The sequence below is a fragment of the Cryptomeria japonica genome, chromosome 5 (genome assembly GCF_030272615.1).
Source record: "Cryptomeria japonica chromosome 5, Sugi_1.0, whole genome shotgun sequence".
Lineage (NCBI taxonomy): Eukaryota > Viridiplantae > Streptophyta > Pinopsida > Cupressales > Cupressaceae > Cryptomeria > Cryptomeria japonica.
The window spans coordinates 774,367,918-774,512,096 of NC_081409.1; positions in this window are offsets into that span (position 1 = coordinate 774,367,918).

Genomic DNA, 144,179 nt, shown 5'->3' on the forward strand with positions numbered 1-144,179 from the left:
TATATATATATATATATATATATATATATATATATATATATATATTTTTGTGGTTATAAAGTTTTCAAAAGAAAAGTTCCACAGCCAGAGAATATTATTGAATAAAATATGTGAACTCATTTATCTATATATATAAGGGATAGATTTAGTTTCAATTTTGCCTAAATATGAATATATTTTCTTTGCTTCCTAAATTATGCAAAAATCAACAAAGTATTGACAGCATGGAAATGGAGACAAAATTTCTTTTATTTACTTTAAACAATCTGTTTAAATTTCTTTTTTTCCTAAAACCACTTAAAGCAGGTTTTCAAAACTAACAGATTTAAATAAAACATTACTTTTTCTATTGACAATCTAGTTGCTAACTTTAGAGATGGATTACTAGTTCTATATTTATTTATTGCAATTAAATAAAGTGACAAAATTTAATAAATTTTAACAGCAACTATATTAGACTAGAATTCATTTGAAATAATCCTTAGAGATAGACAAATTAAATCTTTTAACAATAATTTTTAAAAGGGAATAGATATGCTTAATTTTTCTCTCATTTCCATTATTTCAACATGCATAAGGAAATAAACTAAACTTTTATTTTTAGAAATAACATGAATACAACAAATATTATTTCAATAACTATAGGAACTTAATCCAAAAATAAACATTTTATTTCGCAATAATAACTTAATAGAATAATGCATTTCTTTAAAGCATATTTAGAATACAATGTAGTCAACATTACAAATGGGTGGGATACCCAACTAGTCTCTCATTTCTATTAAATGAGGACTTTAAATAAAATGAATACATTTCTTTTTCAAAATAAATACAACATAAGGCTTTTCTTTTACATTGCTGCAACTAAAATATAATATCCCATTCCTTAATCTTTTTCTGCAAATCAAGTAAAAACCAGCAACTCCTAGATGTCTCTTTATTTTCTTTTCCAAGAAACTTGCATAAAATCATATGGCTATGACCATGGAGAGCTCACCTCCTAGCCTAGGCTTACTAGAAGCCACCCCCGAGCTTGGAGAAGCAAGCCCTAGATAGGTTACACTCAGGCAAACACAACAAGCAAGGGAAAAACATACAACAAACACTTTCCCAACCAATGCTACACTCCATCATAAAATGTGATGTTTTTACATGGGTGGAAGTGGACCAAATACTCTGAGGAGACTGCAAGAATGGTAGATCACAAAGCTATCTCATGGTAAACAAAGATATATCATAAGTACATTAACCCCACATCCTTATGCCTCCCAAGGCATCCATGCCATACTTTCTCTCCTTATGACCCCCAAATGCATACACAAGGCTATGCAGCAAGGGTCACATATACAACCCTTGAGATCACTCTCATAAAGAGAGCCTCTCACTCGAGGGCTGTCAAACTCCTTCCACCCACAAGACCATCCTACTCTCCCAAGAGTAGAAGGCCTTGGTTATTCCCAAATCATAAGAAAATGCATAAAACAAATAACAGATAGGTCACATAATAATTTCACAAAGGAAAATACAAGAAAACAACTTTTACATACAAGCAATCTTTCCAACATAAACATGTAATGTGAAAGGAAGAAGATGAATCCAACCTTCAATCTGTCCAAAGTTTTTCTAGAACTAGTTTGAGGATGAGTAGCCCAATTCCATAATCCTTTCTTCTACACTTAGCCAAATTTCTATCCCAAAACTATTCTTTTCAAAATTGCAAGATCTCCAAAAATGGAGAGTGGGTGATTACCCACAAAATCTCCAATCCTTGCCTAAAAAGGCCTCAGTGAGAGTTCTCATAGATTTCTAAAACTAAAAAAGGAAAAAGTAAGAGAAAGTGGGAAAAGAATCTCACTTCAAAAAGGAAGGTTATCTAACCTAGATGGAATCTTCTAATTTGAATTTTTGCTCACCTTAGGAAACTTTTTTTTGAAGTGCCTAAATAGTTACATGGGAGTAGTCACATGCCTAAAAATACTCCTAACCCATAGGTATACCTTATGGACTTTAGAAAAAACCTTTAAACTACCTCTAGGAGTCCATTTGACCCCTTAGAAACCCATCTGAAGTTAACTTTCAGGTCAAACCTGAGTTGACCACTCCAAAGACTCTCTACCCAAGGAAAATTTGAGACCACATTCAAATGTTTGAAAAGGCTATGGTTAAAACAACTCCCTCCAAGAGACGAGTCAAAAATCAAGACACAAATCAGCACGTGTCAAGTGACACAATAAAATACATTACAAAACTACACATGGAATTTGTCTCTTGTTGGATTTACACAGATTAATAAATTCAATTTAACACACATGCAACATTTACTTCCACAAATAAAATACAATACATACGGGGTGTTGTCTCTCCAAATAGACAACCTCTGGTTTTACGAACGTACATAGGTCTAGATTTCATTCTCCATAGTATTTCCATGGTCACATGGATAATTTTCCTGCGCAACTCAATTACAAATTAGTAATTCCAAATAATCTCATATAAAACTAAACACATGAATAAGAATACACATCAAACACTCCGCATACAATTGACATTAAACAAAATCAATATTTCATATATCCAAATAAATCCACATAAGTAATTATCATAAGCCTCATAATTTTGATCCATACATAAGACATGCATTCTATTTATATCATCATAGTAAAGTCCTGCAAATCCAATAATGGCATACATCATCTCAAAGTTATCCTATTCTAGAATCATATAGATTTCTATATCTATAATGCATAGAAATGAAGCATCAATATATATATCAATGTTATCCAAATCATGGAATCATATAAGTTCTAAATCCATAATGCATAAAAATAAAGCATCCATAATAGTCTCAACATGAAAATCACTGAAATGCTAGGATGAGTCAGGGTAGGGCCTCACAGTCTGGTTTGTGTCGAATACAGTAAACCTACAATTATATATTTGTACCTTGTTGGATTAATAGGAGTTGAATCATCCTTCAATGTTAATTTATCAGTTGTAGTCATAGGATTGCTTACCGATTTGGAATTTTCCATACCAAATTTCTTCAAAAGTTCCTTCAAGTACTTTGTTTGACATATGAATATAACTTTATCTGTTTGTGAAATCTGCAAACCTATAATTTTTTTAATCTCTCCAATCTTAGACATTTCAAATTCTTCCTGCATCTTGTTAGTAAAGTCCTTACATAGTCCATCTTCACCTCCAAAAATGGTATCATCCACAAATACTTTAATAACCAAAATATCATCATTGGTAACTTTGTAATATAAATTATTGTCAACATTACCTTTTGTGTAACCAAGCATCAAAAGATATTTATCCAATCTAGCATACCAAGCTTTGGAAGCTTGCTTCAAACCATATAAATCTTTCCTTAACCTACAAACCATATCATTATTATCTGTCAAATAAAATCCATTAGGTTGTTTAATATAAACTTCCTCCTCAAGATCTCCATTCAAAAATGCACATTTTACATCCATTTGATAAACTTAATAGTTCTTATGAGCTGCAAATGCAAGAAATAGTCTAACTGCCTTAATTTTGGCTACTGGTGCAAAGGTTTCATTATAATCTATTCCTTCTTTCTATGAATAACCTTTACAAACTAATCGTGCTTTGTTCCTAGTTACTTCTCCATTCTCATTAAGTTTATTTCTATATACCCATTTAGTTCCAATTACATTTTTGTCTTTAGGCCGGGGAACAAATGTCCAAGTATTATTCTTTTCAATTTGTTCTAATTCATCTTCCATTGCTTTTATCCAATGTTCATCCTGACATGCTTCAATAACAGATGCTAGTTCAACTTGAGAAATTAAACATACCTCTTCATTTGCCAATCTTCCTCTAGTCATAACACCTTGATTCTTATTTCCAATTATCTGATTCTCTAAATGATTCAATCTTACATACCTAGGTTTGTTCTGATTTACATTCATAGACTGTTGTTCTTCAATCACAGTTGAGTTTTCTGATGATGCCGATTTGATTGGGTCTTCACTTTGTACCGGTGCTATTTGTGTCAGTTCATTTATAATGATTTCAACCGTCGATTCTATAGATCTTGAATCTCCTCTATAATGTTCATCTATCTTCACATTAGTACTCTGAATGATTTTATGTAACCTTTTATTATAACATCTATATGCCTTGCTTTTAGATAAATAACCAAGAAATATTCCTTCATCACTTCTAGGATCAAATTTGACAATATACTCATCTCTTCTAATATAACATTTGCTTCCAAATATTCTCAAATACTTAAGAGTACGAATATGACCAAACCATAGTTCATAAGGGGACTTACCAGTTTCACTTTTGATGTGAACTCTATTGAAAGTATAAACCACTGTATTCACTGCTTCTCTCTAGTACACCTGAGGTAGATTTGCTTCCATCAACATGGTTCTTGCTACATCTAGAAGAGTTATGTTCTTCCTTTCCACAACTCCATTCTACTAGGGTGTCCGGGGTGTTGATAGTTGTCTTTTGATCCCATTCACTTCATAGAATGTATTAAATTATCTAGATGTAATTTCTCTTCCTTGATTTGATCTCAAACATTTGATTTTCTTGCTGGTTTCATTCTCTACCATTGCCTTGTATATCTTGAATCTTTCAAAAGCTTCTGATTTCTCCTTGAGAAAAGTAACCCAACACATTCTAGAATAATCATCAATTATTAGCATAAAGTATCTATCTCCTTGTAGACTTCTTGTTCTTGTTGGACCACATAAATCAGTATGAATTAAATCAAGAATATTATTGGATTTCTTAGTAATGCTCTTAAATGTTGTTCTGACTTGCTTTCCCATTTGACATTCCTTACATACTAGATTATGAGGTTTCACAATCTTAGGTAAATCCCTTATTGCCTTAGTTGAACTGATCTTTACAATGAAATCAAAATTCACATGATAGAGTCTTTTATGCCATAACCAACTTTCATCAATGTGTGCAATTAAACATGTCTTATCACTGATATTCAAGTGAAAGATATTACCTTTAGTCTGATTACCGGTTGGAATCTCCAATCTAGTTCTATTTATGATTTTGCATTTTCCATTCTTGAATTATAATTGAAGTCCTTTTTCAACTAACTGACTAACACTCAAAAGATTATTCTTTAAACCTTCTACATAATAAACATTTTCAGTATTGTGCTTATGATCCAAAGATATAGTGCCTCTTCCTTTGATTAAGCAAGCTTTATCATCTCCAAACCTTACTAGACCTCCATGAATTTCTTGAAAAGATAAGAATTTGCTTTTATCACTAGTCATATGATGCAAGCATCCACTATCTATAATCCATTCATCATTTTCTTCAATTTTTGCTGCCAGTCCCTGCTCTATCGGTTTGACAATAGGTGTCGGTTGATCTTCTTTTATTGCAACAAAAGCCCATCTGTTATCTATTGGATCTTCATCTGAGTCATCTGTAACACCTTCATCTGCATAGTAACATGACTTATCTCTATTTTTCTTAAATTTGTATCTTTGATATTTAGGGTTAGGCTTATATGATCTTTTTGCTTCCTCCCTTAATCTTGCATGTCTATTAGGACATCTAGAATCCATATGACCAACTTTATTGCAATTAAAACATTTGAAAGGTGCTTTACCTTCATACTTACTTCGAGTAGGACCTCTAGGAATCTTCCTTGCAAATAGTGCTTCAATTTCTTCAAGTTCTTCATTTTCCCTTCTCATATCTTCAAGTTCTTTTCCATAAAGTGCTTTCCAATCAATTTTGTCAGATGATGATGATGCTTTGAAAGCTAAATCAGCCTTTACAGTAGCAACAAGACCAAACTCTTCAAGCTCAAATGCAGAAATTTTTCCAAACAAAGTATCTCTAGAAACTAAAGTATTAGGCATTGTTCTCAACTCATTAATAGCAGTCACTTTAATTTTGTAAGCTGGTGGCAAAGCTCTTAAAACTTTAGACACAATCTCATCTTCACTTAAGGATCCTCCACAACATTGTATTCCTAAAACAATTCATTAAATCTTTCCATAAATGCATGAATTCTTTCATCTTCTTCGATTTTTAAATTTTCATACCTGACCTGGTAAAATTCCAGTTTTATAATTTTGACAGTGGTATCTCCTTCATTTAGTGTTTCCATCTTATCCCAAATAGCTTTAGCAATAGATTGGTCTAATAATCCCATGATTTGTTGATCTAATAATGTGCTCAGAAGTGCTTCTCTTGCTTTGAAACCATTGTCCATGTCCTTAGCCAAGGTTGGTGGATGAGGTTGATTCGGAGTAGGACCAACATAGCCATTCTTAGTAACATCCCATATATCTCTTCCAATGCAATTCAGATGTGTTTCCATTTTGATCTTCCATATATCATAGTTAGTTCCATCAAGTTTTGGACTGTCCTTCCTGAAAATATTTGTTGTCAGAGGATATCCTCAAGCTGTTAGGCTTCTGCAAAAAGAGGACTTAGTGGTGAAAGGTAAAAGTAATTTGGTCTGTAAATTAAAGAAATCTTTGTAAGGCCCCAAACAAAGTCCTAGTATGTGGTACCATAAATTTGATACATATGTGTTGAGTTTGGGATTTGAGCATTCTAAATCAAATCACTGTGTTTATTATAAAACTGATGGTGATCATTTCCTATACATTGCATTGTATGTTGGTGATGTTATTCATTGGTAAAGGGAAAGGTATGATTTCATAACTAAAGTCTCAACTCGCTACTAAATTTGAAATGAAATATCTTGGTGCAGCAAAACACATTCTTGGGATGGAAATTAAAAGAGATAGAGTGAATAGAAAGCTATGGCTAGGTCAGGGTAAGTATGTGAATTCAGTATTATAGAGGTTCAACATGCAGGATTGTAGACCATTGTGCATTCCTTTTATAGTTGGAATGAAATTATCTACTACAGATTGTCCTACATACCCATCAAAGATGGAAGACATGAGAAGAGTACCTTACCAAAGTGAAATTGGAATTTTGTTATATGCTATGGTCTGTACTAGACTAGACATTTCCCAAGTAGTGGGAGTTTCATCTAGATATATGTCTAATCCTAGTAGAGTTCATTGGGATGCAGTCAAAAGAGTCTTCAAATATTTGAAGGGTACCTTAGAGTATTCTTTGTGTTTTCATGATAATTCAGTTGGAGACATGATTTCTCTTAATATTCATGGTTATGTGGATTGAAACTGGGCATGTGATAATGATAGGACAAGATCCATCAGTGCTTATGTGTTTACTTTATTTGGTGGTGCAATTAGTTGGATGAGTAAGCGACGAGATATGGTTTCTTCATCCACTATTGAACCAGAGTATATGGCAGCTACTCATGCTTGTAAAGAGGTCATTTGTCTTAAGAGACTATGTTTAGACATTGGAATAAAACAAGGAGTCATAACAATTTATTGTGACAATCAGAGTGTGATCAGCCTAGCTAAGAACCCAATATTTCATTCCCGGACCAAGCACATTGATGTTCAATATCATTTTGTCAAAGATATGGTCAAAGATGGCAAGGTGAAGCTAGTTAAGGTAGAAATCTTAATGAATGTTGCAAATTCTTTAACCAAGGCTATGAGCATAGAGAAGTTCAGATGGTGCTTAGAGCCTATGGGCCGCATGGCCCCCAACAATTGATTCATAGTGTTGATACTCCCTTTTCTCTTGCAAGGTGTTACACAAGTGGGAGATTTGTTGGGAAAATGGTGTCTCAACCTTGCATTTACATGAGGTTATTATTTATAGTAAGTTTTCATTTGAGCACAAAATGGTGCAATATTCTCCCCAAATATTCTAGTTGGCTAGATAAGCATTCTGATAAAGTTACATCGCAAGATCACATATAGTTTATGAGGCAATATTCTCCCCAAATGGTGTAGCAGTTTATGAGGCAATAGAGAACTTCGTGAGCTTTCCGATGCTTTAAATGGTCCGTCAATTAGACACACGGTTCTCAAGTTATGGCCTCTGGAAGTTTGTTCTCTTGAAATAGGAAATATAAAATACATAGGACACATAAATGAGTTGTAAAAGGGAGGGACATGTGTTGATGTGTGTTGTAACACATCATAGGGCATCTATAAGGGAGATAAGTTTGGCTACACCTTATTGGGTGGTTTTAGCCCATGGTTTTGTAATACTGTTTGACAGTTTCTTGTAGTGTATCTCCTATCTATAAGGTGTGTGAGATAGAGGTAATGTGTAAGAGTCTTATGGCTATTTAGTTACCTTTGAATCTCTAATTAGTGGCACTGCTACGAAGATCTTTCTCTTCAAGTATATTGTAATCTATTTTGATTGTTGAATATGTTGGCAATTGATGCTCATCTGGTTTAGTTGTGCTGTCATTGATGAAAACACACACCATTTTGGGTTGGACACTTAACCAACACTCACCAATATTCATGATTTGGCAATTGACATTCAAGTCATCCAACAGATAAGGGAAACCAACAAACTAGGAACCAATATATGAGGTCGACATAAGAGATTGATCCAGCAAGTTTACACAACAACAATCAGCAACATCAGTCACAAAGTTTAATGTATTTATTTTTATCTAGGATGACATGTAAATAAATTGTAATATCTATGTAAGCCAACATAAGGCATTCATATGGGAAGGGTATTTAAGTTAGCCTGGTTAGGTTATTTTTGATATACATATAGAGAGAAGGAATATATAGTGGTATGATATTATGCAAGCAATGTTGCTTGACTGAATGTGAATATAATATTTTGTAGTCAGTCTTGATTATTGATTTAGAGGTTTGGGATGCAAAGTAAGTTACCGATAAAGGAGGACATAGTGAAAATTGGTATAGATGGTGCTTGAACTGGAACTCATCCAGCATAGTAGATGCATTTTTAGAGTTCAAAATTTTGTCTATAAACCAGTATTTGGTGTTTGTAGTCAGTGAGGCTCCTTTTGTGTTGAGGAATGCACTCTAGGCTATTGGCCTTCTTGCACGTGCAGGCCCCTATTGTAATATTTATTCATTTGACCATTGGATAGATATTGTGGCTCACCAATCCCACCATGGTTTTTCCTCTTTGAGGTTTTCCACGTATAAATCTCTATGCTATGGTGTATGTTCTTGTGGTTGCGTCATTTCTACTTACTATTATATTCTTTTGTGGTTACCAGTTATTGAATTACTTTGTTAATAAGGTTAAAATTGATCTCACAGGTAGAACACTAATTCACCCCCCCTCTTAGTGTTCTTGGATTCCAACAATTGGTATCAGAGCCTGGTACCTTGGAATAAGTCTAACAGCTAAAGGAAGATCATGAATCCATAATCCATGGCGATGAGTATGGAGAAACAAATTGAAATAACACTTGAAGATTATGATGTTGAAAGGATGAAGAACTTGAAATTGCAAGATGAGTTGAACTCTACAAAGGAATTCATTCTTATCCTATAGGAGAGGTTGTCATTTGCTCAAGCTAGAAGAAAGAAACTTGTACAAAATCAGGGTGATGAAGAAAAGAGAATAGTATCATGAAGAATGAAATGCAAGCCCTAACTATGAGGATGTCCAAGGAGATTGAAGACTAGAAGAAAAATGCAGAAAATATTGGAAAATCTCTGAAAGACAGATCTGAGGAATGCATCAGGCTTGCACATGAGAATGATATGTTGAGAACTAAGCTGGTACAAACCAAGAATACCGAGCAGGAGTTGGAAAGATTGATAATAGTCCTAAGGGGAGATCTGGATACTAGAAATGAATACAAAGACACATTTAAGGATAGTTCTGCAAAGCTTGGTGAGCTATTCAAGGATCAAAGGTGCATGGGAGACACTAGAGTTCTTGTAATTGAGCATGGAGAAAGCTCTAGTACTCCAAATGAAGTTGAAGCAACCGATCAGAAGGTAAACCCACCTATCAAACAGAGCCAGAAATCACCATTAAGGAAACCCAATGCGCATAAATTCAATGGTAGAAGTTTTGTTTGAAATAAATTTGGTCATATGGCAAGACATTGTAGAAATAGAGAAAATCAGGACAATAATGCAGTTTTCGATCAGTTTTCAAATTGTAAGAAGTATGGTCATAGGACAGAAGATTGTAGAATGAATGCAAAATGTCATGCATGTGGAAAGTTTGGACATATGTCTAATAAATGTAGGTCAACGAACGATCAAGGTTATAGTAAAGCAATTTAGAAAAATAATGTCACTTGCTATGCATGCAACAAAATAGGACATATTGCAAAATTATGTAGAAGCAAGAACAATCTGGTAAGAAATGATGACAAAGGAAAACAAAAGGTTTATGGTATCCGGAAGGAGCATGAGAAGAAATGGGTTAGGAAATCTGAGGATCAATGGATAGAGACAAACAACCCGGTTACTCAATCAACATAGAAGAATGTTCCTGCACGAGTAGGAAACTCATCTGGTAACTAAGGCATTAGCCTTAGGGGGAGGCAAATTAATGATTAATATTGCATTACCCTTGGTAATGGTCTGAAAGATTGTTTCAGATCTTGGAGAATTCAGTCTAAAGGTTTTCCGGTACTGAGATTATGGATTTTGAATCCATTATGATAAGCCAACACACATTTATATCAATGTGAAATTAGGGTTTTCATAGAATAAAAGGGAAATGCTGGTTCATTTCTTATCACACAACATTAAGAGAACAATAGAGCGAGTCTAAGTTGATTCAAGGCAATCAAGAGCATTTTCAAGAAAAATTTTGTGCATTTAGAGTAGACTCTCAAGATATTTCACTGGAGAAGGTTGTGAGGCATTTTTCCATTTTCTATGCTATCTTTTGTTTGTAATGGCTTTTGGATCAGCTCCCACTCCGGTAGGTTTGGATACCTCTATTTTTGTTAACATCAAGGATTGTCCACGATCGGTTTTCAAGCAATGCCCTCAAATTGCGAAGTTCGATGATTCATTCAACACATTTTCTAGGGTTCCAGATGGAGTTCTTTATATTGAAGATGTTCATGCATATATCCACTACACTCTGGAGGATTTAGGTTCTACTGAAATCAAAACAATGTACATGACAAATTTGCTAGACAGGAAAGGATTGATGAAAATGGAATTCCAAATTCTGAAGGATCAGGGTTTCACAGACATTTTGGAGATGCCGAAATTTAAAGATGAAATGATCTGGTATGTGCTAAGTCATGTCCATGGGAAATTCATGTGGCTAGACCAACCTTACAAAATCACCAAGGAGGCTATTCATGCAATTACCGGTTTGCCCCAGATTGGTCAGACTCCCAAAAATAAGAAAATATATAACAATGAGTTGGAGAAGTTAACTGGTGCAACTTTTGACAATCAGTCAATGAGAATAAGCACTATCAGAGACAAAGTTGTTCAATTTGCAAGCATGATCATCGATTACAAGGTAACCCAATCAAACCGATTGAACTATGTTTTCAGTTTATGCATTTACTGTGCTTATAAGATGGTCAAAGAAAATGATAGGTATGATCTCTGTCAATGGATATGTGAAGAGCTAATTTTAAACCTATGGAAGATTAAAGGTAAGAAGAAAGGTGTTTTCTGATATGGAAACCTTGTTGTTTGCTTGATGTTTTTGTTTTTGAATGAGTTATCAGGATCCAGTAAAACACAATGGGCATTTGATATGCCAGTAGGGAAACAAATAAAAAATGATATAAGAAGGAACAGGACAAAGAGAGGGACTCCATTTTATGGGGTTATTTCAAATCTTTTCAGAAGACAATGAAGAAGAGAGAGAGAGAGAGAGAGTACCTAAGCATATTGTTGATAAGTACTCTACATAAATCTGATTTATGGTTAAGAAGGATGAAACATTGATGGAGGAACTGTAACCACAAAAGATCTAGATAACTGAGATGGGCTATGAGGTTGATGCTAAGATCTTGGACTTATATGCCAAGAGTCTTATTGATGCCTGGGTTGATGAAGCTAAGAAAACCTTTAGGACAACAAAGCAAAAGGAATCTAAAGTTCAGATAGGTTTTAGCAAGAAGAAGAGGGAAGGAAAAATCAAGAGGGTTGGGGAAGCTATGGAGAAAATGTCCTCTAAAATCAAATAGATCATTGGACAAGCAAAAGGGTAATCTCTGACAATAGTTCAGACTCCACCGAGAGTAACAACCAGCAAGGGTGTATTGAAGAGAAAGAAACTGGAAACTTATATTGCCCCTATTGAATCTAGTCCTGATAGTGATGTTGTGCCCTCAAATATTCCCAAGACTTACATCAGGATACAAAGGAAGAAGCCCAAGGAAGGAAAGAAACATAAAGTAAAGGTCAGGCCTTCGACAGCCCTAAAGAAAATTTTGAAGGAGAGGAAACCCACAGAGAAGAGGAAATCGATTAAAGAGTCTACTTCTACTCCTGACAAGAAGAAATAAGATATAGATATGTCTCTTGAATCCGGTAAGAGTATTAAAGTCATTCCTCCTCTCTCATTTGTTGAATTGATTGATCAAATAACTAAAGATGAAATTTTGAGTAATATTCAACATCACTATGTACATATGGATGATAAAGAACAAATGGAGATTGAGGAAGTAGTTTTGTTATACTTATATATATATATATATATATATATATATATATATATATATATATATATATATATATATATATATATATATATATATATATATATAATAAGGCATTACCTGAGATTGAAACACAAATACCAGGAGATTTGTACAATAAGAAAGATGCTAGGAGATTGTCTGTAGTTGAAGAGGATAAATATATAAAGACGCAAGAGTTATTGACTGTTTGTGGTGCAATAACTGATGAGGAGTTGCAGAAATGTTTGGAATATGCAAATAAAATAATTTTCTAGAGCAGACACCGTCATGTGAGTCTAATGGTAGGTAGAGTAAATGAAATAGTTAAGGAGACCCATGAGGCTTGGGTAAAATTATTTGTAGATAAACCTGATTTCTTTACTCCACCAGTATTCCTTCCTAAGTTAGGTATTCAAGATATCTTAGTTGATGGTAAAGGGAAAGGTATATTAGGTTTGGATTCACCAGTTTTGGAACATAAACTAATAGAGTATATTCCTCCGACAGAATCACATGTACATAATGTAGAGAAATCGGTAGATAAAATTGAAGGTATGCATGATAAGAAGGATACAACGGAACAAAACATTCCAGATGTAGAGGTTATTGATGTGGATACAAATAATAAACAGGTTGAAGATATTGAACCTCTGACAACAAATGTACATACAAAAGAGGTTAAGGTTGAGAAGGTTACTGGACCAAGTGGCAAAGCCACCTATGCTAGTCAGCAGGTTGGAGAGTCTAGTAATTCATTGTTGGCACTTGGCTCATCTGGTCAAGTTGATTTTGGATAGGAATATTGAGCAACTGAGCAATTTTGAATTGATGTATATTACAACTCAGAAGTTAAGGAAGGAAGGAACAAAAGACAAGCAAGTCATTGAGCACGCCATTCCGATTCTGTAGCAGCTAGTTCCAGGATACACTAGTCTAGTAGCTAGCCCCTCTGGTAAGCTTAAGAGTTTGACTAAACACATTGCAAAATAGTTTCAAACTCTTCAACAAATATCAAACTAATAGTTAATAGAGAGATACAATGCAGCTAGGAAGGTCACCTATGATAATATGATCATATCATACAAGGTCAAGATGATAGAGCAACTAACAAAGATTGATGAGGCTCTGAATTAGCACAATTGCATATATAGGTCTTGTACAAACACCGACAAACTTACAGCTGACCTGGAGGTAAAAATAAAAGCGGCAAAGGCCCAGTTGGAACATCTGGCTAAAAATTTTGATGGTACTTAGTCATTCACCAGTGCTATTGATGGTCAAATTTTGGTTACAAAAATATGAGATATCAGCCTTGGAGAAAGATATGAACAAGATAATCCAATGAGCTAGGGAATTGAGAGGATTGGTAAGTCCCTGGTTGAACACTTTTTTACTTCATAAGCAGGAAAGTTTAGAATTGATGAATAAACCCATACCAACAGACCTAACTGAAGAATAAATTCATGCATACATTCTTAATGGGTTTGTATCTATTTGGGAACATTGAAAACTAGCTGGGATACTTAGTATTTTTGAAGGGTGCTTACCCGAATATATTCAAGTACATCTAGATCCGCTAAACACATTTTGATTTAATTCTTTCATTCATTTGCCCCAGCCTTTGTCATTGATGTAAAAGGGGGAGTGATTGTTGTGAAAAATGTTAAGGGACATAAGAAGTAATATATAGCTCAGGGGGAGCAGGGTCAGTTTTGGGAGGAACCAGGACAAAACTTCAACGATCCATTTTTTTTCACATGAATGTTGCCATCAATGCCAAAGGGGGAGATTGTTGGCAATTGACACTCATCTGATTTAGTTATGTTGTCATTGATGGCAACACACATCATTTTGGGTTGGACATGTTATCACTGTTTAAAAAATGGGTATTCTTGTCCCATAATTGGTTATAAAAAAAAATTGAGTTGGATTGTGGCCTTGTTACCTCTGATTGTTTTAGGTCCAAAGAGGGTTTAAGGTTTTAGTTTTTAACCCTCTCCATGTCTGAGAAAAACCCTTTCATTCTAATTTCATGTTACTTTATTCACTTAAAGAAGGGTCTATCTGTCATGAGAAGTGTCCCCGCCCCCTTTTTATTTCTTCCTAGGCGGGTCTGGTAGTGCTTTATTTTTCTAAGTCTTTCCTAATGTTCTTAATGTTTAATTGGGCTTCCTAACCATCACGCAGGTTCCTTTTAATCCAAAAGCATGTGTGAATCCATGGTTCAAAGATGCCCGATCAAGTTCCTTTTGATCAGACGACTTGCGCTATATCACGGCCCTAAGGTGACCGAAAGTTAAACTCCACAAAATAGCGAAGTGACATGGCAGCCACTTGGCTAGTGTTGTGGCAGAACAGATGGATCAGACCGCTGACGAAAAGACAAATTGTCAGATGCACGTGGTGGTCTTGAAGTGGATCCCATGGAATTTTTTCGACAAGTAAGTGATTGACATGTTGGTTTCCTTGCCAGCCGATTGCCAGGTTGGATGGTGCTGAGTCAGAGGGCCCACTTCTACCAGTTAAGTTTGTTAAAAGGTGGGTATCTCAAAGAGGATTTGACGATAGGTGCCATTTCGCAGACTGAAGATGCAGGGTAGTTACCATTCGCGAAACAACGAAAACCATTAGCATTCAAGGCTTGGTGCACGATTAGTGGGGTAAACCACCAGTCACAGAACAAGATAAAGACCGCTAAAGTTCCTTTTGATCAGATGGCCCACGTGATTTCGCAAGATAAATGTGCATGATGTTTAGCTTTTGCGAAATGGCAAAAGAGATCTGAGCCCGTCACCGAATGAAGAATAGTCAATGAAGTAAAGGTTGTGCAAGTTTCAATGGATCTAATGGTTGGCATGATTTCGCTTGATGAAGAAGTGCGGATTTTAGGCTTCGTGAAATGGTGAAACAATAAAGTGATAGAAACACAGACATTCTATGATCCGTTGGAGCAAAATTTTTGAATTCATTTGTGAATTCAATTCTGAAGTGATGGTCGAAGCATGTGGTGTCAATGCCAATTGCTGTATATATGCTCACATAAATTGAATGTAGGCATTATTTTGAAGAGTTGTTGCAGAAAAGCTAGTGCAGAGTAGAGTTCTTTAGGCCAAAAATATGTTTTCTTGTATTTTGCTTACCAGTTACTTGAAAAATTGATTGAACTGTGGTTTGTGTTCTGTTAAAAAGTTGTTTTGATTAGTAATTGAATTACTTGCGTATCATTGAGATGGCACCTAGAAGGGACTTCACAGGGAAAGTTAATTACCAAGAGAGAGCAATTTGTGATGATTTCCTAGAACAATTGTCTATGTCCACAAATGTAGCATCTAAAGTTAAGAAATTAGTGCCCAAGGCTCCTCGCTTGAGAATAGGAGAAGGATTATATGACAAGGGCAATTGGCTAAGAGATCCATAGATAGGGTTGTCCGGTTTGGGTCTATTCAAGGTTGGATTTGGTATGAGACACTCCCCTACCCCAATGAATAGTATCTGGGAGTTGGATGTAGGTAAATTGGTGGTCCTTGGAGTTTTCATGGATGTGGATCTCCTAACTTAGATCGCACATAATTATGACCCTCTCACCAAAAGTGTTAGAGATATAAATGGAAAAACCCTCACTGAAGTTAATGATGATGAATTCAGAAATGTATTTGGGCTCAGTGAGGTGTCCAATTATTTGGAGCCCATTAATTTTGAATCATTAGCTCAGGTCTATAGTGCACAGAGGAATCATCTTAGAAATGGGCCTGTTAAAGATTTTTTTGTCAAAATAGGAGGGCTAACTATTGTAGGACCTAATACCATGGAGCCTTTCTCCCTAAATTGGTTCACTCTTAGAGCCAAAGGATTATACTAGTCACTCTACCAAATTTTTGGAGAGGATGCTGAAGTGAACATGCCTACTCATTACATGATAATGATAGCTCAAATTTTAAATCCTTCTCTGGCAGTAACATTTGATTATGCCCCCTATATTACTAATGCAATCCATGAAGGCTTGATAGGGATAAATAATGGTAGTGTGGATAGGCCTTTTGGATGGTATTCCCTCCTCATGCATCTATTTTTATTCAAGGGTGGTGACTACTTTGCCAATGACATGGATCTAGTGAAGGAAAAGGATGGGGAGAAAATGCCAGTTCAACTATGGAGCACAGTGTTGTCATGGGACAGGGAGGATGCCAGCTACCTAAAGTTTGATAAGTGATTTGCATCCAAAATCAGAATTCTCTTATGCTCAGAGAATCCAAGGGTCCCTAAAGCTCTTTTGGAGTTTCTTAGGCCTAAGGAGTTTGCCGAAGAAATCAAAATTGTCCCCAATTGGGGTGACATATACTTGTACCCTGTTTCCATAGTTCTCAGATTTTACGGTTTCAGAGGCACTCCATTTTTTGTTACCATATCAGGTCCCACTGAAAGTAGGAATTGTAGAGATCCTCAGGCAGATTGGGGGTGTACAAGAGGTGAAGCTATCCAATAGAGGAAAAGGGACAATTTTCCCAGCAGTGACAATAGCACATCAATTTGTAATTACTAAGGGTGGGTGGAAGTGTTTTGAGGAATTCTTTCAACCCTACCATTTGTCCACTGTATTGTCAATGTTTTCTGACCTTGAAGACTTTTTTAATAGTATGTTTAGGAAAAGGGCAGTATGCAAAGGCAAACCTCACCAATTTCGATTCCCTAAAGACCTCATCAGAAATGAGTTTGATTTGGATGATCAGGAGTTGAGGAAAGAGAAATGGGTGGCCTACAAGAAGGCTCTTGATTTTGTGCACCGATTTGACAGCAACTATGACCCTTTGTCCAATTTTCACCCCTTTGAGGAAAAGGCAAAATTACTCATTCTTTTCTTTGAATATGTAATGCAAACACTGAAAGCGAAAAGGGAAGAAGTGATTAAAAACAACCCTAAGAAGGCAAGACTAGTTCTAGCTAGGTCTACATTTGCTAAAGCAATCCCTCTTGGTGACTATGTGTTACATAGAAAATCCAAGTACAGTGTGTTGGTGCCAACAACAAGGGAACCTTCTACTTCAAAAGGGAAGAGGGAAATACAAGATGTCATTGACATTCAGGACTCCCCAAAGAAGTAGAGGGTGGGAAAGGAAGTGAAAACTAATGAGCCCCTGTAATCCCAATCTCAATCCCCCAATCATATAGGAGATGAGCAAGAAGCAACTAAACAATTGTTGCAATTAGGGAGTCTAGGGGAGATCACCTATACATATGATGAAGTAGAGGATGGAATGCTTGAAGAGCCAGAAGATGCTGAGATGAACATAACCACAAATGCGTTCAAAGGCCAGGAACTAGATCCTGCCATTAAACAGGCCAGTGAAGAATTCTTAACTGATAGCAACTTTGTTACCTTAGGAGCTTTCATGCAGTTCATGTGGAACCAAAATATTGATAAGTTCAATGCAAGATGTGAGAAGAGGAAGAATGAGCAACCCCACAAGGATGCAGCTATGGTGGAAGAAGAAATAAAACAAGAAATGGTCACTGAATTTAAGATCATTACTCCTGAGCAAGGAAGGGAAATGGTAGCAAAGGCTGGTGTCCTAATCCTCCCTGAATGGGATATAGCAGATGCCTTGGTTTTAGAGGCAGTCAGGAAAGAGACCAAGCCCATGGAAGGTGTAACCTTCAACAAGGATGATGCAGCCCTGGTCATGTGGTCTCTGAAAAGAAATGAAAACAAAAGGAGAAAGGATACCCCAGAGTCCAGCTACCTTGGAGGTATCATAGTAAAGAGGGTGCAAAATACTAGAGTGGTGGAAGCTGCTAGCACAGTCTTGGAAATTGCAAAATTCAGTATTGCAGTGGTAGAGAAGGAAGCAAAGGAAAGGGCAGATCTCCAAGCTAAGTTGGAGATAGTCTTAAAGTCTTACAATGATGCCAAAGGAGAGGTAATGAGCCAAGACACCATTATTGCTAAATTGAAAAGCCAATTGGTAGGACAATACCATCAAGGTGAGTCTTCAACCTTAATGATTGCTTCTTCTCTAGCACAACCTCCATCTACTAGCCCTATCATTAAATTCCCACCTTCTCTTGCACCTTATGGTTCCCAATTAGTTGAGATCACTCCTTATGAGTTGGAGAAGCTAAAACAGGCTCAAATCCTGTTTGCAAATAAGTATGAAGAGAGAGTGAGGGCCACAATTTTGAGTTTTGCTGACACTATAGGATCATCATTGGTGTATAACAATATGAGTAAAGGTTTGAATATGTGGAATGAGCTCAATGGAAACAAGGCTATTCTAATGCCCATTTTGGAGAAGTGGATGCCTAGGGAGGTGGACCTAGGAATCATATGTGTATCCTATGATGAGGCAGGGGCTGACCCCATTATCAAGTCCACCTGTGACATAACAAAGGATCTGACAAAGCTGGCAGAAGGAATAGATAATGTAGAGAGGAAAATCAATTTGTATAAAAAGGAATACACTGAGCAGGAATTTGAATTATTTCCCGGGAGTTTTGCCCGTCCAACTCAATTGAAGGAAAAACAAGTATGGCTTAATGAATTAGGAGCCAACATATCATTTAGGGTGAAAGGAATCATTAATACAGATGATACTTCCCTATTTGTCAGAACAATTGAGGAGATAGAAAAAATTAAATCACACTATGGTTTTCTAAATTCAGAGGTCAATAAAATGAGAAACTCTTGGAAAAGATTGGCCAAGATTAGAGGGAAACTTATTAACTTCTCATGGCCTACTGATGACATGTACCAAGAATGGACAAGAAAGTATGTAGTACCAGATGTAGAAGTTCAAGAAGAAGCTACAGAATGATAACCAATGAAAGGGGGCTGTTAGAATATGGAAAAGATTTGCAACTTCTTGTTGAAACAAGAAGATTGTTGTAACAAACTTTTTTGAAAATGTCTGAAGCTTGTATGAATCCATACTATTATAAATTGATACCAGGACTAGTTAAAAAATTATCACAAGAATTTGTAAAGAAACTCTGCAAAAATATATCTGGGTTTCTCTAAGTTTATAGAGAATATTTTGAGTTTTTGTAAGACCTTTTCAAAATGAATATCAATATACAGACCATGAACTTTAGAGCTTAGAATTTGTGTTGTCTCCTGGTGTGCTTTCAATAATTCACTAGTTTCATTTGGGTAATCTAGGGTTATTCAACTGAACATGGATTGTAATGTAGTCTTTATAGATATCTTTCTTAGCTTTCTTATTTAGGAGGGGAATTAAATACACAAGGAATATCTTTGTCAGTATGTTATTTTGTTGGAGACTATGAATCTAATGAACATTGTCTAGTCTAATAAGGAAAGACTCTTATATATGTCAGGCATGTATGGGGTTGATAGAAGCTAAAGTGATGATATGTATGGAGATATTTGATTGTGAAATCCTTGTTTAACTTAGATGATTTTGTAGCCTAGATAAGGCACTAGTATCAATTGTAGCTCTCTTTCTACATTTCTTGAAGATCACTACTAAAAATGACCATAAGCTTTCTTTTATTATTTCAGTTCATGTTGAGGCGATAAGATTTACTGGTTTTTGGACTGGTTTATTGTGGATCTCATTTTAAAAGTGTGAAATTATTCACAAAAGGTATACCCGCCTGAACTTTGGATAAGTTCAAAGTGTAGAAGGCTCTTGAAACCTTGTCACCAGTATTATTTGCTTATATGGGATAAGAGGGGATTCAGAATTTGAGAACAAAAGGAAACTTAACCGGTACTCACCAGTATTCATGATTTGGTAATTGGCATTCAAGTCATCCAACAGGTAAGGGAAATCGACAAACTAGGAACCAGTATATGAGGCCGACATAGGAGATTGATCCAACAGGTTTACACGAAAACAATCAATGACATCGGTCACAAAGTTTAGTGTATTTAATTTTTTCTAGGCCGACATGTAAATAAATTGTAATATCTTTGTAGGCTGACATAAGGCAATCATATTTATGATTGGGATGGGTATTTAAGTCAGCTTGGTTAGGTTATTTTGGATATACATACAGAGAGAAGGAATATATAGTGGTGTGATATTATGCAAGCAATGTTGTTCAACTGAATGCGAATATAATATTCTGTAGTCGGTCTTGGTTATTGATTTAGTGGTTTGGGATGCAAAGTAAGTTACTGGTAAAGTAGGACACAGTGAAAGCCGATACAGACAGTGCTTGAACTGGAACTCATCCAGCATGGTAGATGCATTCTCTGAGTTCAAAATTTTGTTTGTAAACTAGTTTTTGGTGTTTGTAGTGAGTGAGGCTCCTTTTGTGTTGAGCAGTGCACTCTAGGTTGTTGACCTTCCTTCATGTGCAGAGGCCCCTATTGTAATATTTATTCATTTGGCCACTAGATAGAAATTGTAGGTCACCAATCCCACCATGGATTCTCCTCGTTGAGGTTTTCCACATATAAATCTCTGCATTACGGTGTATGTTCTTGTGGTTGCATCATTTCTACATATTATTCTATTCTTTTATGGTTACCGAGTACTAAATTACTTTGTTAATAAGGTTTAAATTGATCTCACCGCTAGATGCCTGATTCACTCTCCCTCTTAGTGTTCTTGGATTCCAATGGAATAATATATTTGGTGGACTTTGGAGTGTGGGGTTTTTCTCCCAAAAGGATTCTCCCCACATAAATCACTGTGTAATGGCTTGAATGTTATTATATCTATTTCTATTTTCTATAGCTATTGTGATGATCTGTAAAAAAAATTTTGTTACCCTCCTCTCAAGGTTAGTCTAAGAAGTTGTTATGCTACTTAACTTCCTTACATTTAGTTGCATCATCATTTCATTCATTTAACCAGTGCATTTAGTTATAAAGGCATTATCATTTCATTTAGTATCATTTCATTACTATCGTTAATAATTTAATTTAGTATCATTAATAATTTCTTATCATTTAAATATCAATCCATTAACAAATTGTCCTTCCATATTATTGCATTTAGTATCATATCATTACATTTTTATCATTAAGCATTCAACTTCATATCATTTAAATCATTTTAGTAGTATCATTGATCACATCATATTGATAACTTTATGATGATCAAATAGTACCAAACCGGTACTGAGAGGGGGGGGTTGAATCAGTACAGGCAAAAACACACTCTTAAACCGGTTAGTCAGCAGACATTGTGCATTGACAGACAAATAGTAACACCGGTCCTTATAAAGAGTACAACCAACAAAACCCATAATAACTGAGACAAGCATAAACCAGTTAACACTTATCTTCTCATACAATCTAACACTTCATTTCCATTTCACCCTAGTGCATGAACAGGTAATCTACCATCAAAGATATACATATAAGCAAATAGATCAACATGATTCACTGCTTGACAAAAAACAACATAGCATCACATGAAGAAGACATCAGACATGACATACATATTTTTCACATGGAAACCCAATTGGGAAAAACCACAGTGGGGATGAATACCCACAAGCTTGTTTTTGAACTCTTTAGAAGTCCACTCTGTTAGGAACCTTGTCCGATTAAAGACTGATACAATAGGTTCTGTTAGGAACTGATCCTGTTAGGGATCACCTGGTTAAGGGATGGATAGAATACCCGATTAAGGGTTAAACCCTGTTAAAGGGTACCTTGTTAGAGGATTTCATGAACTCAATGGTTTTGAGTCACCCTGTTAAAGGATTTACAGCAAGCCGATTAAAGCTACCCTATTAAGGGATTTCTCAACTGTTGAAGTGGTTAGAGATCAATAGGTATTACAATGATATGGTAACAACACTCAATGCCAATGTAGATTTGCTTAAGCTCCTCTTCACCTTCTACACTTACACTCTGCAGGTATCACTTCTCTCCTCTGGTCTGGCAAGAATCACATATCTCTTCTCTTGGATACACACACACAACTTTGCCAACAACCTCAGAAAGAATCACAACATCGACCTTATAGGAAAACAGATAGGTCAGTACCATAAACCCTAAACCCTAAACCTATTACGTTAAGGAATTCAAATGGTTCAATCCTGACTGTTAAGCATACTACATTAAATGCAACAGTCTTGATCCAACCTCAAGACATTCTCCATCATTCGCTTTCCACCGATTTCATGGCGGCTGATAACCCATCACACGTTAGCACCATTTACAGACTTCACACATTCTTGAGGTAGATAGGAACAATCTCCTTCATGCAAGATCCTTCACGCGCACAAGGCTTACGTGGCAACATGATCTGTTCTTCGTTACCATGCTAACTCATCACACAAAGTCACTGGTTGAGCCACATAGGCTTGAAGCACTTCAACCGGAAACCCTAAAGTTGTGACTACCAACCAGTAGTCATACAAAGTTTCCATGTGCTGGTTCCCATAATCATATGCCGGTTCACCTTGAACAAACACACCACTTCACTTTGGCACAAATGTTGGTTCATGGTGTTATACTAGTTCTCACATATGCTGGTTCTCACCTCTTCAGCATATTGACATCAATGACAACATACAATGTCATTATGTCCTCATACCGGTTCACATAATGCTAACAATCTCCCCCTTTGACATTGATGGCAATATACAAAGATATCTCTCCACTTCACATCTTCTCCCCCAATTTCTGTAGATATCTTCTCTGCTTCTCTTCTTCTCTCCCTTTGACAACAATGCCAAAGTGGAGGCACAAGCTTCCCTATTCCATTATGTTGCTCCGCCTAAGGAGTAGCATCCTTCAACACATCAATCCAGAAGAAAAAATTGACTATGCAATACCTGACTGATGTGGAGCATATACCTTTAGTTTACTTCCTGAAGGGGCGGCACCCCTAATTCCCCTCTTAAGTACATAGATGTAGCCTTTGGGAGAGGCTTGGTGAATATGTCTGCTAACTAATCCTTACTGGAAACATGTTCCAATGTAATCTCTTTGTTCTAAACCTTTTCCCTCAAGAAATGATACTTAAGCTCAAAGTTCTTGGTTCTAGAATGCAAAACCGGATTCTTGGAGATGTTAATTGCACTAGTATTGTCACAAAATATACTTACCGGTTTAGATACAGGAACTTTGAAGTAATTTAATACATGCTTCATCCAGATTGTTTGAGTGCACTTCATGAAAGCTGCAACATACTCTGCTTCCTACTCATCCATGAGACCAATCTACCACAGAGAAAGAATGCACCACCAGTTGTGCTCTTCTAGTCATCTACATTACCAGCCCAATCAGCATCTGTGAACACTCTCAGGTTAAAATCATTATTGTATGGATACCATAACCCATAGTCAATAGTTCCCTTCAGATACCTAAGAATCTGCTTGACTGCAACCAAGTGGGATTCTCTAGGACTTTTCTGGAACCTTGCAGTAATGCCAACTACATGTGCAATATCCGGTTTGCTATGCACTACATAATGTAATTTACCAATCATTGATTGGTATTCCTTCTCATTAACCAATGCTGAGTCATCCTCTTTGGATAGTTTACAATCGGTTACCATCGGTGGACCAATCAGTTTGCTATCTTCCATGCCAAAGGTCTTCAACACCTCTTTGATATACTTGGATTGAGTGACAAAGATTCCATCTTTTATCTGCTGGATCTGCAGTCCAATGAAGAATTTAATCTCCCCTATGAGTGAAATCTCAAACTCTTTCTTCATCTCATCTACAAACTCATGACTCATCTTGTCATCTCCACCAAAGATAATGTCATCAACAAATACCTCACAGATCAGGATCTGATCTCCTTCAGACTTCAAGTAGATATTGCTATCTTCACTTGTTCTCTCAAATCCAATCTTCACAAGATGGGAATGCAGGCATTCATACCATGCTCTAGGTGCCTTCTTTAGACCATATAAGGCTTTATGTAGCCTACACACCATGTCACTATCTTCAGATAGGGAAAACCCATCTGGTTGCTCTATATATACTTCCTCTTCAAGTACACCATTTAGGAATGCAGATTTTATATCCATTTGATATAGTTTGAATCCTTTAAAAGCTGCATATGCAAGAATCATACGAACTCCTTCCAATCTGGCTATAGGAGCAAAGGTTTCTCTATAGTCTTCTCCTTCCTCTTGGGCATATCCTTTGCACACCATTCTGGCTTTGTTTCTAATCACTATGCCATCATCATTCAGCTTATTTCTGAAAACCCATTTGGTACCAATGATATTTTTATGCTCCGGTCTTGGTACCAAAGACCATGTACCATTTTTCTCTATTTTTTCAAGTTCCTCTCCCATTGCCTTGATCCAGTCTTCATCTTTATGTGCCTCTTTGAATGATTTAGGCTCAAATTTAGAGATCATACATGAGTTTTCTCTAACCTTTCTTCTTGTAAGGATTCCTGCATCCTTATCTCCTATGATCTGCTTAGGATCATGATTCAGCTTGACATATCGAGGAATGGTCTTGATAGATTCCTCTTTCTTTTCTTCTTCATCCTCATCTCCATCAATATCAGCATCTATGTCTACCGGTGTAGGAACACTGTTACTGGTACTCGGTTGACTGACAACCAGTTCCCAGAAGGTTACAACCGGTTCATTTATCGCTTTCTCACTGTCGGTTTCCTCAGTTTTCTCAAAGGTTTCATCAACTCTTACATTGATGCTTTCCATAATTCTCTAAGTCCTATTATTGAAACACTTGAGAGCTTTGCTCTTGGTGGAATACCCTAGGAATATTCCCTCATCACATTTCGCATCAAATTTGCTCTGGTATTCATTCCTCTTGATGTAAAATTTGCTACCAAACACTCTAAAGTAGCTAACCACAGGTGTCTTATCGGTCCAATACTCATAAGGAGTTTTATCCTTACCTTTCTCGATGAGTACCCGGTTCATTGTGTAGACTGTAGTGCTCACCGCTTCTCTCCAAAAAGTGTGAGGTACCTTTCCTTGAATCAACATAGTTCTAGCTGCTTCAACCATAGTCCTGTTATTCCTCTCTGCTAGGCCATTCTGCTGTGGAGTCCAGGGGGTAGAAAGTTGCCTCTTGATGCCATGTTCTTCACAGTACTTGTTGAATTCATCAGAAGTGAATTCCCCTCCTTGGTCAGTTCTCGGGCACTTGATTCTTTTACCGCTTTCCTTCTCCACTAATGCTCTGAAAGCTTTGAACTTTACAAAAGCTTCAGACTTATCTTTCAAGAATGTGACCCACGTCATTCTTGAGCAGTCATCAGTGAGAATTATGAAGTACCTATCACCCTGCACACTCCTAGTTTTCATAGGACCATACAAATCAGTATGCACAAGATCAAGCAAATTGTCAGCAGTGAAAGGTTTACCTTTAAAGGTTGAGGAAGACATTTTCCCCAATTGACACTCTTTGCACAAGGTATTATTTGGTTTGCTTAGCACCAACAACCCTCTAACTGCCTTGATCTTACTAGCCTTCATAATGTTATCAAATTTTACATGGCAGAGTCTCCTATGCCATATCCAGCTATCATCAAATTTAGCCATAAGACATGTACTTATATTTGCATTCAGCTGAAATAGGTTACCTTTGGTCTGCATGCCGGTGGCCACCAATTCACCATTCTTTCCTTTGATTTTGCATACTCGATTCTTGAATTCTAGAGTGAGACCACTATCATTGAGCTGGGCAACACTTAGAAGGTTGTGTCTGAGACCATCAACCCAATACACATTGTCAGCACTACTTTTTCCATTTATAGAGATGGACCCTTTGCCTTTGACCATACATGGTACATCATTACCAAAGAAAAGCACACCACCATCATATTCTTCCAAGGATAGAAACTTGCTCTGGTCACCAGTCATATGGTGAGAATAGCCACTGTCAATGATCCACTCATTGGAATTATCAAACTAGGAGACAATAGCCTTCTTGTCTGACACATCTTCCTTGACAGCAACAAACACAATATCTTCATTTTCTTCATCTTTTGATTCCTCATCTATGATACCATCATCAGCTGCTACAAAACAATTTCTTCGGTTTCCTCCTTTGAATTTCTTGAACCTTTCCAATGTGTCCTTGTTGTCGCCATTAGGACAATTTACAGCAATATGTCCTATCCAGTTACAAGAAAAGCATTTCAATGGGAGCTTACCTCTGTATTTGTCGATTCCTTTAGGAAGTTTCCTGGCAAGGAGAGCTTCAAATGCCATTAGAATCTCCTCATCATCCATTTCTCTGCTCTGTCTTGGTTCACCACTTGTGCTAGATTCTTTTCCTTTTCTGGATGGTACAACTGAAGCTTTAAAAGTTGATTCAGTCTTTTGAACACTGCCATCAAAACTATTTATCTCATAGGCTGTCAACTTTGCAATGATGGAGTCTAGAGATACCTTAGTCTTGTCTATTGATCTCAGCTCCTAAATAGCAGCAACCCTTATTGCATAGACCAGTAATATGGATCTCAGGACTTTTCTTACTATAGTGGAATCTTCCATTTTACCACCTGCACTCTTGATATCTCCAACAACGGTTTTGATTCTTATTCCATACTATTGAATGGTCTCACCTTCAACCATTTGCATATCTTCAAACTTCCCTATAAGGCTTTCTTCCTTAGCTTGTTTTACATGCTCATCACTACCATAGATATTTTCAAGAGTATCCCATACCTCTTTGGGATTTACCTTATCTTGGACATCAATAAACTCTCAACTACCCTGTTAAGAGATTTCTCAACTGTTGAAGTGGTTAGAGATCAACAGGTATTACAATGATCTGGTAACAACACTCAATGCCAATGCAGATCCGCTTAAGCTCCTCTTCACCTTCTGCACTTACACTCTACAGGTATCACTTCTCTCCTCTGGTCTGGCAAGAATCACATATCTCTTCTCTTGGATACACACACAACTTTTGCCAACAACCTCTGAAAGAATCACAATATTGACCTTATAGGAAAATAGATAGGTTGATAGCATAAACCCTAAACCCTAAACTTGCTAGGTCAAGGAATTCAAATGGTTCAATACTGACCATTGAGCATACTGCATTAAATGCAACAGTCTTGATCCAATCTCAAGACATTCTCCATCATTCGTTTTCCACCGATTTCATGGCGGCTGATAACCCATCACACGTTATCACCGTTTACAGATTTTGCACATTCCTGGGGTAGATAGGAACAATCTCCTTCATGCAATATCCTTCATGAGCATAAGTCTTATGTAGAAACATGATTTGTTCTTTGTTACCATGCTAACTCATCACACAAAGTCACCAGTTGAGCCACACAGGCTTGAAGCACTTCAACCGGAAACTGTGAAGTTGAGACTACCAACCGGTAGTCATACAAAGTTTCCATGTTCCGGTTCCCATAATCATATGCCGGTTCACCTTGAACAAACACACCACTTGACTTTGGCACAAATGTCGGTTCATAGTGTTATACCAGTTCTCACATATGTCGGTTCTCACCTCTTTAGCATATTGACATCAATGACAACATACAATGTCATCATGTCCTCATACCGGTTCACATAATGCCGAGACATATCATTACCATTAGTACATTTAACACAAGCATTTATCATAAAAAACAATAAGGAGCATTATAGGGGCATTTTTCATATCAATATCACATAAGTAGACATTGCATCATAGAATTATAAATAGAACATACATTCATCACATATAGAATCAATATCATTAACTTATTTAAAATTTAAAAACATCTGCATTTCAGTAAGCAATCATCGCATAGGAATATCACCTTCAAAATATGTAGATCACAACATCATAAATCACATCATCACACACAACACATAAATAGCATCATAAAAACAAAATCATATAGATTTGCATATTAAAGCATCTAGATCATCAAAGCAAATGCATCCATATCTTGTATAATCATATCAATATGATATCATCATGCATGTGTGACCCATGTTGATCTAAAGGAAAATCACTTATACACGTCAAAATGAACCAAAAGAAAGAATAATGGCCAAATGTCCCTAAAAATCATATCAAACAATAAATGTGCATCAAGAAGAGCTTAGGATCATCACTATCTGAGATCAATCATATACCTCATATATCAAAGAATCAAACATACAACAATGAGTACATCATATCAAATAATCAAAATAATATCAAAGTATACATTATCTCATCCATGTGCGCAATAAGACATCATCAGAGGGAAATCTAAGAGTGGTTGCTACCTGAATCTGTCAGTTGGTACTGGGACCACCTCCACCTATAGGACTTGCACCTATACCACCACCTCCGATATCTCTCCTAGGCCCCGTGACTTCCTAGCTACCCTCTTGTCTCTGAGAGCCCCCACACTGTGAGCTAGGTACAAATGATGGCACTCATTGCTCTGGTGGCATAGCTTAATAATGCAAGCTTATGTAATACTCATCTCTCTTAGGTTGATGCATGAGATCTCTAATAGTATCACTGGTCAAACCTTGTGCAATGGCCTGTTGAATCTTCTATGCAAGCTTCTCTGCATGGCCCCACTGCTCTATCTTTGTATCACGCTCAACTTTCAATTGAGCGACCTATCCCTGTAACCGAGCAACCTGCCCCTGCAGTTGGGAAATCTATGTTTGTTATGTTAGTTGACTCTATACACCCTAAAGCTGAGCTATTTGTCTATATACTTGAACCAACTATTCCTGTAAGCCCTACACCATATACTAAAGGGAAGCTATCTACGCCCATTTTTGATGAGGAGGCACTGCAATATGTACCAAAGGCAGCCAAGATGGCTTGGGAGTCTACACTAGTGGCACCTGTGTTGCACTGAATTGTACGGGAACCACTGGAGGAAGCATCTTTATCCTCCTCCGCCTGACCAAGGGCTGTGGATCCTCCTCCTTATCCTCCTCATCATAATCATCTCCAACCCCTCCCATCCCACCCATAACCTCATCACCCTCCTCCTCTAACTCGGTCTCCTTAGAGGATCCCTTCTCCTCATCAGCCTTCTCAGACTCTGAAACCCCATCTCCTAATCCTCCTGTTGTGAGCCCTAGTTGCAAGGCCCTCCCTGACCTAGATGTTTTAACCACCCACCCCCTCTCCCTCTCACCCTCGTCTTACATCTTCTCCACCTCCACCATCCCCACTGCCACCATCTCCTCCTTAGCCAATCTGACCTCTAGCTCGACCCACCCCTCCACCTCTAATACCTCAGCCTCTACCCCAACCTCGCCTACCACCCCTTCATCCCCCAGGACCTACCTAATCATCATCATCATCATCTATCTCCTCAAGAGTCAATATTGGCTCCCCTGATCCTGTTAATCATGGAAAAGGATGCTCCATAAAATACCAAGCATACTGAGCTATCATCCCTGGATCTATCACCCTTGGTCGCATATCACACCGTACATAAGGAAGAGCCTGGAACTCAACCTGTGCTATATCAAAATCCAAAGGGGGACCCTAATCTTCCCTCTCCTTGTGTACTTAGGCATATATAGCCAAACCTTGAGGCATCCCCTGGGTATGACCAAATTAATGGTACACATGAGTCAAGATGAATCTCTGAATAATATAGGGGGTCCTCCCTATCAAATATTTTCTCTAAAATAGGACAAGGATCTTTGTCGCATCCTTTTCCCAAGCCTTGCAATCTGTGTAAGGTCTCCAAACCATCAAGTCCATGTCATCTATGATTCATCTTCAGTAATCTTACTTCTCGAGCATGGACTGAGAATCTTCCTATTGATACATGAATAAATAGGGTAGCCCGACTGGTCGTGATCTCTCTACTACTGGGCGAGACACTTATATGTGCTCCCAACCCCAAATCTGCAACAATGTGAACCCTGCTACTAAGCTAGCACCCTCATCATATGGAACTTGGTGTATCTCATGGTACAAATGGGCCAACACACAGATCCCCCATGCATATCATGTCTGCTATCTCACCATCTATCGAAGTATCCTCCCCCATCCAACTGAGAACCCATGTGATCTCCTATCTAGGCAAAGGAAGCCACCAATCAAACCTACTAATATCAACAACAATGGGGCATACTGATCCACCATGTCCTTCAACGCAACTGAATAACCACCAAGATGTAGATCAACAAACACCTCCTGCAATGCATCGGTCCCACCCTACTCCTCCACATCATATTATACCAACTCTGCAATGATTGGGATCCGCAATATCCTGTACACATCCTCAGGGGTCACCGTGATCTCTCCAGGTGATAGATGGAAGGTTCTATGATTGCTATGCCATCTCTCCACTAACGCAGTCAATAGGGCCCTGTTCTTCTTATAGGAAGGCATGAATAGGATGTGCGATAAACCACAGGCAGAAATAACAACTCTTTCCCCATCCATAAGAGCTCCCCACATAGCAAGAGTCTTTAGGTATCGGTCTCGAAGCATCAACACACCAAGGTGAGCCTACATCACAATATCAACACCATATCAATTCTTTCTATCACATGGCTCAATCAACATGAGTCAATCAAACAATATTCTATTCACTCATTGTGAGATCTTTATCAATCTCATTGAGCCCCTATTAGTGACAGTCATCATGCTATCATTTGGGAGTTTTGATCATAAACTCTTATCAGCCAGGTGGGTTCATCTTAGCCTATCCTATCGATAAATCAAACCGACTTGTCCTATCAGTGACACAAGTCACACTATCAAATCTAGGTAGGTTAATCTTAGCCTATCCTATCAAATCAGTTATCCAATATTAGTGATGAAGTCACCATATCGAATTAACATTATCCCATATCGAAATCAAGTGTCCCATAGAAAATCAAATTTATCCCAATCAAAAATCAAATTATCCCATATCGAAAATCAAATTGTCTCCTATCGAAATCAAATAAATCTCATATCAAATCAAGTGTTTCATATCAAATCAAGTTATCTCATATCAACATTAGTGACCCATATTGACTCAAGTGCTCTGTATTAAATCAAGTGATCCATATTCAAATTAAGTTATTCCATATCGACTCAATTATCCTATCTATGTTGTAAGTCACACTTTTGACTCAAGAAGACCTATCCCATTTATGACTCAAATCACAACTATCCATCTAGAGTTTTTGATCTTAAAACTCTACCAACTCAAACATCAATCAAACACTCAGCCTAAGTCCTACTTTTCAAAGTCACCATTATCGATAAATCAGATGACATCATGACTCATCGACCATTAGACCTAATATCAAACATCATCGCCAATCTCAAAATCAATTTTGCAAACACCAAAAATGGCGAAAAATTTCAAAAAATGCACATTGTCTCATATGCGCTACAACAATTGTTGTATGTGCTATATCATATGCACCACAACATTTTTTAAATGTGCTACATAATCTAACATATGTGCTAATCTATCAAATATATGCACTAATCTATCAAACATATGCGCTAATCTATCAAGCATATGTGCTAAAATAACGATCAAATGCACTGAAATACGAATCATATGTGCTACAAGCCTATTTAAATGTGCCATGATTAAATTTAATTGCACCAAAAGAAAAATTGTATGTGCTTCATGACTAAACAAATGTGCTAAAAGAAAGCAAAAACTAGGGCACATAAAAAGTACAAAAATGGCTAAAAATATTCAAAAATCTACCTAAAATGCGTAAAAATCACATAACGAAGTCCAAAAATCCACTTACTGGAGGTCCATATGTTGTTGGCCTCTCAAATTGATGAACTCACTCGAATCGATGGTGGTGATGAGGTGGCACCATCTTTCTCTCTCTCTTCTTCTCTCTAGGATCCAATCTTCAAATGGCAAGTGCACAAATGAGCTGGAAATGGACCCTTCGAGGCTTATATATCCAATGGTGATGTAAGAAATGTCTGTTTCCTAGATGGATGTGTGGTGCATGTTCTCTAGGATGTGTGGTGCATGTTCACGCTATGCTCACACTATATTTTCACTAAATTTTAAAAAAAATTATCGACAAATCAATTTAGAAATTTTTTTAAAATCCACAAAAATCCAAAAAAAATAAAAAATTGTCAAATCATCCTACATCAACAAAATCAAATCGAGCGTCAAATTTTTCTCAATTTCTTTCTCGAGGGGGCATCTTTATCATATCAACTTCATATCAGCATCAGTATTCATATCTAGGGCATGATATCAAAAAAATTGGCAACAATATCCAAATCAAAAATCTTGAGCGATATCGAGCGATATTTCTTTGAATCAACATGTGGTCACATGTTGCTTCAAAGAGGTGCAAAATGTAGACACATAAATTTGCACACTTAATTAAATGAATTTAATTTTTTTAATTATCATTTATCCACCCATTAATTAAACTAAGGTTTGATTAATATCCCTTTTGTTTTATCCAACCATTAATCAAATTCAACATTTCATTAATTTCCCTTTCTTCTATTAATTGAATAAATTCTATTTATTTGATTAAATTTAATTAAATCCTATTTAATTAAAATCATTTCTTGCATATAAATAAATTTAATTTATTTATAAAATTTGCCCCTCGACTTGCATTTTCCTACAAATGCAAGTTGTATCCATTTTAGTTGAAATAAAATCCATTCTCCTACATTTTCCATTAACCTCATAATCATTCTTCTATAAGTTCTCAAATCCTACTTAATGAACTTAATTCTTCTAATCATGTCACATCCCTAAATTTGGGGAAGTCACTTCTCCAAAATTGGAAGAAAGTCTTCTAAATGCATTTAAGAGTTTATCCTTTTCAACAAGATAACGTGTTGAGTTCCCCAAAATTTTAAGGCTCTTACAAATTAGCCTCCAAAGTCTTCCAAACCATTAAAGGCTATTACAACCCTTGAAGGTTTCTCCCTTCACACAAGCTAAACCTCCAAAGTCTTCAATAAGCTTTTAAGGCTCTTACAAGACATCATCCCTTCAACACATCAACCTAGCATGGCTTGTCCCTTTGACCATCTTTCAACTTTGGACAAGAATTCAACCAATGGATAATAGCATGCATCCTTGGATAAAAGATTTATCCAACAAACTTTCCCACATGGGGTTAACCATTAAGTCTTCTCAATCATTTAATGTTTCCTTCCTCCCCTCTCAAGCAATCTCATGGTGACACTTGTCAATATGAGATTGGGTTGTTCTTTTGCAGCCTTTCTCTCTTTGTTTTGTCCTCTCTAGTTTCACTATTGCTTTTCTTTTCGATATGTAAGCGGGTTTCAGGTCCCTTAAAGCCTTATTTTCCTTAATAAAAAACAAGATATTGGGTTGAAAATCTCACATGGATTGATAACTTTCAATCTTGACCCTTATTAAGCCAATTCAATCTTGGCCATCTATTTCACCAATTCTTCTATAAATAGAGCTAATTTTATCATATTAAGAATCCCATCTTAGTTATTTGCATCTAAGCTATAGCTAAATTATCTTGTGCAGGTTATGAAGGAACTCCTTGCCATCTTCAAGTATTTAAGATCATTGTAGTTGTATTATACCATAAATTTCATAATATTTAAATATCATGTTAGTTAGTTTTTTTTTTTATGCTAGTTCCATATCATCTTTATATCACTCTCATGCTAGCTTAATATCACACTAATCTTCTCATTTTAGTAACATATATCACTAAGATCATAGTTGCATACATTTAGATCTTAGATTCACATATCTCTCATTCTTTAGGTTGTCATCCTAGAGATCAAGTTCTCTTCCAAGCTGAGAGCCACCTTGAATCTGAAGGATCATTGGAGATAGAGGAAAATGAGACACTTTTAGAGATTTTGTTGATTAACATGTTTTGTTAATTTTAATCCTCTAATATAATGTCCCATTGGTGTGTTTGAGTTGTTTGTGTCTCTCTTGCAAGTGTCACTCTTTCTAGCATACAATTAGATGTCATTTTTGTTATCATTTCTACATACAATAAATTTCATGTGTAGTTGGGACATCCTTTTCTCTCTTCCATGAAAGCAATCCCTTCTACTATTCATAAATTCTTAAAATTCTCTCATAATGACAAAATCATAATAGTTAATCATAACATGTATCAACCCATGGTGAGGTGTGGAGATGTCAAACTTGATTACTTTTGGCCTAAACAATTTGAACTTTTGAAGCCTCAAAGTGATTCTCTTTTTCAATCTTATCAAAAGTGGAAGATTGGGATGATCCTATCTTTGAGTAGGCCTAGAGATCCTAGACCTATTCCTCCTCCTCATGTTGGACCTAGTCTCCTTCTTACACCTTTTATTCCTCTTTTATATGCTGCAGTCCCATCTCCTACATCTTACAAAAGGAAGCACCTAACATCTCCTATCCTTCAACCTTGTAGACCTTCTCCCATTCATCCTCCTTTAAAGGAAGAGAATAATCCTATGTCTATTGATCCTAAACCTTCACAACCTTCAGCTACAACTAAAAGAAACCATTGTGTGAGAGAATGTTGATAGAGATGTCATGCTAAATCTCATGAAGCTACTTCTCAGCCTATTTCCTCTACAAAGACCCCAAATGTTTACATGATCCCATTTGTCAAACCTTCACCTAGCCCTAGGGAGGAAAATCAACCTAAATCACCAATATTAAAAATGCTTAAGAAAAGTGATGGTTTGTGTTCTATTCATATTAAAGATTCTAATTTAATTAATCTTGATGAAGAAATGGATGAAAATTATGTTCATGATAACAATGTTGATTTTAATAATTCTAATGATGAATATGAACTTGTTGATGTTCACAATGATTTATCTAAACAATTCTCAAAAGCATTAATCCTAGCTCCTAGTAATAGACAAATTGACTCATCATTACAGCATGGTCCTTGTTTGGAACTTGTAACTAGTTGTTGACACCAACAATGCAGGAAAAATTAGGAGGGGGGGGGGATGAATCAATTTTCACCAAATTGAAACAAATTAACCTCAACTTCAGATCTGATCAAGAACAGAAATAGTAAAGATAAACACCACATCAATAGCATACATGACACACAATTTTTTTATGTGGAAAACCATGTTAAGAGAAAAAACATGGTTTTAACCTACCCACAATATGATGATACCCTATAGTAGTATGTGAAAATATTACAATAGGGAATGCACATGCATTCAGGCACACTCCCTAGAGCTCACTGCTAAAAAAAACAAAGGGTTACAACCCTGGGAAGGCTCACTACCCTACAAAGATTAGACAACAATCCATATTACATGAACTGAAAGAATAGCATCTCCAAATGCCTGATCACAGTTCCAGTTAAGCACACTTTCTGCACAAAAACACTTCTCTTCTCTTCTCCACTACTGAAAGGTCAATTTACTTGTTCGAACATATAGATTATAGACACAACTGTAGACACACATCTTACAGGATTACAATACTTATTTATACAAATCATCAACCTTAACCTTAGGGTCGACTCAACACATAAGACCTAATTACAAAATTACATCACACAATAGTTAAATCTATATGCAGACCAATGAAATGTCAGCAAGGACATTAAATGGACCCAAATCAAATCCTTGAACACACAACACCACTGAATATTACACCAATATCATCTGCAACATGCAACAACCATCGGGTCGGCCACAAAGTCATATAACATGAAGAATGTAATGCCCCGCCAGGAACCTCGAAGGAAAACCCACAAACAAGGGTGAAACAATTTTTTTTTAAAAGTATAAACATCATTAGTGCATTTACACAACATGCACAATAACACAAGCAGAAGATTTACACCAGAATTCCTTAAGGGTTACCAACAAAAAATTAACTTCATAAGATAAATTCCACAATAACCATAAATCCAAATATACATCAAAACTCAATGATCACAAGAATCCATAAGCAAATAAGGATACACCATTGAAAGATTGAAAGGATACATTAAAATTCCACTTCAATAAGAAAGTGCAAATATCATAAAGGAAACTGATAAAAACATCCCCACATAGGATTACATTGCTCTTTCAATACACAGCTTCTCAATATACATATAAAGATACAACTTAACCAAATACAAAGTTACAAAAGATCAATATTACAATGACCACATAGGTCTCCAAATGACAATAATCTCCAAACATGAGATGAATCATGAGCCACGAACCACAGGAACACCTGCGAAGCCAATCCTCGCATGAAGGTACAAATCCGAACATTCAATGGGAAGTGGCACTACCACCCAACCATGTAATTCCCAAAATGGAATCACCCCATCATGCTAGGAGATAGTTGAGGACCCTCAAACAAGCATAAGAATGACATGGTCAACAAAACAATACGACTCCATGACAACACAATATGACTCCACAAAATCTAGGTGACTCAACGTCACAAACACACAAGTGAACCAAATGAGAGAGTGTCATCGCATAGCTTAAGATGGATACCATGGTACAACCTCCATAGGCCCCGTCTCATTGTCCTAGTAACCTCTCCCAAACCTCCGGTTCCAACTAAGACTCATGCGGACCCTACCAGCCTTCCGTGAAGACAAGGTGGTTGGTTTTCCATTCTAGGCCTTCTCACAACATGATGAGCCTTAGTACAAGCACTCACCCAGGCACGAGGTACAATTATCTTTATTAATGTTACGAAACTACCCACTTAATCAATTCATTAGATTACCAGTTATTATCTGGCTTTCACTGGGTCGTAATGCTTACCAAACAAACAAGGTCACTCCCCAAGGACCCTATGGCGAAGCAGACATCCATAAACACCACTATCAGAAACAAGTGGTCAACAAGGACATACTGACTCTTGGCTAACCATAAGGGAAAGACACTACATGGTTACGACAATGAAGCCAACATATATCACTTGGTCAAAGGTACCAAATACGCCACCATAGGACGACTGAACCACAGACTAGAAATAACACATTATACACTTGCAAGGACAACTATTTCACTAAGTCCACTCTTAGACAATCTTTGAGAAAAACAGCATCATAAACACTTGCAACATCATTGATTGAAAAAAATTTAAATAAAACACTCTTTCTAGTAGTCACATTATTCAGTTTCCAAATCATTAATCTATCATAAATGAAATCTACATTAAACATTCAACAGAATAAAAACATGAATTCCAAATAGGCATTTTAATTCATTTCCAGAATATACCCAAATTAACCAATTTGAATTCTCAATTCATGCCTTGATTTCCATTGATAAATTTACTAACCACATAATAAAAATCACATGAAATCACTTTTATTTTTATTCAACACAAAATCCATTCTAAAATATATTTCATTTAACACCAAAAACAACTTTAAATATATTTTATTTATTAAAAATTAACTTTATAGCACTAACTCGTTGAACCGGTAAAGGGACATGGTTACGCAGGGGTCAAAACCAACCCGCAGCAGTGTCGTTGCCAGGGGCCATAGGCACTACCTACCGGTAGTACTTCTACCGACCAGTAGCAGAAACTACCGACCAGTAGCGCTATTGCCAACCGGTAGCACTGCTGCCAACCGGTAGCAGTGACTACCGATAGGTAGTGCTGCTATCGACTAGTAGTACTGCTACCATGTAGCAGTACTGCCAACCGGTAGTACTGCTACCTATGGGCAGTAGAAACTATCGACCCGCATGGTGGGACTAGCCTGCCACGAGGTGAGGTAAGGAAAGGATAATAAAAGAAATAAAATACATGGCTCCCAAGGCGTTAAAATCAACACTCCACCCAATCGTTTAAACAAGAAAATGATTCATTTTTGAGACATTTCACGGGCACACACATACACAGTGCCAAATCCAATTTTTCAATTGGATATTTACTAGCAAGGTAAAAGATGAAATAAATTCCCACAAGAACCCCAAATCTAGGCAACATGAAACTAGAAAGCACACAACAAGCTAAATCTAGTTCATTCTTTCCAAATAGAAGAGGTAAAATAAGAAATTAATTTTCAAGATCAAACACACAGTAGATAGAGAAATGAACCATTTCTTTCCTAAATGCAACCATATGATATAGATTTCACAAAACTAACAACAATAAACACTCTTTCTTCCATTCCAATCATTCCACAAGCATCTACAAGAAGATTGCATAATTTCCACACATAGGAAGCAAACTGAAAATTTCAAATAACAAATTCAAAACAAGAAGAGAACCTCCAACTTTGAAGCAATATCAAGCAAAGAGATGAAGAATTTCCAGTCTTGCAAACCAGGTCGAATTTCCAGTTCATCTAGGAAGTTTTCCAGAATTTCTCTCCAAAAATCCCTCTCTTCCTTCTTCCGTGAATTTTAGGAATAGCATCAAAATTATCTTTTAACCTAAAATTTCTAGGTTAAAAAGTTATTCCAACCAATTAGATTTAAAAACTTTAAAAGGTAAAAACAATCAGATTTACTCCTTTTTCAAAAATAATTCTTTTCCAATAATTAAAATGAAAAGGTCCAATGGAAAAGTAAAAAGGAAAGTTTTTATTAATTTCTATTTCCAAAAATATTTTCTTTCAACATAATCATTTAACATTTAAATGGCTAGGCAATTATTTATTTCCTTCCAAAATATACCAATGCACCATATAAAATAAATAAGCCATTTAACCATTTAGTCTAGAAAATCATTAATTTAATTAAATCAATAATCATAGAGCATAATAATCAACTAATTATGCCAGCATAAGATAACATCATCCATTTAAACTAAATATCCATTTAAATAAACGGAAACATGCAAAACCAAGAATGATCAAATGTCAACTCTCAAATGACCAAACCAAGGCACCATGACTCGCATAACAACCAGACAGGAAAGACAACCGACTAACAACACTCACTCGAGTGTAATTGCGGGTCAAACTAGGGTACCACAACTATCTCCTCCACTCCCATCGGATATATAAGGCATGTTGAGACCTGTGAAACCAGGTGGAGTCAATACCCCGTACCTACCTGGTACTAGTACCTGTAATGTCTTGCACCACAAGAATCCATACATGCATATAGACCAATATATATATATAGACATGGCACACACACCGATGAAGGAGAATTGTGACGTTCCCTGTCTCACTAGAATGAGTGAAGGAAAATCATCCCCTCGCATCCCAATACACTTGCAAACACAATGCATCGCAATATAAGGTAAAAGTGTCAATCTATGATAATGATCCATAAAATAACATTAATCATAAGCACTAAAATACTGCATAAAAGCATACACCATACATCCAGATAAAGCATGAAATAACATCGCATAACATCTGAATCAATATACAATAATGTTCCACTGAACAGTCACTAAAGTCAATCAAAATATATAAAAAGAGGTTGATCCAAGAGGGGTACTACAAAGAATACCACCACACCAGTAAAATCTTCAATTACGTGCACCAAGATCAACATGGACCACCAAAACACATAGAAAATAATCAAAGAACATCAACAAGCAACATGAATTCCTATGCAATAACTGCAACAACTCGGATAACAAGAATCATCATTATTCCATCACCAAAGCTTAAGAACACCAACAAAAAACTGAAAGATACGCTTGTGAAGTTCCAATTCATGAACCATTCGAACTGAGGACACACTTGAATGTTCCAAACTCTCTACGAAATCCACACAATATAAAGAATCATTTTTGGAGAAATACAATCCAGAAATCACAACTCTGCAATATCAAACCAACAAAAAAACCTATCAACCACCGGATCACATAACTCGATCAAATCACCTTCTGGAACATTGGAACTCATACTGAATCAACTAGAGATAGGTATCTCAAAGCCCATTAAACTGCATCAGCACATCTACAACCAAACCAACTCTCTCCAATAAACTAATTCTCTAAAATAACATAGGAATATGTTGACGTCAATGACAACAACACATTCCAAAAAATCTAATATCCAATAGTAGCTCCATCTACCATGCTTAAAGTTGCCCCTCTTGCATATTATCCACCTTCCCAAAACAATTTTCAACAATATTGGGAGGTGAATTATTTTCTTGATTAGCTTCATTCATGTCGTAGATTCTCTCTCTCCTCTTGCTTGTTCATAACATTCCTCTATTTGTTTCTCAATTATTGTATTTGTTGTCCCTAGTGTTGTCTACTTGAGGATGATGCAAAGCATTGAGATCTGTTTTGATCTCTTCCATGTTAACTCAAAAGGAACATGTGCCCTTCTTCCATTGTGGTTCTACTTCCTTTGGGGGATGAGAATAATTTAATGCAAATATATTTCATGATATACATTATTTATCATAAGAGAATACTAGCCCCAGAGTTAGTAGAATCCTTATGTGTTTTATGGGACCATTATTCCTTTATTTATCCTTCCTTGGGGACATATCATTGTGGTAATGTGCTTTTCTTTGGATGTGTCCTATCTTAAAGCAATTGCTCCCACTAAGACATATATAGTCGCTTTAATGTGGGGGCATACACTCCACTCAATGTTTCACCTTTTGCACACACTTTCACATGTCTGGATACTAAAGTTACTTTACAAAGTGAGCCTTTTGCATTGTAATTTTGGTACTTTTGTTTTTCATGACTCATAATAAGCAAACCTTACTAGGCTATTATTCATAATTTTGTTTCTCTCTTACGATGTCCCTGTCATCTTGATATTGAAGTAGTAAGATCCTAGAGTCCATTGGGGGTTTGGTATGTCTTGTCTCTTTGATGTCTTGATGAAAGTTTTTCAATACAAACCTTTGTACTTTACTAAGAGTATGCTTAGTCTCATATGCTCACTATAGTGGGGGCTAAATGTAGCATCCTAAATTGTACTCCCTTACAATTTTGTCCTCATTTGGGCCCTCACCTTGGTGTTTATGTCCTAAGGCCTAATCAAAGCCCTTATTTTGCTCACACCATGCAGTAAATTCAAAATTTTCATCATGCACATTTTCTCCCCCAACTTCCTATGTCCTTGATTGGTTAGGACTAGGATGCCAATGGTAACATGACTTGGCTGGGAAACCTAGATCCTATGTTAGCTCATGCCAGAAAATTAAGTTGTTTTTAGACAAGCATGTATAAAGGAGGTCTACCCCTCTCATTTTGACACCAATTCAAATTGATATCCACTCAAGAGAGAAAAATTAAGATCTACATTCAATTTAGTAAGGAATTAGTCTTCTTTCAATTACTGGAGTTGACATTCATGCTCTATGTTTATGAAGAGTACATGAAACCCTAATTCCTTATGGAGACAAACACAACTCCATAAAAAGGTATAATGTTCAATGTTTAAGACACTTTTTAGCATTTCCCTCAAAATAAAATCATTTCCATTACAACAATTTAATTACATTACATTTATATTTCATGGTTAATTCCAAAATCGAGGTTCGATCTAAGGTAAAACCCTATTCCCAACCATTTTTCCTTCTCTACTATATGCAGGAACGATTATAGAGATACAATTCTAAGGATTGGCTTTATTCACAGAGATGAACAAGTTCCCCTTGTTGGAACCAATGAACACTGAGAGGGGGGGCATGAATCAATGTTCCAGTGTTTATAAATTTGTTAATCTGATTCTTAATCAACTAGATGCACAAATAAGAAACTGAAATGCAGAAACACAACGAAATCAAACACATAACCATAACACCAATATTTTTGTCCTACAAATAGGATATAGAATTTAATACAAAATGTGAACTAGATAATAGAATCTACTAATGCTAGAAATCAGTTCTAGTTAGGCTTAGGAATGATCCGCTGCTACTGTTCTGATAAACTGCTCTATTCTTCTCTACCACTAAATATTGGATCATAAACACTTAATATGTGCACATGAAACTATTCTCAATCACACCAAAATGATTTCACACACATACTGACCATACAAAAAGATCACCCAACACCACCTTATATATCTGCACCACCAAAATTGCTTCATGAAATATCAAAATATCATACATGTAACTTCAAGTTGGCTCAAATCTCCATAAAACAATATTTTGGATCCAAAATACTTGTTCACACGCTTTCTATAAGTCGGTTCAATCACCTCAAACTTGCCAATAACCATTGGAATCAACTCAAGGAATCTGGTCCACACGTTACACCACTGAAAATGAAGATAATATTGTTTTACTGTTCTATCTAATATCAAATCTTCAAAAAGGCTTAGGAAGCTATACTAGAGGTTGGATTTGGATGATAATCTTCTTCTGATACTTGACCAACTAACCCTGATCACCAAAACCAAAATCTACTTCACCAAAAATGGGAAATACTCATAAAACTGTACACTGGGCTTCACTGAGAAGACTTGATACCAGAAAACTTACTCAAAACATCCGGTTAACCAAAACTCCATACTAGATAATATCAGAAAGCTAAGTTGCCATCAATGATAACTCCTAAGAATCCAACATGCATCAGATATCACCAATCTTCACTGGAGCATCATTGGAACAACATCAAATGTCAACTATAGACACCTAAAAATGTCTCATTAATTCTACACTTCGTCTATTTAATTAAGTAATTCTTTAATTATTTGATTAAACTAACTATTTCTTCTAAGTCATCGCCCTTCAACACTTCTAATTATTCTATTTCTATTCTCAAATCATTTTAATCAGTTAACCCTATCTCAATTATTTAATTAATTATGACCTTTTCATTAGTTAAATAATCTTTATTATTTAATTAATTCAATCTCCTAAGTTTGAATAATTTCATTTAAATTAATTAATTAAATTCCTCCAAATCCTCAAATTATAATTCCATGTAATTCAATCTAATTTCATTTCATATTTCCCCAAATTTGAATTTCATATCATTTCATCTAATTTCACATTTCCAAATTCACATTTCACCAAATCTGAATTTCAGTTAATTTCATGTGCATTTCAGCATTCGAATGACCAAATTCAAATCCAAATTGAAAATAAAAATCAAATTCAATTTCAAATTCCTACAACACATGCTAAATCAAAACTAATTGATCAAATCAGTTGTCTAATTAGTTAACTCATCAATCATCTTTTTTAACTCAAAATCAGCTTTTTATGACTAATCCATCAATTCAATCATCTCACTAGTCTATTCAGTTCACTGATCAATCAAATGAGTTTAGTAGACAATCTATTGAGTTCACTCTCCAATAAATCTTATTAATAGATCAATCTATTGAGTTAACAAATCAATCATGATTAGTTCACTGATCAATCCATTTTAGTTGTCTATCAATCAACACTTGAGTTCTATTTCTCACCTCCCTTGTGTTGAAAATCTATAAATTCAACATCATTTTTTAAATTCAAGATAGAATCACAGAATCAAATTCTTCAAAATTTTGTATGCAGGAAATTGGTACAATACCCGAGATCCACCAACCACTCAAATTGGAGAAGCACAATGGAAGTGAAGATTCAGAATGAGGGAGTTTCATTTATTTGAATTCATTTCTCATTTCTTGTATTAATTTTGATTGATTATGTTTGATGTTTTTTAATTAGTTCAGAATTGGTGATTCATTCTTATTTGCTAATTATCTTAATAACAATGACATTTAGGTGTAGAAATAATGGTGAACCCGGCGTGAAATCATGCTAACCTTATTTTTTTGTTTTAAATGACTTTGCAAATCCGTGCATGGTGAACAAGATCCAAATTTCGCACTTGATTAAGTAGAAATTCGCAATTGCCAGTATTGCACTGCAATTGCTAGCATAATACATCGTAATTGATCAGACATTATACCAAAATTGTAAAAGTGTCTCACAATTTCCATAGAGGGTTTCAAAATTAAATTATCTTGTGTCATTTCTTCATTATCTAGTCTTGCGCATCTAACCTAGAAATTTCATCAAATTTTGGTAATTTCAGTTTCTAAATATAAAATTTATTCAATCCAATGGCAGGAAAGGTGACTTTCAGAATTTCAGGTGCAAGGAAGGCAAAATAGCATAGGAGACAATAAAGGACATATCAAAGACTCTTAAAGGCAAAAAAGGAGCTTTGTGAAATCGAAGAAAGAGATAGGATTTCTCAATATCACAGAAGCATCCACCGTTTCTTAACCAAGTACAAATTTTACGATGAGATTGATGTGATGGATCTAGTGGTGTGGGACAATATCATTGCAAAATAACCCTTTTATCTTCTATCTTTTTCTATTGTTTTTAAAAATTCAATAAAAAAATAAAAATTATTTGTTTACTAATGAGCAATTGATATTATATCAATTCGCAATTGACCAGTCATCACATTGCAATTGCTTAAACAGTAATTCACAATTGATGATATATCAATTTGTAGTTGATCTTACAACAATTCACATTTTCTCTATAGTTAATTCATAATTTTTAGATTAAATTTTTCTTTATCTGTCCTTTTTCAGTTCTGGTTTTTATCAAATTATCTTTTTGTCTATAAAAAGACAGAACTCTGTAATTGGCAAATTAGGCTGGATAGCCCATCATGTGCTTACTAACATCATTTGTAGCAGGGGTAGATTAGAAACACTTCAATTTGGTTCTAACAAAATAAACCACAAGCAAACTTTTCTTTTATTTCACAATTGCGATGAAGGTTAAAATTGAACCCCATGCTTTTTTGGAGCAACATCTCCAAATAGATTAGAAAATTATTGTGATGAAAAGTTAAAAGAGCCCTTGATTTTTGTGTCTTCGAAGGTATAGGTATTATGCTCTCCCCTTCAATGGGTGATCAAAAATCCAGACTCTCTTCATGCTTTCATTTATTTTTTTCAATTAAATCCTTTAGAAGGCCTACCCTCCCGAGTTGCCCTTAGGGTGCCATTAAGGGTGGTAAGAGGGGAATGACCTAAGTGGCAATGACTAAAGCCAAGTAATCCAAGCCACTATAAATAAATACATATGTGATGAAAATCATATGCGATGAGTGTTACATGATGTCACAATGGTGTTATGCCTCCCTCGGTGCCTATACAATGCATTAAAATCTGTAGAGCATAACCTCTACAGACTGGGAGACCTCCCTCAACAAAGTGTAAAACGTTGTTGATTGTGACCACTCAAACAAAACCCTGTCTAAACAACATAGAAATTAGAAGCCAAAATAAGTCAGTAACCAGACACCTTTTTTATCACAGTCCAAGGGTGGGGAAGAATACGCTCCCAAGACACTCACCATATATCTCCTAGGATAACAGACCAATTGAGGTGCAATCTTCTTTGGTCTAATTTCTAGAAAAAATGGGCACATCCTAGGGTGTGACATGACTGTTTGGGCTGACAGAGTATCAAGATGTGGGCTATGGTAATACTTGTGACCTTTTGACCTTAGGAGAGTCTGTCTGATGTGATATCAAATTGCCCCAATATATCAAGAACAAAATGAGATCTTGAGAAAGATCCCAACATTCATGGAAATTTGAAAAAATTCCTTAAACAAATGTTCTTTTCATGGTTTTATTCTTTTGATGTGACTACTATGTCCTTTTCTACACTTTGATAAATTCAAAACATTATAGGAAACAAATCCCAACCTCAACAAAGTCAAAGTTGCAGTGTTTGACAAGATCAAATAAAACCTCAACAAAGTTAAGTGTCAACATTGACACCAATGTCAGATCCTAACCTTTTGCACAAATTCAAAGATGATATACATGTTACATTCAAGTGATCTTAGGTCCTAGGCATTTAATTCATGCATAAGTACCATTAGAATCATCACACAAAACCCTAGCACAAGTCATTTCACCAAATTGTCATTCACTCACTTAAAATTTAGGGTTGCATTAGAGTATAGGAATCATAACTAAGTCCATGGGTATCAGAGGAGACAGAGAATTTCCATTCAAACAACCCAATTTTGGGCCAAAAAATGACCAATTATAAATAATTGATGGTTTAGATAACCTTGCTTGGAAAATAAGAGTCAATCATGCCCAATATGACATAGTTAAGGTTGTCACAGATGATGAAACCCAGAAGTCTATTCGTCTTGATGAGAAACTAAGGAAGAAGATACAAAGAGAAGCTCAAAAAGAAGCCATTAGGCAATTGGTGGAAAATACCATAGCAACATTTCTCAAACCGTGTTAAAAAAGAAAAGTGTCAATCATTTCTAGGGTCTGCATTGTCTGTATAGTAGTCTTTAACGTATGGGTCTAAAAGGAAATGATAAATTCCCATTTGAACAACCCAATCTTGGGCCAAACAACGTTCAATTAAAAATAATTGACAGTTTGAATATCCTTGCTGAGGAATTAATAGTTGATGAATACCAATACAACATAGTCCAAGATGTCATAGATGATGAAGTTTGGAAGTCAATACAAATAGACATAGACCTCAAAAATTGAATCAAAGAAGAGGCAAAATTTGAAGCCTTTCAGCAATACGTTGAAAATCTTATGTTCGAATTTTGGAATCCTCGATAGCAAGTCATCATTCATAGATTGCATTGTCTATAGTTTAGTCTTTAGGAATTCATAGAAGAATACTTAGCCATATTTAATCAAGTCTTGCATACACATTTTAGAGAGTCAAGATTACTTTGGAACAATATCCATGCCATTAACGCGTGCTCAAAAGGCAAAACACCAAATGGATCCTAACAATGATCCCTTTCTTAACCCCACATGAAATATGGATCTATCCACACAACAACAAACACAAGATTGCACACCTACAACACTATCAACAAACACAAACAAGATGCCTTCCATTGATGAAATACAACATAATTTGACAAAAGAAGAATTGGAAGCAACCCAACAAGATCCCGCGACACTTATGATTCTCAACGCTCTCATCAATAATAATAGAGATAGATATCTCACTCTTTGAGTCCAAAATGGGGCCAAGTTACCTCTAGGGGTAGACATTTCAGTGATATTGCCTCAAGGTGTGACATTAAATCAAAATATACCTCAAATGCTTATTGTAACATAGACTCAAGTAGTAGTTGCTACATCAATGCAAGGTATATATCAAAGTGCCCTTATGGCTACAACCTCGACACAATCAACAGTGGCATCAGGAAGTACCAATCTTACACCTCTAACAATGCCCAACATGATGATGCAATCTCCAATGGCTCACAACGCTACTTTGGCAAATATAACTCAACCCTTAGCTTCAGTTGGTTCCACCCACAATAGCTAGAATGTGAATCAAGGGACAACTAGGTCAGCTCAGCCTAATGTTAGTCTACAATTTGCATACTTTACACCACCTAGTGGAGCTTATGGTGCATAGTTACCTGGTTAGTCTACATTTCAACAAGCTCAAAGGTACTCAAATACTATCTCTTTTGTGGGAAACACTCATCAGGTCAATACACCATTGACCCAAAAAGAGATTTTGACCCAACAAATGGAGAACCTTTAAAAGAAAATGACCAGTATGCAAGAAATTAATCATAAAAAGAGCTACACAATGGAGAAACTTTGTCCATATCCTTTTGACATAAAGTTATACATGCCACCATTTCCCCCACATTTTGAAACTCGAAAGTTCGACAAGTATTGAGGGAAAGGTGATCCTCGAGATCATATCAAAGAATTATTCACAACATGTATTGAAGTAGCTCACAATGATACATACTTAAAGAGGCTATTTTCCAAGAGTCACAGAGGGACAACATTGGAATGGTTTTCACACCTTCCACCCAAAATTACATCGTGAGGAGAATTGGTTGAGTTATTTATATCCAAATTTGCCTTCAATATAGATAATCCAATTACCTTAATGGATTTATGTGCAACAAAGAAAAAAGAAGGTGAAACTTTCACCACATTCTTGCAAAGATGGAGAGGCCTATATCGCAGATGTCTCAGTCACATCCCTGAAGTTGAGAAAGTAGACATTTTCAAGAAAATCTTGTGCCTCCAATTAAATATCCATTATAAATGCAATGCCTGAACAATTTTAAAGATATAACAAAAAAAGACATCAAATGTGAGAGAGGTCTATTAGAACAAGGGATATTGAAACACCACAAAGATAGTGGACTGACTACCAACACAAACAATGAAAGGCCAAAATTTTGGTCTAGGAACAAAAATGTCACAGACGATGGAGTTGTTGAGCACGTGTTGTAAACATAGCTCAACCAATAGTATCTCTACAAGGACCACCTAATTTTGCCAATAAGAACCAATCTCAGACAAACAACACCAATGCACTACAGTCAAACAATCCAAGGCCACCAAGGATAGGTGCACCCAGAAGAAACTTTACACCCCTCGGTGAACCTATTGAATCAACACTGAAAAAGTTGATATAGAGCAATGCCATAACTTTACCAAAGGCTAGGCCATATGAACTAGGTCCATTTAAGCCCGCTTGGTGGAATGACAATGATTTATGTGAGTATCACCGCAATAAGGGTCACAAGATGGCAAGTTGCTACAAATTAAAGAACCTCATTCAAGATCTCATTGATCAAGGTGACATTACTATGGATACCAATAAGGCCCCAAACACAAATCATACAATTTTTAAGGATCCTTTCATCAAACATGGCAAAGGAAAAGCTTCTAGTTCTAATGCACAAAACAATACTACCAATTATACCAATGTCGCATTTGACTATGCCATAAACATACTAAGTGTAGGAAATGAAATGTTAGCTACAATCATAGTGAATACTAAAAGCAGAGATTGTGTTGTCATCACTAGAAGATCAAAGGTCACATTACAAGAGGTGCCTTCAAACCCCCCTTCAATAACTAACAACTACAATATGGTAGATTAGTTGAAGTGAACTCTAGCCCAAATTTCACTATTTGAGTTATTGCGCATATCGCTAGCTTATAAGGCACTCCCGGAGAAAGCCTTACAAGATTTGGTTGTTGCTAGAGATATTGATGAGAACACATTCCAATCCATGGTTGGAAACTTGGCAACTTCAAAGATCGTATTCATTGAACATGATGTACCTATAGACCAACCCATGCATAATGATCCCTTGCACTTGGAAGCTTGGGTTGACCGAAAAAAGGTTCGAAGAGTACTTATAGATGGTGGAGCTAGCCTTAATATATGCACACTACATTTGATCAAAGCTTTAGGATATTCTGAACATTATATTGATTCTACAAAGAGAATCAATATCAAAGCCTATAATAATGAGTAACGCCCCTCTAAGGGTGTGGTGACTTTACTAGTACAAGTGGGACCAACTACAACAAACATCAACTTTCAAGTCCTAGACAGAGAATTGGGGTACAATATGTTGTTAGGTCACCCATGGATACATACAATGCAACAAGTACCATTAACCTTTCACCAATCTGTAAAGTTCCCATACAATGGCATAGAGATTACTATCCATGGTGACCCAAACCCTTTTCAACATTGTAATTATTTAAGGGCAAGCATGTACAATCAAGTACCAAACAATCAGGAAGCCCCACTTCACTTACAAACGGAGTCATTATCAATTAGAGAAATAGATAAAAATACATCAACCACATCTTCTTTGCAGGTTAAGGAAGTTGGTTTAGGAGAATATTCCATTTCGAGTACTTCAGATGGCAAACAATCATCTTTTTCTCCCTGGTCTTTTGGGAAGCCTCAGAACACAACAATGAAGCAAGATAAATGAAAAGAGATAGTGAAGTACTTAGATTCATGCTCTTTCATTAGATGGGGAGACTTACAAGAAGAATCTCTAAATGAAGATTTCAATCACTGGATATACAGAGAAGAACATGCCATGACAGTACCTAAGTTACCTCTACAACAATATGGAAACGACTTTAAGATGTTACAAAAACATGGGTATGATGGAACCATAGGATTGGGACTACAAAAGAAAGGAATATTAGAACCTATTTTGCTACATTAAAAACCCAAAGAATCAATGCTTGGGATATAAACATGCGCCACAAATAACATAAGCCATACAACATACATTGGATATATTGAACAAGCCTAGGTTACCCTTAGAATACATACCTCAGAATCAGTCATCAACAAGAATATATTCCTCTTCATGTTAGAAAATAAAGAGAACACCTATATCTCCTATCATCAAATCAGATGGTGAAGACATGAGGCAACCTCTACAAGAAACTAGCATAGAAACATCTAGTAGTACAATATCTGAAACATCTGCACAAGCAAACATGGTAGTACATATAGGCTTAACACCAGCAAATAAGCCAAATCCTTGGTTTCTATCAATACTTTTTCCAAGGGAAACAAATTCATCTCCTCCATTTGGGTCAAATGAAGAAAGACTGCAAAGATTGATACCAAGCTTAAGAAGGGTATCCACAATACAAAGAAAATCCACTAATCTACAACAAACTCAGTTACAAGAACAAGAGAATATGAGTGACACGGAATCAGAAAGTCAAACATACATAGAAAGTGTCATGAATTCTCATGACTATGAAATCCCATCTGATAATGAAGACAACAAACCACCAATTTATGTTGAGGATACATCAGGTCATAACCAAGTATGCATGATATCAAGATCTTCTATGACAGTAGGAAACAAAGACATGCCCCTTATACATCATCCATATTTAATTGACTGGGGGCAAGAAGGAAAACCACAATTATATTAGTTTCAAAATAATGAAGCCATACCTGAATTCTTGGGTGCAAGGGACAGACTCCCTTATAATGATCACAAACCTGGCTATGCAGTGGATTTAGATAGAACTACATATTTTGGAGAAGCAAGCTCCTCTCCTAATCAAGACAATGATAATAAAGCCAAACACATAATGGATTCTCTACCTATTGATAAAGAATAATCAACATTATTGGTAGAAGAAATTGAGGAAATCAACATCGGTGATCCTGAGAAAGTTCTTAACATTCACCTAGCAAAATCCCTAAATCCAGTAGAAAAAGAGAAATTTATTAAATTATTTAAGCAAAGACCAATCAATTTTACATGTTCTTATGCAAATATGCCTAGATTAGACCCTAAATCAGTCTTACATCACTTTCCATTGCTTCTAGGAGTAAAACCATATAAGCAAAAGCTCAAGAAGATGCACCCTCACATAGCCTTGTTAGTCAAAATTGAGCTACAAAAATTGTTAGATGTGGGTTTCATTAGGCCCATAGACTATGCTGAATGGATTTCAAATCTAGTCTCAGTATCCAAGCATACTGGAGGTATCAGGATCTGCATCGACTTCAGAGATCTCAACAAGGCTTTCCCAAAAGATGACTTTCCACTCCCTAACATAGACATCATAGTGGACTTGACAACTGGAAATGAAATGCTATCACTCATGGATGGTTTTTCTAGTTATAATCATATCAAAATTGCACCAGAAGACCAACCTAAAACAACATTTGCTTGTCCATGGAGAACATATTGCTGGAATGTGATGCCATTTAGCCTCAAAAATGCAGGCCCCACTTATCAAAGGGAAATGACCACCTTATTCCATGACATGATACGCATGATCATGGAAGATTATGTATATGAATTGCTAGCAAAGTCCAACACAAGGGATAGTCATCTAGACATATTGGCTAAGATTTTTGATAGACTTGAGCAATATAATGTAAGACTCAATCCAAAAAAATATGTCTTCAAAGTAACATCCAACAAACTCTTGGGCTTCATTGTATACAATCACGACATTGAGATAGATCTAGAGAAAACAAAAGCTATTTTAGAAATTCTATCACCTGCATGCTCAAGCAACTTACAAGTCTGCAAGGTAGATTATAGTCCATAAGGCATTTTATTGCCCAATTGGCAGAAAAGTGCCAACCATTTCAACATCTTTTAAAGAAAGGTGTTACATTCAAATGGACACAACAATGCCAAGAGGCATTCAAGACACTTAAAGAATATATTTTATCCACACCAATTTTGGTTCTGTCTATACATGGGAAACCATTACTACTGTATATTACTGCAACAAATTCCTCCTTAGGTTCTCTCCTAGCACAACATGATGAGCAAGGAAAAGAGATATTCCTACTACATCAGTAGAACACTCATTAGCTATGAACTCAACTACATACCAATAGAAAGAGCATGTCTTGTAGTAGTTTTTGCATCACAAAAATTGAGACATTATATGTTGAGTCATAAAGTACAACTCATTGCACAATTTGATCCACTCAAGTACCTAATGAATAGAGCGGCACTAACTAGAAGACTTGCAAAGTGGGTCATGATACTTAGTGAATTTAACGTTGAATATGTCAATAAAAAAGCCAGAAAAGGACAAATCATAGTAGACCAACCTTCAAAGCACCCTTACAAGATAATTACCAATGGTGATAGATTTTCCTGATGAATCAGTATTTGCACTATCAACACAAACACACTGGAAGTTATTCTTTAATGGTTCACATAAAAATCATTGAGTAGGAGAAGGAATTATGTTCATAACTCCTCAAGGAGATTCAATTCCCAAATCATTCAAGATTACCTTCCCTTGCACCAATAACATTATTGAATATGAAGCCCTGATGGTAGGATTACGCACCACACTACAATGGAAGATCAAGGACCTACAAGTCTTTGGATACTAACAACTTATTATTAATCAAGTCAATGATGATTACAATATAAAAGATGATAAGATAACATGGTACAAACAATTGGTGGAAGAATACAAGCAACACTTTTCCAAAGTCACATTTGAACAAATATCGATGGTGCAAAACAAGGAAGCATATGTGATGAAAATAGTAGGATCTCTCTTCAATATGCCAAATGATGGAACTCACTTTGAATTTCAAGTGGAACAACTCATTGTCCTAGCTTATGAAATACCATCCACTAAATATGTATGTATGATAATAGGACCGTACTCCCTATGGTACAGAGATTTATATGCATACCTTCATGATCAATATATACCTCTTGATCTTTCATGGAATCAAAGGAAAGCACTCATCCAACAATCGTCCAAACATTCAATTATTGCTAAAACTTTGTACAGAAAAAGTGTAGATAGTACCTTACTCAGATGCCTTGATGTTGAGGCACAAATCGCCTTAAAAGAAGTTCATGATGGCATATGTGGCGCACATTATTTTGGACCTGTTCTAGAAAAAACAATATTGCAAATAGGTTATTATTGGCCTACAATGGAAAAGGACGCTTACAAGTATGTCCAAAGATGAAAGTAATGCCAAATACATGGGAACCTGATTCATGTTGTTGCCCAAGATCTTCAGCCAATAACATCACCATGGCCATTTTCATAGTGGGGATAAGATCTTGTAGGGAAAATAAACCCTACCTCCTCCAACGGACATAAGTTTATCCTCACAGCTACAGAATATTTCACAAAATGGGTTGAAGCAATCCTAATGACTTTCACAACAGGAAAGCAAATAGCTAAATTCATTTTGAATTATATCATTTGCAAATATGGAGTGCCCGTGTGTATTATAACTGATAATGGATGATGCTTGAAAAATCAAGAAGTGGGTGAGCTTTGCGAACAATTTAACAGCCAGCAACATTTTGTGACACCCTACTATCCCCAAAGCAATGGTCAAGCTAAAGCAACAAACAAATCTATTTTGAAAATTTTAAAGAAAGTTGTTAACGACAGTGGACGAGATTGGCATCTCCAACTTAATCTGGCTCTCTGAGCTTATCAAACTAGTGTTTGCCCAGCAAATGGTATCACACCATTCTCTTTGGTTTATGGTGCATAATCTATTTTGCCTATTGAGGTAGAATTGACATCCCTAAGGATCTATCTGAAAAAAATTATCTTGAAAGAAGACTATAGAGTAGCACGTTTGAAAGAATTAGAATTCCTAGATGAAAAATAACAAAGTGCTTTGAATCATTTGCAAGGATATCAAAATAGAATGAGAGGAAGCTACAAAAAAAGAGTCAACCCACATTTCTTTGAAATAGGAGATATCATTCTTAAACAAAATCAAAGGAATCTCATTGAATGCGAAAAACTAGGAAAATTTGAGCCTAACTGGTTAGGTCCTTTTATAATATCGAAAGTAATTAGAAATGGTGCTTATCATTTCCAAACAATGGAGGGATACTCACTCCCTGATCCCATCAATAACATGTACCTAAAAAGATATTGCATCTAAGGGTGGGTTCATTTTAATTTTCAGTACTGCATTTGCATATTTCTTTACCGCATTGCATACAACCATTGCACAACATGTAATTGCATATCATTATTCCTTTCTCATATAGTTGCATCAATAAGTCAAGATGATTGTTTAAGTCATTCACCTATCTGCACTGAAAGGAACAAAGGTTATCTTGTTTCCTAGATACTTGTTCATGAAGTCTTTAGGAGGTCTTTAGTCATTCATCTCCAATCTCACATTGCGATTAAGCTTTATCCTTGGTTGGGTAGAAGTTTCACTATCAAGTCTTATTACCCAAATCTATCAATTTCTATATCTCACACATTAATTAATAGCTCTAAGTCATTGCAGATACCTAGTTGGTCATGTGGCTAGTGAAAAATCCAAATTCTGCTTTAGCACCGCTATAATTGTTATATCCAAGTAGGTTTCATTACTTACAAATCAAGGTAAGAAAAAAAAAGAAAAAAAAGTGTTATGCCAATAATCATCTTAAGGAAACATAAAAAATGATATATAACTTAAATATCATCTATAATAAAATCTTGACTATGGGAACATGCAAGTAACTCCATTAGGGCTATGGATGCCTACTGACAATGGAGAAATATTTGAGAGATTATGGTGTATAACCTTGTCAGAGCACTAAAAGCTTACTGGCAGCAAGGCTTTATTTGAGATTCTTTTTAAGTCAGAATAACTCACGTAGCTAGCCACATAGGATTCCAAGGGTCTTTTATGGTTATAAGAGTCAGAATAAACTCAATTGCACACAGATGGACAAAAGAAGATCAATGTTTTAAGAATTTATGGAGAAGTTTTCCGCGCCTCCATTCATAAATATTGGTTACATAGTGTGTTAGGTTGGACTGTCTAAGTCTTATAAGAATGGATTGAACTCTTATCTCTGAAACATTTCGCACCTTTAATCCAATTAGTGCATTTCAGAATAAAAGACACACACACTCATCCTTGTTCAAATAGGAACTGTATTCTTGTCATGCATCCTGCATTAGCATAACTCATATGAAAAAATCATTATCTCCATATGCATCATTATACTATCTTCATAGGTCTGCACTTGGGGACATAATTGAAAAAATCCTAAAAATCAAATAAAGTCTTGAAAAAATTCTAAAAATAAAAAATTTCATGAAAAAATTAAAAAGTCACATAAAAAGTCCCAAAAAAATCAAATAAAAAACATTCAAATATCAAAATCACAACAAAAACATTTAGATATCAATCCTAAAAAAAGCACAAAAACATTAAGAAAATGCCAAAAAAAACATAAACATTGAAAAGATCTTCAAAAACTTGCAATAAATTGTCTTGCAAGAATCAAACACCCTAGCAAATATCCAACAAACACTTCGCACAAAGTTAAACAAAGGATAGAACAATCTTGTTAAAACATCTGCAATCAAGTTGATCAATTGTCTAATCTATCGAAATACTATCAAAATATCAATGTGATCAACATCTTGTCTTAAATAGAATCAGTACACTTGAAACCAAACAAATTAGTCTTAAAGGAGGCCCAAAACTTCTAAAACCAGACATTATCAAAATCACATCAAACATATCAAAGCAAAGGCACAGTCAGTACAATTGCTGAGTTTTTTCTATTTTGGTTGACTCTTTTTATCAAATTGGTGAAGATCATCGTTTTTAGCTACTCAAGGATGTCCAAAAAGTGACTAGAGGAGCCATGATTGGCATATCCTTTTCTTTGTTTGTTGTTTGTGGTTTGAACCAATTAAGTTCTGGGGCAATTTCTCTAGTGTGTGTCTATGATAGGAGCATTCAGCTTGTGAATGCCACACATACATCAATCTCTAGCACAATTCCCAGAATGGAGGGTTCATTTCTTGTCTGCTACATGTTTGTTCCTTTGCAGTGAGATATCTATACATATTGGTTCCTCATACCCTGCTATAATAAGCTCCATTGTTACATAATAAGGCTCAATGATGATAATGTATTGCACTACGAATAAAGCAATGAAAACTTTCTCATCAAAATTTTATCAAATCATTTTTATCATATCTATTTTTGGAATAAACAAAGGTTGATTCAACTGATTGATCATTTCATATCTATTCTATGTCTAACTATTGGCAATATGGATGAATTGATTATGTGTTGCATTGATGTTTTGTCATTCATGACAACACTAGCTGTTATGGTTGGTTACCGGTAGAAGATCTAGTGTTATCGGTAGAAGGGACTATCTGTTGGACACTTCTGACATGTTTGGATCAATGGAGTACATTTGATTTTATGTGTTGAATGCTTCTAGAGCATGTTTTGGTCAGTTGGTATTGATTTGGTCATCGAATGCTATCACACACTCTTGTAAACCTATACCAGCATTGGTTTAAGGTTTAACCAGTAGAGATTTCACTGAGGAATCTTTGACAGGATGCATAAGTGGTGTTGGTGCAGTGTCTAGATGGATTTCAGGATGCTATAGATGTTCTTTGATTGTGCCTCAACTGAGTGAAGACATTTCTTTGGCATGGTGGACCTAGATTAGGTCTGGTGCCTATCTAGGTTATGGATCGATATCATGTTAACGTGTTCTCTACACATTATTGGGATGATTTATGGATTGGTTATTGTTGTTTTGGTCTTAAGCTGGCATGGCATATCATTGTAATATGGATGTATGTAATGATCTTATTGTAATATCTTTTAGGTGGCCGATCTAATTGGTTTAGGCCTTAGGGTTGGTATAAATTGATGTAAGATCTCATTGTAGATCATATGTTCATGGTGTGGAATGTAATATCATATGCGAAGGATATTTGGTCAATCTTAGGTGATCGAATTGGGATTAAGGAAGAGGTTAAAGGCCTTTGGTATTGAGCTTAACCAAGACTGTAATCAGGCATGGTAGATGCTATCTCTGGAAATTCATTATTCTGGATTGTTTTCCATTTATCTTGAGATGGTTAGTACCTTTCTGTAGTCAGTGAGACTCTTTTGTAATGAGCAGTATGCTCTAGGCAATGTGCCTTCCTACATGTGCAAGCCCCTCATTGTATCACATACTTTTTGTAAAAGTATCATTTGACTATGGGTAGGCTTCCCACTATGGTTTTTCCCTTTCTTGGTTTTCCATGTACAAATCATGGTGTTATGTGGTATGGTTGCATTGTGTTGATTTTTTTTTATTGTTATGTTTCATTACTTACGGATATTTGTTTATGTTATTCTAGTACTTAATGTTATATGCTCCGGTTAAAGGTTATTAAGTGGATTAATTGATATAATCTATTAACAACTAATTCACCCCCCCTCTCAGTTGTTCACCAGTTATCCTAACAATTGGTATCAAAGATTTGGTCCTCTTTTGCAGAAGCTTAATTGCTTGAGGTAGATCCTATGGCAGCTAACACTTCAAATCCACTTGCAACTATTTTCAGAAGAGAAATCCCTAAGCTTGATGGAACAAATTATGGGATATGGAAAATTCAAATGGAGACTCATCTTAGATGTCTTGGCAAGGATATTTGGGAGATCACTAAGAAAGGATACACACCTTATGATCCGGCATCTGGAAATCTTGCTCCTATAGACCTGGACAAGAATATTAAAAATGATTGCAGAGCTAGAGAAGCCCTCTTGTGTGCACTTACTAATTCAGCAAATCATAGGATTGACTGATAAATCATCGGCAAAGGTTATGTGGGATAAATTGCAAACTCTGAATGAAGGTAATCCTACTGTCAAAATTGCTAAACTTGATGGTTACTGAGTAAGATATGAAAACTTGAAGATGGAAGATAATGAAAGAATTGTTGAGTTTATGGAAAGAGTAAATGAAATTGTTATGGGAATTCAATGTTGTGGAGGATCTCTAAGTGAAGATGAAATAGTTTCCAAAGTATTGAGAGCCATTCCACTAGCTTACAAGATGAAGGCAACTATAATTAATGAGTTGAGAACAATGGCAAACACTTTAGTTAACAGAGACATTCTGATTGGAAAATTATCTGCTTTAGAGCTTGAAGAATTTGGATCTTCTGAAGCTGCAAAATCTTAACTTTCTTTTCATGCATCATAATCTACCAGAAAAAGTGATTAGAAAGCCTTATATGCAAAAGAATTGGAAGATATGAGGAAAGAAGATGAAGAATTTGAGCAACTTGAAGCCTTATTTGTTAAAAGAGTACCTAAAGAACTGATAGGAAGTAAGTATGAAGGAAAAGAACCTTTTAAATGTTTTGCATGTAATAAGATTGGTCATTTTGCATCTAGATGTCCTGAGACGAATGCAAGATTTGAAGAGAGAGTTAAGAAATCATTTAAGCCTAACCATAATAGTTATAGATTCAAGAAAAGTAAACAATGCTACATAGCAGATCAGGAAGGAGTAAGTGATGACTCTAAGGATGAACCGATAGTAGACTCTACTAGTGGATCCAGCAATGGAAAGGAATGGGTGTTCTATGCTTTAAAGGAAGATGAAATTGAATTGGCAATGCCTCAACCGGTACAAGAAACTGAGACAGCTACACCAGTACAATTAGAAAATTCAACTATGACTGATGATTAGAGCAATGAACCTAAAGTTCAGAAGACACAAAGGTATGTAAGATTAAATCATTTTGAAGATCAAATCATTGGAGATAGGAACAAGGGAGTTATGACAAGAAGATGACTGTAAAATGAAGAGGTATGTCTTATTTCTCAAATTGAACCAGCATCTGTTATTGAAGCTTGCAAAGATAAACATTGGTTAAAGGCTACGAAAGATGAATTAGATTAGATAGAGAAAAATGAGACTTGGACTTTAGTTCACCGGCCTAAAAATAAGAATGTTATTGGAACTAAATGGTTTTTAGGATTAAACTGAATGGGGATGGTCAAGTTGTGAGAAATAAGGCTAGATTGGTTTGTAAAGGATATTCTCAAATGGAAGGAATTGATTATGGTGAGACATTTGCACCTGTAGCTAGAATTGAAGTTGTTAGACTATTTCTTGCCTATGCAGCTTATAAGAACTATAAGATTTATCAAATGGATGTTAAATGTGTATTTTTGAATGGTGAAATTAAGGAAGAAGTATACATTGAGCAGCCTAATGGATTTTCAATGACAGATGATAAAGATATGGTTTGCAGATTGAAGAAAGCTTTATATGGATTGAAACAAGCTCCTAGAGATTGGTATGCAAGGTTGGATAAATATATTTTGAAGCTTGGCTTTACTAAAGGCAGTGCTGATAGTAATTTATATTATAAGATCAGTGATGATGGTATTTTGATTATTGAAGTATTTGTTGATGATATCATTTTTGGAGGAGAAGATAAATTGTGCATGGAATTTTCTAATAATATGAAGAATGAATTTGAAATGTCCATGATTGGTGACATGAGATTTTTCTTAGGTTTGCAGATTACTCAAACTGACAAAGGCATTTTTATCTGTCAAACTAAGTATCTAAGGGAATTGTTGAAGAAGTTTGGCATGGATAGTTCCAAACGGGTAAGTACTCCTATGGTGACAAGTGAGAAATTATCTATCAAGGATACTCTACACCGGTAAATCTAACAAGGTATAAATCTATGATTGGTGGCTTGCTATATCTAACTCAGACTAGACCGGATATTATGAATGCAGTAAGTATTGTTTCAAGATATCAAAGTAATCCTAAAGATAATCATGAATGTGCAGTAAAGAGGATATTTCGGTATTTGCAAGGAACAACAAAATATGGCTTATGGTATTGTAGAAATGATGATTTCACTTTATGTGCATATACTGACTCAAATTGGGCAGGAGATACTGATGACAAGAAGAGCACTTCTAGTGGAGCTTTATTTATTGGAAAGAAACTAGTTTCATGGATCAACAAAAAATAGTCATGCATTTCTTTATTTACTGCAGAAGTTGAATATGTTGCAACAACAACTAATTGCACTCAAGTCTTGTGGATGAAGCAAATATTGAAGGATATCAAGGTAAATTATAGTGAACCAGTAGTTATCTACTGTGATAACTCTGCAGCTATTGACATGTCTAAGAATCTAGTATTTCACTCTAACACTAAGCATATATCAATAAAGTATAACTTTCTGAAGGACAAGGTAGAAGGAAAGGAAGTCAAATTGGTTTATGTGAACACTAAAGAACAAATTGCTGATATATTCACTAAACTATTGTCTAAGGAATCATTTGAGTATTTGAGAGACAAGTTAGGGGTTTCTGCCCCTCCAATAGAGACTTGATTGATGCAGTTTTTCATCAGTCTGGCATGCATTATCAGAGATATTATTCATTCTAGCACTGATGAGTGGTGCTCTCAAGGGGGGTAGTTAGCTTTGAGATTCAGAGGTTTATATTCTTGCTTTGATATTTTGTTAGATTTTTGGCATTGATGTCAAAGGGAGAAAGATAGTGATGTGAAAAATAAATTTAGAACTTTACACAGATATCATTCATAGAGGGAGAGTTATTCATGAGATTGTTGGTTGTCTTCCACAGGGGGAGACTTGTTTGGCATTTTTTTGGTACTTAGATGTTTTTCACATCTATTGTTGCCATTAATGCCAAAGAGGGTGATTGTTGGCAATATGGATGAATTGAATATGTGTTACATTGATGTTTTGTCATTGATGTCAACACTAGTTGTTATGGTTGGTTATCAACAAACAGGTTTTGGTTACCGGTAGAAGATCTAGTGTTACCGGAAAAAGGGACTATCTGTTGGACACTTCTGACATGTTTGGATCAATGGAGTACATTTGATTTTATGTGTTGCATGCTTCTAGAGCATGTTTTTTTAGTTGGTATTGACTTGGTGATGGATGCTATCACACACTCTTGTAAACCCATACTGACATTAGTTTAGGTTTAACTGGTAGAGCTTTCACTGAGGAATCTTTGACAGGATGCATAAGTGGTGTTGGTGTGGCTTCTAGATGGATTTCAGGATGCTAAAGAGGTAATTTGATCATGCCTCAATAGAGTGAAGATATTTCTTTGGCATGGTGGACCTAGATTAGGTCTGATGCCTATCTAGGTTATGGATTGATATCATGTTAACATGTTCTCTACACGTTATCGGGATGATTTATGGATTGGTTATTGTTGTTTTGGTCTTAAGCCGACATGGAATATAATTGTTATATGGATGTATGTAATGATCTTATTGTAATATCTTTTAGGTGGCTAACCTAATTGATTTAGGTCATAGGGTTGGTGTAAATTAATGTAAGATATCATTGTAGGTCATATGTTCATGGTGTGGAATGTAATATCATATGCGAAGGAGATTTGTTTGATCATAAGTGATCGAATTGGGACTAAGGAAGAGGTTAAAGGCCTTTGACATTGAGCTTAATTGGGACTATAATAAGGCATGGTAGATGCTATCTCTGGCAGTTCATTATTTGAGATTGTTGTCCATTAATCTTGAGATGGTTATTACCTCTTTGTAGTTAGTGAGACTCTTTTTAATGAGCAGTACGCTCTAGGCAATGTGCCTTCCTACATGTGCAGGCCCCTCATTGTATCACATACTTTTTATAGAAGTATCATCTGATTGTGGGTAGGCTTCCCAATGTGGTTTTTCCCTTTCTATGTTTTCCACGTACAAATCATGGTGTTATGTGCTATGGTTGCATTGTGTTGATTATTTGTTTTATTGTTAAGTTGCATTACTTATCAGTATCTATTTCTGCTATCCCGGTAATTAATGTTTATATGCTCTAGTTAAAGGTTATTAAGTGGATTAATTGATATAATCTGTTAACAACTAATTCATCCCCCCCTCTTAGTTGTTCACCGATTATATTAACACTAACAACTAACAATTCTTCCAAATTCATGATTTTCAACACCTATTTTGACACACAAAATAAACATCATCACATGACATTTTTCATATATATCATTTCATAATTTTAGTCCATTGCATTATAATAAGGATTTCATCAACCATTATACATCACAAATAAAGGTACATCACATCACTGCATGATACCACATTCAGATTGCATTCATCATCATAATAGCATGAAACACAATAAAGAAACATTAGACCATGGAATTCATCATCAAATAGCTCATCAAGAATGCATATCATATATCATATAGAAATGTGTCAAAATACATCGTATCTACAACATCAACATCAATATCAAATCTCTCACCCTATGTTGCCTCTATCAGTAGGTGCATCTCTCCTAACTCCAGTCTATCCCGATGACGCCCTAGGTGGACCCATCACTCCTCCACTACTAGTCTATTGAGAGGTAGACCGACTCGATCTTCTCCCCATGAAAGCACTAAAACTAGGCTCCCTCTGACCCTTAGGAATAACTCTCTCATAAGCTTGCCTATAATAAATAGCCTCTTGTGTAGTATAAAAATAACTATCTTCCTGGCTCCTTGCCTCTATCATTGGCCCAAATAGTTGATCATATGAATTCATGGTGATTTGAGCTCTCCTAACTGCCTCATCCCTTTCCCTCTGTAGTCGATCTCTCTCAGCAGATATCTAATCCTTCTTTGGGGTCAACTCCTCCATCCCCTGTTGATACTAATCTCTATCCTCCATCCATCGCTACCACAAATTAGCCACCAAGTCCTCTAAATGCCTATACTAATCTCTCAATCCCTCCTCCTCTCCACTCTCCACACCTTTTGACTCCATATCCTGGGGCATCTCAACATTATGTCCACTATCCCCCCCCTCATCCCCATCATTTCTCGATGAGCTTGATGCTGACTCATCACCCTCATTAGAGTTTCTCATAGATGTAGTCTATCCACTAATATAATGGTATGATGAAAGAATAAGGATCTGGTCAACTACTGAGAGGGGGAGTGAATCAGTAGATAGAAAAACTGATAAAACTTCACCAATCTCAAAATCAACTTCACAAAGTAAACTTAGAACTATCAATGCAATATCACTGTCAAGTTAAACTGGTTGTCTGTTAAAACAGATTAACAATAAAAAAATTAAAACTCATAAACATCCAAATACTTTTACTAACATAAGTAAAACTTCATTTCATATTGTTGTCGATTATCATGACTTATCAAAGTAGTTAAGTAGTTAAGAAAAACAACCATAGAAAACATAACCACAAAAACATTCACCACTTGACACAATATTTTTGACGTGGAAAACCAAATGGGAAAAGCCACGGTGAGATGAGACTCACAAGATAACTATCTAAACTCTTCTAAAGTTCGCCCTATATGGATCCAAGCCTATTAAAGCTTTACAAAAAATCTTGTTAAGAACAGATCTTGTTAGGGGCCACCCGGTTAAGGGATTGACTATAATGCCTTCTTAGAAGCAATACCCTATGAGGGGTAACATTTGTAAAGGATTTGAAATACAAGCTAATGGACCACCTGGTTAGAGGATTTGAATAATACCAAGCTTGTTAGAGCTTACCCGGCTAGGGGATTTCAATCTGTTGTAATTGTTAGAAAACAACGGGAGTTTTTTGATCTGTTTGAATAGCACTACACTTGCTTCTTCAGATCCTTTTCATGCTCCTATCTTCCTTTACTCAAACTGTAGATACATCATTCGGTTTAGCAACCATACACTCAACTAAAAAAATTCCAACTGTGAAACTAAACAACTCATCGACCTTACAAACAAATCAATTAGGTCGGTAACACAACAAAAACCTAATTCTCTCATAGAGATTACAAACAAGTCAGTTCAAGTATGACTATTGGATTACATGACAATCTCTACACATCATTCAAGAAAGCCTCGACTGCTCCTTGATCATCGCTTCTTCATACTTAGTAACTTATCACGCGCTTTGCATTACATGCAATATACTTGCTCATTACCTAGACAAAAACTATTACCTCAATGCACCAAAAACACTTTGAAACTCTCTTCATACAATATGCATACGTGTCATAATAATTACTGCTCATCATTAGATCATAAACCAATATAACCAATTCACCAAAATTAATCAGTTAGGGTTTATCAAAACAACAGGTAGGGTTTACCGATTCAACTCTCCAATACTTAGCAATATTGGTTCACTCCACAAACTTACCTACCGGTTACAGTTTCCTTCACTACCTCTTCCTACTGATTACAAAACATCATTACAACAATATCATTACCGGTTAATTGACATCAATGACAACATAACATATCATTAATGCAATTTTCATGCAAATGCCAACAATCTCCCCCTTTGGCATTGATGGCAATACAAATATCAGTACCATTGATTGTTGTGATTGTGAATAGGAATCCTAGTTTATATTTTACCATGTACTCTCCTTGTCTTTAGCTTGTAACTAGTTCTTCTCCCCATAATCACATAGTTCTTCTCCCCCTTTCACAATAATGCCAAAGTGAAAGTAAAACTTCACTATTCAGTCTCAACAACTTGCAACTTGATGCTCCCCCTGTGGAATAACTCCACTTCTACATCAATCTTGCTTTAAAAATCTGCAAGTAGCTCTGGGACTGATGTACTCTACATCATGCTCAATTCACCTCATGAAGGGGTAAAACCCCTAGCTGACTTCTAAGATACTCAAAAGTAGTCTTAGGCAGAGGTTTAGTAAAGATATTTGCAAACTGCTCCTTGGTAGAAACATGCTCCAAGATCACATCTTTACTATGCACTTTCTCCCTCAAGAAATGATACTTCAATTCAATATGCTTGGTTTGTAGATGCAAAACATGGTTCTTTGAAATATTTATGGCACTGGTATTGTAACACAAGATCTTTACAGGTTCTGTAAATTTAATCTTGACACCTTCTAAAATGTGCCTCATCTAGATAGCCTAGGTACAATTCATATAAGATGCAACATACTCAGCTTCAGTAGTAGACTGTGATATACAACTCTACTTCTTGCTACTCCATGAAACAAGTCCTCCTCCAAGAAAGAATACTCCACCGGTTGTGATTTTCCTATCATCAACATTACCTACCCAATATGCATCTGTGTACACATTCAAGTCAAAGTTTTCTGCATATGGATACCATAATCCATAGTCAACAATACCTTTCAAGTATTTGAATATCCTCTTGGTTTCTATCAAATGTGTTTCCTTCAGATTCTTCTAAAATATAGCAACTAGACCAACTGCATGAGCTATATCCAGTTTGCTTTGAACAGGATAGTACAATTTTCCAATCATTGACCTGTACTCCTTCTCATCAATAGATGTGACTTAATCTTCCTTAGACAACTTACAACCTGTAACCATTGGTGTCCCAATTGGTTCACAGTCACTCATACTAAATGTCTTTAATACCTCCTTCACATACATAGACTATGTAATGAAAATACCACTCTTCATTTGTTGTATTTGTAAACCTATGAATTTTTTTATCTCTCCCACTAGAGACATTCCAAACTCACTTTTCATTTCATTTGCAAAGTCATTGCTCATGTCATCATTCCCTCCAAATATGATATCATCTACAAACACTTCACTCACTATTATTTTATCTCCTTCAGATTTGAGATATGTGTTGCTATCCTCACTGGTTCTTTGAAAACCTATCTTCATCAGGTGTGAATGAATCCTTTCATGTCATGCTCTTGATGCTTGCTTTAATCCATATAGTGCCTTATGTAACTTACATACCATGTCTTTCTCATTAGTCAGAGCATAACCATCTAGCTACTCAATGAATACTTCATCTTCCGGTATTCCATTCAAAAATGTTGACTTCACATCCATCTGATATACTTTGAATCCCTTATGTGTTGCGAATGCAAGTAAACTTATGACACCTTCTAGTCTAGCCACTAGTGCAAAAGTCTCACCATAATATTCTCCTTCTTCTTGTGCATAACCTCTGTAAACCAATCTAGCTTTGTTACGAACTACAACACCATATTCATTCAACTTGTTCCTGAAAACCCACTTAGTACCTATCACATTTTTATTTACCAGTCAGGGTACTAGGGTTCATGTGTTATTCTTCTCAGTTTGTTCAAGTTCCTCCTCCATAGTTTTAACCCAATGATCATCTCCAAATTCTTCCTTAGCAGCTCTAGGCTCAATAGTGGAGATCATGCAAGAATTATCCCTGATTCTTCTTCTGGTTAATACTCTGGCATCCTTATCTCCAATAATCTGTTCAAGATTGTGATTGATTCTCACATACCTTGAAATAATATGATCATTATCTTCAGATTCATCTTCTACATTATCATCATCTTCTTTTGAATCTACCTATTCTGGTTGAACTATTACAACAACATTCTCTTTATCGGTTTCAAGTTTCACAGGTTCTAGTTCCAAAAACAAAATGCAAGGATCTTCATCCTTTTTCTCCACACTAGTTTCCCCTTAGACTTCAGGATACTCATCCACTCAAACATTAGCACTCTCAATGATTCTCTATGTCCAGTTTTTATAACATTTGTAGGCCTTACTCTTGGTGGAATAGCCAAGAAATATACCTTCATCACTTTTAGCCTCAAACTTTCTAACATAGTCACCTCTCTTAATAAACATTTTCTGCCAAATATCTTGAAATAACTAACATTAGGTGATCTACCATACCAATATTCATAAGGAGTCTTGTCCTTACCTCTTTTTACCAAAATCATGTTCATTGTGTCAACATCGTCCTAGCAGCTTCAACAACTGACTGGTTGTTTCTCTCAGCAATACCATTTTGTTGTGGTGTCCTTGGTGTAGAAAGTTATCGTTTGATACCATTTTCTTCACAATATGTAGTGAATTCTTTAGAAGTGAATTATCCGCCTTGATCAATCCTCAGACACTTTATCTTCTTTCCACTCTCATTTCATCTAAGGCCCCGAATGCCTTGAATTTATCAAATACCTCTGTATTATCCTTCAAGAATGTGACCCACATCATTCTTGAGCAATCATCAGTGAAGATCATAAAATATCTATCACCTTGAATACTTTTAGTCCTTATTGGTCCACAAAGGTCTGTATGAACCAAATCTAACAGATGTTTTGCTGAAAAAGATTTTCTCTTGAAATTTGAGGATATCATCTTTCCCAGCTAACATTCCTTACATAGAGCATTAACTGGTTTGTCCAACTAAGGCAAACCTATCACTATCTCTGAATTACTCACTTAAACAATGTTATCAAAATTTATATGACAAAATCTCCTATGCCAAAGCCAACTATCATCTATTTTAGCAATTAAGCAGTTGCTAACTTTAGGATTCAGGTGAAACAAGTTACTTTTAGTCTGCTTGTTAGTTGCAATCAGTTCACCTTTGCTCCCATAGATTGTGCACATACCATTTTTAAACTCTAATGGATATCTTATATCATTGAGTTGAGCAACACTCAAAAGATTGTGCTTTAGACCTTCAACCCAGTAGACATCATCTGCACTTCTCTTTCCATTAAGAGAAATAGTTCCCTTACCTTTAACCATGCAGGGTGAGTCATTACCAGATCTTACAACTCCACCATCAAATTCATTTAGAAAAAGAAATTTCATCCAGTCACCGGTCATGTGATGTGAACAACCACTATTAATGATCCAATCATCAAAATTATCCATCAGTGAAACTAAAGCCTTCTGATCAAATGTTTCCTCTTTAATGGCTACAAACACGATGTCTTCATTAGCATCACCATTAGATTCCTCCAGGGAAAACTTTAAGAAACCCCCCCCTGGACAAGGTGTAAAAACCTAGTGAAAGTTGTATAATTCCGAGGAAAATTTTAATTTTACTGGTGAATTTTTGCGGTTTACGGAGAAAAATAATAATCTCCATTGCCGAATTAGCCATGATCACTCATAGTTTGTGAAAAATCCTGGCGAATTGTACTATTTTTAAAACCCAAAAAATAATTGCATGGGTGAATGGTAATGTTTTTAAACTAGAAAAATATTTGCATAGGCGATTTCAACCTATTTTCAAACGATAAAAATAAAATATTGGCAATTTCATGCTATTTTCAAACCATAAAAATAAAATATTGGCGATTTCAAGCTATTTTCAAACCAGAAAAGTAAAATTTTGGTGATTTTCAGATATTAACTTTAAGTAATTAAAACACATGGCACACAGTTGTCAACTCTCTGCCTCTCACAGTCGTCAGCTCTCTCTATCTCCAACTCGCAAGTTGAAAATGCTAAGCCTTCTTAACCTTGAGATCTAGCGATTGAGGGAAACTAAACTGGCACTCGCCAGTTCTCGACCACAAATGTTAAGTCCTCATCACCGCAATGACTTGGAGATAGTGGTAACTTAAAAACTTTAACCCTTGTCGCGTACTCGCCAACATAAAACTGTTTATCTCAGACCAACTTGAGACCTCGCGACCAAAGCAATTTCACTAACAATCTCTAGCTCGGTAACATAAAATGCTAACACCCAAAAAGCTAGAGACCTCGCGATGTAAACCCAAACCAACTTGTCGCCAACTCGCGGATTGATCATGTCTACAGACATTTTACCTCGCGAGCTGGTGATAATCATTAAACTTAACCACAAACTATCTGGTCGCTAGCTCGCAACCTAAAATTTTTAAGGCTTGGATGTTGACTCATTCCTGAGGGACTAGTTTGAAGGTTTCTCTTGAGTTGAGGTTGATTAGACAAGCGAGGACGATGGTTTCAAAGGCATAAAAGGATTTGATAGCTTCTGAGTTAGAGATGGGAGATCACACGAATCTATGAAAAATAAGAGCTCAAGTTGCTTGTTGTTAGGGATTTTGAAGCAGAATTTGTCCAATCAAGGAGGAATAAAATCAGAACAAAATCATTCACAATAGATGAGCCTTAGCAGGATGCAGTGGATTTGATAGGCATGATGATGACTTCTAGGAATCTAGAGTCTATAGTCATGTTGAAAACCACCAAAATGATAATTTTTCACGTGAATGCAAAATGAGCATCACCAAATGAAGTGTGAAAATGTTATAAATACAACGGAGTGGTGACTTGATTGGTAGAAGAGAAAATAAACCTTTTTCATTTTCTGAGAGTGGTTTTTTTCCTCAGAAAGGAAGATGATGTTTGAGCAGGATCATGCATGGAGTTGTACTTGTTGTGTGCTCTGTGATACCGGATGGATGTTTTTTTGTTTTCTTCTGTGTGAGTTTGTTTATTGTCAGAGGGGTTGTGAAAGTGAGAAGGATTGCCAGAGGGGATGTGAAAGCCTTTTTTGTCAAGAAGGGCCAAGCATGGCACATCCTCTGCTTCTACTCTACCATAGGATGGCAAGGGGTTGGAAGAAGGAGCCCGCAGAGGAATGAAAGAAGGATTTGTTTGGGTGGGGAGTGGCAGCCAGTCATCTTTGTGATGACATGGAAGCTACAACCCCGCCCCCCCCCCCCAATAGATTACATTTACCCTAAAGCTCATGTTTCCACTTTCCCTGATCGTGGGCATGAAGGCTCAAGTTCCTCTTTCCATTTTCTTTGTTCCTAGGCATGAAGGCTTCCTCCTCAATTTGGAAACAATCTGTTGGACTTGGACAGAATGTAACATCTCACATTCCATCCGAAATGAAGGCATCAGGGTGATAACGGCATGGCTCAAGCAGTTTTGCAAGTTGTATAGTCATTGGGGTTCCTTTTCTTGTTCCAGTAGTGATTCTAGTCTCTAGGTGAAGGGAGCAAGTTGTATACTGTATAGTCATTTACAGAGCAAATGAAAAGTATTTAGTGTGAAGCTTTGTCTATATATAAATTTATTTTGTGTATAATTCTATCTCTTTCAAATGATCAGAATCATGAGATTTAATTTTTTTCATTTGTTGCATTGTTATGGTGTATGTAATTTTTCATTTAATGCTTCCTAATCCTATTATGCCTAGGAATGCAAAATTTATGTTAGTCTGGAATCATATTAAATAATTAAGGATTCACCTCATTATAATTGGTGGGCGGATTATAGAGTCATAGATAGTCATAGAACACCTCCATATATATTACATAAACATCAATAGCATATAAAATCATAAGAGTATTAAGAATGAAAGTATTAAACACCACAATAGATTATTAGATAGGAATACAATTATACAACATAATTAGTAAAACATCAAGACAACAAACCAGTACCTTATCCTAGGGCATAGAGTCACTTACAATTCAAGACAACCTGATAATAAACTTCAATAAGATTCACTTGCAGATAAATAGGAATGAAATTATGAATAATGCCATTACATATAGTTACACAACCCAGATTCATATGTAAACTAAAAAACCCTTGACCATTCAATTCACAGTGAAAACATAAATTCAACACAAAGACAATTATGTGAAGATCACATTGCTCAAACTGCAAATGATATTGATATTATATTCATAATGATATCAGAAAGTAAATTTACAATATGATTCAACTATATTAATATAAGAGTTTTCAAGTTCAACATCATTAATCAATAAAAGTGGCAACCTCAACCTGAGGATTCAACAAGCTTAGGATTACTATGAGGAATCTTGGGTAGCAACCTCAACCTGAGATTTCTTCTTTGGCTTTAGCATGGCTTGCCACCTGTCCACCTCTTTGTCTGTTAGCCAATTGAATGCCTTTACCTCTTCCAACTTTGCAACTGAATCTGCCCATCTGGCATCTGTAACTACCCTGAACTCAACAATAAACTTTGCATGGTCAACCTCAACCTTGAACAGTGAATCAAGCAGACCGTTAAGGAAATCAGCATCAACCTATTCATTTACATGCTTTATTATTTCTTCTTGCTCTAGAATCAAATCAAATTTGTTGGTCCAATCAGAAACTGATTTCAAATCTCCATTACTACCATAAATTGAAGGCACCAATTTATTATAACCTTCCCCAAATGTCTGCAATTTTTCATTTATAAGCACATCCTTCCCTGTGAAAAATGCATAAGCTACATTCATTACCTCCACCATGTCTTTAGTGTCACTAATATTGGGAGGGAACTCATCACTATACATCATTGCAGTATCTAGCTTATCCATTAATCTGCTTCTTCCTGATCAAACATTGAACAAAGGTCCAAGAAAAGCGACAGCCTCAGAGGATGTTTTGCTTGCCTCTTTCAAAGAAATGTGCATATCATGTACAACCATCAATTTTTCTTTCAATACACTAATCCTGTGTTTCAGAATTCCTGACACAATAGAGATAGTCTTGACATTTTGTTCCTTTTCAAGCTTTTCAATTTTCCCTGCGTATTCCTCCATTTTTGTTGTCACATCAGTTGGTATTTCTTGTACTTGTTTTGTAATCTGTATTGGAGGGGGCTCATTTGCAATTTTTTCTTTCAACTCCACTAACTCTTCCTCCAAAGCACCCTTCTTCATTAGTGTCTCTTCATATTTTTTAGACAATGCAATCAATTGGGTATATGTTTCTGTGTATCTTCTTGACAAATCCTCTGTTTTTGATAAATTCATGAAAGAAATTTGAGTAAAAAATGAGGCAATCTCTGTGTCAGTTGTGTTCTGCAAGTTCCAAATCATTCTATCAGCTTTCTTTTCTACTTGGATATTTAGAAGGTGGGGCTTTTGAGTGGAAGGGGTCAAAGACCAAGCAGCAAGTGTCTTTGACTTAGGATTAAATCCTGGTCCTCTTATTACATCTCCAATTTCAAATTCAGTTCTAAACATTGGGTCCTCTTGCTTCCTAATCTGATCAATAATAAAAATAGACTGGATATCCTAGTCAGGCATCATAATCATACCAGTACTCTTTATCAATTGTCTTGCCTGTTCCATAGATATTTCCTCCCTGTCAGGATCATATTCCTGTAGTGCCTTGATGATCTCCTCTTTCTTTTCTTCATTTGCTTCCTCTATGATCAGATTTTGTTTTAATTGATTTTGTTTCAACCTTGTCAAAAAAATTTTAATTGCATTTGACTTAATAAAGTCATCATCTTTCATGAACTCATTTGACAACATCACACGCTCATCAAAGCCTTGAGCAAGGGCTTCATTTGTTTCTCCCTGTTCTTCATTCTGCCCTACTTCTCTAAGATGTGTCCTTATTTGATGAAAGTAGTGTCCTTGTTCTGTAACAATTTCTCTAGCAGGGTCTCTCCTCACAATTGTACTGACCTCAGTGATTTTTTGTTTCTTTGCAGCTGGCACTCGGGTAGATTGAACTTCATCCCCACTCTCTACATCATCAGCAAACACACTAAGTGGCCTCTTACCATGTGAAGAATGTCCATCTTGGGGGTCTTGCTACTGAGCAGTCACTTTTGGAATTTGAGGCATTTGTTCCATCAGAGTTTCATATAAACTCAACATTTTGTTAATCCTCTCTAGGTACGGGCTATCAGGGCAAAAACCTGAGAAACTAGGGTCAGTAGCCAACAATTCTGCTTCAACTCTGATCAAATTTTTCCATTTTCTTCTCCTTTCTTGTACTTCACCTTTTCTCAGCAAATTTCTAACCGCATCTTCATCATCCAATGGTTCATGATTCTTTATTGTGGCCCAAGGTGTCATTTTTGGCATTGCAACTTTAATAAATTGTTTTGGATCACAGAATCTAGACACAGCATTAACCAACCTATATTGTTTAAGGAAATTGTTTACTTCATCAAAGGAACTCCTACAAATGGTAAAATAAGACGCAACCCAAAGCCTAGGAAGAAAAGTACCCTTCCTGTGTTTATCAAGGTATTCTTTTTCAACTAGGGTCAATTGCCAGATAAACTCCATAAAAGCAATCCTAATTGGAACAAATTTTGGTAAAATATGGGGAGGTTGAGGACACCCATAGACTCTCATCACAGTAAAGTTATCAAAAAAATAAAAGTCCCCCTAGTTATGTGAAATAGGCCAGTTTGGAACATACTGGTAAGGTCTCAAAACTCTCCTAACATTAATTGACAATCATTCCCTATTTATTCCTAGCATTTCTATAATTGGCGAAACAATCCAATTTTCAAAGAAAAGGAAAGAAGAATGGGGAGAACTACTATCCCAAACCTGGGTCCATCTTTGTATTGGCACTACGACACCAAATTCTTCTTTTAAAAGCTCCAATTCTTTATCCATGAACTCAACATTCTAGAACAAGATTAAATGCATCAGCAATGAATAATGCTTGAACGTAGGGCTGGGTGCACCACTCTAAATTTCAACTAGAGCATTATGAATGTGTTCAACCACATAGCCCACATAATCATAATCTTTGTTAACATCTTGTTGTTGAATGTCCATAGCCATCATCAGTAATTCAGCTGACACTGTTGAATCTCCATCAAAACCCAACACTCTGCATAATCCATATATTGTACAATGCATATAATGGTGGAAAGGTGTGATGTCAAATGGTGGTTCGATACTCTCTGGAATTATAACCGGCTTCTTATTCACCCTAGGCATGTATCTGGGTATTGCATGCTTCTTGATAACACCTTTGTATTTGTCATAATCCTCTGCAATCCGCTCCAAATCTATATTTGTACATGCAGCACCAGTAATCTGGAAAGCTTCAACAAAGCTAGCTTTGTTAATTGAAACTAGGGTAGACTGGTTCTTTCTTCTAATTACACTAGATACTGGGCAATAGCATTTGCCCAACTCTTTGATCAAATCCACATCAACATACACATCTAGCATAATTAACTTTGCCATATTTAAATCCCAAGGGTTTGACATCGGGACACCCTTAACCCTATTTTTCTAGAAATAATGAAACAGAGAAGAACCAGTCATATTAAGTGTGGTAGGGTTTCTGCATTGGCTCCATAAATCTCTCCATGCCAAATAATTTGTATTCAAAGCAATGGAAGTCCCTGGCATCAAATCTACAAATTCATCTTATTTCTTAACCATCGTTTCCACAGTGGCACTGGCCTTGGAACCTCCAGGTCCACCTGCTCCACTTGTCATGGCCTTGGGCTTGGGCTTGGGCTTGGGTTTGGAACCTCCAACACCACTTGTTGCTTGGCTCATTTTAGCTACAGGAGAAAAACTTAACCAATTTTTTGAAATTTTCTCACACCCAACACTCTGAATTCTCCAACGTTGTTGTAGACCTCAATTCACTAGATTACCTCGAAGATAGAATGTATTAATGCAATTATACAAAACCTCAGCTTGATCATGCAATTTATGGTATTTACTATTTGAATTTTGGGCGCCGTCACTTCTCTCAAGTCTCAAGTCTCATTAATTGCCACATTTGCATGAACTAGCTAGTAGCTACTATGGTATAATGACATTAATTCAAACTTCAAACTGAAGTACTTGAGCGAAATTTGAATTCATGCCCTTCTATTTGATTGGCGATTGGCATTCAAAACTTTTATAGAACCTAGCAAACAAGTCCACGTGTTAGCAAGTTAGCAACAATGCTACCAAATCCTCTTAATCGCAAGCTCACAACCCCTTTTACAAATCCTCAAATAATCTCGTGAGTGAGCAAGAGTCGTTGATCTAACAAAACAACTTATTTCATCGCAAGCTCTCAACTAGAAACTTAACTTGACTTAAACCCTTGCGATCCCGCGACAACAAGACACTTAACCGCCTTCGCATGCTTGCAACACTTTTTGACTTAAGACTTACAAACTCGCAAACATGCGATGACCACAAAATCAAACCAAAACTTACCTGTCGCCAGATCGCAACTGAAAATGCTAAACAACTTCAAAACCTACAAGCAAGCGACTTAACTGCATTTCATGATCACGAATTAAAATGACTTAACCGTGAACACCTCGCGACCTTGCGATAACATAAAATCACACCCAGTCGCAACCTCGCAACATAAAATGGTATCTGTGCACCGTCACTTCTCTCAAGTGATCAAGTCTCATTAACTACCACACTTGCATGAACTAGCTAGTGTGGCATTAATTCAATTAAACTGATAGAATGCATTAATGCAATTGTACATATGTCAAAATCTTAGCTCAATCGTGTCAAAACTTTTATAGAACCCGACAAACAAGTCCACATGTCAATCCCCATCTTTAATCGCACACTCTCAACCGGTTATAACAATCAAGAAAGGAACTGGCGAGTTAGCGACAATGCTACCAAATCCGCTTAATTGCAAGCTTGCAACCCCTTTTATGAATCCTGATAGAATCTTGCGAGTGAGCGACAATCGTTGATCTAACAAAATAACTTATTTCATCGCAATCTCGCAACTCGAAACTTAACTTGACTTAAACCCTTACTATCCTGCGATAACAAGGCACTTAACCACCATCGCATGCTCACAACACTTTTTGACTTAAGACTTACAAACCCACGAGCATGTGATGACCACAAAATCAAACCAAAACTTACCTGTCGCTAGATCGCAACTTAAAATGCTAAACAACTTCAAAACCTGGGAGCAAGCGATGAAACCAACTAAGCTGCGATACCTCATACCAACTACATCACATGATCACAAATTAAAATGACTTAACCATGAACACCTCACAACCGTGCGACAACATAAAATCACACCCAGTTGCAACCTCGCAACATAAAATGGTCAAATGCAAAACATCTTGCGAGCTAGCGACAACAAAAATCTCCCAGTAATCGCAAGCTCGCGACTTACACTGACTTGATGATAAAGAACCTGCGAGCTAGCGATAACCATTAAACATGTCTGACCAACCATTTGACCACACTTGATGTTGACATGGACAAATAAATAGAGGACAACTTAGATTTTCAACGCACAACAACTTCGATTTACTAGCCAACTAAGACAAAAAACAAACACAAAACCGTAATCGCCATGAACATCATTTTAAGCATTTAATGTAGAATGGTAGAAAGGTAACAAAGGTTCTAGCAGTAATAGTTATGCATTATGAATTATTTCATGGATCTTGTGACATAAATTGGTTGCATTTCATGTTTAACATGTTACATAATGTGGAACCAAATACCAATTTACTAATAATTCAATTGTTTAGTAATAATTCAAATTCACAATTAAAAATATGAAATAAGTATCCGTTCTACTTCTGATTGACAAATTCAAGGAATGCAATATCAAAAATCATCAATGACAACTATAGTATTGCAATTTTGCAAATTGAAATTGTAATATGACTCAAGAATTGTAGTATAATTATAAATACCTATAAACTGACTGCTAATTCACTTCAGTGATTCAGTCTAACTGTCTGAGGCTTCCATATCCCAAATGGATTCAAGATCTGAAAACTGACTAGTACTAATAGGTTCATCTTTATTCTGAGTCGGATATTCAAAAATGTCTTCATCTTCATGTTGACTCTGAGCCTGTGATCCATCATATTCATTTGTCTTAGCACTAGCACTAGCAGTAGCACCACCAGCTTTTAAAGTGTTGCACACCCCTCGTCTATCACGCATGGAATTCCAAATTGCCAGTGCCCTATCATATGGAAAATATCTAACATTATACTAGGTTACAAACAACCTCAAGCAAGTTTCTAAATTATTGTCTAATTTGTTTCTGATCTTTGATTTCAAAAGCCCTAATGCACTGAAAACTCTCTCATCTTCCACCGACCCCAATATCATTGTTTGAGATAAATCAACAAGTTTCAAATATTCTGGTATTGCAATATGCAATGCTTCACTTTGATCTATCCTTTTCCAAAGCCTCGTGATTGATCCAGGTTCAAATGGATTCTCCAATTTAACCAACTGATGTTTCATAACCAATGGAAACTGTTTGTATTGTTTTCTAAGATGATCTAAATTTAAAATTCCTTCTATTGGATGTCCATTGCAATATGCATCTTTTGAAAATGTCACTATCAATTCCTCTAGTATTTTATGATACATCTTTGCATCATTTGGATTATCTCCAATTGAATGCCAAAATTGAGGATACACACAACCCATGGCTTCAAGTATTTCTTCTCGACGGAATCTTTCTTGAATCTTAGTTGAAAGTTCATATGCAATAGACTTCAAATTATCACTAATAGATTTAACAATCCAGTCAAAATCTTCCTTTTTAACTAGTAGTGCTCTGCCTCGCTTGCCCATCTTAGATTGGTGCATTGGTATCTGAAATCCTTTTACAAAGACACATAACTCATTTTTTGTATTGAAATGTAAAATTTTTTTAGCATGATTCAAATTTGTAATTATCTGCCACCTAAAAAAATTTGGGCTTCACCCTGTTAGATCTGAATATAGACCATCCAGGCTCAAGCATGTCATTTAATGTAGAGTGCTATACTCATTGATATACATATTTCTGTCTTGGGATTTCTTAACAAGTTTGTTCATTGAATCCGGCATGGGGAGAAGACTAGCTAAAGTTAACAGAGTCTCTATATCACTTAACTTATGTAAGAGATCAGGAGCTTTGTCTACTGTGAGGCATTGCTCATACATTAGTCCAATCAAGGATTGATATTTTGTTAGAACTCATTCCATTGGTCCATGCAAGGAGATCCATCTGGTCTCAACATACTTGAGAAGCTTGTTTCCTCCTGTTACTCCCTCAGCAAAAATCTGAAATTCTGCAAAACGTTTAGGACTTCGGTAGAAGTATGAGTGGAGCTCATGGACCAGATCTTCAACTTTTGACACTGTAGGGAAATTGCTTACAATTCTATATGCTAAATTCATTTGATGGGCCATGCAGTGAATGCCAACCATGTATGGTGCAATACTAGTTTGCAATCTTGTGCAAAGACCGGTCCTTTGACCTTGCATTACTGCAGCTCCATCAGCTCCAACACACACCAAATTCTTGGCAATTGTCAAGTCATCCATACCAGTAATTTCATTCAAAGCTTTCTTAACTTCCAAATGTAAATTTTCTGCTGTTGAATTGCCCCTCATTTTATGAACACAGAGTAGATGAGCTCAGTGGACGTGTTCTTTTACGGTATACACATGCATACAAATCCAAGCAGTGTTATCTACCACAGTAACTTCATCTATGGATAATGAAATGAAATTTGACTCTTTTACACTCTCTTGTAAATTTTCCTTTTCCACCTTAGCGAGACAGTTTGCCATTTCCCATCCAGCGTTTATTTACCAATGTGACATAGGATAGTGAGGAACATTCAAAAAAGATAATAAATTACTAAATTATGGGAAATCTTTCATAAGATGCCCTCTCGACATAATATGAAAAACAACACTCATCTGAACAGTCTTTGCTAGGTTTGCATCTTTCGCTACATGTTCAAGACCAGCCTTGATTGTATTTCCAAATCCACTATTACGAATCAATGTCGTTTTGTGGTTATGCTCTTCATATTTCGTGGCATACTTAACATGAAGACATTCTTCCTTTGATTTCTATCTTACTACTCGTGTTTCCTTTCCGTCTATGATCTATTTTTCATAAACCTTACCAATATGCTTTTCTATGGTGTCAAGCTTTAGCTGCATCTTCTTCTCTCTTTTAGTTTTCCAGCTACAAATCTTACATCTGCATTCTATTGGTTGTTCATCATTGTTTGGGACCAGTTCAATGAATGGGTACTTTGCTACCCAATCAATCTTAAAACTCCTTGTCATCTCCCACTCTCGCCCCAGTTTTACTTTCCTTTTTCTTTTCTTCCTACCAACAGCATCTTCAGTACTAGCATTTACATTCGCCAATGGTATCTCACTGTGTGTATCCCTTAGAACATCTTCTGTCGTGTTGGTATTGTCATCGTCATTTGATGCATTTAACTCAATGACAATCCCACCTTGTGGTACTGGTGGTGGTGAGCTACTATGAATGGGTTCTACAACTGCAGAGGTTGATGGACCAGAAACTTTGCCAATTCCAAAAAAAAACTTTCTGGTACTACCTTTAAGTTTAAGTTTGGGCATTTTGATGGCCTCCCAATCCCTTCAGTTTCACTACCCTGAGGAGTCTTACCCTTGTCTGACATCCCAATCCCTTCACCACCTTGAGGAGTCTCACCCATGTCTCACCCATGTCTTGACCTCTCACTACAAATTAAAAGTTAAAACTAATACTATCAACTATCAAGTATGAAGAAATGATTACTCACCTTTATGCCTTCTCAATTCTCTGAATCAGGAATCAAGAATGAATGCCTAGGCCTGTGTTGCAGGATTGTAACTCCAGCCCTCCGCCCTACAATGAACTTTGACTTTCCAACTCAATTTGCGGAATGCAAATCAAGACTCGAGACTTTGAGAGCTCCCAATTTACTAATCAGACACGAACAAATTGTGTGGGGCCCAGGCATCGCAATTGCCAACAAACATTTAATTTAATTACATTTTTGGTGAATTAAGTGGGCATGAAATGAACATTTAATTTAAGCGGGGTGAAATGGGTCCTCGAATGCTTATAATGTTTTATTTGATATTGGCGAATTTGGTCGACGCATGCAATGAACATGTAATTTACCATTGGCGAATTAGGTCTTGGGTACGTGGTCGTTTAACTATTGCTGGCGAATAGCGGAGGTGATCTAATACCCATGTCCGAGTGATTCTAGGTGAATATTATGGGCATGCACGTCGATGGGGTGTGGTCATTGGTGAAGCCAGTTTCAACAGTGTGTCGTTAACCCCAAAATTTCGAGCGATTGGACCATGATGGTGCCCAAGACTATTCATGCAGAATTCACCAATTGGCAAAGATTCACCACTAAAAAACTCTCTGGATTCCTCATCAATGATACCACCATCAACTACAATAAGATAATCTCTTTTGCCTTTTCCCTTGTACTTCTTGAATTTCTCTCGCTTGTGCTCATTATCACCATTAGGACATTTATTAGCTATGTGCCCAATCTTGTTGCATGCAAAACATTTCAAAGGTAATTTACCTCTATATTTACTGGTACCTCTGGGCAACCGCTTGGCCAACAATGCTTCAAGCTCAGCCAAACTATCTTCATCATTAATTTAAATCATTTTCAAACAAATATAATTGAAAAGAATGACAAAATAGAAAGATATGAGATTCATGTCTATATTATGCACCAAAATGAAAATTTGAAATTCTTCAAACAACCAAGATGAATCCATGAATCCATAGAGTAGAAAGACCTTTGACCCAATCCTAATCTAATGCAAACATCCCCATAAAATTTCTCCCACGGTCACCATTTGAAAATCTACACATAGGGAGGCTTTTGAACACTCCCAAAATCTTGAAAATAAGTTGAGTATGAAAATGAGCTAGTTTTCCCTTATAAAACCCTATTAGAATTTCACTTTTAGAAAATAACAAAATAAGTTATATTTTTAATTTTTGTATTTCACCTATATGCCCTAATTATGGAATTCATACTAAAATCAATACAAATAAGACACATTTAGCTTCTCAAGTATTAAATTACCAAATAAAATCATTAAATCTATTTTTCAAATTAAAATTGTTGACAAAATGCAATTGAACACAAACATTTATGCATTCTTTATTGGCTGATCACGAGAGGGAATTAGGGCTTTCTAGACATTACCAATCACAATATCTAGATATATATTGGTTGTAGCATGGGGCATTGTACTCAATTAAGTACGATGGACAAGGTATAATGGGAATTCGGCTAGTGTGATATCTCTTACTAACCCTCATCAAGGTAAGCTCAAATTTGTGTAGTTAGGTGAAGTCAATGCCTATTACCTACATCACTCAACACACACCAAGGGTACATGTACATATATATCATAGTCGAAACACATATAATTTCCTTGAGGGGGGTCAACATCATAAACATAATTGGCCATAGATTATACATGCATACTTAGCTAAAATGATAAATAACATGATAAACATACTAAGATAGTGTAATGAATGTCTTGTAGGGTACACCATGTAGATGCTAATACAAAGGAATGATGATACACACAGTCCAATATAATCATATATATTATCTCTATACAAATCAAGTCTCAAAATAATGACAAAATGCAAATGCAAGAGGCATTATATAGCCCTACTTCATTTCATTGTGATTATATGTATATGGATATGTGTATAGTTATTAATTTTGTGAATAGATTCTATCATGATTTTGTGATTTTGGATGCACTAATTTTTTTTTTTATGATGATGTACCTCATTTTGAGGTTTTGTCATGCTTTGACTATTATATATCGAGTAAATATTCTTGTTGTGTGCATTGACTATGAAGGTATAGGGTTATTTTATTCACCTAAATATTCAAAACTAAGTTATTCCTCAATAGTGGTTACTTCGAAGATATCACAATAGTTCTTTTTCATTATTATTCCCCTATTACATCTTAATAGAATATAATATTTCTCATGTGTCATCTTGTATATACTTGGATTTGAACCAAAGTTTATTTTAGAGTCTATTCATGAAATAGGTTGCTTGTAATTGTTTGATTTTAATTTAATCATTTAATTATCCTTTTTATTCATAATTATATTTTGAGGAATTAATTATGATTTTTATCTGGCAAAATTCTTTTGAGAAATATTCTTTTAAATGAATTTAATTAGCTTCATTTCAAAATGAGGAGCAAGGAAGTGAATTATATATTCTCAATTTATCATAAAATGCATCATGTAAAAAAAATGAATAAAAATTGGAAATAAAATAAAATAGATTCAAATGAATTAAAAAAAAAAAAGAGGATAAAGGAAAAGAACTTAAGATTTTTTTTTGCCTTTTTTGGAAAAAAAAGTACAAGAACTTGTAATATATGTTGGAAATATGTGTTGCTATGGTAGTCATAAATGTCAAACTTGTTGTTCCAGATTGGTCTGATATGTCTGTGGTGCAGAGTTATCTTGCTATGTTGATGTTGCAGTTGTTCTATTGGTTGTTTTGGAAGTGTTCAGGTTTGGAAGTGTTGCTAATGTTGTTTATTATAGTTATCTTTGTTGGATATAGTTTTGGTATCATGGATGTGATATTTTTGTGGTCCGAAAATATCTTTGTGTTCTTCGAGTGTTGTGGCATTGTTTGTTGCTGGTTGTGATATTCTATGTTAGACCTATCCTTAGGTCTAGATATAATTTGTTGGAGATTTTTTGATGTGTTATGGGTCTCATCACAACATGTGGAGATCTGGATTTGAGTTATTTTCATTGGAGAGTATGTTTTGATTATTAATTTCTTATATGGATGCATAGCATGTGGATATGTTGTTGGTTATGTTTTGATGATTGTGGATTGGTGAATTGACCTTTAGAAGATTTATTTTGGTCCCCTCTTTCTCCTAGAGTGGATTGGCATGTGTGTTTTTGGTCTAGGAAGTATATATCAATTCAAGCCGACTTGGTTCAAGCTTTGATGATCTATCTTGTACATAAGGATGAGTGTGACTGAGTTAAGTGTATAAGGATGGTGATGAGATGTGGAGTCTAGATGTATGATGTGAAGATAATCAATCAGGTTCGGTGAAGAGCAGAGAATAAGAGTTGTGTTTGAATGATATGCAAGTTATGTTGAGACTATGATAGAGATATGAGACAGAGTGTTGGCAGTTGAGGTCTGATTTGTGTGTGTTGATGTTGGTCACTTGATGCATAGTTCAAGGATAGGTTCATGATCAAAATATCCTTCTTTTCATATCATTTTTGTATCTTGCCCTATTGCAGTTAGCTTCAGGTTTTACAAGTCCTCTTTTGTATCTTGCCCCATGAGCAATTAACCTTGGTTTGCAAGTCCAAAGTAGTGAACTCTTTTTGTAATATGATATACATAGTGGATATATTTTTGTGGGTAGGTTCTCACCATGGTTTTTCCTTGTTTGGGTTTTCCACGTAGAAAATCTCGGTGTTCATGTATTGGATGTGTGTTGATGTTTCATTGTTGATGTGCTGAATTAATTTATGTTTTTGACTGATTCACACTCCCTCTCAGTCGGCTTTATACTCAAATAGAACAATCTTGGCTTTACAGTCAAATAGAACAACTGGACATAGGAGCCATAATAAGAATAAAAGGATGGCATGACAAATAATTTGATACTAAAGATGACACAATCAAGTAAAATAGACTAACCAATCCTAAAAAAGAACCCATCTTTAAACCCTTGTGCAAGTTCCTTCACATTAATTCCAACTTAAAGCTAGTTTTTTCCCTAGCTTTGAACTAATCTTGAGGTGGAGATAGGATAAAATAGTGAGACAACATAAAAAGTAATTCCTAAAACACCTCCTCAATCTTCTCAACATTTTGGCAACTAATTTTAAACTGGTGAAAGTAGAGGGAGTTACTTTTTACATGATTCTTACTTTTGGAAGGAAAAAGAGCTTTCTAAAATACTCCTTTGAAAAATCAAAATTGATGAATTTTCTTACCTTTGATTGTGGAAGCTTAGGATTGGAATTGAATTGAAAATTACCAAAGGTGCTTGGACTATGTGTTTTACTTCACCAAACTATGAGAAATTGAAAAGAAATCAAGAATTGCTTGTTATTGAAAGTAGGGCAATTGTCTTCCAGTCTTTTGAATTTATTGAGTTAATTTGATTTTTGGATGCCATGCTCACCCTTAAGGTTATATGGAACTTCTTTTGTAGATAAATTTTGAGTAAATTCTCATCTTTAAGGTTATTTAGTTTTGAATTTTTTTATCTTTCCTTTTCGCCCTCGTTATGAAATTTTTTTCTCAAAATCTTCAAATGTTATCTCATGAAATGGTTTTTCTTCATTCTAAGATTAGAAGGGTATGATTTATTTTACAAAAAAATAATAATAGTAAAATATAAAATAAGGTTTTCTTTAATGGAGTTTGAGGAAATTTTGGTCTTGGAAAAAAAAATTTAACTTTTTTTTTCTAGAATTGGAATGGGGAATCCATATCTCAATGAATTTTTTATGTGAACATCTTAAAATCATATTCAAATTTTTGTGTCACACTCGAAATTGTGTTTATTTGTGAAGAACCTAGGGTGTAGGTATAGAGAGTAGTATGGGAGCAATTCTACACATTTTTCCAAGTCCAAAGTCACCTAAGGATGTGACATGCACCAACTTTCTTTATTCAAGGTATAATTAAATTCTCATTGCATGATAAAAAATTAATAAGATTTTAATATTAATAAACTTATAAGGCACTGAGAGGGGGGGTGAATCAGTGCAAACAAAAACTTAATAAATCTAATAACACCTTTCACCAACTTGAAAATCAATAAGCATGCAAGAAATATAACCACATAAGAAAACATCCAACAAAGGGTGCAAACCATAAAACAATGATTTTTCACATGGAAACCCAAATGGGAAAAACCATAGTGGGAATCAGTAACCACAAAGATCAACTAACTGCAGTATAGAGAGATCTGATCGCTTAAGGTCATACAACACCATGTTAGGGGTACACCTGGTTAAGCATGTTTTATCCCTGTTAAGAGCTATACAATAAGGCATGTTAGGATCCAGCCTTGTTAGGAGCTACCCACATTACTGGGATTTGCAAACACAAGCTAATGTGTCACCTGGTTAGAGGATTTCACCTTCAGACCTGCTAGGATCCTACCACACCCTGTTAGGAGTGACCTTGTTAGAGGATTTTCTTGTTGCAACTGCTAGGAAGAAAACAAGTTCAACTGATATGAAGTTAGCACCTTTGTGCCTGATTAGATCCACTTCTGGTCAACTTCTATCACTGACTAAACATCAAACCCTAACTTCTTCTTGCATCGCACGATCAAATTCTCACTCTTGATTCATGAAATCATACAACTTACATCACCTTATAAAGAACTCTATTAAGTCAGCTAAGAACCTTGGAACAATTCCCTAGATTAAATGAGCCTAGTCACCTTTTACATTTTCTCTCTCATTACACTTTACTTATGTCGGAAAAACAAAACATAACAATAACTCTATCGGTTATCGATCAAATAAACTCTGCTTTACTGGTTCTCTGTTCTTCCTGACTGTGACTAGAAAATTCACCATAACTCACACAATATACTGAATCTACTGATGCGGTTTGGAAAATAGGTGCATGTTCCTATCTCCAACACTCCTATAAAACCACAACATCTAACTCTTCTCCAGTCATCTGCATTGGTCGCTTGATCATCAATTTGTTCTTGTTTATCGATTGATAGCAACTTAACAGTTTTGTTGTCTAATTGATTCCACTACCGGTTGGTCTAGATGACCTAGATGACTAAAAAAAACATGGTTGTCATCAATGACAACACAAATAAATTCATCATAAAATCTATTACAACTATATCATCATCATCAAGCCAACAATCTCCCTCTTTGGCATTGATGGCAATACTTAGGAAATTTTTTGTCTAAGTGTCACATTACAACAATCATGATGAATTGAGTCATGACTCTATTGCAAAAATCCCCCTTAGAAATAATATTCTATTACAAAATTTTGACTGACTTATACTGCTCCCCCTTTCACAGCAATGACAAAGGTAAGCAAATACATATACAACACACCAAAATTTGCATTACTAAATGTATAAGAGTTCAAAAGTTAACAATTACATTTTGAGAAAATTATCACCAAAATTAGTCTTCAAGACTTTCAAATAATTCTCCCATGTCTCCAAAAGAGTAGATGTAATCTCAATGTGTGTTCGGACCTGGTATGCAATCTCTTCCCTAGCATCAAGTGTACTCATTTTAGGTGTAGTCAAAATTTCCTCTGTCTCTTTGTATCCTCTCTGCAAGATTTCTAATTTGGGGACTAGGTGAGTCTATAACTCTTGCAATGATGTAGTCCTCTTAATTTGTTCTACCTCATATGCCTTAATCTTATGTTGTATTACTATGATAGATCTACTAAAATTTTTTGTTGAATCATTTAATGGATCAAATGATTCACTCAAAATTTCTAGTTCTTGTTGAGCTTCCTTTCTCTTCTTGTCAATATCATCAAAGAACAATGAGAAGTTGCAGATTGTAGAAAGAATTTTACCTCCACTCTTCAATTCTTCTTTGATTTGTTCCATATTAACAGTAAGACCTTCTCTAAGTTTGTCAATTGACTTGATTAAGGTCTCAATCCTTTTCTTTTCATACTCTTTCTCTACATTGTGTAGATAATCCTCTCAAAGACTCTTCATTTGCTCCCCTACTGATGTAACCAAGTGGTCTAGTTTTTCAATGGGAGTTGTGAGACTATTAGTCTCAGTCTTTGGTAATAAACTAGAAAATATATCAACTGCAGTCTATATGGTTTGAGCTTCTCTCCTCTTAGTTCTTATCATCTTCTTCTTGGCCTTGGATTGCATTGTAGATGCAATCTCCATCAGTTTAGTTGCACTCAACATATCCATGTTTATTGGTCCTTGGATGGACATTGTATCATCTTCTTCTTCATCATCATCAATGATCTTCTTTGAAGTAAATAATCGGGGGGGTCAATGTCTTCTCTTGTTCTTCTTCTTTCTACTTCTCTCCTGCCTTGACCGGTGACTTTGTTTTTTGGTCAACATCTATTTGTACACTCTCTTGTGTGTCTTTTTGCATTTCTTCATCTTTTTCTGATCGCTCTATGTTTTTCATATCATCAATTTGTGCATTCACTTGTGTATTTGTCTTCTCTTCATATTTATCAGTTGGAATGTCTTTCGATATTGTTGATTCCTCTACTATGACAATAGGAATAGATGTAGTACCATCTTTCAGTTCTATCTTTATCTGATCAATCTCAAACACATCTGGTAGTTCACCTTTAATTACTGGTGCTTTAGATAGTTCTTCTTCCTTGAAGGAATCTATCTTCTCCAATTCCTCATTTTCAAGTCCTAAAAACTTTTTCAAAATTTCCTCAATCTCAACTTGCACAGACTGGGACTCACCAACAAGAAATCTTGTTAACCTCTTTTTGGTATGAAATGATGGTTTTGATTCTAAAATAATTTCCTACATTTCCTCCTTGGATGTCTTCGGTTGTAAATGCATAAGTACATACTCTATTATTTTTTTATCTTGCTTAATTGCAATCTGCCATCTAGCTTCCAATTTTCTATACAAAGAATCAGGTATATGTCCTTGTAGTTCAATCAATGCTTTGATATAATAATTAATAAACCAAACAACTGAATCCTCAATTTGTTTCTCCTCTTCCTCACCAAAATTGTTATAGTGCTTATGTACACCAATTAATATACCATACTTCCTTATATTCTTTAACAAGTTATCAAGTACGGTAAGTTTAGTTACATGTGACTTAATTTATTTGAAAGTGGGTGAACCAACCACTTTAGACTTCTTGCCACTTGCTCTTAATTCTTTCTTATTGCCTTCTAATTCAGTTTCCTCTACCTCTTCCTCTGCTATAGCCTTGAAAACTCTTTGTGCTTGTTCTTTCTTTATTTTTCTTGTAGCTTTAGGGACTTTAGATGCTTGAGGCTCATCTTGTTTTTCCTTTCTTATGATTTGTATCTTTGGAGGAGGAAGGGGCTCCTCCTTCTTGACATTTGCACTCCAAGTTTGTCTACCAATGGAGACACTAGAGGTTCCTGCCTTCCTTTCTTCAAATCTAGTTCTTGCTTCATCAATTATTTCCTTTGTGAAACCTTGTGCAACAACAAATTCCTCAACCTCTTTCCTAGCCTTTTTAACTATTACCGGTTTGGCCAATTCATCATGTACCTTTAATGATTTCTCTTTAAATGTGCCAAACCTAGATACATTAGGATCTACCGGTTTGGATACGAGGTGATCAACAAAAATAGTCAATATATCTGCCTCTACCTCATACCCCATAGGCATGACCCATAAATTCCTTGGGTCTGCAACCTCCATCTTACAAGTATATGTATCAACCATAAAAAAAATGGAGTCTTCATACCTTTTTACAACATACTCTGGTATCATTTCTTTGTCACGCTTTCTCTTCTGGAAATCCTTGAAGTATCCCTAGGTAGTCTTTGTGAATTCATTGCCAATCATTTTAATGTTGTTCTTAATTTAAAACATTTCCGGTGTATCCACAGACCATTGGATATCACCTATACTAGGAAAGAAATTCTAGAAGTAGAAAAACAATCTAATAATCAATTGACAAAATTTGAACTTCTATCGCTTGTCCTTCTTGATTGACTCAAGATAGAACATTAGTTGTGCTCTCAAGGCTTTCGCTAGATCATAATTATCATTCTCTTTCAACATCCGGTAAACTGTGTGGATAGCAGCTCTGGGAATGTTATTCATCTGGCTTGAATGGTATACTCTGTATCCGATGATCATGGATGCAAACTTCACTTCTGGATATTCAATATCATTTACTATCATAGCACGACCATCCCACTTCAATTTTGTCAATTGGATAACTTCATCCTTTGAGATTGATCTCAAAACAAGAACTTCACTGGTTGCCCATAATCTGGTGATAGCATGGATAGCCTCCTTTTTTATATTGTGGGGTCTATCCAACCACATAAACTGATCATGAATCTTGCTCAAAATATATCTCACATGCTCTTCTTCAAAATCATCTATAAAGTTTAATGCATGGTGAAAACCCTTATCAGTTACCCTTATAAATTCATCCTTCACCACTCCTTGTTTATCACACAGTAATAGGTATTGATCAAAGATTTCAAATGTGCCCAAATCTTCTAGTTTGCAATGAATGTATGATCAAATGTCCTGAACATGCAAAACTCCGTAGGGTACGCTAGATAGGGCTCTAGCTAGATCTGTTTCCATGGACTTATGAGGATGTCTCTTAAATTTCAGTCGATTTCTTTCAGTAATATCAATAATATGTGGTATATCCATTGTGAAAACTCAAACACATATATGGATTCACAGAGAAATACTTTTAAACTTCTTCGTAGCTAGGGTTTTCGGTCTGAATGCACTACCACTGATTCAATTTTCCACAAATCTTCACAATCTACTATCAACTTCGCCAAAGTAGCAATCAAATGTTCTTCTATGTTTCTTTCGCTCTCCAAATGTGCTCTAAAAAATGCTAGGTGAGAAATAAGACTGTAAAACACCTTTTTATTTGCCTTTTACTAACTGCATTTAATGTTAAACTAGTTGAACATACCCTAATCACCGTTCAACCCTAAAACTTTCTACCAGTTCATATAGCACATCCAATCCACCAATTATATCTCAAAATCACTTTATAACATCATATTGCATCAAAACATGCAGATTTGACTTACCGTACACCATTTAGGGGGTCCGAAAAATGGATCTGACAATATGCTCCCCTTAAGCTTCATACATAACTTACTTTTCTAGTGAGGGATTCTCCACACCAGGTGAATAATTGGAGTCATTTGATTCTAAATCTGTATCACTCTGGAAGATCTTATCGCAAACCCTGGTTTGGCTTCACACACTTCTCAAAATCATCAACACTTCAAAACATCAACCTTACCGACATAAATAACCTTTACAACTAGGTCGGCATCAAAACCCTAAGACTTACTACATAGATCATCACAGATGTTTACAACTCATTACAGATCATCATATGGATCATTATAATGAATTATAAATATCAACCATTGAATGATCATAAGTCATCATAGCAAGTCGATCTGGTACAAAGTCAAACCCTTAGCTCATTTTGCTAAGCACTTTGCACATTCCCAAGAAATTCGCTCTCCAAATGCACCAAAACATCTTTCAAACACATCATGTAGTTTGTGCCACATTAACATCAATATGTGAACTTGATGTAGATCACCGCCAAAGCAAAAATCATTACCAGCCAAGAGAATTCTTTACCGGTTCTTAAACCCTACTTAAATCCTAGTAAAAACTCAATAGAAATTATAAACATAACTTCTGGTTGTCACAACATGATGCGTTTCTGGTCAGATATGTGTTACAATTATAGAAACTTACATTCAAAACCACAAAACGTCAATCATCACCAATCTCTAGATACAATCAGAATATTTCCTCATTTACCGATTAAGATCCTAATTCTTAGTTTCTTGATTCTTTACAGGTAAGATCTCTCTGGTAGACCAAAAGAGTTATATGACATAATACAACATAATTACACATCATTAGACATTAATAAACGTTAGTTGCCATCAATGACAACACAAATAACTAATCAAAGTCATCTATCATGCAATCTCAATCTCTTCATCACAATGTCATCTCAAATAGTCTTGTACTAATTCAATCATCATTCTCTATCTGTATGAGTTATGCTAAACATGCCAACACTATCCCCCTTTGGCATTGATGGAAATACTAAACATCGACATACTCAACTCATATTATTTTGCTCTGTTCTAGACCTTCTCTGCAACTCTTCTCTTCTATATTGCACCTCACCTACCGGTTACACTTTATCTTCAATTACACATCTTCTCCTCCTAATCATATTTCTTCTCTTATGGCTAATCATATTTCTTCTTCCCCTTTGACAACAATGCCAAAGGTTCATAAGCATCACAAATCATCAAATTTGTTGCCGATGTCTTCAACATGTCTGCAAACTCATCTAAGTTTCTCCCCCTATGGAGTAGACTGCATCTCATCAATCCAAAGTGGAAAATAGTCAATAAGCCCACTAGATTGATGCATCTTGCATTCTAGTTCTTTTTGAGTAGGGGTTTGACCCCTAATTTACCTTTGAGATACTCAAAGGTTGTCTTTGGCAATGGTTTTGTGAAAATGTCTACTAGTTGCTCTTTGCTTGTCACATAATCCATTCTGACTTGTTTTTGCTGCACTCTTTCCCTTAGAAAATGATATTTCAATTCTATGTGCTTTGTTCTTGCATGTAAAATAGGATTTTTTGAAATATTAATTGCACTAGTATTATCACAGTAAATAGTTATCGGTTCACACATATCAAATCTGAATCCTTCAAGCACATATCTCATCTAGATTGCCTATGTGTAATTCATGGATGCTACAACATACTCTACCTCTGTTGTTGACTGAGAAACACAAGTTTGCTTCTTACTTGTCCAGGCAACCAATCTACCTCCAAGAAGGCAAGCTCTGCCGGTAGTGATTTTTTGGTCATCAACATTGCCTACCCAATCTGCATTAGTAAACATATTCAAAGAAAAAAATTCTTTATAAGGATACCATAAACCATAATCTATTGTACCTTTTAAGTACCGAAATATCCTTTTCATTGCTACCAAGTGAGTCTCCTTAGGATCCTTTTGAAATCTAGCAACCAATCCAACAACATGTGCAACATTCGGTCTGCTATGAATGACATAATACAATTTACCAATGATAGACTTGTATTCCTTCTCATCAATAGATGATGAGTCATCTTATTTAGACAACTTGCTTCCTATCACCATCGGAGTACCAACTAGTTTACAACCCTCCATGCTAAATGTTTTCAGCACCTCTTTGACATTCTTACTCTGATAGACAAAAATTATACCATCCAATTGTTGGACTTACAACCCAATGAAAAATTTATTTTCACCAATAAGAGACATCTCAAATTCCTTCTTCATCTCCTCAGTGAAATCCATGCATAAGTCATCATTACCACCAAAAATTATGTCATCCACAAATACTTCAACTATCAATACTTTAACTTCATCTATCTTTAGATATATGTTACTATCCTCACTGGTACGCTAGAACCCTATCTTGATTAGGTGTGCATACAATCTTTCAAACCTTTCTCTCAGTGCCTGCTTCATTCCATGCAGTGCCTTATGTAGTTTGCAAACCATATCTTTATCTTCAGACAAAGCAAATCCATCCAGTTGTTTTATGTATACTTCTTCTTCAAGGATGCCATTAAGAAAAGATGATTTAACATCCATCTGATAGAATTTAAATCCTTTAAATGTAGCATAAGCAATTAGCATTCTTACTCATTCCAATCTCACCATAGGTGCAAAGGTTTCACCATAATATTCTCCTTCTTCTTATGCATAGACTTTGCAAACCAATCTTGCTTTATTTCTCACAACCTTGCCTTCTTCATTTAACTTGTTTCTAAAGACCCATTTAGTTCCAATCACATTCTTGTCTTTCGATCTGGGAACAAGTGTCCATATCTTGTTCTTATCTATCTGATCCAACTCCTCATTCATTGTATTAATCCAATCATCATCCTTTAATGCTTCTCTTACTATTTTCGGCTCAATAGTAGAAATCAGACAGGAATTTTCTCTGATTTTCCTCCTTGTTTGTACTCCAACATTTTTAACTCCAATTATTTGTTTTTCTGAGTGATTTAGCCTGACATACCTTAGAATAATTGGTTCTAGTGTTGTTCTTCCTACTCCATGTTCTTCATCTTCTTCATCGTTCTCTGCATTTACCGGTTGAACACCTATTTCTGTAATATTTTGCTCATCAGTCTTCTGCACTTCCAATTCTATAAACACGTCTTTCTTCATCTTTCTCAAGCTCAGATCTATTGGTCTATCCACATTTCTCAGAGATTTCATCTACCTTCACATTAGCACTCTCAATGATCTTCTTAGTTCTCTTGTTATAACATTTAAATGTCTTACTCTTTGCATAGTAACCAGGAAAAATGCCTTCATCACACTTAGCATCAAACTTTTCAGTTTAAACATCTCTCTTAATATAACATTTACTCCAAAAAATTTTGAAATAACTTACACTAGGAGTCTTTCCATGCCATAATTCATAAGGTTTTTTGTTATTACCTTTTTTGACAAGTACCTGGTTCAAAGTATAAACATCAGTGCTAACTGCTTCTCTCCAAAACATCTTCGGTACTTCACCTTGAATCATCATGGTTCTAGCAGCTTCACCAATTGTTCTATTCTGTCATACCCAAACTTTTGGGCACGAACGAGATAAATTTTTTTTTTTTTAAATTCACAACTTAATAACATTAAATTTGCTAATATGAAATGCACTAGCAAGTTTTTCTTAACTATGTGTGAGTTAACTCTAACCACTAACTCAAGTAAGCGACAATAATTTATAATTAAATTGCGGAATACTAAAAGAATTATGTTATTACCTCAACAATTTTAATCAATAACTTAATTAAAGCAAAACTCTTTAAAATAATTAACAAAGATAATATTAATCTCCAATAATCATTAATTGCTTTTAGGAACTAAATGAATTAGTCCTAGAGCTTAGTTTATAATGTCTAAAATTTACTTTAACAATAATTAAAATGTGGTTAAACTATATCGACTAAAGGGTCAATTAAATTCATAATGAAATTTGTCCTATAAAGTTTAATCTCAAAAACCTATATCTAGGTGGACTTATTCCCTATAGTCAAATAACTTACAAACAGAATAAATTTCCTAAATGATTAACTCCAATCTAATTTAAAATTTAAGACTTCATATTTAAATGTTTATTTAACATATATAAAATATGAATGTTAAATAAATAAATTAATTTAAAGTCAAATTTATACATCCATAATTTAAAACTATATGTGTGTGTGTGTGTGTGTATTTATAAATATATACATATAATCATATGTATATATTTATAAATACACACACACACACAGATATATATATATATATATATATATATATATATATATATATATATATATATATATATATATATATATATATATATATATATATATATATATATATATATATATATATATATATATATATATATATATATATATATATATATATATATATATATAAACACATGTATAATTATATGTGAGGATATTTCCCTTTTTTTTTTAAAAACATACGTTATTATCAAATTTCTAATGAAAACCCTAATTAAAATATATATATATATAAGAAAATGCTCCTACATTTTTTTTTAATCTCTTCTTTATTCTGTCGTACTACCCTAACCCTAACCGGGCTAGGGTTTTTTTTTTTTGTTTCTTTGTTTTGTGCAGGGCCAAGGTTTCTCGCATGGAGGAGTGGAGACTTTAGAGGAGGAGGCGGCGCGTTCTCCCGGGCCGCCACTGTGTGTACACACAGCGGCAGCAATGCCAGGCGCCACCCACTTTGTGCCCACACAGTGGCGGGCCGCGGGCATCACCCACTTTGTGCCCACACAATGGCGGGCTGCAGACCACCCACTATGTGTCCACACAATGGGTTCACCCCCCCCCCCCCGAAACCCCTTTTTTTTATATTTACATTTTTTTAAAACTTTATTTTATGTTCATAAATTTATTTATTTATTTATTTATTTTTTTAAATGCCTTGTTGCTAGAAATCAGAGATAGTTTATTTAATCTTTAGGTTTAATTTATGTAAATAATTAGAATTGACAGAATTAAATAAGTTTAAACATCAACTATGTAACTCTAGAAATTATTGAAATAAATCCTAGAGATAGCCATGATGATTTTTAGATTTATTATCTGCGAATAAATAAAATGACAAATTTAAATAAACTATATTTGCACTTCCATAAATAGATCTAAATGTTTTATTTCCAGCCTACTACATACATGCTAATCTATTTCATTCTTTTCCAATTATTATTTTTTAAATGCATAAAGGGATAAAATAAATTTCTTGCTTTTCAAAATATCATATACACAACAAATATTATTTTCAGAACTACAGGAACTAAATCCGGAAATACTCATTTCTTTTCTGCAGTATAGTGTAATAAAATATTACATTTCTTTAAAGCATATTTAAAAGACACTATAGTCAACTTTACAAATGGATCTCTCATTTATATTAAATGAGGACCTTAAAAAAAATAGATACATTTCCTTTCAAAATAGGTAAAACATATAGTTTCCCTTTACATTGCTTCAACTTAAAATATAAAATATTCCACTTCCAAATCTTTTTCTACAAGCAAATAAATCCAGCAACTTCTACTTGTCCTTTTCTTTTCTTCCAACAACCTGCAAATAAATCATAGGCTATGACCATGGAGTGCTCACCTCCTAGCCTAGGCTTACTAGAAGCCACCCCCGAGCTTGGAGAACCAAGCCCTAGACAGGTTACAGACATGCAAATACAACAAGCAAGGGAAAACATATAGCAAACACTTTCCCAACCAAGGCTACACTTCATCACAACATGTGATGATTTCACATGGGTGGTAGTGGACCAAGTACCCTAAGGAGACTGCAAGAATGGTAGAACATAATGCCACCTCAAGGCAAACAAAGTTATTTCATAAGATCATTTACCCAACATTTCTTATGCCCCCCAAGGCATTCATGCCATACTTTCTCCCCTTATGACCCCCAAATGCACAAACCAAGCCATGCAGCAAGGGTCACAAATACCCCCTTGAGTTCGCTCTCATAAAGAGAGTCTCTCACTCAAGGGTTGTCAAACTTCTACCACCCGCAAGACCATTCTACTCTCCCAAGAGTAGAAGGTCTTGGTTACTCCCAAAACATAGAAAATGCATACAAGCAAATAAAAGATATGTCACAAAGTAATTTTCACAAGAGAAAATATAAGAAAACTATTTTTACATACAAACTAACTTTCCAACACAAACATGCAACATGGAAGAAACACAAGGAGAAGATAAACCAACCTTCAATCTGCCCAAAGGTATACTAGAACTAGTTTGAGGATGAGCAGCCCAAATCCACAAATCTTCCTTCCACACTTAGCCAAAAATTTCAAATCCAAAAACCAAACTTTTCAAAATGCATAGTCTCCAAAAATGGAGAGTGGGTGATTACCCACAAAATCTCTCATTCTTGCCTAAGAAGACCTCAATGAGAGTTCTCACAGGTTTCTAAAAATTGAAAAAGGAAAAAGTAAGAAAAAGATCAAAAAGGATCTCTCATCAAAAGGGAAGGTTATCTAACCTAGATGGCACCTTCTAATTTTGAATTTTTGCACATCTTAGAAAATCCACTTTTTGAGATGACTAAATAGTCACATGGGAGTAGACACATGCCTAAAAACACTCCTAACTCATAGGTATACCTTATGGGCTTTAGGAAACACCTTTAAACTACCCCTAGGAGTCCATTTGACCCCTTATAAACCCATTTGAAGTTTATTTTCGGATCAAACTTGAGTTGACCATTCCAAAGACTCTCTACCCAAGGAAATTTTAGAACCACTTTCAAATGTTTGAAAAAGCTATAGTTAAACAACTCCCTTCAAGAGACAAGTCAAAATTCAAGACATAATCAATACATGTGTCAAGTGACACAATAAAATACATTACAAAATTACACATGGAAATTGTCTCTTGTTGGATTTAAATAAATCAAAAATAAAATTTAACACACATGCATCATTCACTATTACAAATAAAATATGATACATAAGGGGTGTTGTCTCTCCAAATAGACAACCCCTGGCTTTACGAACGTACATAGGTCTAGGTTTAGTTCTCCATAATATTTCCATGGTCACATGGATAATTTTCCTGTGTATCTCAATTACACATTATTACTTCCAAATAACCTCATATAATATTTAAACACATGACTAAGAATACACATCAAACACTCTGCATACAATTGATATTAAACAAAATCAATATATCTTGTATCAAAATAAATCCACATAAGCAATTATCATTATCCTCATAATTTTGATCAATACATAAAACATGCATCCTATTTCTATCATCATAGTAAAGTCCTGCAATTCCAATAATGACATACATCATCAGAAAGTAATCCTATTCTAGAATCATATAGAGTCCTATATCTATAATGCATAGAAATGAAGCATCAATATATATCAATGTTATCCAAATCATGGAATCATATAAGTTCTAAATCCATAATGCATAAAATAAAGCATCCATAATAGTCTCAACATGAAAAATATTGAAATGCTAGGATGAGTCAAGGTAGGGCCTCACATATTCATTCTTTTTGCTATCCCATTCTGTTGTGGAGTTCTAGGAGCTAAGATTTGCCTCGTAATTCCCTGTTCATCACATAACTTCACAAATTCATCAAGAGTAAATTCACCTCCCCGGTTAGATTCAAACATTTAAATTCTTCATATTATCTTTCTCAACAAGAGCTTTAAATGATTTAAACTTATTGAATACCTTGGACTTTTCTCTCATAAAAGTTACCCACATCATTTTGGAATAATAATCAGTAAAGATCATGAAATACTTATCACCAAAATATCTTTTAGTCCTCATAGGACCACAAAGATCAGTATGAACCAAATCAAGAATATTCTCTGAAGAGAAAGACTTACTCTTAAAAGATACAGAGGTCATCTTACCCATCTGATAGTCCTTACATAATGCATTGTCTGGTTTCACAAGCTGGGGCAAACCTCTCACAATACTTAACTTACTAACTTTAGTCAAATTGTCAAAATTGACATGACAAAATCTCTTGTGCCACAACTAGCTGTCTTCAATCTTCGCCACCAAACAATTATTTACATTATTATTCAGATGAAATAGATTACCTCTAGTTTGCTTCCTAGTAGCAATCAATTCTCATTATTTCCAAGAATCATGCACACTCCACTTTTGAATTCAAGTAGATATCCCTTATCATTAAGCTATCCAACACTCAAGAGGTTATGTTTTAGTCCTTCAACCCAAAAGACATCATCTACATTACTGTTCCCATTTAATGAAATTGATCCTTTACCTTTAACCATGTAGAGAGAGTTATTACCAAATCTTACAACATCTCCATCAAACTCTTCAAGGGATAAGAACTTACTTTTGTCACCAGTCATGTGGTATGAGCAACCACTATCTATTATCCATTCATCATTGTTATCCATGTGAGACACCAAAGCTTTCTCATCAATCAGATCCTCCTTCACAGCAACAAATACTATCTCCTCATTGTCATCTTATTCTGATTCATCATCAATCACACATTCATCCACTGCAACATAACAATGTTTCTTGTCTTATCCTTTGAATTTCCTAAACTTCTCTTTCTTATCAGTGTTAGGGAAGTTAGCAGCAATGTGTCTAATTTTACTACAAGAGAACACTTCAGGGGTAATTTACCTTTATATTTACCTGTTCCTCTAGGGAATCTTTTATCCAGTAATGCCTCAAGTTCCATCAGATGATCTTCATCATAGCCATCACCTTTGCTACTGCCATGACTAGACCTATAGTCATGATTAAGACAAACATCTTTTCCTTTCCTTGTTGATGTATCAGTTACAGAAGCCTTAAACGCGGATTCAGAAGGTTTGGAAACACTATTATCAAAACTATTTAGCTTAAATGCAATTAGCTTTCCAATTAGAGAGTCAACAGTGACTTTATCTTTTGAAATGGATCTCAGTTCTTGAATAGACACTAGTACATTCAGAGTTGATTTCTGACAGCCGTTTGTCGAGATTGCGATGAATTTTCGTCGGAGAGTGCCGACAAAATCAACCGTCGAAAACTAGGCATTAGATTGGTCGACGATGCCATGTCCATCGAAAATACAACAATCCAATGGACTCTATCGATGGTCAAAGAAGTCATTGGAATCAGTAGATTTCATTGCAAAGCCGATGGCGATTTGGAACTTTGCACCGATGGTGATGTTGTTTATCTAACACTTGTGTTGTTAGTCCATTCAGAGACATTGATGACCATCCAACTACGAAGTGTCATCACACGTACAACATCCTCATCGGATGTTTGTGTGGTTTGAGTTAGAAGTGTGACGACTCCAGAACATTTCACTGATGAGAACGTTGTATGTCCGTCGATTACATCGTCGGTCGAAAGCTTGGTATTCGTCGTAATTCTGATGATGATAATTTTTATCAAAAAAATATAATTATTATCCAGTCACTGATATGTACAGCGAATGATATTCTATCCCCACCACCTACCAATAGGGGCATAGGTTTGAGGCTACTATGAGGCGCATGGTTTCAAGCTAATATGATCAGGTGCACCATGGTTGAGATGGTCCAACTCCCTAGTCTCACTCTACGACTAAGCTCATACCATATCTAAATCAAAGACATCTCAAATACATTGTCGGTGGAAAGCTGCAAAATGCCATTTCAATACATAAGCAAGACATACACAATTGGGCACAATCACCAAGAGAACAGTAAAAAGTGTGTTTGAGATCATTGTCCTAATTGTGGTGTGGTCATGAAGAGATCACCATAAATTTGTCAACCTCTTCGTGACCACACCACAATTAGGACAATGATCTCAAACACACTTTGTTCTCTTGGTGATTGTGCCCAATTGTGTATGTCTTGCTTATGTATGAAAATGGCATTTTGCTGCTTTCCACCGATGATGTATTTGAGATGTCGTTGATTTAGATATGGCATGAGCTTAGTCGTAGAGTGAGACTAGGGAGTTGGACCATCTCAACCATGGTGCGCCTGCATATGTATATAGTTTTGTGTATTCATTAAAGATTTTCATTTAATTTTGAGCATTTTGGTTAGCAAATCAGGGGTGCACTTTACATTCTTATTTTTATCCAATTCACTTACTTTAGCTTTGTTTCTTTCTTCAGATTTGGGGTCTAGAGCTCCTCCCTAAGTAGAGATTGTTGGTTTTGTCTCCCCTGCTTTGGTTGGAGAGTTTCTTGCTATCTCTGGTAGTTAGATCACAAAGTTCAGTTTTTCTTAGATTCATTAAGCTTTTTATTTATTGTGTAGTGTCTTTCTTGATATGCTTGATTAGGATAGTGTTTAATCTTTGATTTGCTAACCCTAATGACTAACATTTATTTCTTGTGCTTCTCTTGTGTGTGTAGCAATCAAATAGGTTTTTCTAACCATCCTTCTTTTTGCAGAGCATCATATACATATACATATTATGTATATATCTATATATCTACATATACATATATGACCAAATCCTATATATCATTTGGTTTGATTTTATTATTGGTTGTTTTCACATATGATATTATTATAATACCTAATGTTATATCCCTATTTATTTTTGTTATCCAATTTTCATTTATATGTCAATTGCATTTAATAGGGGTTTTTTTGTTGTTAGCATCTTCATGCTTTGAGTCTAATTTAAAAGGCTCCAAAAGGTTTCAAATGTACCTTATAAATGAAAAGAAGGGCTATATTCTTATGATTATATTGTAAAAACTTTAGAAAAGAAGCAAATTCATGTGACTTCATGAAAGCAAAAGTTTTTTCCAAAAGAAAATACTTTGGAGGGAAGGTCATTCACGTCTTCAAATGCATGTTCTACATGTGACCAATAATTAACTTAAGTCTGAAGGAGTCAAACTCGGGTTTGACATAGCTGGACTTGGGTTTTCATGCAAATACCCTATTAGGGAGAGGGACCAGTAGTTGTGAGGGGTAACTTTGTCAACATATAGCCATCATATGTAATATCATAAGACCTCCAATTTTTTTAGAAATGTAAAATGGACATTTAACTATCTAAAAATTAAGGTTTGAAGGTGTGACTTTGTTACTAATTTTTTTACTTCAAGAGATAAAAAATAGAATTATTATATACCTCATGTCTTATCATGAATTTAGGAAAGTTTAGAGAAAGGATTTATTAAATACCTTGAAGGTGTCTATAAGGTTGAGCTTATTTAAAAGGATGAGATTTCACAATGCAAGGTTTGGAGGGAAAATAATTCACTTGAAAAGGCATTTTAATTCAAAAGATGTAAAGACAAATAAAATTCTTTATTTATTTACAAAAGTTTTCTAAAGGCCTCCCTCCACGTGATTATCAAGAAAATCAATGTCATGCATAGCTTGGAGGGAAATAGAAAGCTAAAAGTATAAGCTTTCATGTGATTTTAGGGTTTGCATTTTGTTTCAAATGAAAAGAACCATTTATAGCCAGTTTTTAGAAGTTATGTTAGGATTTTGTTGGGTCTCAAATCAATAGATTGGATAGGTTCTAAGGAAATGCCAACTCTTATGATCGAACCCTCCAATTGACTTGGCCAACTTATAGAGTGAACCTATTTGGTTACTAACTCTCTCACTTTAGGCTCTGCAGGACCTAGGCAGGTATACCTACTCACTAGTTGTTCCTTCACCTAATGCTTTTTATAGCAGATTCAGTGTCTTGATTTGACTTCCCCTGTCTCAGAATGGCATCAGTTCCTAGAATGGAGATATAGCAGATGAGTTCAAGATTGTTGTTGTAGAAGCTATTCGATCTTTGTGCTTGAAATTTATATATAAACTATTGCTAATTTACCCTAGAATTCCTACTCAACTACTCCTATTATTCTTTATGTGAAAGTATGAATTGATGGGTTGTGTTTTATAGATGACCAATGCCTTTCTTTATTGTTTGGGCTCCAAAGTCTTTATATTTCTTTAGGACTTATTGTGTAACCTTATGAGACAATTTTTAAACCCACCCCCTCTCAATGAGTCTATCAATTATAGTTTCTTATGAGCTCTACTTCGATGTTTTTATTGTAAATTGCTTGAATGAATTTAACTCTAACCTTAAGAGACCATCCAAGGAAGAAATACAAGGAACAATTACAATTCGAAAGTAAATCTTTTATTCAAATATGCAATATGAAACACCGAGTTTTATTGGAAGAATACAAGTAACCTTATCTCCTTTAGATAATATCACAAGCAACTGCCTATAGAAAAATACAGTAATCCGCAATGGTTTGAATCCACTTCCAGGACTCACTAAAATGCTTCATTTCATTTTTCTACCATATTGTTTATAGGTGGAAAGCCTGAGGTTCAATTTCAAACTTGGTTTCTCTGATACCATATGTAATATTCCATTAATTCTATACTTAAAGAAAATAAATTGTGATCTATATTAAGATAAAAAATTGAGCATTTCAAAATAAAACATAACTACTTCAGTTCAAGGAGAAAACTAACTAAATGTTCTTCAACATAATAAGAATCTAACTAATTTATCTAAAAGGAAGGTAATCTTTTAACGATAAAAAACATTGAACAAATATTATTAAGCTAATCAATATGAGAAAGGAATTCAAATGGAAAGTTTCATTTTTGAGGGAAGAGATAAAGGTTCAGAGGTTACAATTCATTTAACTTTCCAATTGAAACTTTTTGTATCAAGCCTCGACATAGTTTGGAATAGAGAGAGCATCATCAAGGGCTTCTCCATTCAATCATAGACTTGCTAGTCTCCCATGCACCTTCCAATTGGAAGAGACCCAACCCTTCATGAGGGTGCATTCTAAGGATTGGGTCTCTTTTACATCTGGCCATCTGATCTTGGTGTTCAAAACCTACACACAACTAGTCAGTCACACACTATAGGTAGCCCCTAACTACTATGACCATCTGACTAGTAGGTGTATCTAGTTCATGTAATCTAACAATCACTTACATAAAGCATCACCATCTTGGACAAGGTTTTAACATTGCAAGCACCAATGTGTTGTTAGTGTTCACCTCCCTTGCTCGACTTGTACATCCAATTCTTGAGCTCAACAAACTCACTAGTTACCAACCATCTAAACAAGCCATCTGCTTAATGTGTACTAACAATAATGGTTATTAATGACCATCATATCATAAATAGCATACACTTGAGCCAAGTAACTCACTGGTTTACTAACCAGCTATCTAGCGAACTGCTTAATGTCTACTAAGAATAACAGACATAAATGACCATCATAAGATAATTAACATACACTTGAGTCAGTTGATTCATTGGTTATAGAACTTCTAGGTTTAGCTGATCCAATTCATTACATAACAGTCTCATGTCTACTGACATTAACGGTTTACAAGGACCTTCATGGGATTGTGACATAACTGTAGCGTCCTAAAATTGCGACACTTGCAATTTCGACTGCATTTCGGTCTTCACGATGGCGACGCAACACGCAACCTGAATGGAGACCCCAAAACTTGCTCACGACACTGAAAACTGCATTTTTCAAGCACCATTGGCCTGAACCTCCTTGCACCCCGCTGTCCCGGAGGTGGGACCAGAGCGCCCAGCGCCCTGGTCCCTCAGGACCAGGCTGCCCAGCGCCCTGGTCCCTGGGTCCTATTTTGGGCCCGATTTCCTAAGTGATATCGGGTCTTTTTGATTGCAATTTGGAAATATACTTCCCTGGTCGGCCTAAGGTTGGGAAAATCAGTCTATCAACCCTAATTGACAAGTATATAAACTACATTTTTCTCTCTCATTTGAGATAGAGGAGAAGGACATATGTGAAAAGCGTGGAAACTATACTCAAACATTCAAGCATTCAAGCAATTGATCATTCCAAGTCTCCATTCAAGGCTAAGTGTTGCATTCAAGTCAAGGATTCAACCATTGAAGAGGAGATCACTTATTACATGCTACATACTACAACATACAACATCTAAACCTTTGCACATAAGGATACAAACATCCTTAGAACAAGGTATTAGTACTTGTTTTACATTACAGTCATTTACATTTACAGCTCTTGCTCATTTCTTGGTTAATTCCAAAACTGGGGTTTGACCTAAAGGCAAACCCCTAATCCCTAACCCCCCAATCGTCTTTGCTTTTCTGTGTGTAGGTTGCAGGTATGCGGCTGAAATTGAAGATCTGGAATCCTTGTGCAGAGACGAACAGATCCCCCTTCGTTATGCGGATTTTTTGGAGGACCGTGGCACCAGGCGCCATCGTCCCGACAACTTTTTCTCAAATTTGCAGGACAGCGCCGTATCGACATTCTACTGCTAATTCCAGGTCCGCAGCTTCATCCTATAACCTAAACTCAGTTTATAAGCGAATCTTTATGACTTTCTATGCATCCTTAGCTTAATTTCCTTAATCAACATTCTTTACAAAAGAGGGTAGCCTTGCTTTCCTAACCCTTGAAATTCATTTAGCATCCAACCTTACATTGTGTGGGATTGGATCTTATGAGTTTCAACCCCTCTTTTGAATGTAAAGTCTTCCCCCTAAGTGAAAACCCATCGAATCCTAGCGAACCTCCCTTCTCTCTCCTCGGAGTTAGAAGAGGGGAGACCAACTAGGGTTCGACCGCGATTTTCCGCTTTACATTTTGGTGAACCCGACGTGAACATCCTTTCTGATTATTCATGATTAGATCTGAAAATTGATTCCTTGATTACATTTCCATGTTTGATCTTTTGCAAAATTTTAGAGGTGATTGCATAAAAACCCTAAATTTTCTTTTTTTGAACATTGAACTTGCGAAATGTTTAATTATTAATGCTTGCTTCAGATCTGCTTTTCTATTATAAATTATCAATTCATATCTGTACTTTAATTTTGAAAATTAAGTGGTTAAATGTCAAAACCCTAATTTTTGAAACCCTCTTAATTCAACCTTTGTTTGACCATTTGACCGATCAAAACATCTCCAAATCAGCTGTAACTTTGGATTCTGTAATAAAATCACAATATCTTGCATCCCTGAAAATTTGGAAAAAAGTTGCGAGGACCGTGTTGCACTCCGAGCGCCATCGTCCCCGACATTTTTTCCAAAATTTCGGGAGCGAGATCTTGCTGTATTTTCCTGCTAAAATCCAGAATTTTGGCTGATTTTGTCAATTATAACACTTTCAAAATTACGGTCAAAGTTGGTCTTGTGATTGCTTGGTTTAAGACTCCTAATCATTCAAAAAATGTTGAAATTGAAATTTTGTGTCAAAATTGTGTTCTTACTGTCCTAAATCTGAAAATTGTGTTTGCATTCATTCAAAATTTCAGTGCTTTATTCAAATTCTTGCATTTTGTGACTTTTGAAATTAAGTGCTTAATTACAACAACTTCGATTTCCGCTTTCAAAATTGAATTTTGCGTGAAATTGAATCAATTTTTAAATTTCAAAACTTGCACTGCTTTTGACATTCCGTCTAAAATCATAAAATTCAAAATTTCAGTTTCCCTCTCTTTTTCAAAATTCAAAATTTTGCATTTTTCGACAATCTTGATAGGGTTTAATTTTGAGATTGCAACTTTAATTTGACCTATCTATAGATCGTAAAATCACTCAATTTTTTCAGATTAGCTCTAAAATCATCATACCTTTCATCCCTGCAAATTTTGAAAAAAGTTGCAAGGACCGTGTTGCACTCCGAGCGCCACGGTCCCGGACATTTTTTCCGAAATTTCGGGAGACTGTTGTGATTGCATTTAACAGCTTAAATCTGGAAGATTGGCTGTTTTTACTGAAAATTGCTACCTCTAAATTCAAAATCTTTTCTCTCTCTCTAGTGCATGAGTTTTACAACAAAAAGCCCTACTTACACTATTCTCGTTAGACGAAGTCGTAGAATTAAGTCTTTCCGAGGTTTAACTACTGAGGAGATGGAACCTAATTTGAGTAGTCTTTTTAACGAGGACATGGGTAATTCCTCTAATCCTCTGAATGATGAAGAAGCTCCCCATGAAGTTTCTGTTGAACAACTTTCCAAATTGGATAACCAATTTGACGATTTTCACCAATGGATGTCTCATGAGTATCCCGATAGTCAAGCTTTTCCTTTAATTGAGGGTCTAAAACGTATGCTTCAAAGTGATAAGAATGGAATTGATATTTTGCGTGGTATTTCACACATTGTGAATTCGAACGTGATGCCTATGAAGAGTTGTGCTGAATCTTTAGGTTATACACAACCTCCTACACAAGACAATCATTCTATTCCTTTGACCACTTCTATTGCTAACATACCTACCTTTACATCAAACATCATGGCTACCTCTATACAAGACATTCCTCCTGTGATCACTAGTCATGGGGGCAATCCTCCTTCTTCAATTAACCCTATTCCTTCATTCAATCCGACTTCTTCATTCATTCCTTCAATAAGTGTTCCTATTATATCTTCACAAATGAACATGACGCAAGGGGGCAATTCATTTAACCATTCCATTCCTCCTTGTAGTGTTACTCCTATCCAATCATCCCCTATGGTTGACTATCATAGGGTCCCACCACCTTACTCTTTACCTTCTTTCAATAACATCACACCTCCATCTCAATCTAACACACCAACTGAAGCTACCATTAATAATCTTGCACAAACTGTCTCTTCTTTACAGCAACAAATTGCCTCTATGAATCAATCTAAGTTTAGTGTGCCCACATTTGATGTTGCGAGCCCACTTTCTCTTGACATTGTTCAAGCTATTCCTCCTAAGCATGTTGAAATCCCGCATTTGGAGCTTTAATGGTAAAGGAGATCCTCTAACACATGTTAAGACTTTTCAAACAATTTGCACTGATTTTGCTTATGACCAAAGGTTACTTGCAAAACTGTTTACCAGAACATTAAGAGACAAAGCCCTACAATGGTATTGCTCGTTGCCTTCTTATTCTATTACTTCTTTCGAACAACTTGAAAATGCTTTCATTCAACAATTTCAAAACAATATAAGTCCTAAAGTTACTTTGATTGATTTAATGCATTGTAAACAAGGTGTTAAAGAAAAAGTGACTGATTTCATTGGTAGATATAAGCATTTGTATGCTCAAATTTCTTTTCCAGTGCCTGATAATGATATTCAAAGAATCTTTATTTCTAATTTGCAAAAAGATATTCGAGACAAACTTCTGTTTTCTGAGTTTACTTCTTTCCAACAGTTGTGCGCCACTCTTCACAATTATCAACTGACTGTGAGTCAAATGGAACAATCACATCCTATGGCTCCGAGTGATAAGGGTGATAGCAGTCAACAACCATTTGGGAAGTTTAAACCGAATAGAGATTCCATCAAATTCAATGAAAACATCATCAACAACAATGTGAATGCAGCATCAGGTGTGCCTCCTATTTCTAAATTTTTCAGGAAAGAAAGAAAGTATACTCCTTTGAATGAATCATTGCATGATATTATGAATAAGTTATTGGGACAAAATGTGCTTACTCTTCCTCCTATAAGGCAAATTGATCCTGCAAAGATTACTTCACCTTATTTTGATCACAAATCTTTTTGTCACTTTCATCGTCAGCCTGGGCATGATACTGAAAAATGTTTTTCTTTAAAGGGTAAAATTCAAGATTTGATTGATAATAATACTATTTCTGTTTCTGGAGTGAATGATAAAGGCAACACATCTGTAGCTCCTCCTAACCAAAATCTTTAGATTTTTACTGATCCATTACCTTCTCATACCTCTCATACCTCTAATGCGATTGAGGCTAATGATTCCTCTTTCTCATCTGATGGTCTTGTGTCTATGACTCCGAATGTGATTAACTTTGTAGAGCAGCAAGAAATCCCTAAAGAACCTTCCATCACATTTGATTCTAGTGAAACCATTAGAGCACCTGATGGTCCTTTATACGTAGTTGCAAAAGTCAAAAATACACCTTGCCGTGGAGTGCTTATTGATCCTTCGTGCATGGTTAATGTTATTACTGAAGAATTTCTTTTTACTTTGCAATTGAATCAAGTGATCTATGACAAAACAGATGTGATTGTGAAACTATTTTATGCATTTTCTTCTCCTGCAATTGGTTCTATTACATTGCCTATTGAGGTCCATAATAAATCTCTTGATGTGAACTTTGCTATTATTCCATCTTCCGAACAATTTTGTGTGAAGCTTGGCTATCCTTGGCTATCTTCCATGAAAGCTATTGCTTCTCCTATTCATAAGTGTTTGAAATTTCCCCATAATGGTGAAGTTGTTACTGTCAATCATAGTCTCTTTAAACTAGCTGAAAGAACCTCTAGTGTTCCTATTGATAACTTTTGGCCCAAACAATTCCAAACTCTTCCTCCGCGAAGTGATCATCTTTTTAAATCTTATCAAAAGTGGAAAACAGATATGATCCTATCTCTAAGTAAACCTAGAACACCTAAACTTGACATTCCTATCATTCTTGAGAAGGAAATTCTTCCTTTGAAAGACAAAACTAATGTCTTTCCTCAAGAAGATTCCCAACCCGTCCCCATGGATGTGACTATGTCTATGCCTAATAAATCTTCTAAAAGTAGACCTATACCTCCTCGTCATGATGGACTTGGTCTTCTTCCAAAACCAAAAATTCTTCCTTTATATGGAGCAGTTCCTCCTCCTGCCTTTTATAGAGAGAAGAGACCTTCTTCTTCTCCTATTATCCAGCCTAAGAGACCACAACCTAAACACCCAAGTGATAGGGATGAGAACATTCCTCCTCCTCTATCTTCTACACTTCCTACTAAGACTAGACGTAATCGTTCTGCACGGGAACGCCGACGAAAGCGTCGTCTTAGGGCTCAAGCAGCTGCTTCTCAAACTTTACAATCTCCAAAAACACCTTCAACAAGCATTATTCCATTTTCTCCTCAGCCGGATATTGAGCCTAAATCTCCTAAACATAAGATGCATGATGGTCTTGATCCTGTGCGAGTTAAAGATCCTATTTTTATAAATCTTGATGATGATATAGATGAAAATGTTATGCATGATGAAAATGTTACTCCTCTTGCTTCTGATAGCGAATATGAACTTGTTGATGTTGATAACCATTTATCTAATGAATTTTCTAAAGCACTTATCCTAGCTCCTAGACAAGAACAATGTGGCTTGGAACATGAACATAGCCCTTGTTTGGATCTTGTGATAGCTCCATCTACTGTGTTGGATGTTCCTCCTCTAGCATGTTCCCTGACTTCCCGAAACATTGATCAGCAAGATCGGGGGGTAGATGACGTGCTAGACTAGTTACATTAGCATAGCAGATTCTCTCCCCTCTCTTTTGTTACTTCTTCTATATGTTATTCTCATTCTTCTATTTGTCATCCTTATTGTTGTCTACTTGAGGACGATGCAAAGCATTGAGATCTCTTTGGTCTCTCTCATGTTGACTCAAAAGACACATGTGTTCCCTTCTTCTAGGTGACCTTCCTTGATTGGGGAATGAAGAACAATTATGCATACATACATATGATATATATACATGACTTATCATACAGCATACTGACCCCGAGGAAAGCGAAGTCACCTTGTGCTATGTGTTTTGTGTCTATTATCCTTGGGTTTATCTCACACTTGGGGGCTAAATCTTTGCGATAACGTGCTCCTTTTCCTTTCTCATTTCTTATGTGTATCACTACGTTAAAACAATCACCCCCGTTGAGGCGTGTGCGATTGCTTTAACATAGGGGGGCATACACCCTGTCTATCCTTTCAAAGATACTTGAAAATTTCTTGGCAAACTTAGCTTTGTCTTGAAGATTTTTGGTATTTCTTTTGCATGACTCATAGTGAGGGAACCTTACTACTGACAGTCATGGTTCTCCCTCGTGATCTTCCCTTTTACTTTGTCAATCGAAGTCGTAAGATCCTTAGTCCACTGGGGGCTTGGTGTATCTTTCCTCCTTGACGTGGTGAAAGTCTTTCAACGTTGTTTCCTTGTACTTTACCGGAAGTATGAGCATACATACTCCCGCTAAAGTGGGGGCTAAATGTAGCGTCCTAAAATTGCGACACTTGCAATTTCGACTACATTTCGGTCTTCACGATGGCGACGCAACACGCAACCTGAATGGAGACCCCAAAACTTGCTCACGACACTGAAAACTGCATTTTTCAAGCACCATTGGCCTGAACCTCCTTGCACCCCGCTGTCCCGGAGGTGGGACCAGAGCGCCCAGCGCCCTGGTCCCTAGGTCCTATTTTGGGCCCGGTTTCCTAAGTGATATCGGGTCTTTTTGATTGCAATTTGGAAATATACTTCCCTGGTCGGCCTAAGGTCGGGAAAATCAGTCTATCAACCCTAATTGACAAGTATATAAACTACATTTTTCTCTCTCATTTGAGATAGAGGAGAAGGACATATGTGAAAAGTGTGGAAACTATACTCAAGCATTCAAGCATTCAAGCAATTGATCATTCCAAGTCTCCATTCAAGGCTAAGTGTTGCATTCAAGTCAAGGATTCAACCATTGAAGAGGAGATCACTTATTACATGCTACATACTACAACATACAACATCTAAACCTTTGCACATAAGGATACAAACATCCTTAGAACAAGGTATTAGTACTTGTTTTACATTACAGTCATTTACATTTACAGCTCTTGCTCATTTCTTGGTTAATTCCAAAACCGGGGTTTGACCTAAAGGCAAACCCCTAATCCCTAACCCCCCAATCGTCTTTGCTTTTCTGTGTGTAGGTTGCAGGTACGCGGCTGAAATTGAAGATCTAGAATCCTTGTGCACAGACGAACAGATCCCCCTTCGTTTCGCAGATTTTTCGGAGGATCGTGGCGCCGGGCGCCATCGTCCCGACAACTTTTTCTCAAATTTGCAGGACAGCGCCGTATCGACATTCTACTGCTAATTCCAGGTCCGCAGCTTCATCCTATAACCTAAACTCAGTTTATAAGTGAATCTTTATGACTTTCTATGCATCCTTAGCTTAATTTCCTTAATCAACATTCTTTACAAAAGAGGGTAGCCTTGCTTTCCTAACCCTTGAAATTCATTTAGCATCCAACCTTACATTGTGTGGGATTGGATCTTATGAGTTTCAACCCCTCTTTTGAATGTAAAGTCTTCCCCCTAAATGAAAACCCATCGAATCCTAGCGAACCTCCCTTCTCTCTCCTCGGAGTTAGAAGAGGGGAGACCAACTAGGGTTCGACCGCGATTTTCCGCTTTACAATAACCTAACAAGCCAACTGCTACAAATCCCCTGTCTCTAACAAGCTTCAACTATCATCATGGAATTAACCCTAATACAACATTGGTTCCCTTATTTAGCTAAATTAACACATCATATTATGACTCAACAAAAAATATGGTTCTAATATATTTTTTTGTCTTTGTATATTCCCAAGAGTATGCATCTAATTGATGATAAGAATCCTTCTTCAGGTCTTGTTGTTAGGCCCAATATGGAAAGCTAATGTACTGAGAGGGGAGGGGTGAATCACTACTCCAAAACTTCTCTTCAACAATAATTTTATAGTTATGCATAAACCAAATAGTGCAGTAACATAATATAAAGCTAAAACAAATAGATAACAATCATACATGATTCACTCCATAACACATATATTTTGGTTACGCAGAAACTCTTGGTTAGAGAGAAAAACTGCGGTGGGGATGGCACCCACAACTTCACTACTGCAATAATAAAGAGTGCTCGGTTAGAGCTACATGTTTAGCTATTTCTGATAGCTTACCCTGTTAGTAGTAACAAGATCTGTTAGATCTACCTTACTAAAGGATTTTACAACACTTAATCTAAATGTTGCACCTGGTTAGAGTCTTTACAATTTATAGACTTGATTAGAGTCTTTTACCTTGTTAAAGGTTTCTCTTACAACTTCAAAATATTACAATAAATCATTACAAATATCTGCAACTTTACATCTGAAATGTTATAGTAGATTCTATGTGCTCATAATAGATTACCTTGCTTATAGCATACCTCAATAACCCATATAGTAACTCGGTAAACCCTTCAGTTTACTCTGTTCTTTGACTGTTCTTTGAAAACCTTCTCAGTGACCTCTGTGTCTCTGTAACAGTCTTCTTACACTCATGCACACACACTTTTTCTTCTTAACTCATGTTGTATAAATAGATCTCTTATGTCGGTGATCCATTCATTACTTTGATCTTACAAACATGATTTATCTAATAAATAACCATGCAAGATATTTCATTGGTTAGATGACCTCAAAATCATACACAATCTTTAAGTGCAATTTCCAATGTGATAATGGTTCCTATTTGCCTCGATCTTGTAACACATTTTCATATGTATGTCCAGGTTCAATGTATCTGGCAACATGTTTCACTCGGTGTGTAACAACTCAGTGTGTCATCTTTGTTGCTCAGTAGACATGAAATGATACTCGGTAGACAGCTCGGTATATACTACGTTCTAAGACTACTTTCTTCAATAACCGAGTAGACTATTCATACTGACTGAATATTTCGGTAGTAGTAACCGACTAGAATATATAGTATAACTTTAAACATAAAACTAATGGCAACTTGATAAGTAGTAACAATCTCCCCTTTTGACATTAGTTGAGATGTTTGACAAAAACTACTTTCAAAGTTATAACTCAATAATTTATATACTTGCAAAATTTGACTAAATTAACAGTATATACAATAGTCAATGAAATAATTTATCGATATACTGTACAAAACTCTAATTTTGCATGATCGATGATCAATGTTCTATGTGTTGCTCGTGATCTTTGCTTATTGTCCTGTTCACTGCTTGGTTCACTACTCTGGATACTCTGCTTGCTCTGCTCGGTATACTCCCCCTGTATGCTATACTCCTTTTTGTTTGATACTTTGAATACTACACTCCCCCAAAACTATATCATATCTCTAATACTATATCATATCATATCACATCATATCATATCACTCCCCAATACTATATTACTCCCCCTTTTTGACAAACATCAAAACTTAATTCCCATCCGGGGGTGGTAACTAATCAAAAATGGATTTGTACTTGGTCTGGGCTTCGGTGAGAGAGATAGAGAGTGAATTCTTTACACTGTCCATTAAAGAATTATGCGCTTGAATATCAGCCAATAATGATATTAAGCCATCTAGAGTGCTTCCCTCTTATGTAGTAGATAAGGAGGTGGCTCGGTTGATCTGTTCTTGGACGGATGAAAGATGAGGAAGGAATAATGTCTGAAGTGTCATTATGTCCATCTTGATCTTGAGTTCTTCATTTCTTAGGTCCAGTTGTTGAGCCATGAGCTGTTGTAGCTTTGTATAGAAATTCTGAACTAAATTTGGCTCTGTGGTCAACTTATTTGAGACATCAGTGATCTCTTTCTCAATTGCCTCTATTTTATCCTTAATGTCTTTAATGAATAAAGAAAATGTGCAGAGTTTCAGAAATAAATAAAGAATGTGCTTGAGTTGAGGAGTCAACTCAGCAATAAATTTGACAAGTTTAACTTTGCTAATAGCAATAGCTTTTTGTACCTCTTCTATCATTTTTGCAGTGAGCTCCTTGTCTTTTAGCTTGCTCAAATATTTCGATGCATCTACTCCAGATGTCTCTATCTTTGTTAGGAGTTCATCCAATTGAATGTGGATGGCTGCATATGTTGATACTATAGCTTTAGGTAGCATGTCTATTAAGAGTGCTTTCACCTTTTGAAGTACCTTATTTTTCTTTTGAATCGCCATTTGTTTCTCTTGTTCGGCCTTTTCTTTGCATAGTTCACCAAAATCAATGAGTGCTCACCCCTTTAATTTTGATATGTCTATATTGAGAAATACTATTGGTTTTGACAAATCAACTTTAAAACTATGCTTTTTCATCTTCTTTTCTTTACCTTTTATCAATTGAACTAAGACAATGGCTTGTGAGGCTTGATGACCCTCGGTAGGTTTCTCAGTAGAGGCAACACTTTGGTCAGTTTCTTTAGCCTCTATAGAGTCCTTCGGTGTCTCGATACTTGGTGTCTCAATTGCAACATTCTCAATGCTAGAAGGTGCTTGAGATGACTGTTCTTGAGTAGTACCTTCTCCTATTGTAGACTTGAGACCTTCAGTGCCTTGATCTGTGTCATGAGGGGTTTCGGTTGAGACAGGTTGATTGACCGGTGGATAAGGTTGAACTTGTTCCAAGATGGATTCGCTAAATACAAGTTTTGCATATGCATTGCCTTCTATCATTTCTTATTCCAGTGCCTCTATATCCATGACATCTTCATCTATTTGAATGGTGTCAACAGGGTCTTGCTCAGTAACATCAGGATCTTGCTTGGTAACATCAACAATTTCAACTGTAGCTTGTTCACCAACATCCTTGATTTTAAATATTTCCTACCACTTTGCTTTTGTCTCATTTTCAACTTCAATGTACAACCCATTCATCAGTTTTAAAGCTCTTTGTTTGACAAGAAATTTTGAGTTGTAGGTTGTCAGATGTTCTTTTATTTCAGCTACTGACATGTCAGGAAATATATGAACCAGACTTCTTTCTCTTATCTGTTTCTCCGAGTTCAATACATACTTCCATCTATTATCAATATGCAAATAAAGTTCATTCAGAAGTGACTTAGCTAGTTCCAATGGAGCTAACTGGAATTTTAGAAGTGTGCAGATGATAGCTTCTTCAATTTGTCTCTTCTCATCATTATTCCTAGTTTCATACTTAACATATCTAAATGAACCAAATCCTCCATATTCTTTCAGATTAGCACAAAAGTTTTCAACACTATGTACATTTACCTTCTTGCTTTTGACAATTTGAAATTTGCTTGCATCCTCTGATTCAGTATCACTGGACTCTTTTGCCAAAATGAGTCTCTGAGTAGATTTCTTGTAGGTCGTTGTTACCTTAGGAGTAGTAACACTCTTTGTTTTCTTACTCGGTGAGGCTACAGACGCTCTAGTGTTAGGTCACTTTGGAGGTGGAGTTGGTGAGACCTTTGATGTGTCGTGTTTCTTTCTTTTCAACACTTTTCCCTTAGGCAATTCAGTGCTTAGTGTTATTACTTCCTCTTGGGCTTTAGATTCCTCTTCGGTAATGGCAGTGGTGCCTTTGACAGGTGTAGAGAAAGAGTCTTCTCTGAATTTCTCTGACAATTCCTTTATCATTTTTGTTGCCTTTCTTGTAGCTTTGGGTACTACAACGCTCGTCTTTACCTTTTCCTTCACTTCCTCATAGGTTCCATACCTTAGCTCGGTAGCATGTCTTGGCAGTGTAAGAAATGCATCAATTTGTTGTTATGTGATGTCAAAGTCAATCTTGTAACCCATAGGTGACAAAGATTGAGTTCTCGGTTCCATAGCATTCACATAATAGTAATCAGTGTCAACTTCAAAACATATGTCATTTTTGTATTTCTCCACTAGCTGGGGTGGAATCCGGTACCTGTTATGCATTTTCTCTTGAAATTTACTAAAGTAGTCATCCATGATATCATTGAAATTATCACCTAACTTCTTGATGAAGTCATTAATCTAATGGGTGATTGGTCGGTGTAGTTCCCACACAACTTTACTAACTAATGGAATGAATTTTTTAAAATAGAAAAACATGCATACAAGTAATGATCCAAACTTTAGTGTATTAGCCGAGTTGTTCTTTTTAGGCTTCCTGATGGTGTTTAGATTCTCAAATAGGTTCTTCAGCAACACCTCACATAGATCAATTTTCATTCCCTTTTTCACAATTTTGTATGCTAGGTCTACTGTTGCACAAGGTACACTGTTTTCCCTTGCTGATTGGAAGAAACAGTAACCTATAACTCTAATGGAAAATTTTAGTTCTTCATCAATGACATTATTCAATTTCAATCCTCTGCAATCTGATTCCACTTTGGTTTAACTGATCAATTCCTTCTGTGATATCATCTTTTGGGCTCGGGCATGATCATAAATGGGGTAACCGGTAATCAGATGAATGATTTCCTTGGTAATCTTAAATGGTTTCTCTTCTAGCCACATGAAATCATCATGAACTCTACTTAGAACAAATTTGACCCACTGGGGTTTGAACACACGGGGATAGGTTAGGGCTTCAGTCAATCCCTTGATCTTGATGTGCTCATACTTGTTGTTCAATTTACCATCGGTACACAGCTCATCATGGGTGTCTTTGATTTCAACATGACCGAGTTCTTCAACACGACATTTGGTGAAGAATGTCACATCCACGACTAACAACACTTATCCAGAATGAGTGAAAAAGTGGTTTTGTCATCCCATTCAGATGCAACTTTGGGAGTCAAAGAGTATTTTAGTGAGGGCTTCTCTACATTCTTCACAACAATGGGATCTTGGATCTTAGGCACCATTTTAGATTTCAGATAAAAGCTAACAAAGGATCCTTAGGGTTTCAGGATTTCAAACGACTGACGCTTTATACTTAGCAGATAATAGCGGCTAGATACAATTGGTAAATCAGCTTAGTAATGTGTTGAGATTGATGTAAATACCTTGAATTTGCTTTGTAGGAGGTTTTGATCGCCTTAGATTCACTTTGCTCTGCTCTCTCAAAAACTTGGTGAGTTGAAAATGACCGTGAAAATGCCTTTAAGTACACAATATGCCTTTTCGAGCTCCGTGCAAGTTAGGTCAAAAACATTAAATGCACTCGGTTCCACTTAACTTTCTTTCCTTTTTCCGCTTTAACCGAGTAACCAAACTTCCTTCATTCACTGACTAGACAGGATTCCTGTATACACCGACTTGACAGTTTTCCTGTATAGTGCTTCAAAAGACTTTGATAGAATTTCAAACTTACTAATACATCTTAATTATGCAGATTTTGAATTAAGTACATAATAAAATAGGAACTGTTAAGATTTAGCCTTGAGAGAATGCAGCCTTTATGGATTAATTTGGAATAGGTGCACCTGACTCGGTAGGTAAGGTGCTTTCTTCATTTGAAATTTCTTTCTTTTTCTAAATCATCTTTAATTTTTCTTTTATTTCCTTAGTTTCTTTTCTAGGTTGATCTCTGCAATCTCTAGCTAAATGTCCAACTTTGTGACAATGAAAACATGCCATACTAGGATTTCTCCATGATCTTTGCTTGTTCATTCCAAACCTTATAAAATAGTTGGCACTTATATGTCCATATCTTCCACAACATGTTGGTGCCCAAAACCATAGATTGGAAAACCCAAAGACTTGCCAACTCCTTAGGAAATCCAATCAGCCTTGGCCAACGAACAGGGATGGTTGAAGACCAAATCCCTCTACACTTCAGGCTCCACAAGACCTAGGTGGGTGTACCCTTCCCTCTCAAGCACAAAAGAGTTATTTAAATGTGGATTTAAGCCTCTAAGCAATTTTACACAACTGACAAATTAGTGTTCTGCAACTATGCTATATCATGTGCTTTAGCTGAATACTTTGAAAACTTAAAACTGAATATGATTAAAAGTGTATGTTAAAGATATTGTATATTAAAATGAAATGCTTTCAAGACTTGAATGAAATATGCAAGGATTGGTTCAAATAGGATATGGAAGAATGTTTCTCTGTAAGGACCTTATGCATACAAGTCAAAATCTCAGAAATAAATAACAGACCAGTGCCTCTATCCAGGAATATACACGATACTTTGTGGACAAATAATTTGATTAAACTCTTGAGACAGTTTTCAGGTAACTTGTAACACAAGACTATCAATACAGAGGTTCCATTAAATGCTATAAGAACATTAAGAAGCAAATCTTATATTCAATTATAACAACTTTTGGTGTCACACTGTATTAAACCCTTTATCAGATTTATCAAGAGGACAAAATGAAATTCATCAACACAAAAGTATACACGAATTCTAGAATTGAAACATCGAATCTTGTATATTAATTTTTGGAGAGTGAATGCATACAATAGCTACACTTACAGATACTCCATTACACAATGATTGCTCAAAATGATATTTCCATTCCTACAGACTTCTCCAATACAGACATCCCATAGCCCTTACTGGTAGCCTAACAGACTGTGAATTTTTCCCCCTCTTTTTTTTAATTGAAAAAGATTCCCTATAAATACCTAATCCAAAAGACATATGTGAAAGGACACACCCTTTCGCATACATGAGGGAGTTACAGACAGTTGTTTTTCCAAAGGACACACCCTTTGGTTTACAGAGATAATTACATTTGAATCCCTAAAATACACACTAAATAAAGCTTTAATAATATATCCTTTATCCTCCACTTTGATAATACTTCCCATAAATATTCAATATCTCCTGCACATAAAATAAACTAATCAAATCCCTTATTAATTAAAGATTAAATATATTCCACTTTAGATTAGGCAATAATCATTTTACCCTATGTAAAATACTTAGTTACAATAATTCACTTAAATCAAAGTATTAAACACTTGTAAATATTTATTCCAATAATAATTTTTATTAAATAACATAAGGTAAAAGATTTTGTACAGTAACTAAAAGAAAATACTTCCCTTCCGATAATGTTACAATACTTTCTCACATTTTGGTAATCTTTAATTTGGGTCGGAAATATTATATCATATAAAGTAACCTTTGCAAAAATCAATCAAGCATTAAATGACTCACCCTAATAAATATGTTCAAATTATTTACCTAGGGTGAAAATAATATTAAGAGAATATAAAATGACATAGTAATATATCAAACCCTATTTAGGTCATCCAATACCACATATATTTTCCCTTTTGATAAAAAATATTACAATTATAATTTCTTAAAACGCAAAAAGAAAATACTACTTGCATAAGTATATCAAGATGCTATAAATATCAAAATGCCTTTCGCAAGTAATAATTAGAAATATTATATCACAAAAAAATGTCAAAATGTAATCTTGGATGAAGAATACTCCCTTTTAATGTTTGCCCATGAATTTTAGATTTCTGCACATAAAACAGCATTGTAATAAATATTTATCCTTTAATTAATCTCTTAATAAATTAAATTCACCCTAAAGTATTTAATTTAGTGATTAAGGGCAAAAATAATTTACAAGAGAGTAAAAAAGGTAATAACAATATCAAAATTCAATTTTCTTCATTATTACATTTCACACCTTTTAACATATTTTTCAAAATAAGATCCATTTATATGAGATAACATTTTACCCTAATATATATTTTACCAATGTTTTAGGGTAAAAATAATTTATTTAAATCACATATTTCAAAATGTATTTCCACATTTCAAGATTACTTTAATAAATTAAAATCATGTGCAAATATTTGCAAATTATTATCCATAGTAATTTACCCTAATAAACATTTTCAAGTAATACAATAGAGCAATTGGTAAAAGGGGAGGGTAGGTATGGGTAGTTAGGAAGGTCGGGTTGAGAGGTTGAGTGTTCCACTCCCTCTCCCTGCCCTTTTGTAAAAATATATTTTATTTTTAAATCATTTATATACCAAATATAATCACATTGCAAAAAATATTCTTGGGTACGATATACTCCCTGTAGAATAATTTTTTGATTGTCCAACCTAAGCAATCCAGTTATCAATTACCAAGTTTTTGCCTGTAATTTTAGGTTCCACCACAACATTCACACCATAACCTTGTACTGTAATCCCATGGTACTGTAGAATACTGTCAGTAAGGATGTGTGTGAGTTCGGTAACCTCTAGCATTTGCTCAGTGTGAATACCACATATAGTTCTTTTGCTTAAACCAACACTTCTCGGTACTATGTCCATATCTATTGCAGTTTTTACAAAACCCTTTGAATTTTGCCTTTTGCTAATTGTTAACAGACTTTGTCCTACATTGATTAGATGTGTGACCATATTTATTACAATTGTAACAATAACCTTTGGACTTAGTGACATTCGATTGCTTACCTTTTCTGATTTGGCACATGTTGGCAGTGTGACCTTGATTTCCACAGTAGTTGCAAATAGGCTTCTTTCTTTTGATGTTGTTTGTGTTTCCAGCTTGGTTTGATGATTCTCCTCTCTCGGTAGTATGAATTCCCTTCTCAGTAGAGTCTTTTCCTTTGTAACTGAGTCTTGCATCCTTGTTGGGTCTTCTTGTATTTAGTTGCTCATCCAACATCTTTGATGCTTCATAACTCTTTTCCAGTGTTTCTTTGGATTTCTTCTCTGTTCCAAGTTCATCAGTCAACCTTGATACTTCAAGTTTCAATGCTTGATTCTCATTATCCTTCAAAATTGCTTCATGATGTGCATAACCAACTTGATCTGATAGATTTTGCTGAATTCCAGTCAACCTTGTGATTTCATCATTTTTATCAGATACTAAGACTTCAAGTTGTTGTTTCTCTCTTTGTAGATCTCTTACTTTATCCTCGGTTGTCCTTAATGCATCAAGATTTTCAGTCATCTGTGTGCTGAAATGTTCATGTTCTCTTTTCATTTCTCTTAGTTTATCAGCCAATGCTTTGTTCTTTTCTCTCAATACTCCAATCATTTCTTTAGTTTCTTCAGATATGTTGTTCTCAGATGATGTCTCAATTTGTTCCACTAACTCTTGAGAGTCCTGCAAATTATCAGATAATCTTCTTCTTACTTTTAGAGATTTTTGCATTTGCCTTTGCATGTCTGCAATCACTTGATTAGCATGATCCAGTTCTTCTTGCAGATACACAATCCTTTGAGATTGTTTATAGCCTTCCATTGATAAGATATTTCTCTTTAGGTAGTTAAACCCTTTTCCAAGATTATCGCTCTGATACCAATTGTTAGGCCCAATATGGAAAGCTAATGTACTGAGAGGGGAGGGGTGAATCAGTACTCCAAAACTTCTCTTCAATAATAACTTTACAGTTATGCATAAACTGAATAGTGCAGTAACATAATATAAAGCTAAAACAAATAGATAACAATCATACATGATTCACTCCATAACACATATATTTTGGTTACGCAGAAACTCTTGGTTAGAGAGAAAAATTACGGTGGGGATGGCACCCACAACTTCACTACTACAATAATAAAGAGTGCTCGATTAGAGCTACATGTTTAGCTATTTCTGATAGCTTACCCTATTAGGAGTAACAAGATCTATTAGATCTACCTTGCTAAAGGATTTTACAACACTTAATCTAAATGCTACACCTCGTTAGAGGCTTTACAATTTATAGACTTGATTAGAGTCTTTTACCCTGTTAAAGGTTTCTCTTACAACTTCAAAATATTACAATAAATCATTACAAATATCTGCAACTTTACATCTGAAATGTTATAGTAGATTCTATGTGCTCATAATAGATTACCTTGCTTATAGCATACCTCAGTAACCCATATAGTAACTCAGTAAACCCTTCTATTTACTCTGTTCTTTGACTGTTCTCTGAAAACCTTCTCGGTGACCTCTGTGTCTCTGTAACAGTCTTCTTACACTCATGCACACACACTTTTTATTCTTAACTCATGTTGTATAAATGGATCTCTTATGTCGGTGATCCATTCATTGGTTCGATCTTACAAACATGATTTATCGAATAAATAACCATGCAAGATATTTCATTGGTTAGATGACCTCCGAATCTTACACAATCTTTAAGTGCAATTTCCAATGTGATAACGGTTCTATGTGCCTTGATCTTGTAACACATTTTCATATGTATGTCTAGGTTCAATGTATCTGGTAACACATTTCACTCGGTGTGTCATCTTTGCTACTCGGTAGACATGAAATAATACTCAGTAGATAGCTTGGTATATACTACATTCTGTGACTACTTTCTTCAATAACCGACTAGATTGTTCATACTGACTGAATATTTCGATAGTAGTAACCGACTAGAGTATATAGTATAACTTTGAACATAAAAATAATGGCAACTTGATAAGTAGTAACACTTGCAACCATGGAGACTGGTTATAATCTGATTATAACCGATGTGCATTGATTCCAAGATGAACCATATTTGGTTGAACTATGAGTCAAGAGTGGAAAACAAATAAATATAGAATAGTTGCAATACTCGACTATTATGCCCTCGTGGGCTAGCAATCATATTCTATAGTGTATGCTTTGAGGTTGCTACTCAACCATACTATGCACAAGATATGAATGCAGTATTCAATTTTCTTATGAATAAGGTAAGACAGTGTATTTGATGAAAAGTAACAGAATATCGTCATGATTTATATCTGTGAATAAATTTATCTTCCTTAAGTTCAAGACTTGATAATGAATGAGTAAATCATTTAGACTCTACAATTTATCTTAACAAGAAAGATCATGAACATGCAATAGCTATACATTAGCTACTCAAGGCGGAATTTACATGGCTATGCAAGATAGAATAATCTTAGTTAGGCATGATAGTATGTTCATAGCTATTAGAGCAAGATTCTTTTCAATTCATTTTACTTTCTTTTAATGATTAATATTTCCATAGTCAATTAGTGATACACGGTTAACCTCTGCATTTCAATCAGATATGAAATAGACACATACCTGATTTGAGAGGAAATGAGGAAGGAAATACCCCTCGAATGTAACATTTACATGACTATGATAGAAGAGAATATGGAACAATCTTTGTTTCCTCCTTCTTTCCCCACTACTAAAAGTTCACATATGCAAAGGAAAAACAACTGATTATATTATATATATTCACCAAAATGGTATAGTGGTAAGCCTGAGGCTATAATCTACTTCTTTCTCTAAATTTCCTCCATATTACAAAAGCTCCCTCCTTTATATGAGAGTATACATTATCACCAAGCATCGTGGCTTTTCAACATATAACCGTCAACTAACACTTTTGTTTCGAACATTACTTCGACTAGATATTTTCTCCCTTCATTGAAATGTTGTATTCGCTCATTGTGGTTGTCTCCTCTTTGATACCTATCTGATATCCATCGGGTTTTTATATCGAAGAAACCTTGGGCTTCGGTGACCTCCTTTATTTTTCCACCGAAATACCTCTTCCATCGATATCACTATGCCCCATCGATGAATGGATCTATTGTCTCACTGAAGCCTTTCTTTATCCTCTCTTGTCATCTTCCACCAATAAAGTTGCATCGGCGAAACAATGCATATTAGAGACATGCCTTTTAGCCTCCTTGAAACCTATTTCCTTATCAATATATATCTGATGTCCATCGGGTTTCATGTCAAAGAAACCTTGGGCTTCAGTAACTTCCTTTATCCTTCCATCGAAACACTTTTCTATCGACATCACTACACTCCTTTGATGAATGGGTCTATTGTTTCATCGAGGCCATCTTTCTTTTGATGATTTGCTTCCACTATCATCTTTCATCGATGAGCTCATTAGTAATCTTCCTCGATAAAGTTGCATTGGTAAAACCACACATATCGGTGATATGCCTTTTAGCCTCCTCGAAACCTATTTCCTCATCAATATATCTGATGTCCATTAGGTTTCATGTAGAAGAAACCTTGGGCTTTGGTAACTTCCTTTATCCTTCCATCGAAACACTTTTTCTATTGACATCACTACACTCCTTTGATGAATGGGTCTATTGTTTCATCGAGGCCATCTTTCTTTTGATGATTTGCTTCCACTATCATCTTTCATCTATGAGCTCATTAGTAATCTTCCTCGATAAAGTTGCATTGGTAAAACCACACATATCGGTAACATGCCTTTTAGCCTCCTCAAAACTCATATCCTTATCGATATCTTTTATTGATGTAGCTTCCTTCTATTTGATCGATATCATTCTTTTGAGAAGAATGCTTCCTTCAGTAAGTTTACTTCATGTTGCCTCGATGGTATTATTTCCTCGGAAGCCTTTTCCTGTCGATGAAAACCATCTCTGCTTTCTTCAATATCCTCTTTCGGTGGAATCATTGCTTTCAATGAGTCCCTTTTAGAGTTAATCGGTGTTACCTTTCCTTCGATACCCTTTTTATATTGATGAGACATCATTGGGTCTCATCGCTACTATTTGAATTTTGGATATTTCGATAGAATGCTATTAGACTTGTTCGATAACTTATGGGTTATTACGGTATCAATGAAAATGATGATTTCTTCCAAAGATAGATGGCTTATATGATTTAATCTCTCAAATCAAGATATTTTACTTAATTTAGATTTGATGCTCAATAGGTTCCACAAGCTACACCTTCAGTTTATGTCCTAGCACGTCACCGCAAGGAGGAAGGTTTATAAGAAAAGGGCTGCATGCAACAATCAAAGTGTTACTTCAAAGTTTGAATGAGAAGTTTTCCTCTTCGATGAAGGAGTTTCATAAAAACATGAAGAGAATCCATAAGGACATTTACAAAGCACCTCATGCCAACACCATGCAAACCACATGCAGAGTTTAGGCATGATAGAAGTTAGCATAAAAGCTTTTGGAGAGAAATTGTCATAGTCATAACAGTAGATATCCACATTTGGAGGTAGGGTTTTCAGAACCCTATTTTAGAATTTTTAGTATCTTATTGTTTAAATCATGCATTGGATATGCCTACAGTAATGATTCAAGCAAAACTTGGGTTAAAGGAGAAATCTAATTATCTATAAAAAATAATATAGGTTCAGCTTTGTGTTATGGCAACATCTATAAGTTTGTCAATGCTTTCTTGCTCACCATAAGGGTTCCACATATTATTTAAAAGGGTTGATTGTCTTGCTAGATTTTCTTTTTCCTTGAAGTGAGTAAATCCCTAGGTCTCTTTTGTTCCCTGGGATAGCTTAGAAAGTACAGTCATGCAAAAGTCATTTAGTGAAATCATCAAGAGTTTTTAATCCCAAAACAAATCTCAATCATAAATAGAAAAGGTGCAATAGTAGGATTGACACAAACCAGATAAAAATCAAGTACGGGAAGCAGTGAGAAAGGTCTTTTACATATAGGGTAATAAAAGTAATGAAAGTGGCCCAAACTTATTCAAAAGGTCAAGAAATAGAGCAAGCTCGAGAGTCAAATTCAAAAGACAAAGACATCATATGATCATTGAGCAGTGATCTGAAATGCAAATTATAGCAAGGTATTGTGACTATAAGATAGAAACCATCCTAGGAGCCTCCAATATATCAAAAGTTGAGAAAGTAGCAAGCTTACTATACAAAGACAGTGATCACTATAAAGTTACAATCAAGTTCAAAGCATTCCTTTGTGAGAACAAAGGGTTTCATATGGGGATAGAGCAGTCTCATGAAATATCATGACAATCATAATCATAATCTAAAGAGTAGTCAAATCTTCAAGATAGATTGGTGATAGTGCAGTCATTCATTAATTGTTTTGGATATTTCAAGCTATGTTTTCCTAATAGATGGTCAAGTATAGAACAACAACACTTAGAAAATATAGTCTAGAGACATTGCAGTCTACAGTAAAGCCAGTAGGCAGTCATACCTAGTACCAAATAAAATGACAGTAATCAAGTCTGCTGAGTGAAAAAGAGCAGGGTATAAGTTTCTAAAAGGAATTTTCAAACCTTAACAACAAATAACATGTTATTGTTGCAGCATTGTCAAAACGTGACAAGAACAACACCTTATAACCTCAAGAGGCATAGCAATCATAGGGCAACTCATGTCAAATGTGCAACTGAATACAATAAATAATCTTAGTTTGTAGCCCTATAGTATCATAATGCAGTCCTTGACCAAGTATGCATACAAGAAACATCTAGTTCTATTAAGGCACAAGCATCAAAGTCAGAGGTTATGACAACTAGTCAAAAACATCAAGTACAAAAAGGTTAGTCTCAGTCACTAGAACACAATTTGCAACATGCATTAGGAGATGTCCTCCTTACAAATAGTGCAACATTAAAAAGGTATTATCAAAGCTACAACCACAATTCAAAGAGGAAGCTTACAAAGATAGGACAAAGCTAGGTACAGTCATAAGTCAAGGCAAATACATAGTTGAAACTCAGTCTAAAATAGTGAAGAAGTGCAACAAATGACATGAGAAGTCTAAAGAAGTATTATAGCAATCATGAGTCAAGGATTAATGAAGAGATTTTTTGCATCCATGATACAATCTCAAACACACTTTTTACCATTCTCTTGGTGATTGTGCCCAATTGTGTATGTCTTACTTATGTATGAAAATGGCATTTTTCAGCTTTCCACCGACGATGTATTTGAGATGTCTTTGATTTAGATATGGCATGAACTTAGTCGTAGAGAAAGACTAGGGAGTTGGACCATCTCAACCATGGTGCGCCTGCATATGTATATAGTTTTGTGTATTCATTAAAGATTTTCATTTAATTTTAATCAACTAAAGAGCAATATTCATGACTTACAAGTAATAAAAAAACTTACAAGGATGAGGTATATTCATTACTTACAAGTAATAAAAAAACTTACAAGGATGAGGCATATTCATAACTTTTACAGTCCTACCTTGGATATCAACACTAGAAGCAACTCATATTGTTCGTGTACAGACAAGACAATATGGGAGTTCATTATACCCAACAACTTGTGGTGTTGTTGTTTGTGTTGGCTCTGTTGGACCCTGCAATTAAGATTCAATATACATTATTCAATAAGATTAACTGTGCAACATAATGAAATATTGAAAAGTGTGTTATCTTATTGAGCTTCGCTTGGTTTTGAGAATAGTTTAATATTCTCTACTGAACAGGGCCAACCACATGAAGGTGGAAGCTCATTTGGTCCCTCCCCCCCCACTAACATCACTCTAAATTCCTCGTTAACCTCTTATAACATTCATTCATTCATTATTTCTACCATTAATAAATATAGCATTCATTCATTAATATCACATAACGTTCATTAACACATAACATTGATTAACTTTAATTAACACGCAACATTCATCAATATTAATTAACACATATCATCCATAACCATTAATTAGCACATAATTACATTCATTAACACATAAAAATCAGTCATTATCAAATAAGTTAGATTACAATCATTTCTTTCTTTGTTTTTTCTGCGAAATTTATGACCATTGTAGTACATAGCATTGTGGTGTTTGACCTGCGATATGTCAAACATGTAAAATTTATTGCATTGTGAGTTGATAAACATATGGGTGATTAATAAATTTATATGTACCTATTTATCTCTTAAACCATATGCTAAATCAATTTTCCTTTGTGTAACATTGGAATCTCCATTACGATGTGCTTCTTTAACCAATGAAGCCACACCTTCCCATGTTAATGTGCATCCAGAATGTTGACAACGTTCAATCCATACCATCATCCAATCAAGATTATTTGCAATATACAAATGTAGTGCATCCCACTCTCGACCAATATATTACATAACAAGTAAAACAAATCACAAATATAATATCTATACAACAAACTAAACAAATATCACTACTTACCTCATGTATTTTCCAAGATCATATATGACTTGCTTGACATTATTGTCAAAGTCGTCTGGGAGAGATAGAGGTAGAACATACTGCAATAATTATAAAATTATCTTTTCATTTTTTTGTAACATAATCAAAAGTACACATACGCACAGTACTTAAATACATACTAAAAACACAAGAGCATGAATTACCTTAATAAAGGTATGCCATTCATGCATTTTCATCCTTGGCCCAAATTCACTTTTCTTTGATATGAGATTGTTTATGTTCGCAGCAAATCCTATGGGAAATCAAATTTTTCGTATGACTTCTTTTATAGCATTGCTTTGTTGGTTCGTTAATAACCAAGGAAGCTCACTTATATTAATCTAGTTTCCATTTATCATTGCATGATTGGAATCCTGAATGTCACTACATATTTTGACAATTTTTTCTTTGTCACGCCTTCCATCCAATATTTTCCATACTGTCTCTATTATATTCTTTCCAATATGCATACTATCAAACAATGAACAATTTTTAACTGCTCGTAGTAGGGCAACCTACTAAATTGTCAGGGATAAATTTTTATTCCCTTAGGAAGGTGGTCATTTATACCTTCACAACCTTCATGATCATCAATCACATCATCAGTAAACAAAACAAAATAGAAAATATGTTTATGACAAACCAATAGATGGAATGGCATTACCTTGATGATTAATTCTATTATATTCCAACTTCCACAGGTGAGGTGTCATTATTCGTGGCTTTGATGTATTCTCTTCTTTCCCATTGAAAAGATGTTTTTTAGTATTTTGATACTTATGATTTTTGTGGAGAAAGTGCCTATACTCATCAAACACTTGCTTTCGTAAACTTTTTGAATGACGAGATTTCATCTTTGGACCACAAACAGGACATGCAAATTTTCCCTTTGTTTGAAGACCTACAAGATAATGTATAATTGGATTAAATATAATAATTTTTTGAATTATAATGTTCATGCACAACTTAAACACTATAACATACAACAAAAATGTGTTAACCCCGGGGCATCATGTATTGTCCATAGAAGCATCACATGGAATTGAAATTGTCTTTGTCCTATTGGTCTAGAGACATCATACATAGTGACACCATTCCATAACTCTGGCAACTCGTCGATAAGAGGCTCAATATATACATTCATATCTTTAACTTGGTACTTACCTAATCGAATCAACAAAAACATTACATAATTATTGATGCCCTGCAAAAAGGATTAGAAAATCTGTTTGATGGCAACACACACAAGAGCACAAGAAACAAACGTTAGTGTTAGCAATAAAAGATTATCCTAAACAAGCATATCAAGAGAGATATTTAAGCATGAAATAGAAAGCATATAAACATAGAATAAAATAGCTAATCAAGATGCTCATAGTTGCTCCTCCCTTGTTCCTCTCCTCTCCAAGTCCCAAATGAGTGTAGCTCTCAGCTTTTAGCACTAGCCATGGATGCCATATGGAGATTCAAGATAGTTGAATATGATAAGCAAATGCTATGCAAGTGTAGATAGTGATGCTATGAGAAAGCTCTATGCTAATGCCAGTATAACAACAATACTCTAATGCTTCTCCTTTTGCTTGAGGATAAGGGTTCTATTTATAGAAGAAATGGGGAAATGAAGGGTTAAGATTGAATGGTTTAATCAAGGGCCAAGTTTGAAAGTTGGGGATCCATGTGCACAATTGGCACCAATAAAATGGTGACAAGTGTCAACATAAGATTGGGTTGAGAGAAGAGGTTGGAGGCATTAAAGGCCTGAGAAGACCTCATGGTTATCTAGAGGCTCAGGGTCAAGTCCAAATTAAGATTACCCACTAGATTAAGAGTTAATCCAAGGATAAACCTTTGTGCAAATGTTTAAGAGATAATCATGGTCAAAGCATTAATGGCCTGATGAGACCTTTGGGTTGGGTAGAGGTTGAGTCAAAACAAATGTTTTAACCATGTGGGAGGGTTTGAGGTAACCATTAATGGTTATTGGAGACTTTGGGGATTAAGTGGTTGAAGGTTGAAAGCCTTCAATGGTTATCAAAGACTTTGAGCCATTTAGTGGTTGAAGGTTGAAAGCCTTTAATGGTTATCAAAGACTTTGAGGGTTTGAGAAGTGACTTCCCTTTTGCTTAGGAATGTGACAAAGTTTAGAGAAGGGGTTAGGTTATTTAGAAGTGATTAGAAAATTCTAGAAGGGGTTTAGGCATGCAAGTGGATTTTGTAGGAAAATGCAAGTGGGAGAAATTTTGGTATTTTCAATTAAAATAAAATCATTTATTTCAATTAAATAGTGTAATTTGCTTTTGGATAAATATTCAAATAAATATTAATTTATTTAAATGAGAAAAATGAAGATAAAGCATTAAAATGCTTGAAGACTTTGAGGGAAACCATTAAAGGCTTGAAGACTTTAAGGAAAACCATTAAAGTCTTAAGAAGACTATAGAAAGAAGCCATCAAGTTTGAAGACTTTAAAGCCATCAAGTTTGAATACTTTAAGGGAAACCATTAAAGGTTTCAAGTGGGTGAGGATAAATAGGATTTTAAATAAATAATTTATTTAAAATAGTTGTGCAACTTGCTTTTGTAGGAAAATACAAGTGGGTGGAGGATAAAGGTGATTTAAATAAATTATTTATTTAAAATAATTGTGCAACTTGCATTTGTAGGAAAATGCAAGTGGGTAGAAGATAAAGCTGATTTAAATAAATGTTAATTTATTTAAATGTGAGAGGTGGGATTTTGGGGGATTTAAATAAATATTAATTTATTTAAATGTGAGAGAATATTTAATTAAATAAATATGATTTATTTATTTAATTAATGGTCTGAATTTGGTTAAGTGAATTAAATCAAATAAATTGAATAATTTATTTAATTAATAGGAGAAGAGGGTTAAGATGAATTAATTAAATATTAATTTAATTAATTATTAATTGATGGTTAAATAATCAAATAAATACTAAGTATTCATTTAATTAAGTGGACAGATTTATGTGACTACATTTGCCCCTCTTTGAGACGGTGCAGTTTATCGCGTCATTTCAAAGAAAGAAAAATAGGTGTGAAGAAATGCCCCATAAAATGTAAATTTAATGGGTGGTATGCCCCCTCGAGAGATGGGTCGAATTTTATTTTTTTTGAAAAATCGGGCGATCTCTCGAAAAAGAATGAAAAGTGGAGGGGAGGTAGAATAGAAGAAATTAGAACTAATGATGAAAGAATGGGAGAAAATGGAGTGAATATGAAGAAACAACAAGCCAGTGAGTACCCTGAGGTCATGCAAGAGATACATAGCAGATGTAGTGTGGGGTTTGAATTGATGCTATACAATTGATCAAAATTGGTTGGACAATCTAGTGCAATCGGTATAATTGCCCTGGTCGAGTCAAAGCATGACAGTTGATGTCAGTTGGTCCCTTGGACATGATAAAGTCTGAGTAAGTGAATCAAAGTGACCTGATGTGACTTAGACAATTGATATAATTGTCTGATGAAGTCAAGGTATATGAAGCAAAACACTCGTTAAGACGTAGACAATTGATGTAATTGTCTGTTGGATTGTGTTTGATTGGTTGATCAATTGATAGTGTGTGCGTGTGATGGATGGTTGTGGGGAATCATGGCAACCCCGTTGAGACTAGGTCATTATGATAAATGCCTATTGTAGTCTAAGTTACCATGATCGATTACCTGTTGAGACCCGAAGATACTTGATCAGAGTATCTATTGATAGTCTAGGTGTGCATGAGTTGATGTACCTATGCAGATAGAGTAACTTTCTTGACTTATTGGATGACTTAGGATAGGAAACACAATCCCTCCTATTTAGAGATGGATGGTGATGAACGTGGCTTGATTAGGTTGATTGGGACACGATGTAGGGTATGTGATGGTGATTATCGAGATGGGGAGGGTGAGGGGGTTCAATGTTAGATAGAAGAAATGGAGGACCTATTACATTCCTATGGAAGAAGAGGAAAATAGAGTATCCATTTTCATTACTATGTATGAATGATATGCAGCTATTTATGAAAGTATGGATGGATGGAATGCAACGGAATGTAATATATACATATGAGATGAAATGACGATCCATGGTGCTTTATTTTTGATCATCGAGCTTTAAAATGTTGTAAGAAAATACAAGCAACTTGACATAAAGATTCAAGATGACCAGAGTATTGCTTACATGGATTTTGATATAGCAAGTTAATAGAAGCAACTTGATATAATGGATCAAGTTGACCTGAGTATTGCTTGCGAAACAAGCAAGGATTATCTCCTTTCATGCATGACTTGGATCGTCCTCCTTGATCTTAGGCTGATCATATCCTGAGACAAGTGCATACCGTAATAAGAGATAAAACCTTTATCCAGTTTGGATGAGGTAGGAGAAACCAAAGAAAAAGCATTGTACATGCAAACAAACAGTATATACATAAAGAATAAAGAATATGGATCCTTGGTAATGGTTCATGCTCATATGGTCGAGGTATACGCTGTAGTTAGCAAGCCGTAGTGATCTATGACTGCATTTTGCATAAGATCACATAGCTTGGTGAGCTTCCCATGTAGACACCATTAGTACATGCCCCAGTACTTCCTCGGAAATAATGCGCAAACGATACAAAACGATGCTACAAGATCCTGATACAGATAAACGAACTATTGTACTCCCAAATCAACCAAGTATTTGATAGCTTAACATAATTTTCTTGTCAAAGAAAATGTCACTTTTGTCTTTGTTTTGGTAAGGAAGGATGCATCCTTGTTGAAGATAGTTTGATTGTTGATGTTGATGTTGATTGTGTGGTTGATTGGTAAATGGTCATTGTGTGAGTAGTTTGTCAATGTTTATTTTGGTATCTGCATGGATGGGTATGTACAAGGTGTTGCCATGTTTTTGTGTGATTTTTCAACGGTTTTGTCAATGTTTTTGGATTTTGAATTGTTTTGAATGTTTTTGGTATTTTTGCAAGATACTTTTGAATGTTTTTGGATTTTTGATGATTGTTTGAATGAAGAACTTAATGAATCATAAGACAATGTAGAATCCACTTCCATGCAAGATGTATGGAGTACTATCATAATTGCAGAGGAATAACAAGCCATGTTTTTTGGATGGATGGATGTATGTATGAAGTAGATGTGATCGCAACAAGTCTGAAAGACAATGGAGCCATAGCCTTTATGAGTGGCGCCTGTTTGCCAGGTTTTCACCACCGTACTTACCCAAGGTGCCACCAGAGTGGTTGTTCACCGTTTGGATGCATGATTTTTCTTTACTTTTTTTGAATGTTTTTGTATTTTCTTCAGGACATTTTTCTGAATGTTTTTGGTATTTTCTGGTATGTAGGGGAGCCTGATGCTCTGTACAGCTTAGGTATAAAAACGTTTGAGGTGCATGCTATTGATTGGATCTGTAAGCGGTTCTCCTTCTGAAGTAGCCAGCTGATATGCCCCGGACCCGAACACAGCAGTGACAACATATGGGCCTAGCCAGTTTGATTCAAACTTGCCCTGATGTTCTCGATTTGGTTGGTTGTGAGGATTCTCTCGTAGAACAAGATCACCTACCTCAAATGTACGAGGTCTAACTCGGTGATTGTAGCTTTTGCTCATGCACTGCTGATAGGCTTTGAAATGGTTGTATGCAGCTTGTCGCTTCTCATCAAGTAACTCTAAGTCCTGAAGACGTGAGACTCTGTAAGCTTCATCATCAATGAGATTGTGCAAGGAAACCCATAGTGACGGTATCTCGACCTCAATAGGCAAGATAGCTTCTGCACCATAGACCAATGAATAAGGAGTTGCACCTGTAGGGGTTCGAATGCTAGTTTGATATGCCCATAGTGCTGGATTTAGTTGAACATGCCAATCATGGCTGGCCTCATTGACTGTCTTCTTGAGGATTCTTAATATGTTCTTATTTGATGCTTCGGCCTAACCATTGCCTTGTGGGTAATAGGGGGTGGAAAAGCGGTGTTGGATATGAAATTTCTCACAAAGTTCACGGACATCCTGATTTTTGAAAGGAAGACCATTATCTGTGATGATGGACATGGGTACACCATACCAGCAGATGATGTAGTTGAAAATGAATGAGGCGATCTGCTTGCCGGTGACCTGGGTAAGTGGAACAGCTTCGATCCACTTTGTGAAATATTCGGTGGCGGTAATAATGAATTTATGGCCATTGGATGAAGATGGATGAATCTTACCCACAAGGTCAAGGCCTCATTGACAGAAAGGCCATGGTGTCGTGATTGGTTGCAGTTCCTGGGTCGGTGCATGTATCAGGTTGCCATGAACTTGACATTTCTTGCATTTTCTGACAAAGTAGTAGGAATCCTTTTCCATAGATGGCCAATAATATCCAGCTCGCATGAGTTTCTTGGCTAGTGATGGACCACTTGAATGAGTCCTGCAAATTCTTTCATGTACCTCTTCCAAAGCCTTTGTTATCTCATCTTGTTCCAGACATCAAAGGAGAGTACCATCAAGACCGCGTCGGTATAGGGTTTCGGTAATAATGGTATATCGAGCAGTTTGGCGAATGAAGGTTTTACGTTGGCTATTTGATTGGTTGGGAGGAAGGGTGTGATCGCGGAGATAGGTGTAGAACTCACCGTACCATGGGGATTTAGAACTGACAAAGCGACATATCATCTCGGATTCAGGGGTATCATAAGCGGGGATCCAAAGCTGTTCTACCAAGAACTCGTAGCGTGTTGAATTTTGTGGAAGATCTAGGAGAGATGCGATGGTAGCCATAGCGTCAGCAGCTCGATTCTGATCTCTTGGTATCTGCTCAAAAGTGATTGTAGTAAATGATGTCTTTAGAGTGTCCACCATTTGCTTATATGGCATGAGTTTATCATCTTTGGTCTGATATTCATCAGTTGCTTGTCGAATGACTAGTTGGAAATTGCCATATACTTGCAGTTCTTGTAATTTCCATTGGATGGCTAACCCGAGTCCTGTGATCAAGGCCTCATACTTGGCTATATTGTTTGTGCATGGAAATGTGAGCCTGTAAGACTTCGGGATGCTATCACCTTGAGGTGTGATAAACAAAATGCCTGCCCCCGAGCCGTGCCTAGTGTATGAACCATCAAAATATAGTTTCCATGGTTGTGCTGCTGTGATCATGAATATCTCCTCATCTGGAAAATTGGAAATAAGAGGATGATCGCCTGTGAGTGGTGCATCGGCCAACTGATCTGCAATAACCTGACCTTTGATAGCTTTACGATCTACATACTCAATGTCAAATTCACTTAGAATCATCACCCATTTGGCCAAGTGGCCTGTCAATGCTACTTTGTTAAGTAAATACTTGAGTGGATCAATCTTTGCAATGAGTTGTACCTTGTGTGTTAACAGATAGTGTCTCAATTTTGTGGCTACTAAGATTACTGCTAGGCAAGCTCGCTCAATAGGGGTGTAATTGAGTTCATAGCCTACCAGTGTGTGAGAGATGTAGTAAACAGCACACTCTTTTCCTTCTGCATTATGTTGTGCCAGTAATACACCTAATGCTGTACTTGTTGCCGAGATATAGAGTAACAATGGTCTACTTGGATCTGGTGGCATCAACAATGGTGGATTCATGAGATAGTTTTTAAGCGTCTGAAATGCTTGCTGGCATCGGGCATCCCACTGAAAGCGGATGTTCTTGTGTAGCAGATGTGTAAATGGGTGACACTTATCGGCCAATTGTGCAATGAATCTTTGGATGGATTGAATTCGCCCTTGTAATGTCCTTAGCTGACTGATATTCTTTGGTGGTGGCATGTCCATGATTGATTTTACCTTTGCTGGGTCGACCTCAATACCTTTGCTTGAGACAATGTATCCTAGAAGCTTCCCGGAGGTCACTCCAAAGACACATTTCTTTGGGTTGAGTCGAACATGGTATTGTTCCAATCTATCAAAGATTTTATCTAAGATGTGGAGATGCCCTTCTCTGGTGAGTGATTTTGCTAGTAAGTCATCAACATAATCTTCCATCATGGTATGCATCATGTCATGGAAGATGGTGGTCATTGCTCTTTGATAGGTGGCTCCTGCATTCTTTAGACCGAAGGGCATTACATTCCAGTAATATGTGCCCCATTGACATGTGAAGGTTGTCTTATGTTGGTCCTCTGGTGCGATCTTTATTTGATTGTATCCTGAAAATCCATCCATGAGTGAAAGCATGGCATGTCCTGCTGTCAGACCCACTATGATGTCGATATTTGGAAGGGGGAAGTCATCCTTAGGACATGCCTTATTCAGATCTCTAAAGTCAGTACAAATGCGGATGCCCCCTTTTGGTTTGCCGATAGGCACAATGTTGGAGATCCATTCTGCATAATCAATTGGCCTAATGAAACCAACATCTAGGAGTTTCTTGAGTTCTGTTTTGACTAGCACTACAATCTGGGGATGCATCTTACAAAGCTTCTTCTTGACAGGTTTGGCTCCTTCTGCTACGGTGAGGTGATGCATGACTAAATTAGGATCAAGCCCAGGCATGTCTGCATATGACCATGCAAAGTTGATCTAACTCTTTTGGAAGAACTCTATAAATTTAGGCTGTTCCTCTAGATTGAGAAGAGATGCCAGATGTATGAGATGAGGATTTTCAGGAGTCCCCACATTGTAGTCTTTGGTTTCCTCGATGAGAATCGTTGATCGTTCCTGTTGTGTACTAGCAGGGAGAATGTCAAACCCTTCATCCTCAGGCACCTTAGAGAGGTTTTCACCATTGGATACGCTCTTTCTTTTTACTTTTGTCGGATCAAACAGTGCCACAGTGTGGGTTTCACTGGAAGATCCATGTTTTATTGTTATATTTTTGCAGCTGAAAGGTTTGGCATCCGCCCCGAAGTATGATGCGGGATAAAAGAATCTGGCACAGGAAGTATCGGTAGTGTTGACTCAGTGGCTTCTGCGGGAACTGCTGGTACCATAGATGCTGCTGCTAATGGTACTATGGATGTAATGGCTATTGCGAATGGGATTACTGGTTTGATTGGTGGGATGATTGGTATTGTAGATGGTTGTGTTGGGGTTGTGAGCCTCGATGGGGCAGTTGGGATGGTGCTTGAGGCTGCTTTAATGATGAAAGGTGTCCTTTTTGCAGTAGGTTGACATAATTGTTTGTTGGGTTTTCCTTTGAATCTGAGTTTAGGAAAGATTTCTTTCTCAAAGCCTAGGCCTGTATTACCTTTGGGCTTTAATTCTGGCAGCAGAGGTTCATGTCGTCCTTGTTTGCAATATCCGAAAGCACTCTGACCATCATACCCCATTCTTTGCATAATGAGGAGGCCTTTGCCATACTAATCCATAGGAAGTTTAACTTGTGGTAGATCAGTGCTAATGGGATCTTTATAGATCCATTTTGCTAAGTCCTCATCTTGGGTTTCTTCTTCTTGACTCTTTCCAAGGATGAAAGGCATCAAAGCACATGCAGGCGTGATTAGTGGTTGTTGGAGTAACTGCTGTGGTTTAACATGTGTTCTAGGAGAAGTGGGCATCTATCCCAAACAAAAGAGTTGACTCAAGTTGTATTCCCCGAGACCTTCCTCTGCTATTTTCATCTTAAGCTTTTCTTGCTTTGGTATAGTGGTGTTCGAACTGGCAAGAGAGGCTAGTTTTATATATAATGTGGAGGAAATGGCTTCTCTATTATTAGGAACAGTAATCTCTGGTTGATGGCTGATATTATGGCAAAATGCAAAGGGGTTTGCATCGCCCAGAATTGTGATCTCTACACCGTTATGTGGGAACTTAATACATTGATGTTAGGTAGATGGAACGGCTTGCATGGCATGTATCCAAGGTCTCCCTAATAATAGATTGTATGGCAGAGGAAGGTCCAGAACCTGACAGATGATGTGCTTTACCACAAGGCCCATGCGGATTGGTAGTACCACAGCTCCTTTGGATGAACGCTCTGCATCGTCATAGGCTTTGATTGTGATCTTCTTACGAGGATCCACTGATTCTACCGCATAGCCCAATGCTGTGACCAATTGTAGTGTACAAATGTTCAGGCCTGCTCCATTATCTATCAAGACTCACTTGATCCTATGCTGGTTAATAAATCCTTCGATGTGGAGTGAGGCATTATGAGGTTGCTGGAAGGAAGAGTTGTCACTTTCAGAAAAAGTGAGACAAGGTGAGGACTTTAGATTTCCAACCATGGCTTGAAATTGGTCTGTATTCAGATTTGCAGGGACTGACACCTCTTGGAGTGCTTGATCCAAGATAGTTTTATGAGATGGCGATAGACGCAAAAGCTCTAAAATGGATATAAGTGTAGGGGTTTTGTCTAATTGTTCCACAAGATTGTACTGCTTTGGGATGGAGGTGGTGCCTTGTGGAGCTGCCTTTATGGTAACTTTGCCGCGACGCGTAACAACATTGCAATTTGAGTTGGGATTTTTGAAGGTTATAGTTGCAACTTGTTCATTGGCATCATACAGATGATTTACAGTGTAATTATACGCAGCCTGCGTATAATCAGTGGTATCAGTGCCTCGCCTGGAAGTGGAAGGATCCCTTTGATCTTGTGATGGAAGTGGATTTTTGAACATCAAATGATCATTATTGGTTGTTTTAGGGTTATGTCCTTCAATTTCAATTTCTCCTCGATCAATAAGATCCTGAATGAGATCTTTCAATCGGTGACAATTACTTGTCTTGTGCCCTCTTCCTTGATGGAATTCACAGTGTTCAGTATCTCTCCACCATGCTGGTTTGACTTGAGGCTCATAGTTTGATAGCTTAGGTAGAGTAACCAAATTTTGAGAGAGGAGTTGTCGCAATACTGTTTCAATGGGTTCCCCTAAGGGAGTGTATGTGCATTTCTATTTTTGCTGACGAGGTCTAAGTTCATCATGAGATGTGATGCGACCTTGATTGGACGGAACATTTATGTTATTCTAAGGTGGAGGATTTTGTCCTGCAAACCGAACCACAGGTTGTGCATTTTGGACAGTCCTGGCATCCACAACCCTGTCATTGACAATATTCTTGTTTTTATTCTAGAAGTTTGGTTTATCGCTATTGAAGCGTGGATGAGGACCATCTTTTGGTTCATTAAAGATTTTGATGAGTCCTTTCTTGATGAGTTCCCGTTCACATTTTAAACCCTTGGTGATCATATCATTAAATGAGTCTGTGTCTTTAACATCCAGGTGAAATTCCATTTCTTCGTTTAAGTTGGAAATGAATATTTCCACTAGTTCTCGTTCAGGTAACTAAAGAGAACGTCTGCTAGACATTTGGCACCATCGTTGCAAGAATACTGAGAATAGTTCACCTAGTTTTTGTTTTGTGTTGCACAGATCAGCCATGGTGACATCGCGTTCAATGTTATGAGAGTAATGAGCTAGGAACTTTGGATGAGTTCCTCAAATGTTCTAATGCCACCTGGTAGTCGGGAAAACCATGATGTGGTTGTTCCTCCCAAGCTTTGGGGAAAAAGGTGCATTAGGTAGGTGTCTTCATATGCCACTTCAAGACAAGCGGAATGAAATTCTCGGACATGATCACGAGGATCTCCCTTTCCTCTATATTTTTTGAATTTGGGTGTTTCGAATCCTCGTGGAAAGGGTGGCATGTAAAGATTCCTGTCAAAAGGATAGGGACAGATGTCATTGAGGGAGAATTGGGTAATCTTGACACCACTATGAAGCTGTTGGGCGACACTCTCAACTTGTTGCCGCAACATATCCATTTCATTTGGAGGAGGAGGTGGTGGGTTACCTCGAGGAATGTTATATCTGATGGGATCTCTACCTCTTTCCTCTTCATGACGACTTTGTCTTTCTGATGCTTGTCTTAATTGGGCAAGATCAAATTCAGAGGGGAGTTTGGCTCCTTCTTGAGCGAGTCTTAAGAAGTGAGCATCCGCATTGCTCCTGAGTATTTTGTCAAACAATCTGTTAAAGAGAGGGTTATGCTGAGCCCTTTCTATTGTTGCAGGAGTGGGAGTACTTGGGTTTTCGTCATCTACATTTCCTCCAAGTGCTTCTTGAAATTCATTGAGATTTTCCTCTTCTTCTTCTTCTCTTTCTATTTCTCGTTGTCTCGACTGTGATCGGGTTTGAGCCATTTTTTTTATGAGTCTTTGTTGAAGTTGTGTGAAAATGATGATGAGTGTTTGATGAAATGAGAGATTGATGATTTGGTGAATTGTGTTGCACGTGGATCTCTAGCACTTTTAAGGTAGATGTAACCGAAATTCCTTCTTTGAATTGCTTGCTTGTTTGATAAGTTTTGATGTGATAAGGTGTAGAGAAATCTGAGATGTGTTACAGATTTAACTACCTAGTAATGAGAGGATTCACTCATGAACTAGTTTTAACCTGCGTAGATGTGTCTCTTAGGATGAGCTTATCCTAGATGTAGAAACAATCTAAAAAGTGATGTGATGTGTTTGATTTCAAGCAATATCTAAAAGAGAACTTGGGACAAGAACCTCTTAATGTTTTGAGAGTTGGGACGGATTGATGATGAAGTGATGATGTATGAGTGAGATGATGGATGAAAATGTTTTCAACTTCAATAAAAACTTTGTGTCACAAATGGGACAAACTCTACCTCTTCCCTTTCAGGTGTTGGAGGTATTTCTCGAGCTGTGTTGTAGGTGATGCAGATGTTGGGGAAAAAGTTGGGATTAATCTTTCCTCCTTGATTTTTTTGATAACTTAGAGCTCTATATTGCATAAAAGCTCTGCGGTTCAATGATTCGGAATCAAATTCGTTTGTTTTGCCTTGAAGATAGAGACGCATGTGACGCAGAAAGACTCTATGTGAGACAAAGATTTGTCGATTAATATAGAAGAATTTCCTCCTTTTGATCAAAGCCTTTGAGCTTAATGGTCTTCTTTTCAAGTTGATATTCTAATGACGCTTCTTCTTTCACAAGATGTGAAGAATGGTCATAAAAGTTGTCTCTTTGTTGGTTGCACTTTGTTTTTGATGTTTTTTTGGTTGTTTTGACAGATGTTTGGTTGGATGAATACTTTGTTTTTGGGAAGTGATTTTCTGATTTTTCTTTGACAAGAAAACAAAGCAAGCACACAAACACAAGAATGTTGCCTAAAAGGCACAAATGAGTATGGGTCTAGATTAACCCAATCCTTGGACTTGTATATGACCCTTCCTTTAGATGTATTTTAAGGTGTATTTCCAAAGCCTGAAGTCGGCTCAATTTGCACTTGGTCTTTAAAATGAACACACTTCAAACACTTTTTATCCCTAAGGTCAAATGGCCAGTTGTGATAAATTTAGCCCACATCTTGATATTTCTTCGACTTTGGTACTACATACCTTATGAATCCCGTCGTGGCAGGTAAGGATGTGATATACTAAGCCTTGCACGAGCATAACAAATAGATGATCCCTATGATGGGGGAGTCACCACTTTTATCAAGCCACAAGTGACTTTTCAAAAAGCTATGTTTCTACTGAAGGAAATATGTATGGTGAGTATCTTGGGAGCAAAACCATCTATGCTCTTGCACTAAATTATATCGCAAATATTCTCAATCAATAGAACGGGTGGGCTACTACTTAAAAGTGTTTAGTCATGTTCGATGTTTTTGGACATAAGTTCATTCTGCAATGACTCACTTAAGAGCCTTGTAACTGGTGGTGGGGCCCATTTGTCCTTTCGGCCAGTTACACTGTAGGAACAGCTATACCCAAGGCTACAGCTTTCGCTCTCACCTGATTTCTATAGCGGCTCGAAGGATTTACCGCTCGAGGTTGTTCCCAAGAGTATCGATCCCTTGGCAGGCCTCTCTTAAAAAGATAAAATTTTGAGTGTTACTAACACTTTTCTCTTGCACCTAGGACCACGAAAGCCAAGGGAGAGGATAGTGTGTGTTAGAGGTAGGACCACTCGACTGACTTTTTGCACAAGTGTGCCAAGTACGAAAGACACTTGTTCTTTTTAATCCACCATTACAAATGTGATCTAACTATTTGGAGATGTTGCTCCAACAGCCATGGTGTTCTTTTTAACTTCAAAGGCAATGTGTTTTGTAACCTAGAATTCGGAAATCCTGGTCAACTTAAAGAAAAACACGTTTGCTTGAAGTAAAATTTATTTTTGCAAAAATCAAAACAAGTGGATTGTTTTTTTTATTTGTCCAAAAATTGAAGTGTGGCTTGTGATTTTAAGTTTGATGTAAGAAAGAAAATTTGTTTTGTTGATTTTAAGCACCAAAACAAAATGTATCCCTAACTTGCAATGAAAGCAAAATTTTGAAGTTTGTTGTTTTTTTTTGTTTTTTGTTTTTGGCAATAAAGAAAGATGAATTTTCTTTTTAAGCACCAAAAACAAGTTTGAGGTTCATTTTATGCACTCTAAAATAAAATGTGAGGTTTATTTTAACTTGTGCAAGAAGGAAAAATGGATTCTTTTTAACCAACTTTTTTTGAAAGAAAGTAAAAAAGAAACTTTTAAAGCATTTAAACTAACTCCTTCCCCTGCACAAAAAGATTAGAACCTGCATAAAAGACAATTAGTTAGAAAAATCCGCATGTTTTGGTGGGCTTCTACAAGCCTAATTTTTATTTTTTTTGGTTACAAGGTGATTTGTACAACGTTCTGTTACAATAGCGCTAGTCTGCGTTTGAACAGAGGCGCTATTTAACACAAACGCACTAAAAGAAAGGGAAAGACAGAGAAGGGAAAAGCGCTGAAACAAGGTGAATAGCACCAAAACAATGTCAAACACACCAAAACAATGTCAAAAGTGCAACCTGTGTGACATTTTCAACATTCAAACATGTTATTGGTTAAAAAAAAAAAAGTTGATCTTTGTGGTGTTTGGATTCACGTCAGGTTCACCAAATGATGCTCTGCAAAAAGGATTAGAAAATCTATTTGATGGCAACACACACAAGAGCACAAGAAACAAACATTAGTGTTAGCAACAAAAGATTATCCTAAACAGGCATATCAAGAGAGATATTTAAGCATGAAATAGAAAGCATATAAACATAGAATAAAATAGCTAATCAAGATGCTCATAGTTGCTCCTCCCTTGTTCCTCTCCTCTCTAAGTCCCAAATGAGTGTAGCTCTCAGCTTTTAGCACTAGCCATGGATGCCATATGGAGATTCAAGATAGTTGAATATGATAAGCAAATGCTATGCAAGTGTAGATAGTGATGCTCTGAGAAAGCTCTATGCTAATGCCAATATAACAACAATACTCTAATGCTTCTCCTTTTGCTTGAGGAGAAGGGTTCTATTTATAGAAGAAATGGGGAAATGAAGGGTTAAGATTGAATGGTTTAATCAAGGGCCAAGTTTGAAAGTTGGGGATCCATGTGCACAATTGGCACCAATAAAATGGTGACAAGTGTCAACATAGAATTGGGTTGAGAGAAGAGGTTGGAGGCATTAAAGGCCTGAGAAGACCTCATGGTTATCTAGAGGCTAAGGGTCAAGTCCAAATTAAGATTACCCACTAGATTAAGAGTTAATCCAAGGATAAACCTTTGTGCAAATGTTTAAGAGATAATCATGGTCAAAGCATTAATAGCCTGATGAGACCTTTGGGTTGGGTAGAGGTTGAGTCAAAACAAATGTTTTAACCATGTGGGAGGGTTTGAGGTAACCATTAATGGTTATTGGAGACTTTGGGGATTAAGTGGTTGAAGGTTGAAAGCCTTCAATGGTTATCAAAGACTTTGAGCCATTTAGTGGTTGAAGGTTGAAAGCCTTTAATGGTTATCAAAGACTTTGAGGGTTTGAGAAGTGACTTCCCTTTTGCTTAGGAATGTGACAAAGTTTAGAGAAGGGGTTAGGTTATTTAGAAGTGATTAGAAAATTCTAGAAGGGGTTTAGGCATGCAAGTGGATTTTGTAGGAAAATGCAAGTGGGAGAAATTTTGGCATTTTCAATTAAAATAAAATCATTTATTTCAATTAAATGGTGTAATTTGCATTTGGATAAATATTCAAATAAATATTAATTTATTTAAATGAGAAAAATGAAGATAAAGCATTAAAATGCTTGAAGACTTTGAGGGAAACCATTAAAGGCTTGAAGACTTTAAGGAAAACCATTAAAGTCTTAAGAAGACTATAGAAAGAAGCCATCAAGTTTGAATACTTTAAGGAAAACCATTAAAAGTTTCAAGTGGGTGAGGATAAATAGGATTTTAAATAAATAATTTATTTAAAATAATTGTGCAACTTGCTTTTGTAGGAAAATACAAGTGGGTGGAGGATAAAGGTGATTTAAATAAATTATTTATTTAAAATAATTGTGCAACTTGCATTTGTAGGAAAATGCAAGTGGGTAGAGGATAAAGGTGATTTAAATAAATGTTAATTTATTTAAATGTGAGAGGTGGGATTTTGGGGGATTTAAATAAATATTAATTTATTTAAATGTGAGAGAATATTTAATTAAATAAATATGATTTATTTATTTAAATGTGAGAGAATATTTAATTAAATAAATATGATTTATTTATTTAATTAATGGTCTGAATTTGGTTAAGTGAATTAAATCAAATAAATTGAATAATTTATTTAATTAATAGGAGAAGAGGGTTAAGATGAATTAATTAAATATTAATTTAATTAATTATTAATTGATGGTTAAATAATCAAATAAATACTAAGTATTCATTTAATTAAGTGGACAGATTTATGTGACTACAATTATTATGACGATTTTACTGCAATATTTATAATAAAATTTAGATGGCTATATTTAAATGATAAAATACCTGGAACAATCATTGCCAACATTATGTGCTCCCTCTTTATTGACATCCATGGAGGAATGTTATTGTTGATAACAAAAATAGGCCACACTGAGTAAATAGATCTCATCTCTCCAAATGGATTGACACCATCCACTGCCAATGAAAGCCTGAGATTATGAGGTTCTTCTTTAAAGTGTGGCCACTTTTTTTCTATGTCCATAAATGTTAAAACATTCAGAAGCATTCAAATAATGTCATATCAACTTCTATTGTGTCCATGGTAATCCATAAATTGTGCCAAGCTAGTCCACTTGAATAATCATTGCATACATGGAATAATGGGAATATAGCGAAGAACCTTGTGAGGAACCCTTTTTGTTATTTGATCTGTTTGATATCTATTGATATGACATTCAGGTCATTCAGTTTGAAATTCATGTTGTTTGTGATATATAATATGATCATTGGGACAAGCATCTATTGCTTGATACTCCATTCCAATATCTTTCATAACGACAGATAATTCTCGGTATGAGCGAGGTAGAATATTTGATGGTTGTAACAAAAAATCACCTATCAATCTACAACAAAAAAATATAAT